This window comes from Trachurus trachurus (assembly GCF_905171665.1).
Source record: "Trachurus trachurus genome assembly, chromosome: 17".
NCBI classification, from domain to species: Eukaryota; Metazoa; Chordata; class Actinopteri; order Carangiformes; family Carangidae; genus Trachurus; species Trachurus trachurus.
Genome location: NC_139900.1, coordinates 28,364,352 through 28,508,530, shown reverse-complemented (window position 1 = coordinate 28,508,530; position 144,179 = coordinate 28,364,352). Strand labels below are relative to the sequence as shown.

General features: G+C 42.2%; 2 protein-coding genes across 2 annotated transcripts; both read left to right on the top strand.

The window, feature by feature from the left end:
* The first annotated feature begins 867 nt into the window (after window positions 1–867).
* LOC311000489 (transferrin receptor protein 1-like) lies at window positions 868–12,526 on the top strand. The gene is made up of 17 exons (XM_083991215.1): window positions 868–1,016; window positions 4,540–4,784; window positions 5,017–5,200; window positions 5,323–5,548; window positions 5,640–5,762; window positions 6,612–6,707; window positions 8,263–8,402; window positions 8,553–8,704; window positions 8,807–8,926; window positions 9,066–9,151; window positions 9,251–9,314; window positions 9,788–9,855; window positions 9,978–10,042; window positions 10,199–10,292; window positions 10,388–10,609; window positions 11,144–11,302; window positions 12,026–12,526. The coding sequence occupies exons 2-17, from the start codon at window positions 4,544–4,546 to the stop codon at window positions 12,263–12,265; spliced, it is 2,280 nt and encodes a 759-aa protein (XP_083847341.1). The 5' UTR covers window positions 868–1,016; window positions 4,540–4,543; the 3' UTR covers window positions 12,266–12,526.
* Window positions 12,527–27,780: 15,254 nt separating this feature from the next.
* LOC311000487 (activated CDC42 kinase 1-like) lies at window positions 27,781–92,074 on the top strand. Its single transcript, XM_083991213.1, has 18 exons — window positions 27,781–27,899; window positions 49,917–50,139; window positions 66,938–67,115; window positions 68,896–68,966; window positions 75,130–75,399; window positions 76,229–76,381; window positions 77,503–77,666; window positions 78,667–78,786; window positions 79,167–79,293; window positions 79,421–79,567; window positions 79,863–79,957; window positions 80,140–80,334; window positions 80,617–80,708; window positions 82,027–82,466; window positions 84,004–85,209; window positions 87,100–87,195; window positions 89,543–89,673; window positions 90,345–92,074. Exons 2-18 carry the CDS (start codon window positions 50,056–50,058, stop codon window positions 90,349–90,351), a joined length of 3,576 nt encoding a protein of 1,191 aa, XP_083847339.1. The 5' UTR covers window positions 27,781–27,899; window positions 49,917–50,055; the 3' UTR covers window positions 90,352–92,074.
* The last annotated feature ends 52,105 nt before the right edge of the window (window positions 92,075–144,179 follow it).

The window sequence follows — 144,179 nt, the reverse complement described above, 5'->3', positions numbered from 1 at the left end:
CACAAATTGGAACATATCCAAACAGAAGCCAATAGACAATAAAACTACAAAAAGAGACAATTAACATGACACTACTATAAAAAACAAACAAACCCCCCCCCCCCCCCCCAAAAAAAAAAAAAAAAAAAACAGTAAACAAAACAAAAAACAGGAAGTATAGTGCAATTTAATAAATTTAGGTGAGATGGACTGTTTACGATGGATAAAATGGATGGAGATGCAACAATGCAAAGACCAGAACAGGGTTTCTTGATGGAGTTGTGCTAGGATGGGTTGAGAAAACAACGAAGCCAAACAACAAAAACAAATATAATATAGTGTAATAAAGTGCTACAGTGCTCAAAAAAACTGTCAGGGATGGATAGATGAAATGGGGGTGCAGCAATGCAAGAACCAACCAGTCACTGCTAATGTAATGGTACATGGTAAATGTTCCAAGCAAAAGTAAAAAGCAAAAGAGAAACTTTACTGTTGCTTTACCAGAAAAACCACACACACACACACACACACACACACACACACACACACACACACACACACACACACACACACACACACACACACACACACACACACACACACACACACACACACACACACACAGAAGGAGAAATTGCAGCAGACAACCTCACTGGAAATGCAAATCACTGTGTCAGCACACTGATGACCAGTCTAAAAAGGAGGTCATTTGAGGTAAGAACACCAGGCTTCCTCCCAATTTAAAGGACTGGTTGATGTTGATATATTAATGTATTGATTTTATTTTGTTCAAAATATTATATTCATATAGACACATTTAGAGTGTTTGCATTACACAGCCAAATCACAGTGCAGAGAGTGGAGGATTCACATTTTTGTCTTTGCTAGAGAAATCCTACATGGGTAGGCTACTTCCCCTTATCGACAGGAAAGGAATTTCACAGGAAGAGAGCAGACAGCAGCAAAAGCAGCAAAGAGCAGACACTTGTGTCAGCAGCTGAACATTACAGAAGACCACGCTAAGTGTCGAACAGAGGGTGAGTTTTATAAATCACACACATATATGTTTCAAGATCATGTTACTGTAAAAAATAAATACAAGTGGATAATATAAACTTTTTAATTTTCGATTAACCTTATGAATGTAATGCAAAAAACTGTAGTCTGCTTGCATGTGAGACAAACTTTAAGAATCTGACAGAGATCTGAAGCACCAAATTTATACGTATTCTTTTTTTTATTCATTTGAATTTGGAATTCCTGAAATAATTAAATGAACTGGATTGCTGGTTCCAGGAAAAAAAACTACTGCTAAACTGTGTATTACAGTAAATACATTTTTAAAAAGCTGAAATTAAACTTGATTGTTCAAAACTAATCAACATGTAAATCTCAATGAGGTTAACCAATTGTGACGCCTATAAAGGGTTGCACAAGTAGTCATTGGACCAGAGTTACATAACTACTCCTTTTCAACAAGGAACTGCCTCAAGTGTAATAAGGTGTGATCAAACTTCTTTTCTATGGTCTGTGTCTTGAAGTTCAAGTGGTACTTGTGAGAACTATGAGAGCTAAGAGGAAATCCTATCAATTTGACAACCAGACCATAAAAATATCTGTAAAGCCATTAGCTACAACTTAAAGGGGACATATTATGCTAATTTCTGCTTCTTGACATGGTACCTTGATGTCTAAAAGTAAGATTGAGCACAGCTGGCTTCTCTACACACCAGTTTCACAGCCCTGCTCTAAACAGTCGGTTTAGAATCTTCGCTCTGGTAGCTGAGGTAACCATGGGAGCGAGGGCTGGAATATGAAAATCACACGGCTTGTAGTCTCGCTGGCCAGACCCTCCTCCAGAGAAGAAGGGTCTGGCTGGTCCGCCTATGATTCCGCGATCAGAGAAAAAAACGCTCCCGCTGTTTGGAATTTGCGCCATAGCAACGGTGCGCTCGCAAAAATATTGCCGGTTGGAAACAGGATTTGGGTCCGCGGTATAACGACGGTCGGCAACCGTTGACGGATATTTATTCTTTTGTTCGGTTTAACGGCGGTTGGCAACCGCTGACGGGTATGTCTTCTTCTGTTCAGTTCAAGACACGGATGTATAATAGATCCATGGTTCGGTTCCTGTTGTTTTTTGTTGATGTTTCCCTTTACCGGGCGGACTGTGAAAGCTGCAACACGGAGGCGGGACTTCCGCCGGGTGACTCGTTCTGACCAATCAGAGGCTAATCGCAGCAAAGCACTTCCGTCAGGCCAGACTACACTGCTTGTGATGTAATAAGCCGGGTGAAATTAAAACAGCTAGTTAAAGCTATGGTCTACGATTTGGAGAATTGGTAATTATTATTAACATCGTTTATACAGCGATTATGGTCCTGTGGTCCGATATACACAATATAAATAGCAAAAAGAACCAACAAAAATCCATTCAGTCTATCAGCCGTGGGCCTGCATAGAAATTGACCAATGGGCACGGCGCGCCCCGTCCGGCTTCCACTGGCTCGTATCCTCCATCCAATCCCCTCGTCTCGCCTGCTCCTCCTCGACCCGCCTCGTCCCCACCCCCTCCGCTTAGAAACTACAAGTAGTTGTAACCGCTCTGAGCTGCTCAGCCACAGACACATAACCCACCAATTCAGCGCCTGCTGCCCAGTGCCCCCACCCCCGGTCGGTCTGCCGAAAAAAAGCCCCACTAGGATTCAGAGAAGAACAGTACAGAAGCACAGAATGTGTCGCCGCCGTTATTACCGGTACCGGTGCCGCGCCGAGTCTCCCTCCTCTCCCCGACACACAGCTGCTTCCAGCTGCAGCCTGATCGGGGGGCTCTGCCCCCTGCACACCGCGGCCCTGCTGAGCTCCTGGTCTTCCTCCTGTCCCTGACACAGCTGCTTCCAGCCGCAGTCTGACCGGTCTCTCTACACCGCGGCGCCGCGGAGCTCCAGGCCCCAGTCTTCCTGCTCCTCTTCCCCAGACACAGCACCCTGTGGCCGGCCACCCAGCGCGAGGAGTCTCCCTGTAGCATGAGGCTGTGCTAATGGTTGCTAACGGCGGCGCTGCTCGTACCAGCGGTCGCCCGCCGCGGTCCCGTTGCCGGGGACGGCGACGACGGCAACTGGCACCGCCTCGTTACCGGCAGCTGGTGCACAGCGGCGGCATCGGGACTGGCGCCGCTGTGCACCAGCTGCCGGTAATGAGGCTAGTAGGCTAGCGCCGAGCACAGCCTCATGCTACAGGGAGACTCCTCGCGCTGGGTGACCGGCCACAGGGTGCTGTGTCTGGGGGAGAGGAGCAGGAAGAGTCGGGGCCTGGAGCTCCGCGGCGCCGCGGTGCAGAGAGACCCAGGCTGCAGCGGCGGTGCTGAGTTTATGTTGAACAGGTAATCTTTGGTTTTATTGTGGAAGTTGTGACTGTGAATATGACATTTTACTCCGCATTCAAAGCCTTGTTTGGTTTCTGCAGGCAGCAGTTGTTGCTTGCTCCGCTCTGCTCTAGGTGGGGGGGGGGGGGGGGGGGGGCGTGTCGCGAGCGAGGAGGTCCCGAGGGGCGGGCCATACGAGCTCAGAGGGGAGGGGCGGGGGTGTGTGAGAGGTGCTTTTTTCAAAATTTTCTCATCCTCTTTCAAAACTTAGACCATAGCTTTAAAGCAGAAGTAAGTGATATTTGTGTTAATAAAGTCTTAGTTATATCTTCCGACAGCAATCACTTACATAGAGTGTTTGGTCTGAATCACGGGTCTGTCGGTCACTCTGCTCTGCTCTGAGTCGAGGAGAAAACATTTATCGTATCCTACAGTTTTTATCCAATGAGGAGAGAGAACGGCATGCAGGGCTGTGTGTGCAGCCAAGGGACGCCGTGAATGTGGTGACGTAGGGACGAGGACTGTTATGGTGCGTTCAAGCAAACTCGTTTTTTCCGACCTATGAAGTCGTACCAGTTCGATCTGGTACGACTGTACAAAAAGACGTACTGGTACGATTTCACGGGTCGGAAGTTACGAGTGGCCGTTATAGTGACTTTCACCGGTAAAACAGGTCGGGAGTGGGAACGCTACAAAGTCGTAAGTAGTGACTTGAAGCTGTAATTTATGATTTCAAAAGCCTGCCTGGAACGCAGCATTAGCGAAAACGACCGGATCACTCACTTCTGCTTTAAGAGACACGTTTTCTGACTATGGCAGTTTACAAAATGTTGACATAGTTGTCAAAACTTACGTTTAAGGGGTGAGGAGGCACTCCGGATACGCAAATACTAAAGCAATGAAAAAGTGAGTTTTGCATAATATGTCTCCTTTAAAATCCCTCTTATATTAGGCAAAATTTTTCATAAAGTTGCATGGAACACTGTTTTGTTAATCTTGTAATATTTTCAGGATGAACTTGCTAATTGCTCATTGAGCCCAGCTTATGTCCTGCAATTGTAGGTTAACAATGACATACGGTAACAATACTGCATATTGTATTGGAGCTGCTGTGAACTTTCCCGCAAAGGATTTCGTAAACTATTCTATTCTATTCTATAAAACCATATGATCCCTGGAATTTTCTGCTTCAACAGTATAATGGAGAACATACAAAACCATTCATATTCGAATTTGCTACATAACATGGAAAGTAATCTTGACAGTAGTGTGGTGGACAAGAAACTGTCATCTGACATGGATAAGGAAGATGAAGGAGGAGTGAGGGACCATTTCAGTTTCAACTTGTCCCGCAAACCAAATGTGACTCAAAAGTGTGGACATAATACACCCATGAAGCTCTTTTTCATCATGGTTTCTGCAACCATTCTCATCTTTATTGGTAAGTAGACCCAATGAATGAAAAGTTGCATTTATACAAAGACTGCATCAATAAATTGTGTGGAGTTCCACATGGAGTAATCATAAGACCACTACTCTTCTGAATTGTTATGAATCTGTATTTGTGTAAATCATAACTCTTGGTGTTTTCCCCCATCCATGCTGACAACACATAGCTTTATGTACATCCTGACTGTAGTTGTTACTCATTTTTGAAACACTGCTTCTTTCAGGATACTTGATTGGCTACCTGGTCCATCAAAAGAAGGACTTGGCTCCCAGTTCTTTAATGTCGGTGATCCCTTTTGAACAAGCTATTAAACACGAGACAGGTGCTGCCCCCCTAATGGACTGGGATGATGTCAAAGCACTTTTGGCTGAAAAACTCAGTGAATCCAAATTTGAAACTGTCTTTAGGTAAGCCTAATTTTTTCTGCGAGGCAGCGATGACTTCTTTTTTTTCTAAAATGACTACAGTATCATGGGAAAATTTGTGTTCTAATCATTGTTTTTGGTTGTTTGGTTTCCTCTGTCATCAGTGAGTTTACCAGTCTCAACCACCGAGCTGGTTCTCCTGGTGATGAAGAGCTGGTGAACAAGGTGAACAATAGGTTTAAAGAGTACGGCATAGACACCTGGACTGATGAGCACTTTGTTAGGGTTCAGGACCCTCCAGCTTCTGGCTCCAACAGAGTTGTTTTCAAGAACAGGATTGAGGAGCGTCCAACTGGATTCCTGTCCTACAGTGCCAGTGGATCAGTAACGGTAATCTACAAGGTTATTAAGCAGAAGTTTATTTCATAAACAAAGATGATGCCCTAATTTTGGGCTTTTTTTTCTTCTTTTTTTGGCCCAGGGTGCTGTTGTGTATGCGCACTATGGGCAGAAAATGGACTTCACATTGCTGCAGGGCAAGAATGTCAACCTGAATGGCAAGATCCTGCTGGTCAGAGCTGGTAGGCTCAGTTATGCTGAGAAGGTGGGTGGTTTTAGATATATAGATTATATAGAACCTTGCTTGTACCTTTTTGCAGTAACACTTTACTTGACGGGTGGATACATACAGTAGCACATTCAGAAGGTGTTCGTCATGCATTCATGACGGCTTCATGAGGCATGACTCAGCATTCATACAGTACACCGGATTACATTGCTATAGAATAATGACCTGGAGATTTTTTTTTTTTTTAAATAAGAGTCCCCTAACTGCACCTGGAACTACAAGAACAAAATACCCCTATTCAGCTTTCTATTGCAATGGTTAATAGCTTATGCATGTTATTTTGTATGTCACTTTACAATACAGTCAGTAGTGAAGGCTTCATAGGGGCTAGGAGTTATTTGTAAATCTTTCATGTATGGCTTATGAATATTACTTTGCATGTCACTTTAGTACAGCTACAGGACAGGTGGAGACAGATTCATAACTGAATGGCAAATAATGCTACCACTGGGATGTTTTGGTGTCTGGGCAACTTTGAACAAAGCAAACAATGCATCGATTCTGCACACATGACTTTAACTCAGCCTTTGTACAAGTTATTTTATCCGAGTTGCGATAAAGGGACTTTGATGAAACATCTGGGTACGCTATGCATTTGTTTTATGAGGCCTTCATGAACTATTGCAATAGAATGCTGAATAGGGGGTATTTTGTTCTTTTATTTCCAGGTGCAATTAGAGGAGTTTGTTATTCCATAGCAATGTAAACCAATGTATGAATGCCATATGAAGCCGTCTTGAATGCATTACGAACACCTTATGAAAGGTCTTATGAATGTGCTATGCACCCACCCATCAAGTAAAGTGTTACCCTTTTTGCTTACAGGTAGCCAATGCTGCCAAGATGAACGCCTCTGCTGTGTTGATCTATGCAGACCCCATAGATTACTCCATCGGAGAGACAACTCAGCTCTATGGACATGTGAGTGGACAATTTAGAAACAATGAGATTAGAGATGAAAGAAATATATTTAGTTATGTTTGTGTGTGTTTAGAATATTCAGTGCATCAAATCAATACTGGTATCTTTTGGAGTCACCACTGATGCCATGGGGAAACTTATTAATGAAAGCTTTCTTAAATCATGTATTTTGTGCTCTAATTGCCTGTATACAACCAAAACACATATTGAAATATAAAATGTGGCACAGCCTCAAATTCTTAAGTTAAAAACCTTCTTTGTGACCTGGAATGTGATCATGTAGGAACTGGCCAATGGAGGAAAGTACTCATGGCCTAGGTACTTTGCTAACAACCACTAGGCTGCCAGGAAGATTCATCTGGGAAACAAATGAATCAAAATCAAAATCCTCTGACGACTGGTTATCTTTTAGAAGAATCAGAAATAAATGTACTCAAGCCATCTGTAAAGCCAAATCTGACTACTTTCATGATCAGTTTAAACTCTGTGGCACTAATCCACGAAAGTTCTGGAAGACAGTTAATGATATGGAGGGTAAAGCTGCACCATCTCAATTACCATCCTCCCTCCTCTGGGATGGAAACATTGTCTCGGATAACAAACGTATGGTTGAGCTCTTTAACCAGCATTTTGTTCAAATTGCCAATCCACCGGCCTCCCTAACACCTCATGACCCCCCCTCCTGACCGAGTCCCCGACCACAGCTTCTAACCCTGCAGGACGTCACTGTGAGTGAGGTCCTAGAAGTCCTGAGTAAGCTTAACCCCAAAAAACCTCCTGGGCCGGACGGGTTAGACCCCTTCTTCCTTAAAGCTGCAGCCCCTATTATTGCAGAACCCATCACCCTCCTTTGCAACTTGTCCATACACTCAGCTGAACTCCCATCTGCCTGGAAGACGGCCTCAGTACGCCACTTATTTAAAGGGGGAAATCAAGCTGACCCCAACTGCTATCGCCCTATCTCCATCTTGCCTTGCATCGCTAAAGTACTGGAAAGGCTGATCTGCAAACAGCTGGTGCGCTTCCTGAACACCAGCAACATACTGTCTGATTTGCAATCTGGGTTCCGCTCAGGTCACAGCTGCGAGACTGCGACTCTCAAAGTAATCAATGACATTGTCAGTGCTCTGGACTCCAAGCAATACTTGGCAATGTCATCTACACCTTGGTAAACTGGCCACCCCTGGAAGTCAGGCGCAACATCCACTGGCTGATGCTGGTTTTTAAAACTCTTCTAGGTCTCGCTCCTCCCTACCTACAGTAACTCAGCTTCTGCACCTGCCTCTGTGTGCTTTTACTGGTTATATTTTAGTTTAGTCTTTTCTCTTGTTCTCCCCCTCTCCCCTTTTCCCCTAGGAGGTCCTTCACCTCCTACCAGGCCATTGCTTAAGAAATTCTTCTTAGCAATGTTTTGCCTGGGTAAATAAAGGTTGATGATGATGATGATGATGATGATGATGATGATGATGATGATGATGATGATGATGATGATGATGATTTGTTGTCAACTGTTGTGCTGGTCAAACTTCATAAGTCTTCCTTGTGTCTGTCACAGGTCCACTTGGGGTCAGGGGATCCCTACACCCCAGGCTTCCCCTCCTTCAACCACACTCAGTTTCCTCCCGTCCAGTCTTCAGGTCTACCAACAATCTTGGCTCAGACCATCACAACAGCCACGGCAACTAAGATTATGCAGTAAGACCCAGACACACTGTGGACCATCTGAAGAGATGATGAAAACTTGAAATATTCACTCTACAAACTGTACTATCTGATGACGTAAAGTGGGATATAGACATATGTGTCTCAGTAGTGGCTGACATGTTTATTATGTGTGTCCAACAGGCAGCTGGGGGGTCAGAGTGCACCTGCAGAATGGGGAAGCTACTACAAACTGGGAGATGATACAGATGTGATCACTGTGGAGGTCAACAACGTCCTCACTGAAAAGAGCATACACAATGTCTTTGGTGCCATCAAAGGCTTTGTGGATGCAGGTAAGATGCTACTTTAACAAGACAGACATGAGATCAGGTCAGTTGAATGTCAGTGAGTGTGTTGTGGTTGTCTTTTCTGATTGTCTCATGGTTAAATCTTAGACCGGTATGTGGTCATCGGTGCTCAGAGGGATGCCTGGGGTCCAGGTTTTGCAACATCAACTGTTGGCACCAGCGTGCTTGTTGAGCTGGCTCGTTCCATCTCAGACATGGTGAAGAATGGTGAGTCTCAGTCTTGATGACAGCTGCTGTTTCTGATGAGAAATTATTTTGACAGAAGTGACATGACATTAATATCAGACCCTGTTTAGTGAGGGCACTGCTCTTTTTGTTCATACTCATGTGTTATCCACTTGAACAGATGGATTCAAGCCAAGGAGGACGATTGTGTTTGCTAGCTGGAGCGCTGGAGAATATGGGAGTGTTGGCGCCACCGAGTGGCTGGAGGTGAGAACTGCATGATTAGATTTGTAGTACAGACTTTTTTGATCAACAACTTCAACAAGTCATGACGCTGACTGTTTTTTGTACTTGTTACATTTCTAGGGTTATCTGTCTTTTCTGAACATGAAAGCCTTCTCCTACATCAACCTGGATGGTGTTGTCACAGGTATGACACTGATAAATACCTGTTGGACATCTTGTCCACCTATCATATAAATCTTCTAAGTGACTACAACTAATATTGTCATCAAGAACACCACTGTACTAAATGACAATAATCAACATAATGTGCAGCTCCTCTCACTTTTTTAAAGGTTTCAATTTTGGGTAAGATGTTAGGGTTGGGTTACATTTTATTTGTCCAGCCCCAACTTCACTCTTTGGGTTCAGTCTTACTGCTCCTATAGTGGTTTTGGGCTGCAGCAGGCAGCTGTTCAAATGAGTAGGCTGTAAAACGTATTGTATACTACCTGCTCGACTGACACAGCTGGGGACACACTGGTGAATATAGTGGGGACGTGTTGTGCTTATAGCCTAATGTGGCCAAGACAACTATTTTTTGTAAATATTTTTCTTTTATTTACAACTTTAAAATGTGTTATTTCCAGAATGATTGAAAATGTAATGTTTTTTCTCCAGGTCGCAGTGGATTTAAAGTAGCAGCCAGTCCCTTGATGCACAGATTGATTGAGAGCACTCTGAAGGAGGTGAACTCAGCAATTCATTACAATCCATTCATTTGTCAGTTAGTCAAGTTTTTCAGAAAAATTCAATACCTATATATATATATATATATATATATAGGTAAAACTAATTGTTTTGTCCTCAGGTGAAATTTGACAACACTCAGTCTCTCTTCTCTTATTTTGGAAGATACAACTGGGAAACAGACATGTGAGTCTTTTGCATCTCCCCTAGTCTCAGTGTTCCTGTGTATATCCATGAGAACTTAAGTTTTCTCAACATCACACCCACCTTCCAGGTGTGTACAAGCTGTCATATCCGTGTTCAGCAAATGGTCACTGCTTCTTTTTCATGTTTATCTTCCAGTTTGGAGCCTCTGAAACCAGACAACGCTGCATATCCTTTCCTGGCCTTCTCCGGCATTCCCTCACTCTCATTTAGATTTGCTGCTGGTAACTCAGTAAGTCGTCCTGATGTTCCAAAATTAAATAAGAGTTTTGACAACCCTGTTCATTGACCTAACTAACTCATCCTAATGTTCTTCTCCTCCTTTAGCACTACCAATACTTTGGCACACTGCAGGACACCCAGCTGAAGCTGAACAGCGCCACAGCCAACAATGTTCCTAAGCTGGCTGTAGCATCAGCCCAGTTTGCAGGTCACATAGCTCTGAGGCTGGTCTATGATCGTTTGCTGCTGATGGACCTGGGGAAATACGAGACGCTCATAGGTACTCGTGTGGCGCAAATCAATGTGAAAGTCAAGAGTGTTCGGAGGGTGAGTGGCAAATGAAAATAACGTTTACCTTCAATTTAAAAAATGAAGTGAAGCCTGTGAGGTATTCAGGCAGCCACCTCGAGCTGCGGTGCGTTACTCACATGACATATTCATCGACATCCTCCCAATTTGGTGGTCTATTTAAAATGGGTGACTTACCCATCATCCTCTTTGACTATGGCACAGCAGCATTACACAGCTCTGCCCTATTTCTGCCCCACCACCACCCCAGCATCCACCTGTAGGCTCCGGGTTAAGATATTTGCTCATCACTCCTGTACTTCGATGAAATCCTATTCTCAGGGAGTGATGACGTCAGAGCCTTGATGCCAAACTCAAATGCATACTGTAATGAAGCTGCAATTTTGATCATGAGTTGTCTGACTGAACTGTATTTACTGTTTTGAGAGAGAATTCTTGAAGGAATCGAAGTTTACTTAAGTTGGTCCCTACAAAGAATCATTTATTGTTCATATTTAATTGAGTTAATCCAGTTCACTAACTAAGCGGTGTTGATGCTGTGCCTGCTTCCAGGCTCAGCCTCAGCTGTTGCCTAAGGCCCTGACACTGCAGTGGTTGATCTCAGCCTATGGCTCCTTCAGGCGTGCCTCTCGTAACCTGGCAACAGAAGTCCAGGACAGTGACCTGGAGGACATCAAAATGTGCCGCATCATCAATGACCGCATCATGACGGTAAGATCTCTACAGTTCAGGATCATTGATGAGATACTCTGTAGACTCTTAGAAGTGTGGAATGATCTTTAAAAATGAACAGTCATGCACAGGTCTATGTTTTTGTTTGTTGTTTTGCTGAATTTAAATTGAAAAAAAACAAACAAACAAACAGCCTCTGACACTTGTCAGAACTGTAAAAATTGAAAATGGCTGTTGAGCTCATAGGGAAAATGGACACGTTAATATTAATAACATATATCCAATAACATATATCCTGTTCACAAGTAACATGTAAAACAAACTAATTGTAAAGCATGTATTTTTAGATGACCATATGAAGGCAGTCATATGATGTGATGAATCTACAATGAAATGTCTTACATCAAGTTCCGGCTCATTTGGTGTAACTGGCAGGCTGCAGCTAAACGTCTGCTAAAACAAACCAGCAAGAGCTTATTTGCCATCATTGTTCTGATGGAATTCGTGCAATTAGGGTTAGGTGATGAATAACTATAGGCGATGCACTGCAGAAAATCTTTTACTAATAGTATTTTAGTGAACATGATAACTTAAGAAACAATTTTTTTTGACGATATTGCATTTTCCCTATGTGTTACAATTTTTTTTCCATGTCATTATAGTTTGTGCAGCAGTGATATGGGTGTAAAATAACCAACCTAAAAAGGCATGACATTATACGATGCATTTATGTGAACATCCTTCTCTCCCGTGTTTCTGCAGGTGGAAAGGAACTTCCTGTCGCCCTACGTGTCTCCCAGAGATAGTCCTTTCCGCCACATCCTGCTGGGCTCCGGCCCCCACACTCTCACAGCTCTGTCCGACCATCTTGATGCATTCAGGACCGACGCCCCTGAGGCTGACGCCGACCTGCTCCACAACCAGTTTGCCCTGGCTACCTGGACCATTCAGAGCTGTGCCAACTCACTAGTAGATGACATCTGGCTCTTGGGTGAAATTTAAAACAATTTTGTTGCAGTTTTAAATTGCCAAGGCTGAGGAAGAAACAACACTCAAGCTGTTTCTAATTGATACTAGTGTCACACTCATCACCTAAGTAAGTGTCTTGTCTCCCTTTCTGTAATTCTCTATGAAGCCAAACATTCATGATAATTACACTTAAAGCAGAAGTAAGCGGAATGTGTGTGTTAATATAAGTCTTAAATAGTTATATCTTCTGACGGCAATCACTTATATAGAGTGTTTGGTCTGAAACACGGGTCTGTCAGTGTCAGTCACTCTGCTCTGCTGTAAGCCGACGAGAAAACTTTCCTTGTATCCTACAACCTCTTTCCAATGAGGAGAGAGAACGGCATAAAGGGGCGGTCCTCTCTGTGTGTGCAGCCAAGGGATGCGCGTGAATGTGGTGACGTAGGGACGAGGACCAATAGATCCATGACGAGGGCGGGGACTGCTAACTCCATCTGCTGACAAGAAGTTAGCCAAAACGACCGGATCGCTTACTTCTGCTTTAAGCCTTCTGTCTTAACAAAGCGGGTCAATAAGTCAGGATGCTCTTTTCCATACTTTAGGAACGTTTTTTTTTCATTTTAACATGTGACACTGGTGGACAATTAAACATGTGTAGATTTGGGACAATCAGCTGTTGTGGCCCTGTCACATTTCGTGTCGTCTGAAAACACTTGTTGTCATCTGTGCTACTGAGAGAATGATTTTTCTTTTCTTTTTTGTATTGTATGCATTTGTAGCTAATACATTTCAAACTGATGAGATTCAGAATTTGCTCGAATTTTGTCTGTTTGCATGTGTTTTCCTAAGTTAAAGTGTGTTGAGCCCTCAGGGCCTTCATACGTATAATTCCCATAGTGAATAGTTCATTCTCCTTATGATTATGCAGAACATATTGAGAGACACAAGATAAAGAGGAAAAAAATGTTGTTGTTGTGACTGACTTTGACCAGATGGTGGAGACAAAGTAATATGTATGTTTTTCTGAAATCTGTAATATGTATTTGGTGATTATTCATGATGTGAGCGTTTGAATTCAAATAGGAGATGGGCATTAGCGGATTTTAAACATTGTCATGTCAAAACAATGAAAGAAAAGAAAAGATTATGTATGGAGGATTATTTTTGTATCAAATCATAGAAGAAGTACAGTTATTCATTTTATTATTATTTTTTCCTGTTTTGGACTGTTTTGAAAGCGCAATCAATGTTTTGAATTACATCTCTTAAAATTCATTACCCATATTAACAAATCATTTGTTGAGGCTGCAGCCACCAAGTGTAGCAATATTTCAAAAAATGTGTAATGTTCCTTTAAGAGTGGGCTGACAGCCTGACTGTGTAGCAGAGATGGGAGAAAAATAAAGATGACTCACTTCGCTTAATCAAGAGCAAAATGGAAATTCCATAAAGAAATCTGGATACTGCTCCCTCATACTGTGGTAAAGACAAACCGCCTTAACAACATCCAAATCTGGTTTAGTTTTTGGCCAAATTAATTATGGTTACTCTTGGAGGTAAACAGATAGGCTATATGGCTACATACCAAGTTAGAGCAGTAGTTATCTGTTAACTTGTTAATATTTTTGGTAATGCTCCTATATTTGTGTTTTCTGTATTCTGAACTTGCCACTTTTTGTATTATATTATGAAGGAAATACAAAACTGCGGTATTTTTTGTTAATTTCAGTCAGACAACATATTTCACAATTTTACAGTAAATATAAAAAAATAAATATAATACTAACTAACTAACTAGCCTAACTAACTGGACACAGACAAGAGCATAGACTGTAAAAAGAATGGACGTAGCACCCGGGCCGTGACGTCACCCATTGGTTTGGAGGAGTCTGTTTTGTGCTCCTACTACGGGGGTTTGAACTGTGCCATCTTGGATTTTAGTGGGAATGTACTTTCCATATTTGGAGAGGTGCGGCGGTTTGCCGGCCGAGAACCCGCCCACTGAACTTGAAGCAACCAGGCCGGTAACTGTAGCCCCCCCCCCCCCCCCCCCATTTACAAAGCCTAAACAACACTAAAACGGTTGTGGTACAAAAAAATCCATCCCCCCACAGTGCTCACAGAGGTGGAAACTATTGGTAAAGACTAAAAAAATAAAAGGCACCTGTAAAGTTTTAGAAAGAAGACTCCGATGCACTTCGTGACTCTTACACACTTTTAGTTAGCTTTTCAAAACACAAGAATACAGCGTAACTCTTATGCAAAACCCGTGTTACACTCTCATGCTATCCGTCCTTCTCTGAACCTTATTTCTTCCTCTTCCGGCTTAACCAACACAATAATAACTGAAGAGCGTCTCCTTCTGGACGAACTACAACATTGCATGCACAACAACATTACAGCACCAGGCTGTAAATATGTTTTTTTAAGCTGTAAAGTCGGCTATTTTAACATGGGGGTCAATCATGGATGTATTATATTAACAGGGTCAATGGAGAGTTGCTCACTTCCGGTACCAGCCCTCAGAGGCCGCCAGAGAACTGCAGCTTTTTGAACGCGGAAGTGGTCTTCTCCCCCCTTGGACAAGAGCCGTTTTTCCGCCCCTGCAGTGATCCACCTTTAGACACAGAGACGATCTTTGTGTTGTACAAAGACGGCAAAGCCCTGACGCCAGCAGCAGCAGCAGCAGCAGCCTCAGCACTGAGCAGTGAGCCCTGAGCAGCCAGACCCTACGGTGTCTGCAGACAGGGGAACAACCATTCAACACGGACCGGGACCGCCCGGTGCTGCAAACTTCATCTGGGTCCAGCTTCGTCCCCGCCACGACCGAGCCAGAGATGCGAGGACTAGTGAGCTTGTAGCCGGTTTGCTGGAGTGCAAAGTAAAAAAGAAAGAAAAGAAAAAAGAAAAAGGCTACCACACAGGACCAGGAGGTGTCAACAAGTGACAGGAGCTGAGATTGACAGGTAGGCTTAATACTCACTGTCGACCGTAACTCATCAGACACTATTGATAACCTTTAATTCACCATTTCTCTTTAAAAAATATTGGCTTTGTTAAAAATGCTCATTCGTGGCGTCACAGTCGTTAATGTTGTGTTTGCCACTTGATGAGGCTGCATGGCGGGAAGGAGCCAACAGGTGAGAGCTGCTGTCACTGCCTCTATTGTGAAACACGGCAGGACTCTGTTACACAACCTGAGCTAGTGATGGTGCTACATTAACACACCGGAGATGGACTAACATGTTGTTGTGAGGTGGGTGGCTAAACTGCACAGGTTATACAGGTAGTTCAGCTCTTTCTGTCTTTCTTTCAAAGACCCCCGAGAATTAAAGCACTGAGCTGAAACTAATGAAATGGGTCCTGAAATGGACAGTTGGACATGTCACAGGTGTATCACATTAGTGATTGATAGCTGACTCCAGTTAGCTCCTTTGTCCTGCTGTTTGCATTGTGACTGCAGCATCTTTAAAGTTATAGCCGAAGCAACATTAATTCAGTTCAACACCAGGGTATGAATTAAGAAAAAAGCTTAATGTTTATAAATAGTGTTAACTACCAAATGCAACTGAATAATAGGAATATTCCTGTCTGCTTTTCTGTACTTTACTGCTTGTTAAACTAAATAGGACACGTTACCAGTGAGAGCATAATGCATCACTGACAGCCACCAAGAAGACAGACAGGAAATAAATATGAATGCAGACTTTATTAGGTCTGTCTCCTAATGAGTGCAGAATGGTCCTCATCACGAGGAACCTGGTTAGTCTGGGGAGTTTTTTCAGTAAATTGAATTAGTCTAATATGATCAGTAAGAAAGCTTCTGACTTTTAGGTTTGAACCTCAGTCTTTCTGTGTATTTTACGTGAAAGAAAAACTTCCTCTTCCTCACATGGTTTTGCTGTACATCCAAAATAATCCAAGCGGTCACATCACTCACGGTAGGCTAAATGAAATATCTCCAAGTACAGAAATATGGTGGTAGAATTTGCATCTTTCGCAGTTTTTTTTGCTCCCACTGGCTGTTTGTCGTCTCTCTCTCTCTCTCTCTCTCTCTCTCTCTCTCTCTCTCTCTCTCTCTCTCACTCACTCACACACGTTCTCATAGATTTTACAACAACAACAACTGTATATATTACACCCCCACCCCCACACCTGTTATCACATCATACACACGACCAACCTGCTGAATTGGCCGCCATAATCTGTAGATCTATGAGTAATGCTCGCAGTTTTATACGTAGCATTAGGTAAGTCATTTGCACATAACTGATGTTTTTATTGGTGCAATTACCCATAATGGTTGTGAGTGTTTGAGTGTAAAATCAGACTGACCCACTGTCTTCAGTGTACAGTGTAAAGTCCAGGTCACTATCGTACAGCAGACTGTTGATAAATGAGGTAGTTGCTGCCGAACGCCTCATAGGTCCATGTGTTTAGTGAGATTGAAAATTTTGATCTTTAAAAATAATTTGAAAAGTGTGAAAGCAAGCACTGGCTTTGTATTTGACACAGATGGTACGAAGTATAAGGCTCTGAAAATAAAAGATTTTGTCATATGCACATACCACTCAGAGAAATGTTCAAACTTAAACTTCCTTCCTTTACTCTCTCTATGTACAGTATGAAGACGCTACAGGATAAGTCAGTCTACACTGACACCAACTTAACCACCCTTTACAACAACAGCCTTTCTCTGATGCTATTTGAGGTCAGACAGTCTTGTACTTGCTCCCCACCCTTGTCAGCACGAATCTGTTGCAGACAGAGAGAGACAAGTTGCGCTCACTGTAGACTCTGCTAGGATATGCAGGATGTTATGTTCCTTCTGACATGCTGAAGCTTTGTGGTTTGTGGTTGAAGTGTTAAAGCAGTACAGAAATGAAAATTGAATTTGATTTCACTCTGGGTCATAAAATTAGTGTAATAACTCATCTATCAGACGATGGAGGCCAAACTCTGTGCAAAATTCTATTTTTGATTAAATCCAGGATGAAAGTGTGGCATTTTTTTCCCGCATGGATTATACGTCAGCCTTCTCATGATTCATCAGCCACTGATATTGGATCCGTCATCCGTCATTCAAACGTCTGAGACACACACACACACACACACACACGGAGCTCGGTCTCGCCCCAAGCATTGAATATCCTGCCCGCTCGATAACGACCAATCAAATTCGTTTTCCTTACTCGGGTAAACTCGTGCGGCAACTCATGACAACTCAGCGCGACAAACAGGACAAACGGCCATTCCTGTACACCTTTAAGTTTGATTTTGAATTCTGCTCACTGTCCCATTTCACAGCACACGTTGAGGTCTGGTTTTGTAGGTTCCTGATTTGTAAAAGTCAAGGTCCTTTTGAGTGAAATAGGTAGCCTAACTCATTTGACACTAAAGATGTTGGCAATGTAACATCCAAACATCGATTTTGCAGAAAAACCACACTGATCACCAGGATCATTTAAAGATGAATGAATTTGATAGAAATACGGTTTTATTTGTAGAGGATATTTTAGTGCCTCCAAAAGTGTGAAAACATTAATGGAGTACTTCCTCTCTGCTCTGAAATCTGTCTGTCAAGCATTGTCTGAGTACCAAATGCAATGCAACACATACCATGCTAAATCTGCCGGTGGACCACGACGTCTGGCCTTGGTTTCTAATATTAGGGGTTGCATGGTGTAACTCAATCATTAGCGAAGAGTATGATTTCCTTTATCTCTTGCCAGTGCCCTGACCCTTCACATCCCCACAGACATAGGTTTGACTTGGACTGCTTCCACTGTTCACAGACCGTAGCTGGTAAACGTCTCAGTAGGATGACTGTGTGTTTGAGGTGGCTACAGTCCAGCTCCCAAACTCTTGCTTCCACTAATTATCCCCGGCTTGTCTGTCTGTGGTGATATTAGGAGCGTTCACATCAATATGCAGCTTGGCGGTGAAGCTGCTTAATCAGATGTCACCAATCTGTGAAGTAATATTATTTAATGTTAACAAGTAGTGTGAGTTTTTAAGACTGTGCAACCTATCCTTCCCTAACACATTGACCTTGTGATTGGAAATGACTCCTTTTACATGACATTGGATAGAAACATCACCTTAAAGAATTCTGACAGCCTAGCTCTTTAAAAAAAAAATTTGGTTTGTTGTTGTTGTGTCTAATTTTATTACTTCCGGGATGTCCTGTTAGTTACTGAACAAGCAGGATGGGAGTGACAGTCATATGATGTGAATGCAGTTAAGGACATTTACTGACACAAAGGCAGTCATGCTCTCCTCACTAAGGACTAATTTAGTGTGAGTCAGACCAAATTTTTATGACCGTTATTGATTTTTATGATTCACATAATAAAATGACAGATTCCATCATACATCATAGGTTATTACAGGTTTGTAGGAAGTTTGTTAAGACACAACATGTATATTTTAAGAAATGCTGAATGTTCAATTATTATTTTAGATTAATAAAACTGTGTTTTACTGTTGTGTTTCATGTAGCCATAACCAGTGCAAGAGTGGTAGCCACGCAGCTTAGACATGCAACTTTTTTAAAACCATTTTTGTACTCAAGTCTTTATAGAAGTGAAATGATTGAACCTCTAATTGAGTTATCAGAATTAATTAAAGTTTGACTCAAAAAGATTATGAAAAAAGTCAACATTTTACTTGGTTATTATTACTGGTGTCAAACATTAAAGCAGAAGTGAGTGATATATTTGTGTTAATATAAGTCTTAAATAGTTATATCTTCCGACAGCAATCACTTCTATAGAGTGTTTGGTCTGAATCACGGGTCTGTCAGTCCCTCTGCTCTGCTCTGAGTCGAGGAGAAAACATTTATCGTATCCTACAGTTTTTATCCAATGAGGAGAGAGAACGGCATGCAGGGCTGTGTGTGCAGCCAAGGGACGCCGTGAATGTGGCGACGTAGTGACGAGGACTGTTATGGTGCGTTCAAGGAAACTCGTTTTTTTCCGACCTGTGAAGTCGTACCAGTTCGATCTGGTACATAGACTGTACAAAAAGACGTACTGGTACGATTTCACGGGTCGGAAGTTACGAGTGGCCGTTATAGTGACTTTCACCGGTAAAACAGGTCGGAAAAACACGAGTGGGTTGCCTGGAACGCTACAAAGTCGTAAGTTGTGACTTGAAGCTGTAATTTATGATTTCAAAAGCCTGCCTGGAACGCAGCATTAGCGAAAACGACCGGACCACTCACTTCTGCTTTAATGTACCCAGGTTTCCACAGATCTTTGGAAACACTTACACCTTACTGTATGCAACTATGCAACAATGGGAAGTTGATGGTGGGATTTGTCATTAGCTGCAGTTGGCTGGCCAGCTGTTCAACAGTTAATAATGGGCTTGTTAGCAGCAAGTGAAACTTTTAAAATTAAATATCTAAATGACAGGCTTTAAAGGTCCAGTGTGTAATAATTGGCAAGGTTTATTGGTAAAATCTGAACATACCCATGAATATAATCGCTATAAAATAAAATTTGTATGGTTTTCGTTGCCCTATAATTATTCTTTTATATATACATATAGCAAGGGTCTTGCTTTAGAGAGCGCCGCCATGTTTGTACGGCAGCCTGAACGGAAAATCCAGCCAGCCAGAGAGTGCGTTTAGTGAGATTCACATTCATAAATAAACCAGCGAAGAAGAAGGCGGAAGGAAAGAAGAAGGAGTAGGAAACAACGGACATGTCGTAACAAGGTTTAGATCTTCACCTCATACTGTAGCTCCATGCTCCTGAAATACTCCCAGTCGTCCCAGTTGGGTAAACAAGTGTCTTTGTCCTCAGAGGCCACCGTCACTTTGCCGATGGGAGGGGTGAGTGCGAGCGAGTGAGCACTGCAATAAACTAAACGCTAGATATCACGGTTTCCCCCACATTTTACTCACTGGACCTTTAATGATGTAGTCTGAACAATCCATCTGTTAAGATGATCATCTCCTACTGATCCTAAAATGTTTTTCAAGAATGCCAATAAGAGATGTGATCCATATTGTTTTACCTAGAATTAAGTGATAGTATTTCAGTAAACACTGAAACAAACTAAACATATTCAGCATCATTTTGTGTCCTAAAATTACATTATAGAGCTTTCAGTTTATTTAATAACCCCTGTGATCTGTCAGTGTCATGTTGTATCAAAGTGGTGTGTTTCCTACTGACACCACATGGTGTGGTAATTGTAGCTTTTAAACCTGAAACTCTGTCGTTCCATGTGTTCAGGGTCCTAAAGATGTTCACATTAAAACTATGATGAGTCAGTATGATCACAGATGACTGAACATTTATTGAGAGGATTGAGAGGAAACTGTTTGTCAATACTAGGCTTTATGCTCAGTAAGCAGTTAGCAGTTCAGGAAGTGTGCCAAATGACAGCAGTGCCAACTCCTGAACAGGATGTCACAGTGTTACACCATCTTCCCGAATGAGTAAAAAATCCCTGAAAGCAGTAGATGATGACAATTCAACTGTCAGGTACCAGTTTTTCAGTGCTGCTTTTAGTGGACTCCTCAGTGTGTTTATGAGCTGCAACCTTCATTATCTTAATAAGTGAGAGGGGATAAGGTCATTGTTTTATGGCATTTTTATCATTATGACCAAAAGGCCATGACTAACAATGAACTTCAATCCAAACAAATCTTAAATATATTGTCCCGGAGATAAAAATTGGAACACAGCTACTGTAATAAATAGTCCTGAGGTCTTTTTTTCTTGCAGCCCTGGTTTGGGAGTTCTCTCAGCTTGTTCCCGGCACATCATCTGGGCAAAACCTTTTTCTCACGTGGTGTCCGTCCGACAACTATTTTGTGATTATTCAGAAATTTAAAGTAGATGGTAGATGGTTACTGTAATGTGGAAAAGCATGTGGCGTGTGCTGCAGTGGGAGGTTCCCTATGAAGACTTCCCAGAATTCTGCACTTTAGTTTCTTGTGAAGTATGAAATGTCCTTGCCAGAACTAACTGTGTTCTTGTTCTTGCCACCTCAAGAAAACACACAAATTTCTACGCTCATGCGAGGTATGTACTACAGGCCTTAAGAGTCTAATTTTATCATAGTCATAACAAATGAAGGGTGAGAGAAGGTGACTGGTGGAGAGGGAGAACCAATGACAAGTCCTGACTCAAACACAGCTGATGATGAGAGTGAAGCTGCAGGGGAAGGGGATCGAGGAAGAGGAAGTGGCCATCACAGCAGCTGTGGTTGCTATAGGAGAGCTGCTGTCCTGTGTGTTGTTATTTGGGACAACACAGTTTAAGCTTGAGACTTAAAACCTGCACCTATTGCTGTTTGGGTGATGTAAACCATATATTAGTTCATACATTAAAGGCCTCATGCTGTGCACTTTTCTCTGGGTTTATTTACCTGCTGATATCCCTAACAAGATGTATCACTGGTTTTGAGTACCTGTGATCTGCTTAATATCGTTTATACTGCCCCTTTCTGTCGCCTCTTTCTGGAGCTCTAGCAGGCACAGATCATTTGGCCAATCAGAAGAGAGAATGAGAACCTCTCCTCGTTGGGCCAATCACAGGCAAGTAACTGAAACCTAAGCTGCATTCATAAAAAACAAACAAAAAAAAACAACAACTGGTCGCGGTGGGCGGAGTTACCTTGTGTGTGACATCACACAAAGGAGGAAGTGCTAGTCGCTTGTCTTAAAGAGACAGTTCCTACAAATGGGCAGTGTGCGTTTCTCCGTTTATGACCAGTTTGATGCATGGGACAGTATATACGTGTACCTCCCCAAGCACAAAAAAATAACCAAAATCACATTTTTCATGCCGTGGGGCCTTTAATGGGAAAACAAGCCTATATATTGTCTTGACATGCAAGACTGAAATAGTTGGTATGGAACCACCAAGAACCACTATTGAATTTAGTCTCTGGCCCTCTAATTAATATGGTCCTATACTAATGTCTACCTTTCCCTTGACTGATATGAATGTTGTACACATGGGATCAATTAATCCACGCAATATATAGAAATTAAATTCTGCTAAATTCTATTTTCTGTTCACTTACTCCTACTGATACACCTCTACATGAATGTGTGTGACGCAGCAGTCGTGTCCTCTGTTAGAGAGACAAGATTATGTTTCACTGTCCTCAACTCTCCTGGCTGTCTCATCTTCCTTACTGACTGGCAGAGAAAGTGTAGCTGTCCTCCACTGTATCGCATGACCCATCGACAGCTTTCCTTTGTCTTTTGGAGACAATATTGTTGTCATGGCCAGTCAGGGCTTCCTGCATTACCACAGTAGCCCCAACATGGAAGTACTATTATCACCATTATCAAAATAAATAATTATAACAAGGTTAGTTGTGGTACTATATGAGCTAAACTATTAATTTTCACTCTATGGTTGAGCCTGTTCCATGAGTACCTGCTAGAAATCATCGTACCTTATAGAAGTGGTTACTAGTCCGAGACAAAGACCATTGTCAGTATTCAAGAGGTTGTGGTAAACTAAAGATGATGCAATTCAAAACACTTTTTTTCAGTGAGTGGTGCCATGTTGACTTCATCAGTGGGGGGAGGCAGCATGAATGAAAGGCTTTTTCTGTGGACAGTGGAGTGCATGAATCAGCAATGACTCTGCACTGGGAAAGACAGAGGCAGGCTGTCTGTTTAGCCTGATGAATCCTGGTCAATCATACGATTTATTTAAAAAGACAAAGATGTTGGAGATGGGAGAGAAATCTGTATGTTCTGATGCAGTCCAATATAATTGTTGTGTAATAAATCACACCTTCATGACATATAGTATTCAGTTTTTGTTGAAACTGTTTTTGAGTTTTTAATTCACTTGTTTGAGCATTTTGACTGACACTGCACTACACTCATGCAAGAGTATCCTCCAATTGCAGAGATGTTATGAGGGTGGTAGGAGCACTGAGTTAGCTGGTCAGCACTCTCAGCTAAGGTTCTTCTAGGTTTGATTCCTGGCTCAGGAGCCTCTCTGCTTGCATGTTCTCCTTGTGTCTGAGTAGAGTGGTCCTCTCCAGAGATGCATATTTGTGACTCTTTGAAATTGCCTGTAGGTGTGAATGTGAGTGTGTGTGTGTGTGTTGTTCGCATCTGTTGATCTAACTTGTAGACTCTGGCTTGATTTCAGACTCAGGGAATGTAGTAGTCAAGATTTGAGGAAACAAAGCAGACAGTTTCATCAGAGCAGTGGCTGAAACAAACCTTGGCTATATTTCTCTAATGATAGGGTTGCTTTCTTTTTTAAAGGGCACTAAGTATGATGAGCTCAGATTGTAAGTGAATTAACTGGAGGAAACTGTCTATTTTATTTCAGTACGGCACTTGTTGAGTGTTTCAATTACCTCAATGTCAGTGGCTCATTGTCAGCCTCATGGTGGCTGTATCTCCAATCACGCCTCTTACTGATGTCCACAACCACTTTAATTATCTCCTTAAAGTTACGGAACACTGTGAAAACTGTAGCAAAATAAACACATGCATTATTTTCACAGATCACAATATTCAGAATAAGTACCGTCACAGCTGCTTAGCCAGTAGTAGACTGTCCTCTCTCGTCTCTTTTCACACACAACTTCTGGCTCACGTCTTACGTTTCACAGACAGGAAGTGACCTTTCACAAAAATTTTAACTTAAAGGGACAACGAGGAGTTTTGGAAAAGCGAAGCGTTTTCACACTACATTTATGAGCCTCCGCGCGCACCGTAAAATTCTTTTGACCGGCGCAAGACGGACTCATGTTTTCATTCATCAAGAATTAAAGTCAGAGGTTCAAAGAGGTTCATATACCACCGTAGTTCCGACCATAAACGGCGATTCAGCTGCGTTATTCTCATGACTCGTTGCGAAACTGAAAGTAAAAAACGCTGGTCGGCTCGACCAGCATCTCCGCCACCGCTAATAATAACAAAATAACGATAGAGACAGAACGATATATTTATCGAAAATGGGCCCATTAACAAGTGTGGGTAACGGAGATTCATCCACATTAACGTGAGACATTTTTATAACCGAATAGAAACTCCTCGTTGTCCCTTTAAACATTTCGATAATGTCTGACAGCAGAACCATGAAATCAACTGCAGGACGATTCATCATAAATTCATGTAAACAATTTAAAAAACCAAATCAATCAGAAATCAAATGTGTCGATATCACCCTTACTTACGGTGTTGCCACGGTAACCCATAGCTGTATTGCGGGCGTCAGCTACAGTGGCGCTGGAAGTCAGAAGAGTGTCAAATACAATAAACAAATACGTCAAATTTTTCACCCTTTAACTCAGAGCCATTCTGCTAAAATGACCAAAAAATAATTGTTGTAAAATGTTCAAATTCATTTGTTTAATGCTTCCAAAATGGGTGATTCTGTGAAACAGCATATTCATAAAGTCAGCTCTTTTACTGATGCTCGGCAACCCTTAGCATTAAAAGAGCCGTTTGGGCCCTTCCCCACTATATCCAACCCCCCCCCCCTCCGCACCAAATGCCCGTCGCTACATCTGAACGGCCCCCATGCACATACACACATGTTTTAACCAAAGAGGTGACCAAAATCACAGAGGCGGCCGTGTTCGGCTCAGATAGGCAGAGAAATTGTAGGGTCAGCTGCAGCATTCTCTTTCATTAATAAGGGCAGCCTCAAAAAATGCCAGTTTATATAATGTCTATTTCAGTATGCCGTCATTCCTTGCCGTCAACCTGAATATGAGACTCGGTTCAAGGTCCGATATATATATTTTCAAAATAATAGCTCATCAAATAATTTCTCTCACCTGATTACTGCCTCTGAACTTCACTGCACGGGTTCTAAGACGTCACTTTGATTTTCACGATTGCAAGCTCTCATCTGTGAGACGCCAGCGATGTTTACTTTATGGTGGAAAAAAACCTACGTGATGCATATTTTGATCGACAAAATATTGAAACAAGTTTTATTTTAATGTCACATGAGCACCTCAATCTCCAAAGAAATAACTATTACAATGAACAAGTGAATGGCCATTATTTATCCTATCTTTTTTTTTTTTTTTTGTCCCAAAATGAGCTGGCCCTCTCTAAACCACGGGAGCTGAGGGACGAAAGAGCTGCAGGTAGCCGATCCTCTGATCTCACAGGCATGAGAGCTGATCTTCTTGTACACTAGTGTTTTCAGTGGCCCTGTGTGCTTAGTTGTGTGCACAGTTTATTTTTGGCCTTTCTTACGCTCTCTAGGGACTGGGTGCTGTTTGTGTGTCTCGATGTGCCATGGTAGGGGCCCGTCCTGCCCACTGACAGTGTTGCGTAACAAAAATGTCAAACGGGTTGGGGTCGCGTGATGTCCCCCTCAGGCACGTTGCAGATTGTTGTCAATAAAAAAAAATACGTTACTCACTTTTAGCCTCTGCATGTCGATAAACTAATGACATGCCCAGGGATATTTGTCGCTTAAAAGCTGCCACACCATTGAGTGTGTGTATTTGTTTACAGTTCAGTCCAATGTGATTTCGTTGGAAGTGTCGCTCATGGTTGTGTCGCACTGTTGAGTCAGTAGTCTGTTTTCTCCCAGACAAAGGAGTCACTTGTGGAGCGTATGCAGGGAGGAAGAATAGCTCGGCCTTTCTCCTTGTTTTGAACTTCTCCTCTGACACTGTAGGCTCCAGTCAGCTTCTTCACTAGGTGGTGGGTGGGCTGTGTCCTCGTGTGTCCGTGTGAATCGCATTGATTCATTCATACTGCCTCTCTCCTGCACAGGGCCCCTCAGGCATTCCTACCCAGCCCCCAGACCTGGCCTGGAACAATGTCAAGTCAATTCACATCCAGCACTGGGAGCTGCTTCCGGTAGTAGTCGACTCTGCTGTATGTTATTGATTCAGTGAATCAGATGTTCATGTTCTTTTGAAGTGTGTTTTGTGTCAGACCTTGAACTTGCTCCTGCGTGATTATGGTGCAGATTCATCAAAAATATCATATTCGTCCGACCACAATGGTTTCACTTTTCAGTTTTGCAATGAGAGTGTTACTCATCTCCTTTGGTTGACTCAGTGCAGGTGTTGCCAGCGCTCTGTTTGGTCATGTGTGTGAAGTGTGAGTGGGTGGATGTTTGTTGCTGCAAGCCTGGCACTGAAGCAGAGCTTTACCGCATTAGCTGTAAAGTTTCATTTGCCATGAAAGAGGAAGTAGGATGAACAAAAGAGTAAGGGAGGTTAAAATAAACAATGCGGTTCTCATGAAAATACACTTCAGTTTTGTGATATCTCAAAACGTTACAATATGTAGCATGGTGGAAAATCTGCTCATTGTTATGTGTGTGTGCATTACTGAAGTGTCAGGAGGACTAATAAGAATGAACATACTATCATTGACAAAGAACCATTGTTTCCTGTTGCTTAGCAGGATATCAAATTATAGAAATGGCAGCTAACCAAACGTGTTTACTTTGCCCTTTTTAACAGGAACTGCTGACATCTTCCAAAGCAAATGCTGTACTTATTGCCATCATGTGTGTTCATCACACACACAAAGGGAATGTGCCTGCAAGGCACCCTGATGCTTTTCTCTGGAGCCCCTGTAAACCTCTCCTGGCTCCTGGCTCATACTCACGGTCTCGTCACAATGTTAAAGGAATAGTTCAACATTTTTGCTATTTGGCCCATCGCCATAATCCCTATAGTCATAGCAGTAGGTTTGTTACCTTTAATTGTCGGTGCAAGTTATTTTTAGAACGGCCGAGCCGAGCCGTGAGCTGCTCAGAGCTACGCTACGGAGGCTAATGGGATTTCTTGGCTTCCCTCATCAAACTCATCCAATACACACTCTTGTGGACAAGTTGTGACCTGCACATTCACCACGCTATGAGATAATAACGCAACGTTATGGGACGGAGTTGTTTTCGAGGTAAATTCATGCAAAACACCTGATGTGTGATCCCTTCAGGGACAGTTTTTCAGCAAGCAGTCTCTGTATTTCCCTCTAAAACAACTCTGTCTGGTAAAGTTCTGTTATTATCTCATTGCGTGGTGAATATGCAGGTCACAACTTGTCCACCAGAGCGTTGTGGAGTTGTTGGATTGTGTATTTGATGAGTTTGATGAGGGAAACCAAGAAATCCCATGAGCCTCCGTAGCGTAGCTCTGAGCAGCTCACGGCTCTGCTCCGCCGTTCTAAAAATAGCTTGCACCGACAATTAAAGGTAACAAACCTAGTACCTACTGCTATGACTATAGGGATTATGGCAATGGGCCAATTTGCCAAAATGTTGAACTATCCCTTTAAGTCTCTGTGCTGGGGCACAATGCGCTAACAGATGCTGATAACAAGGCAGCTGCTTTTTCAGGGATGTTTTTCAAAGAGGATGCTACTTAATTGAAAACGGTGTGATTACTGAATTTTCTTTCATGCCTATTTTTCATCTCCTCTAATGCAACTGTTTTTTGTTGTTTTATTGTTTTTTCAGGCAGTTCCTGCAACATACTTCTGGGTTTGTGTTGACTGATGGATGGATGGAGATGAAATCATGTAAGAGTGTGCTAATCCCGCAGTGCCATGGACATGGAGCCTCCTCTGCATGTTGCTGGCCTTCTGTCATCAACCTGTGAGGAGCATCTACAGTGTCAGAGCTGACGCCGGACTCAGACCAGGAAAGAGAACCAGGTTTCCATGGATCATATATTGCAGGTAAAAAGACTTTTAGTTTCTTAGGAAATATCTTTGTATGGATGCCTTCTGTTTCACTGCAGTTGGGCATGTTTTGGCTGCAGTGAGTGCTGTTTAAACACTGATACTGGGATGGTTGTGTATCTGAAGGTTTATCTGCCACACTCTCTTGTTTGCTATTTTGTCTGGGTGTGTATGAATGTGTGAGCTATGCAGACATGAGATCATGCCAAATAGTGACTGTGCTCTCCAGTGTGTCTGAATGGGATCTATTCACCTTTGAAACGCAGAGAAGCAAACACAGCGGATGATGTCATGTTTGAATGTGTGTGAGTTTGCAATAGAACTTGAACACTGTACAAGTATTAATGGTTTCCTTTCTTTTTTTTATTAAGTATATTTTTTGGGCTTTTTATTACCTTTAATTGATAGCACAGTAGAGAGAGAGACAGGAAATGGGGAGGCAGAGAGGGGGAATGACATGCAGGAAAGGGCCGCCTGATGTGGGATTCGAACCGGGGCCGCCTGCAGTGAGGACTATAGCCTCAACACCGCCCCATGGTTTCCTTTCTTACGCACTTAAAAACGTGTTATTCACCATTTCCTGTCTGATCAGGCTTGTGGTTTCATATTCAACAAGGACCTGCTTTGTCCACAAATGTAATTTATTTTCTATTTACAGGACACAGCCGTTGAATAACAATTCTTAGCTGTTGAGGTAGAGTGGGAGGAAGTAAGAGTCACACTTGTGGCTTTAATAGAAAACACTGTGTTCTGTCCACAGGCACAAACAGACCCACGCGCAGGAAGCTGGCCAGCCAGACACTCCCAACAGGTGTCTGTTAGCGTCAGTGCAAAGAGAGAGAATACATGAGTGTGTGTTTGAGAACTGAGATGGAGGGAAAGTGAGAGGAACAGTGTGTGCGAGTGTGAACAGTATGTGTTGCCCGTGAATGAAGGAATTATGCCAGCATGCCTTTGTGTGAGTGGGTGCACTCACTGACACTTAACGTATGCTCTTGTTTTGTGTAGTGCCACACAAATGAGTGAATGTTGCTGCCAGGCTAGTTGTTTACGTATCAGAGGCAGAGCGTCAGCGTTTAGCTCTGTGAATGACACTAGAATTGGAGCAGGGATGAGGGCGGGGTGGGGGGCGGCAGCCTTGGTACAGATGCTTATCTCACAGCACTGTTAAAGGGACATTGTGTAACTTCTCTTGTTATCTAGTCACGAAAATCGATTATTTGGTTCAAAAGTCTGTTTTTCATTAATCAGTAATGCCCCCCATCAACAAACTGAAGATGTCGTGTCGCCATGTTTTTACGTTCAGTGGCAGCGTGACGGTAGGAAACCACCGGAGCCGTCGGCTCAAGTCGAGGTGGCGTCTGTGAAAAGTCACCGCGGTAACGCAGTGAGGAGGAATGGAGCGTTACACTGATGCTGCATTCACCTGCAGTCGGGCAGACGGCCGCGGTAACAAACCAGATGTCATTTTAGTCACAGAAGTCCAGAGAAAGTCGGTAAAACGTGGGTCAGGTAAACAATACCACATCGCCATGACAACATATTGTCACGTGTATTGTTTTGCCTCGTGCTGACGGACCACTTGTTTACATAGAGGCTTGTTTATGCCGTTACGTGCAGCGGCTGTCGTCCATCTGCCGTCTGTCCAATTTCACGTGAATGCAGCATGAAAAATACAATTGAGTTGCTTGTGATATACAACCACAACGCTAGATGGGAGTAATTCCTACACAATGTACCTTTAAGGTCAGGTCGGGCCTCCTGCTGCTGCCAGAGGGATCGTCCACTGACATTTCATTTGCAGCCTCAGGTGTGAAGTTGTTCTGCTTTTCCTGAGTATATCCATTTCACTTGCATGATACTTCATATTTTTACTTCACTATACTTCAGAGGGAAGTATTTGAATTCTGCCATTGTTACCAGTCCAACAGCTCAGCAGTATACGAGGTGGTTAGCTTCAGCAACTCGTCACTCTTGAAATTTTTACTTTAACTCAAGTGCTAATATTTTTTTTTTCACTTTTACTTAAGTGAAATCAAAGTAGATTTACATTTACATTATCTAGATGAAGTTGTGGGGCTCTCAATGTACAGTCTGATCTATGCTGTACTGCACACACAGGCATGTTCATGTAGAGCTGCACAGGAAGTGATGGCCTCTGCTGGTCAGATTAACAGAGATGATAACGTACTGATGACGTACCATGTGGCAAAGTCTACCATCAGTTTAAAGGGATAGTTCAACATTTTGGCAAATTGGCCCATTGCCATAATTGCTATAGTCATAGCAGTAGGTTCGTTACCTTTAATTGTAGGTGTAAGCTATTTTTAGTACAGCGGAGCGCAGCAGCAGGCTGCTCAGAGCTACGCTATGGAGGCTAAGGGAATTTCTTGGTTTCCCTCATCAAACTCATCAAATACAAAATCCCAAAACTCCACAGCGCTTTTGTAGACAAGTTGTGAGCTGCACAACCACCACGCTATGAGATAATGACGGAACGATACGAAACGGAGCCGTTTTCGAGGTAAATTCATACAAAACCGCTGATGCGCGTTGCGTTCAGGGACAGTTTTTCAGCAAGCAGTCTCCGTATTTACCCTGTATTTACCTCGAAAATGGCTCCGTTTCGTATCGTTCCGTCATTATCTCATAGCGTGGTGGTTGTGCAGGTCACAACTTGTCTACAAAAGCGCTGTGGAGTTTTGGGATGTTGAATTTGATGAGTTTAATGAGGGAAACCAAGAAATTCCATTAGCCTCCATAGCGTAGCTCTGAGCAGCCAGCTGCTGCGCTCCGCCGTACTGAAAATAGCTTACACCTACAATTAAAGGTAATGAACCTACTGCTATGACTATAGCGATTATGGCAATGGGCCAATTTGCCAAAATGTTGAACTATCCCTTTAAGTGAATTCAGTTGCAAACAGTTGTCTGGTAATTAAGACCAAACATGGACTCTTGAAGCAAAACAATACTGTAGTTTTGTAAGTATTGTGTAAATATGATGTTTTCAAATTGAATACAGGTTATCTGAATTGAAAATTGTCAATAAATCAATGGTATTTTTGTAGAGTAGCAAATTGAAACGAGGTAGGTTGAAAATTCAAGTTACAGTTAGTTTACAAATGTACCATTCATACAGGAAATTATCTGTACAAAATTCACAATTCACTTTCTAGTTCAATCGCAGTTGTCATGACATGTTCCAGAGAGGAGCAGCCGCCTAGAAGGCTATGTGCTCTGCAGGAGTTAAATAACAAGTGTCAGTGGAAAGAAAGTTAGACAGAGAAAGCATGAGGATGGAGGAAACAGGACTAAATGGGAGTTGGGAAGCAGAGAGGAAGCTCTCAGAATAGCAGCAGCGACCAGTGACTGTGCTTTTTGTGGAGAGTGTCTCTGAATGCTTGGAGGGCCTGGGGGGCCCAGACTGACAGAGGAGAACCAGGAGGAAAGGGAGCCTCTGGAAGTCAAAGTGTGTGTGTGTGTGTGTGAGAGAGAGAGAGAGGGAGAGAGGGAGAGAGAGAGGACAGTGTTATTTTAACCCTGAACTTACATCCGGCTGTCAGTCTGCTCGCTCCTGTCCACAGCAGACCAGTTGTCACGCACCTCACTGTCATCTTAACTTCTTCCTTAGCTTTCCTCTCCTTCACTGTTGTTGTTTTTAAAAAAAAATCCTGTCTTGGTCTCTGTTCCTTCACACAGATACACAGGTATTGTACCCAGGCGTGCTGTCTGTCACTTCCGGGTGTATTGTATTTTAGCTGCGCTGTTAATGCATCTGGTTGCCTCATTATGTGTAATAGATTACCTTGTTAGAGCCACATAGACTAAAGCTTCCCTTAGAGTACCGACCAATGTGTATTTGATTAGTGTTGTCAGCTCTGCTGTTATTTACTAGGAAAGTCTGATGGCCCACTACCAGGGTCCAAAACTAACTTTTTCACTTACCAGCCAGGCTGGCTGGTAAGTGAATTTTTTTACCAGCCAGGCAGATATTTTACCAGCCAACCAAATAAAAATTGCTTTTAAGTGTTGTGAATTGCTATCAGTATTATTTAACATGTCATTTGGGTCTAATATGCGATTCTCAATCAATATTTTAATAGTATATGCACTAATACTAGTAGCAATGTATGTTAAAATATGAATCACTGTTTCTGATTTTAGCTCAACCAGACTGCAACAGCCCTATATAAACATGAATATCTGACCAGTGGTGGACAAAGTATTCAAAGACATGACTTAAGTGAAAGTTCTTTTTTTTTAATTCATGTAAAAGTGGCTGCCGGGCAATACAGATAAATCAATTAAGAATAGTTTTGACCAAATACAGATATTTTTGATAATATTGCAGGAATGACTGTCTGTGCTTTAACAAAAATATTTACACAAATAACATACAAAAAGAATAATCAATAATGCAATTATGACTAAGTGGATAAAATGCAAATAACAAACAGCTAGGAAATCAGGAAGGAACACCTATGCTGTATCACCATATAAACATATACACAATCTAAAATGATATCTATACAGAGTATAATATTGTTATACTGTCCAGCTATATTGCATACATGACAACATGTATCACTGACTTCAGTCTTCATCGGACAGTCCAGTCAAAACACAGCCATCTTGGTCCTCCTGGTCCTCTGGAACATAATCTGGTCTTCTGGAACGGACAGTGTCACTGTGCCACAGGTGAATGGCAGTAGAGGGATCAAAATCATTGACATCTGGTGAGCAAAGCTGGATTGTCATGAGATCTGACAGTGATGAGGATGTGAGATTGGACCTCCAGTCAGTCTTGACCTATATTGAGGAAAAAAAGCATAACACATTGAGTCAGTGAAAATTTACCTTGTTGGCACACAAAGGAAAGTCAATCCTGTGTTACATCAAATGAAAATAAAAAACATCAGTAGATAATAGAAAATACTGCTTGATTGTTTATCTTGATTGAGATAAACATGTCACATGAATACTCTTCGACACACTCGAAGGAGGGATTTTGATTGAGTCTTTACCTGCTTCATTGTACTGAATCCCCGTTCGCAGTCAGCAGTGGAGGCAGGGACCGCTAGCACCAAATCAATCAAGTCAAGCACATCAGGACACTGTTCTCTGTCACGTTGGTTGACTTTTGACCAGGACGTCGTCTGCACCGTCTGTGTTTGTGCATAGATCCTGCTCTTCAATATAGTCCACTGATCTGGTATTTTCTCAACACAGACACCAGCGGAGGTCAGCACTGGTCCAAAATGTTGGCATAGAGCCTCAATCTCTCTATCCCCAAAATCTGGAAATGGCAGAATACATACAGTATAAGAGCCAGATTTGAAAATGGCATTCTACCTATTTTGAAACTGAAACAAAATTCGGTATTTCGGTATTATTATTGGAACCTGTTCTGACACAAAGAACCAACCTGTTTCTACAGATTCTCTATCAGTCCAGTTCTTGAAACTCGCCAACATGGTTGCACGCAGGACTCCCTCACTAACATCCTGAAACCTGTCATTCAAGCTGTCCCTGAGTCTTGAGAGTAGAGTCTGCCCTGCGGTCTTGACTGCTCTGTCGTCATTCTTTCCCACACTTAACTTGACTCCTTCAAATGTCAGACCACTGGTGGCCTTCATCATTGGCCCTGCCCTTAAGTTGAAAATTATACACATAACACATTACTACAATATTTTTTCTTTTCTTATATCCTTTATCAATTAATTAATTGAATAGTTTATAGTTGCTCACTGCATATTAATGATCATTTAAATAATCACACTGACAAACCTGGTTTCATATTTATCCAGCACAGCCTGGGTGGCAAGCAGGGAGGCGTGTGCCTCTGCCAGGGTGATAGTAGGCTTCTGCAGAGTGGCAGAGAGGCTGCTGAGGTGGCTCAGCACATCAAAAAGGAACCCACAGAACTGTAACAGAGCACTCTCCTTTGCCAAACTGTGGAACTTCTTTGCTTTAGCTTGAGGCACACTACGGACCCCCTGTGCGTCAGGGGATTGAATCTGGAATATACACAGACACAAAAAAAGACAATGAAGCTGCTGTACTTTATATTACATATTACATTAAGTGTTTGTGTAGGCCAACTATTAATTAATGTGTCAATAACCTGTTCAAGATGCAGCACAATGGCTGGGTATCCCCTCAGGTAGTGGTCCAGCGCTCGAAGAAGGTGGCCCACCCAACGAGTTCCGCCGATTCTTGTTGGCATGAGGGGCTTTGCTTTGAGAGTCGCGTAGCTCTTGATTAGATTAGCCCTGTTTAGGGGACTTTTGTGGTAGAAAGAGTACAGTCCACCCAGTAGTTCATCCATTCTGCGGAACATGGCAGATTCCTTGATGGCATCAGAGAAGGAGAGCTCCAGACGGTGAGCCATGCAATGAAGACCAATAACGTAAGTCTTGTCCCCTTTCAGTCTGGTCACAACCCCACTCTTCCCCCCTGACATGACAGCAGCCCCATCTGTGACACAGGCTACAAGTTTCCCCTCCCACCCTTTACAAGCTGCATCCATTTGATTTTTGATGGCTTGAGAAATGTTAGCAGAATCAGCTTTCTCCACAGCTTCAATGCCAATAAATTTCACATTCACTTTCCCCTTTGTACAAAAACGTACATAGACCAACTCCTCCTCCTTCACGGCAGTATCTGTGGATCCATCCGATAAAACAGAGCAGAATTTGGTCTCCTCCAACTCCTCTCTGAGTTTGATTTTTTCCGCCTTTGCTATATATTTTGTGAATAACCTACACTCCACTTCATTTCTATAGGTTTTCCCAACCTTCAGGCCTTTTTTCTCATCCAAGCTGTAAAGAAGGAAAGAGAAAAACATATTCAATTGCTATGAAATAATAAATGAAATTACATATAATAGTGCATCATACTTCATTCATGCTTATGCTGTGAAATATTAACATTCCCAAATCAATAAATTGCTGGAGGCAACAGCCAATAGTAACATTAGGCCACACACTTTACTTTTGATATAAATATCAACAACCATCATGTTCTATCTTGACCACGTTTGTTACAGTGTGTGTGTGTGTGTGTGTGTGTGTGTGTGTGTGTGTGTGTGTGTGTGCGTGCGCGTGGCGCTTATTTAGCTTAGTTATTGATTAAGCAGTAAGCCGTTACATGTAGTTAACATATAATATAATATTTGGTGGGTAACAAAAACACAAAACATTAACACGAGGTTAGATCAACTTACTTGCACATCCATTTAAAATCTGAAAACGGCCGAGCATTCTTGGCAATCGCATGGGAGGTGCGGAACAGTATTGCCATCTTCTCCTTAGTTGCCTCCGGTAATTTAACCAGAGAGATAACACAGGGTGCCTGTTGAAGAGGCTCTGACACTTTTTCCTCAGCAATCAGGCAGTCTTTGTGGGACTGAGAATTTTCGTGGAATACGATTGTTTCTAGCTTCATGGTGGTGCAGCCAACCACAAACGCATTTCCCCTCCGCTTTCCCTTTGCGTGAGCACTGCAGACATGACAAAACATTTTTTTTTCTTGGGCTGAATGCACTAGCCATGGCCTTGCGACCCGCCATCTCTCGAGGAAATGCCGGCTAACGTTAGCAGGTTTAGGCGGCTGAGACTGAGCGGGAGCGGGAGCAGGAACAACAGCAGCGGCAGCATTATCCTCCGTCTCTTGGTCGTGGCCGCGGGTCTTCGGAGTGTCTGCCTCGGAATCGGCATGCTCTTTTACTTTTCTTTTTGCTTTTTTTGCGGGAGGCTCCACTATATCCGGCCAGCATTGTCGCTACCCGATCCGCGACGCTACCGGATCCGTGACAGCCACGTACGGCAACTCCACTTGGACAAACTTAGTTGAATTGACTTAGGATCACTGCCCTATGTGCGTCGCCAGAGACGGTTTATCTTTTTATTTATTTTTTTAAATACTTTATTAGTAATGTAAATTGAGGGTTGGTTGTGGTGGTCTGGATCTTGATGCTCAGAAAACAGGAACACAGGCGGACTTTTAATGTTTACTGTCCTCTTTTCTCGCCGGCCTCATTACCATGACAACCACAAACAATCACAACTACCACAACACTCACTGAATAAACGAGTCTGCCGCGGCTGTCTTATGACGGACCTACGCGGTTTTTATTTTATTTTATTTTATTTTTTAATCATTTTCACAGTACCGTATTTTAAATTCACAGAACTTAAAGCATGTACGCAAATCGGGCAGTGCCCAAATGAAGTTTGTCCAATTGGAGTTGCCGTAGGCAGCTGTCCAAGATGGCGGCCGGTCTGCGCATGCGCAGACCAGTTTTGTCACGGATCCGGTAGCGTCGCAGATCGGGTAGCGACAAGCATCTCCACATCCTTGCTTTCTGCTTTCGTCTTCTTCTACTACTGAAATGCGTACGACCGTAATGACGGCGTGACGCACTTACGTGACCAAGATCGTCTCTGCCGATAACTCTGCTGGAAAGACACGTTACTCTGTCAGGAAACTAGCAGTTGTGCTGGGCGCGCCAAACAACACAAATGGGTACGCTGAATGGTGGCATCACGCGCTTACGTGACAAAAGATCGTCTCTGCTGAAAAGACACATTACTCTGTCAGGAAACTAGCAGATACCAGCGTCGTTCTCCTCCAGTAACGAAAAATGAAATTTTCGCCGGTAAAAAAAATAATAACTCGCCAGAGTGGCGAGTGGTCTTAAAAATTTACCAGCCAGAGACAAAATCTACTCGTAATTGGCGAGTGGCGAGTGTTAGTTTTGGACCCTGCCCACTACTGTAATTAGAGCCTCAATGTCATTCCCACTGTCCTACCAACAACGTTAAACTGCAGGATAATAATCTTTTAAAGTGGACAATAAGATATTTCACAGTCTCGATGTCTGTCTTATATTTTTGTCTCCTGGAACACCATCCCCCAAAGAAACTGAAACAATCTATTCTAAAACAAGCAAGTTAACAAAGAAAAGGTACCTGCATTGCACAGTTTCTCCACATCCATCAAGAAAAATATTTGTCAGTTTTAACTTATATGTTTCACGCAAGCCTAATGGATAACTCTTCACTCAGGGAATATGTCATTTTCACCAGATTGTCTGTTTTTTGCTATAATCCAGTGAATTGAATATCTTAAACAACAAGATTTCCATAATTTACATATTTACATAGAAGAGTACCGCTTATTGATTTACAACTTCATCCTCAATACTCCCATACAATAAATCAAGGACAGCTGCTCCAGTCTAAACCGAATGGCAAACATCTCTAATCATTATGATCAAGAAATAAACGATATAAATGTTGATCTTACCCAATAACACACTAATTTATACAAACCACAACTGGCTGGTTGATGTGTAAGTGGATCTGTGATTAACTTTACTTTTTGTTTGTTAGTCGTTTGACATTTCGTGTTGTATTTAAGTTTTTTTGTAAAGCTGTGGACTTATGAACCTCACTGACCCTCTTTGTGTGTGTGATCGTCTGAGTACTGAGTTCCTGTGTGTGTGTGTGTGGGGGGGGGACTGAAGTCAGAGTGTAGTTTTCCTTCATGTTGATCATATTTAGATTGTATCATTTTTGTATTGACGGTTTGCTCCTGCTCCAGTTTCTTGACTAAGATGATCTTTATATTAGCTTGTCTTAGCTTATCTTCTGACCACAGGGAACACTGTATTGTTTTCTCTCTTATCAGTGTAGTGTGTTCACTCACACTCACTCTGGGTAGAGGGGACCGGAAGAGCAGCTTATATATTGACCAGACGACACACACACACACACACACACACACACACACACACACACACACACACACACACACACACACACACACACACACACACACACACACACACACACACACACACACACACAGTGATGATGCAATTCCCCAGTTTACAGTACAGGTCTGTGACAGAGCCCACATTGCACATACACACATACTTGCACGCCCACACTTATTGTGTCCTTGCTTTACTCACAGTGACAAAACCACATTCAACTTTCTCATTCCCACAGACTAAGACAGAGGCTCCATTTAACCTGAAAACTCTTACATTTAAGGGATTCAAAATAATACTTTTTTAAGCTTTAGTAGAAAAACTTGCTGGATGTCAGAATATATCACAGTTTTCCATGTATATTAATGTTCAAGCCCTTCCAAACAGGCTGTTTTCCAAGGACAAGGCTGGTGAGTGGATAGAAATCATTAAGCTGGCATTTCACTGGCATTTTTTCACCGCCTCGCTAAAGAATAAACAACACACTTCTGCAGGCCATTATCAGTCCTAGAGAGGTGTCTGCTTTTTCCAAAAATAGAAGAGATTACATCCCAGGAAGCTGCAGGCAGACATTACAAAGAATTATTAACGTGTAACCTGGCTCGGTTGGAGCAGTAGTCTGCAGCTTCTTCTCTTATTGGCTGAAGCGCTTCACTTTCTGATCCTGTCCACAAATATTTTATCTGAAATATTCTGAAGTCCAGTATGTTTGTAGTATGATTAGAACTCACACTGGTTATGTTTTTTAAATCATATTGTATGTGTCTCTCACTTGAGACTCATATTATTCCTTTACACTGTTATTAGCTCTTATTTCACCAAATACTGAAACCAGGCTAACTCTCTATTTTTTTTGTCACTCCCCATCCTGCAAAGAATCAGAACTGAGTTGGGAAAATATCTTCTTTTTGTACTCACACCTGACTCAAAAACAATATATGAAAACTGCTTTTTATACTCCAGTCTCACTGCCTCAGGCTGCCCCCATGTGGCCAGATGGAGTATTAATGATAGTAGCAGATAACTGCAAATCTGTCAACAACACAACTTTATTCACTGGCTACAATTTCCACAGTGGCTGTGAACTTTGCTTATTTATCCTTATATAAAGTGCTCTTTTTTCCTCCTGTGCTGTATGCTGCAGGTGGGAATTAAGAGTTACATCATGTCTAACACTATGCAGTAACACTGTTTAGTCTAGGTTTGATGCTATATTTGGATAAATGTGAGAAAGGGCTGGGTGACATGGTTGAAACAGTTATCTGGGGTAAAATGACATTTATACACTGATATATGTTATGATATAGTAAATGTACACTAATGTATGATGAACTACATAATTACATGGAGTATGGAATCAATGGATCTATGGCTGTAGATAAACGTGCAGTTTAAATGGAAGTATGTATCTGATGTGATTTCAGGGTGGCATGTGAGCTGAGGGTGAGAATGAGTTAGTATGCTCGGTGTCACCTCAATGTCACCACACACACACACACACACACATGCCAGACACACACCCAAAGCCCTTGGCGTGACGTATGAGCAGGCATCCAGATGGCAGTGACACAGCCAGAGCTTTAGCATACCTCATCACCTGTGACCTTGGCACCAACACACGACCCTCATCCCGTCCTCCTGTCCCCCTAATCCTGTCCTCCGCTCCACGCGTCCTGGTGTTGCCCCGCAGGCTTTAGATCACTCTCTTAAATCCCACCTGTTTATCCTGCAGGGAGCAGGGAAAGCCAACACCACACTCACACTCACGTGCCCCTTCAACACTTCCTAGAAAGACGACATGAGAGCCCAGGATTATATTGCATGCGGATCTGTCCATCTTTCACTCTGTCACATTCACATAAAAGCACGCATGTATTCTCTTTTTGTCTTGTCATCTCTCTCACACACACCTTTGTCCTCAGTGGACACATGCAGCATGCCTGTCCCGCTGCAGTTCAGCCGAAGCGGAAATCTTTCTGGGAAAGGGGTGATGAGAGGGGATTTGTTGAGGATAATATTGCTCCTGACAGCTCTGTATGAATTATTGTGCGTTCAACAGTAAATGGAAGTCATTAGGATGTTTGAGTTGGTGCCCAACCCTGATTGAGTCCAGCCAAGCCTGCTGGGTGAGGGACGGGCTTTCACTCATCACGCTTTTCATTTACAGTGTTGAACTTTGTGCTCTGAAGCTATACATGCTCTTCTTTGCTCTTGATTAAAAAGTCTTACACATGATTAAACAAGTAGTTCAAAGGCAAAGTAATTTAAACCTAATCTTAATATATGCCCAGTTGAGCTCTGGTATGATAGTTATGATAGAAGTAAAAAAAAAAAAAAAAAAAAATTAGATCTTGGTTTCTATTTTCTGATTACTATTGCTCCATGCTGCACATTTTTATTATTACTGTTTTCAGCACTTTATGGCCTCACAACATAGAAATGACAGAAAATAAGTTAGGAGAGATGGAGGAAAACATTATTGGTTCATGATTGATGCCTTCACTCTTAAAGCATGGACACACTGTCTTAATTCAATTGTTGATCGTAGATACATACCAGGAAATGACGGAGTAAAGAGAGATGAGAACGACATGAATGAAAAGTCTTTCAGATTTGAACCTGATTTGAACCTTGATAAGGCCGTCAGGACACAACACAAAAACAAGAGGAACATGGGCACCAACTAAAGATTAAAGTTTCTCACATGGGTACAAAATTACACAGTTTTATTCATCTATCTTTGTCTGTCATTTTATTTACATTTTTTAAAAATGTTGTATTTTTTCTATTGTATTATACAATATATCTGTGGACTGTAACTAACTCACTTGGTTATACTTGAGAGTGGGGGCTTGTTATTGATCAGTGAGTAAATTTACACCAGAAAAATACATAATTTACTTTTCTCAATCTTTAAGATTTACAGTTTTCTCTCATTTTTCTTTAGAGCAGAAGTAAGTGATATATTTGTGTTAATATAAGTCTTTAGGGGTGTAACGGTACACAAAAGTCACGGTTCGGTACGTACCTCGGTTCAGGGGTCACGGTTCGGTACGGTTTCGGTACAACAGACACTAATTGAATGTAAAACTAAAATCTGTCTTGTGTTATAAAAGTTAAAAGAAAAAAGAATACAAAATAAAACAAGTGCATTAGGAGTGTTATAATGCCATTCATTAAAGCAGAAGTGAGTGATCCGGTCGTTTTCGCTAATGCTGCGTTCCAGGCAGGCTTTTGAAATCATAAATTACAGCTTCAAGTCACAACTTACGACTTTGTAGCGTTCCAGGCAACCCACTCGTGTTTTTCCGACCTGTTTTACCGGTGAAAGTCACTATAACGGCCACTCGTAACTTTCGACCCGTGAAATCGTACCAGTACGTCTTTTTGTACAGTCTATGTACCAGATCGAACTGGTACGACTTCACAGGTCGGAAAAAAACGAGTTTCCTTGAACGCACCATAACAGTCCTCGTCCCTACGTCGCCACATTCACGGCGTCCCTTGGCTGCACACACAGCCCTGCATGCCGTTCTCTCTCCTCATTGGATAAAAACTGTAGGATACGATAAATGTTTTCTCCTCGACTCAGAGCAGAGCAGAGGGAATGACAGACCCGTGATTCAGACCAAACACTCTATGTAAGTGATTGCTGTCGGAAGATATAGGCTAACTATTTAAGACTTATATTAACACAAATATATCACTTACTTCTGCTTTAATTCTAGAGGAAAAAAAACGTGCACTTGACAACTGGCAACTATTATTCGAATTATTAAATTATTATTATTAAAAAAATATTATTAAAAAAACAAAACAATAAACTGACATCAATGTTGGTTTACACAGTTAAATTAGACTAGCAGTTACTTTGGTGATGTTTCTGGTCCTGCCTGTGTTCATAAAACATATTAGGCAGCTACACGCACATCCCCCAAAAAACTGAAGACTAGGTGCTGGACCACCAAGAAAGACACAGGTAAGGAAAAAAGGAGACCGCACACTAGTTAAAAGCTCCCGTGACAGTTTAATGTCACTCACACGTTTCGGGCGTCAGCCCTTCATCAGACAAAATGTGTCTGATTATATATAGTGTGCGGTCTCCTTTTCTCCTCACCTGTCTGTGTTCATGTCAAGAGGCTTAAAAGCTGCGGGATAAGTTGTTGCACACAACTAGTCTTTTTACTTGCACCAGTGATTGACATATCGGGTTGAACATGCGCTACGTGTTTGATGCGTTTCTAGCGACGCAGCGCGCATCCGTGAAACATCGCCGACGGACTTTGTCCGGTGGACCAGTCGCGAGCATGGATGTATTATGGTCGCGAGCCGCCGCCGCCGCCGCCGTTTGTTTCATTGAGAAGCCACAGTGACATGAATGAAGCAGACAGCTCTCCTCCTCTAACTTCACTCTCTCATCACTTCTCTTCTTCGTCTGCTATGACGGCTGCAGGCAGCTTCGAGGCTCATTACCGCCACCTGGATTCGAGTGAGGACTCGACTTTTTTTTTTCTTTTTTTTTTAAATATTCATTCAGACGTATTCGTCGTGTGACTGTGTGCACCGAACCGTGACCCCCGTACCGTGACGGCACGGGACGAATACATATACCGTTACACCCCTACAAGTCTTAAATAGTTATATCTTCCGACAGCAATCACTTACATAGAGTGTTTGGACCGAAACACGGGTCTGTCAGTCACTCTGCTCTGCTCTGAGCCGAGGAGAAAACTTTTCTCGTATCCTACAGTTTTTATCCAATGAGGAGAGAGAACGGCATGCAGGGCTGTGTGTGCAGCCAAGGGACACCGTGAATGTGGTGACGTAGGGACGAGGACTGTTATGGTGCGTTCAAGGCAGCCCGTAACTCGTGTTTTTCCGACCTGTGAAGTCGTACCAGTTCGATCTGGTACGAGTTCACGGGTCAGAAGTTACGAGTGGCCGTTGTAGTGACTTTCACAGGTAAAACAGGTCGGAAAAACACGAGTGGGTTGCCTGGAACGCTACAAAGTCGTAAGTTGTGACTTGAAGCTGTAATTTACGGTTTCAAAAGCCTGCCTGGAACGCAGCATTAGCCAAAACGACCGGATCGCTTACTTCTGCTTTAATATCATTATAAATTAATAATAAATAAAAATATTTTGCTTTGCTATTGATGGAATGTGATTTGTTGTCAGCATGGGCCCTTCAGTGTTGTATATTTTCTGACTATTTCTGCCATTTAAAGCAGAAGTAAGCGATCCGGTCGTTTTGGCTAACTTCGTTAGTTAGTCATGGATCTATTGGTCCTCGTCCCTACGTCACCACATTCACGCGCATCCCTTGGCTGCACACACAGCCCTTCATGCCGTTCTCTCTCCTCATTGGATAAAGCTTGTAGGATACGAGGAAGTATACAAGACGTTTTCTCCTCGGCTTACAGCAGAGCAGAGTGACTGACAGACCCGTGTTTCAGACCAAACACTCTATGTAAGTGATTGCTGTCGGAAGATAGAACTATTTAAGACTTATAATACACAAATGACGATGGGGCGGCAGTGGCTCAGGTGGTAGAGCGGGTCGTCCAATGATCAGAGGGTTGGTGGTTCGAATCCCGCTCTGTCCGCGGTTGCTGCCGTAGTGTCCTTGGGCAAGACACCTTACCCACCTTGCTCCTGATGGGTCGTGGTCAGCGCCTTGCATGGCAGCTTCCGCCATCAGTGTGTGAATGTGTGTGTGAATGGGTGAATGTGATGTACTGTAAAGCGCTTTGGGTATCGTTCAGGTATAGTAAAAGCGCTATATAAATACAGACCATTTACCATTTACAAATATTCCGCTTACTTCTGCTTTAATGACTCAGAATTATGAACATTATTGATGGTGAAAAATACATTAGGGCAGCAATGATGAGGAGTTGTAATAATAAATTACACATTGAATCATTGTGACTTTATCAAGAAATATGAAAAATGCTTATGATTTTATATTGGTCAGGGTGATGTCCTGGATTATTTTTGGATTATCTGGCCAACCTTATTTTAGAATGATGAGTGTAGAAACAGCAAATTTTGCTGGAATGATGTTGAATGAAAATATCTAAACAACTGCAACATCATATTGAACTTGAAAATCTTATCAATATTTTTCAGTCTGGGTTAAAGCTTTAGAGAGAAAAGAGTTTTAATTTTGTCTGTGGATCAACACTGACTGTTAAAACTGTTACAGATAAAAATACAAGCAGGAGAAAGAAGCCACTGTATGGTTTCTCCACCGTCCACACCCTGACCACAGCTACGTCAGCCTCCTCACTGGCCGATGACGTTTTCACTATGTCAACATTTTGTCTGGAGCACTGACCTCAGCACAGTAGCAGAGTCACTGGTCAGTCTTAACGTCTCCTTTCACACGGTCGAGCACTGAATCATCTGGCAGCATGTCTGATCTGGAGTGGTTCACCTTCAGGTGAAGTCATCGCCTAAATAAGCAAGATCTGATCTCTGACCAGAAGTTGTGTGTGGGTGTTGGTGACCATGACCTATAAGAAGAAATATGCCTTTCATATAGCTGCTTTCTCACTGTAGTGGGCCCCGATTGGTTGTTAATAAGATTAACATCAGGTCTGTAAGGTCATTTTAAGTTTAACTACAGTATATCTCAAGAAAGAGCCCTTTAATGCATACAACTTTATATTTAAATATTGATGCTAAGTTGTTATTAGAACAGTTAGTCTTTCCTGTGCTACATTTGGCAAAGCAGATTCTGTGAACAAAGTGGTAGTGTGGCAGGACTTGGCTTGTGTTGACATGGGTTATGAGTTGTAGACTAGAGGGTTAGGACTATAGGAGTTTATCTAAACAGTTGTGTAGTTTCCTCTTCTGACAGTTGTAGCTGTTTGTTTGCTCTATTCTACCACTATCTATTATTTAGAGCAGCAGCTGCTGATATTCATCTCAGTCAATCAGACGATTGTTTATTATTCAGGTTTCAAACATGAAACATACTTCAGACTTTTATACAAATCTGTTTGTGTGTCTCTATGTTCATCATCATTCATCACCAATCACTTTTCATACAAGCTGTTTAGCACACATTGTTTTACAGAATAAAAGCAATAATTCTGGACTATACTAAAGTGCTATTCTAAAGAGCTGTATACTGTATACAGACTATTTTTTCATGTAAAGTGGAACTAATAAACACATTTGCATTAAAAAGATGACAAAAAATGACATGAAACAATTTATGTTCTGTGTGACGATGATATTCTTCATTCTTGTAATTAAATATTTAGCTCTTCCATTGATTGCTTTAGCAGGGTGTATTCTTTTCAGCTGTTGTAGCTGCGGTTGTCATGGCAAATTATATCCCAATATTACAATATTTTGACAGTTTCAACAAATCACAGTCTATGAAATTCTGCTGATCTCAGCATTTGTTCTTTTGGAAATTGAAAACTTGTGGATCAGTAGATGAAGAAATCACTTAGTACCTCAATTAAAAAAAACAAAAAACACTTGCTCTTTTGTTGCCCATTGATCAATATCAATATTAACAATGTTTAACATATAAAATATATGTTAACAATATTTTCAGTGTGATTAAGGATTTATTAAGAAAGTGTAATAATTTCCACGGAGCCATGACACACAGAAAGATACAGTACACCGAAGCACTTGTGCTGTGCTGTCTGGTTACTACCGTGATTATATTTCCACCCTGTGAGCCTCACATCAGTAGTAGACATCAGGGATTTCATCCAGCTCCTGTTCAATAGCTTAAGCACTACCTCCAGAGTCTACCCACCAATAGTCGTAAAGAGACGGGAGAGACCCGGGAGTCAGTCCTTCTAGTCTTTAAGGCCTCTAAGCGGCCTCTTAAAGGGACGCTTCCAACCGCCTGTGGCGTTCCGGCTGGGAACGCTGTGCTGTTCCACCCACAGCCTGTCTGCTCTGTCTCTCCAGGCGCTCCATCACGGGGATCGAGAAGGCGTTTACATGTTTTAACAGGCTCAACTTTACCTCCCCCCTGACACAAGGTGGTTGACGACACTGCTGGGGTCAAAGGTCACAGCCCCAGCATTTGGTTATTAAAGGGTTTTTCCAGGTTTCTGGGGGAGAATTTGTGAAATGTGGCCTGTAATGGAGGCAGAGAGGTCAGAGGTGAAGGTGTGGTGCTTTTAAAGTAACCAATATCTGTGGGAGAGTTTCAGCAAAGGTTTGTTGTAATGTAAGGAAATAATTATTATTATTACAATAAACATAATAATTTCAAGAAATATAAACCACAAGATAAGTAATGCAATGAGAAATAATTTATCTGATGAAATTAATATGAAATAAAATGTGGGTATGATTAGAGAAATTCAAAATTTTAAAATAGTGCTGAAAGCACAAGATGGAGCCGCTGAAACCAGTTTCCTCTGGAGGCTCAGGTTTAGGGTGACGTGCTCTCATCCAGGAGAATGAAGCAGCCAGTTTTCTGTCCAGCTAGTAGGATTCCCTGGACCAGAACATGGAGGAATGTCAACAGACTTCATCTGATAACAAGAAGCACTTTTCTTCACAACTACATGTGTATATTCACACCATGCTGCCTGTACACCATAGCTCAGCCCCGCTCCATTTATCTGAGGCCATGATAGGCCAACAAGTCCCTTCTGTGTCCTCCCGTGTCTCCCCTGCTGCTCCCCTTGTGTACATTGCTGAGCTTTGCTCTTTCCTACAGCAGTGTTGGATTGTGTACATTGTAGTTGATTGTTTATCTGTAACAGTTTTGAAATCATTTGTAATTTTGCTCGGTGTATTAATTTTTACTTTAATATCTCATTAGAAAACGAGGACCCTCAGATAATTTGTATATTGTTTTACATCAGATGCTCTTTTCGTGGTGACAGCCCCTTCACACGTTCAGCATGCGTTGAGTGAATATGAAAAGGATGCTCAGCTGCAGTGTTACTGGATGTGTATCAAACAAAGTCATTCACACTATGTGTGTGGAGTGAGTGACAGCTCTCATTGGCAGAGTGGCTGAGAGTCCAATCTGATGAGTCCATGTGTCATTAATTATATCGTTTACATAGGGACAGAAATAATGGACACGTAAAACAAAGTCATATCTATAAACAGACAGAGAAAAAGTCAGGTCAGCCTTGCTTATTTATGGGAGAGGGAATTAGACTATAATTGCTCCAAACTTATGCAGTACACGTATAAACAGCGTTTGGTGCTGTGGTCTCTCTGTTGCTGTGCGTTGTGTCCGGATGCATGCACAATGTTTCATTTCTGTAAGGCTGTTTGTTCTTCTATGTGTGTGCAGACATGCGTGCATGTTTTTGTTTTTCCTTTTTTGCAATGCAAGATTGCGTGCGGCTCGCATGTGTGACAGCCGGCCTCCAGAAGAGCAGATTCAACAACAGAGCAGAGGAGAGGCGGAGGAACGAGAGCCAAAAGCGAATGTTGCTCAGCGGGCTGCGAATAACTGGCCTGAGGACATCAACAGGACTGGAATGGACTCAGAGAGAGAGAGGGAGAGAGGGAGAGGTGGGGGTGGAGTGAGGTAGTGGAGGACAGGGAGAATGACAAGAGAGAGAAGAAAAGAAAGCAAGTGTTTCGGGTGGGAAAGATAAAGAGCGCTGGAATAGAAGGTGCATCAGTCAGTGAGCGGTGTCTGCTGCTGTCACTCATTTTATTTAACCAGGTAAAGCTTATTGAGATGTAGAATCTCTTTTTCAAAAGTGACCTGGCCAAAATCACAACTAGAAAATTTCCTCTGGGGAAATTTTGAATGGGCCACGGGGCTACTGCCGGTTGTGCCATCTCTGTCAACATGGGAATCAAACCCACGATCTTAAGGTCAAGACAGAGCTGATCAGACAGACACGTGATCATCTTTCTATAAGCACTGATATGGAGGAGCTGTAATCACATTAGGTTACCTGTGTGTGTGTGTGTGTGTGTGTGTGTGTGTGTGTGTGTGTGTGTGTGTGTGTGTGTGTGTGTAATCACATGAAGTTACCTGTGTGTGTTAGAGTGTGGGAGAGGAGTGCGCGCTTCCGCGCGCATTTGTATGTTACCTGTGTGTTTTGATGTGTGTCTGTAACTGTAATCACATGAAGCTGGCTCTAGAGTCTGTGTGTGTGTGTGTGTGTGTGACTGACTTGACACATAGTTAGTTAGTAGCTGCATCCTGTGTCAGTCTGATTTAGCTGTGTCTGTGTTTATAAACATTTAAACGAGCGCCAGGTGGATTGTTTATGAAGTTAACGAGCTCTGGCCTGAGGATCACAGAGGTTACCACGGCGATAGGGGCCCCCGCAGGCTAACAGGTACTGTTAGACATTCATCAACATGGAAATCCAGGTTCTTATAGGATGAGACCAGCTCAATGGCTGTACCTGGACAGGTTAAAACGGGAAGACTTTTTGACTGCATGGTAGCCTGAAAACACCATGACCTTCGTCTTCTCAGTGTTGAAAACCAGCTAGCTCTGCTCAGTGGTGGAGCTGCTGCTGCTGCTGCTTAGACTGCAATGGTGTTAGTCACAGTACAACATGGAAACGACCAGGAGGTAGTGACACACACACACACACACACACACACACAGTCACACACAATTCTTTTATTCTATTTTCCCCTCCATCCAGATGTCCACCCAGCATGGATCCAGATGGCCTCCATACCCTCCCTATGTGGAGAGGTGCTTTTGACGCACACACACACACACACACACACACACACTGACACAAAAACACTCAAAGCAGCATGGCGGTGTTTTTCTCCCTCTCAGAGGGAAGATTAACTCTTCTCATTAGGGCTCCGCCGCCTCCCCCCTCCCTCCCCTGTCGGCCTGCATCTCTGTCATTGGCTGCTTCTGTCAGGACCACTGCTGACTGGAACGCCATGACTACAGGACACAGGAGAGCGGGGAGGAGGAGGTGGGATGGGTTGATGTTGCCACGGTAATAGAGGAGGCGATCACTCACCAAATCATTGAGCCGGGGCTGAAATGGAAAAAAAAAAAAAAAAAAATGTAGTAGGGGGTAGGTGGAAAGCGGGTTAGAGGGTGAGGGACTGAAAAGAAAGGAGGAGGGGAAAAACAATAACAACAACAGCAGCGAGGGATTAGGCATCGACTGAGCAATCAGGAAGTCCATTTAGGACAATGCAGCGTTAAAAATCCTCCTAGAATTCAGTTGGCGATCGTCAGAGCTGAGCTGCCCGTCCAATTGGACAGCTGCTCAAGATCTGTGCGGGGAAAAAATAGAAGCACACACAAAGGAAGGATGAAATAAAAGAGGGTGAAAGATGAAAAGCAGCTGCTGGAAGATCTCTCCCCTTCTCCGCTGTGATATTTCACTCCTAGCGATAAGGTGAGAGGAGGTAAGCCGGTCCAAGTGATGCCTGGGGCACAGAAATAGAAACAGAGGGGGAGAGGGAGAGAGAGAGAGAGAGGGGGGCATCGCTAGATATGAAGAGCATGCGTCAGCACTAAGGCAGGGCGATCAAGAGCAGCCAGAGAGCGAGGCAGCAAGACAGTTAGAGCAGAGATGAGCGAGGGAGCGCGACTCGCGAGGGAGAGATTGAGGGTAGAGGTCATGATCGCGGCATGAGATGGGGAGACAGAAATAGAGCCGGCTGGATTTGTCACCTCCAGTGCCACACCTTGGCTGCACCATCCCAGCTCTCCATCCTGACTGCAGCAGCTCCACTGAGGGGATTTCCTCGCCTTTAGGGACAATAACCATCAATACATTCATTTGGAATAATCCTTTTTGCACCTATGGTGGACGATTTGATTCAGCAATGTGCGAAGAACAAACTGCCCTCTTAAAAAAAGTGGATTGTCGGCTGTTTTTTTCTATTGAGGAGGAAGACTCCCCACCTGCACACAACAATGCAATAATAGAGATCTTCATTCTGCCTCAAGAATTATCGTCAGCAGCAGTTTGCCAGAGGAGTTGATTTCTAAAATCAGATGATCGATTAGCACCTGTGTTTTTTATGGACAGGCCGGTCAGTGAACGCAGCCCCGTTGCTGTGTGAAAATGAGGAATTCATTGTTGTCCAGCCATTTTCATTGACTGCTGACTCAACCTAAATGAGGAGGACAATGGACGTGGGAGTGCTGGAGGACTACAGCACCAGAACTGTTGCTGTTGAATGATTAGAAATGTTGTGCCCAAACTGTCTGAAATAATGCAACAGTGTGCTGTGACTGACATGCAGAATACTGTACTTGTCTTCCTGATGACAGCGTGGAGCTCCGGGCAGGCTGACTGACCGACTGACTGACTAAGTGCGTGGGTTGCTCACTGACTGTGGAGCTGTGGCTATCTGAGGACTTTGAGGACACGTAGCCCCGGGGCGGACACCGGCCGGGTGGCGGAGCCCCCATGATGGGGGAGACGGCAGAATACCAGAGGCTGCAAGAGACGTCAGAACCTGACTACCAGTGCCTGCCCAGCGATGACGAAGAGGTAGACCTCTACACTCCCCTTGATTATTCAGACGTAGGGATCCTGCCACACTGCTTTAAACAAACACCGGTGACACATAAACAATGAGCAGCAGCTATTATGAATACTGTCAAAGGAAAATGAAAGGGTGTGAGATGACATGAGGATACAGTATGTTTGTTTTTTCTCTTTCATATAATGTGTAGGTGTGTATCTTGTCACAGCAGCTTGATTGATGACATTGCACCTTTGTGACAGTTTGCATGCAGGTGTGATTTGGATGCATGTTTATGTCATTACTCGAAAGAAGAAAGGAACAGGCAGCTGTTTTCTCATGACATCACTTTAGGCTACCTCTCAGTCGACCTCGTATTTTAATGATGTTTTTAAAGCTGTACAGAAAAGAAAAAGAATTTGAGCCCACTATGTGGGTCTTAACATTAGTGTAATAACTCATCTATCAGACGATGTAGCCTAGCCCAAACTTTGTGCAAAATTCTATTTTTGATTAAATCCGGGATGAAAGTGTGGTATTTTTTTTATCGCATTGGATAATGCAGGCGCACGGATTATACGTCAGCCTGCTCACAATTCGTCAGCCACTGATATTGGATCCGTTATCCGTCAATCAAACTGAGACACACACACACACAGCGAGCTCGGTCTCGCCCCAAGCTTTGAATATCCCGCCCGCTCGATAAAGACCAATCAAATTCGTTTTCCTTACTCAGGTAAACTTGTGCGGCAAACGGCCATTTCTGTTCACCTTTAAAGTCAGTGTGCATGATAATAGTGGAGAAATGGTTATAGGCCTATGTGACTGACTGAGCTGTATTTTCAGAGTCTTTCTCACTGCAGACATTTTAAGGGGCTACGCCAACATTTTTTTTTTTCGTGTCTTGCCTCACTCCCGACCGATGACCAGCAGATAGACACCATCCTTTCGACTCTGCGTGCAGTAACAAGGGAGATACGGGCAGAGCTGGCGCACCGCTAATTAGCTTAGCTCAAACGCTGGAAGTGTATAGGTAGTGTTAGCCTGCCTCGTACCCGAGCTGAAATCAGCAGTCAGAAGCTGATTTCATTTTAGGTCTAAACTCTGTAAATATATATAAATAAATAAATAATATATTTCAAACATTTTTAGGCGAGAAAGTAGCCGTTTAGATCAGCAGTGTGTCGTTAATTTGTCTAAATACCAGCTGTTTACAATTTTGTTAGGACGAATTTGGCGCTACTCAAGCTAGCTGTTGTGACTAACGCACTTCTGGTTACTTTCACAAAATAAAACACGTTGCCCTTTACATACAGAAAACCATGACGATAGAATTTGTGCTTTTACTTTGAAATAGGAAGCTAACCTACCCTCGATGTAGCTAGCTTGAACCAAAATAAACCGTCTTTGCTTGAACCCTCCGTTTTGACCATTTGACCGCTAAAGATGCCTTACCGGAGAGTTTTGTCAGCTCTGAGACGTTTAGAGTTGCTGAAGAGTTTCTCTGATGACTTTAGGTGGAGGCAGGCTAACACTACCTATACACTTCCAGTGTTTGAGCTAAGCTAATTAGCGGTGCGCCAGCTCTGCCCGTATCTCCCTTGTTACTGCACGCACAGTCGAAAGGATGGTGTCTATTTGCTTGTCATGGACTCGGGAGTGAGGCAAGACACGAAAAAAAAGAGTTGGCGTATCCCTTTAAGATGAATCACAGGTGCAAAAAATCCAAAGTAGTGACTGCTGAATTTAGCGGTTTCAGTTTCAGCCTCGCTGCCACCCTGTCATGACCTGTACAACCACAGGGGTACAGCACGTCAAACGTCAGTGGATTATGTGAATCTAGCTCCATATCATAGATCTGAGTGCTCCTTCACTGCTCACACACAAGCAGCTCTTTTACACTGACATGTCACCAACACCGTCCTCACCCACCACCACAAACCCATCCACGCCCGACACACACACAAGGCCAGGCCCTGTGTGTGCCGAGTTACTGAGTACAGAACCATGAGGTCATTGATGAAGTGCTGCAGAATGAGCACGGTGACAGGCAGAATATGACATTTTATACCCTCCCACCTCTTCCGCAAACCCCCACATCCTTTTTTGCGAGTCCTGTGATGTACTGACAAGGCCTGCTCTTTCTTTGGGGTTGGATGAGGCCAGCAGTGCCATGGCCTCTGTGATGTTTTAGCCTCTTTAAAAGATAAAAGACTGAAACTGTAAAACTCGGATCACGCCGTATACAGTCGGACAGTGGAGCCTGTCTTTTGCCTTTTCTGCTTTTGCTTTTTTGATATCAACATCGTTGAAAGAATGTGTGCAAACTCATGGGAAACAGAGTTAGAGTGATGTAAGTGTTTTGTCTGATATGAACGACGTGTTGCACTTACATCAGTTATCAGGAAGTAATGTTGCGTGCAGAGTTCCTGTACTTGCAGAAACGTCAAACTAGGTTTGAGGCCATTTAGTTTAAGATGATGGACACATTTGATAAATCTACAACAGAAGTATCTCATGTGATTCATGCAGTAATGATGATTTGTTTAGACTTTCTGTTTCAGTTTTAGACTTCTTTTTGGTGCCAACCAAAATGTGGGTTAGGGTTAGCTGGCTCTGAATACTTACCTGAACTCTGGTTTCATTCAGTATCTCCTCAGTTTTATACTTTGAAGTCTTATACTGTTCTCTTTGTTGTTGTTTTTTGCTAAACCTAAATCACCAGTACCAAAACTCTGTATGAGCACTACTTTCAAACAGCTCTCAGTCAGTGTGCGCTGTGATAGACTCCAGTCCTTTGTCGACCGCATGGGGTAAGCGGGTATAGAAAATGCGATGGCTGGATGAATGTGTTGATCTGTGCAACAGTTTTAATGTCATGAATGTGGAGTCTGTGTGTTTAGGGTCTGTGTGCTAGATCAGCAGAGTTAAGCCGGTGCACGCTGCAGCTGTCCTGGTTGTTGGCGGCTGATTCAGATCAGTCTCTTTCTACAGCAGCAGCTTTGTGCTGAATACAGCGGTTTTCTAGTCTTGACACACACACAACCCCTAACACACTGCATTCAGCCACCCCATCTCCATCAGGAATCCAGAGAGAAAGAGATGTAAGAAGCTGGACCGAGAGACAGCAAAGTCAGCTGTTCCTGCTAACTGTTTTATTCTTAAAGCTGATCTCTCCTGCTGTGCTGTTCCCCTATATGGTGCATGAGGAGATTAGTGAGCTGGCTCGCTACTATAAGTTCAACCACTACAGCTCTCTGAGACTGCTGCATTGGTTTAGTCCTGACCTGGAGGGCTGTTGAGCATCTGCAATTTTTTTTGCAATAGTACAGTAGATGTGGAAATAACAACGATTATTATTGATTTATGAATTTTTGCACTGCAGGAGATGCACTTTTAATTTCGTTGTTGTGGAAATGACAATGACAATAAACGTATCTATCTAATCTGTTGATTATTTAAACAATTAATCGAGTTGTTTGGTCAATAAAGTGTTAAAAAATGTTGAAAAATGTCAATCAGTGTTTCCCAAACCACAACGTCCTCAAATGTCTTGTTTTGTCCACAAACCAAATAGGTATTCACTCAGTTTATTGACATAAAGGAACAAAGAAACCAGAATATTCACATTTAAGAAGCTGAAATCAGAGAATTTTGACTTTTTTTCGTAAAAAAAACTACTCAAACCGATTATTCGATTATCAATAATCGATTATTGTTCGATTAATTGTTGCAGCTCTATTCTCCATTTATCTTGATGTAGCACATGTTGTAGCGCATGTTGTCTGTGATTTTTGGTTCACACACTCAACTGTCTGTAGGTCAATCCTGACGTTTGACCGACATTTTTTGCTAACACCCTCCTTTCCCCTCTTTAACCAGCTTTAGGGGATCAGAGCAGCGATGGCTTAGGATGGGTGGAGGCTGTTGGCAGGTGTCGGTGGGGGTTGTTTTGGTTGTTTTTGGGTCTCTGGCGCTCTGCATATTAAGCAAAGCTACCAAAACAACCTTTGTTGACAAAAGCCAACACATATGTTGTGTGTTGGATGGGAAGCTCCTTTCATTCCCACACTCAGCTCTCCTCGGCGGTGACGCCCACCACCACACACAGCCTCTCCTTTGTGAATGATGAGGTGCTGTGGATGGTGGAGGGATTTAAGGAGAGCATAAAAGCCACGCAGGCTCTGGCAGAGGGTTCCTATCTGTGAGATCACAAATGACGCATCTCTGTCTGTCTGTGCATGCAGGCCTCCGTCACGGTCACTGTGTGTGCGTGTGTGTGTGTATAGATGTTCTGCTTGCAGAGTTTTAACAGGGATTAATCATGTTTGTTCTACTACTCCTTCACTCTACTCTGCTGCTTTCTGGCATCCAAGACCAAACCACAGACTGATGTTTTGCCACCAAAAGGTTGCAACTCATTTTAGAAATGCACTGGCAGTGTGTCCACCCGTATCCACTAAGCTATCTTTAATTCCCAACACTGTACGTCAATGTGGATCCAGCCAATGTGAGTGCATGCCTCTGCATGCCTGTGTCAGTGTACAGTGAGCATCATATTACAGAATCAAGCGTAATGCGTGCATGCAAGTCTGTGTGTGTGTGTGTTGCAGAACTCAGACATAATTCAGACCTCACACAGCTTTGTTCCTCATAATCTCATTAGCCAGCAAGCGACTAATTTGATGTCAATTCACGATAATACAATCTACACGGTGGAACCATTATTGTACAGCGGTTGAGTCATACTACTGTGTGTGTGTGTGTGTGTGTGTAGAGGGAGATGGAGGCCAGATAGGAGCAGTTAGACAGGATGGCAGTAGCTGCCTCATCGTGAGTGTGATCGTGTGAACACAGAGAAGACGCACAATGCAACAGGAGGGTTTGATTTAACCAAATGTGACTGTCAATGAGGATCAACTTTAAACTTTGATATGAATGAACATATTCAGTGACTGAAAATGCAAAAATAATGCAGCTCTCTCAGTTAACTGAGGTCCACATCAGAAACACAGCTACAGGCATCAGCAGCATTAGTTTCCCAGTTTGAGTCATGGCGTTTTTGCATGGAACACCAGAAACATGTCATTTCTGTGTATGTGATGATACTGAGATACTGTATAATGGTGTCGAGGTTTCATGCATTTTGTACTGTGTTGGTTTATCTGTCTGATGACAGTGGGTGCAAGGAAGAGAGTTATAATACAGTTTATGATCTGCATTACCAAAGTCAGACTTCCCTTTATTTCAGAATACTTATTATCATCAACGCAAAGTGTTGCTGACCACTGTAACTACCACAGAAGAAGGGGGATCTACCCAGATCAGTTGTTGACATGTCACTGTACTGGTTTCTATCAGTGGAGGGAGCATGTAGTGCACTGTGCAGATGGCCTGGCCTATAAATCACCAGATGTAAAGAAAAATGCTTGTTCGGTACAAGCTCCAACAAATATCATTTCATCAAAAACAACCACGCCAACTGAAACCCCAAATCATATCACAATATCTGCCATAATAATCTCAATATATATATATTTTTTTGCATATTGTTCAGTCCTTACCATATATCCAGTTTGGGGATTTATTGAGACCAACTGCAACTCACACTAAAATACTAAAAAATCCCAGTCATAACCATGTTACCTGTGCGGATGTAAAAACAACTCACAAAAAAGCAGAAACAATTCTTCTGTTCCCCCCTGTCTAAAAACAGAGCTTATGTTTATATCTTGATTCTGTGCTACTGAGATGTAACACTATACTGTGTGTGACTCGGTGCCACATTAGGACACAGGCAACAGAGGCAAACCAAAACCAATGCAGCCATATCAACACAGAACTAATGTCAAGTGTTACATATGAGACAATGTGTCCCTGTTCAACTTAATTGGCTGTGAACATTACTTAGTGACAGAAAGGAGATAAAATACAAAACTAAGAGACATGTGACTTGGCCTTCACACTGAGTTTCATTGATGGCTTTTTAATCACTTATAACTTACCCTTTCCTTAATAAAATATTACCAGCATCAATAGGAAGTACAACATAAATAGATGGTGGCTTATAGCATTCGCCAGCCTCCATTGTAAGATTTGGTGCCACCTAATGGTATCTCACTGGAACTGCAGGTTGACTTACTGACCATTAATCGCATTGGTCTAATCTCCTTAGGCAGGAGGCAGCTGACACCACTGTGACACATTTGTTCCACTGTTTTTTTTAAAGCATGAGTGTGACTGGCATACCTGCTGCTCCTCTGTACTGTAACCATTAACTGATACACTGGCCCTGCCCCGTCATTAAACATTCACTGTCTTCTGTCATCACCAGGACTTCCCCCCTCCCTCTGTCCCGGCCATGCTCTGTGTGTCTGCACTGATTTATCAAGTGTGGCCATGTCCAGCTTCATCATCACTGTCTACTGCAGATGATGCCAGAGTTAGCGCACAGATATATATACACATAGAATCAGTTCTTCCTATGGATGTTCTTTCTGGAAAACATGTATTTTTATTCAAGTGATAGATTTTGAATTCAGCCATGAATTAGTTAAAGGATCTGTTATAGACTCCTTGTCCAACTGCTGATTTGAAGGAATGTGCGCTATTTTTATGTCATCTGTTTCGTAGTCATGTGTGTTACATAACTGTTCCTTGTGCAAACATCTTCTCCTATTTTTTCGTAGCCATATAGTTTAATTTACTTGACCCGTTCCCTTGCAAAGCACATTAGCCAACTTATAGTTACAAAAGAATTTGCAGCAGGGATCTTGTGGTCTGGAGGGACTTTTTTTTGTGCCATTAATGGCATAACTCACTCCAGGGAGTTGTGTGTGTGTGTGTGTGTGTGTGTGTGTGTGTGTGTGTGTGTGTGTGTGTGTGTGTGTGTGTGTGTGTGTGTGTGTGTGTGTGTGTGTGTGTGTGTGTGTGTGTGTGTGTGTGTGTGTGTGTGTGTGTGTGTGTGTGTGTGTGTGTGTGTGTGTGTGTGTGTGTGTGTGTGTGTGTGTGTCAGTGTGTGTGTGTGTGTGTGTGTGTGTGTGTGTGTGTGCATATCTGGTTTCAGAGGGGAAAAGAAAGGAGGATAGGGTCTCTGCCCTGTCACATCCCATGTACTTGATGATTTTGAGCCAGATTCATGACATCACCTTTGTGTGAGTGAGTAACTGTGAGAATGAGACAGCTGATGAAGTCCAAACCACAAGGAATTCACACATAATCTCTTTAAATAATAGAAAGTGGACCTCAGATCCCCTTGAGCCATAAAACAAGTGAAGTGTGGAAGATATATTTAAAAAAAAAACTCCCAAGATCTTTCACTAGAACATGTATTGTAACTGTATATGACTATGTGTTGGTGATGGAAACTCACCATTCTTTCTTCAGGTGTGGATAACTTACAAGTTAGATTTAGCAACTTGATCTCAGTGTTGATCACTTGTCCTCACTGAGACTTTGATCAAAACTGAATTATAATTGAATGAAAATGTATTTTAGTGAATGTGATGAATTTTTACAGACAAAGGTTTAAGGATGGGAAATTCTGTCAGTGAGAACAAGTGATCAACAGTCTTGAGGATTGTTGGTACTAAGATAGTTTTATGTTAGAACAGTATAGTGATAAAACACAGATGGAGGCTCTGCTCTGATTCCTCTGGGTGTTCTATACTGAGGCAAGTAGGTCAGCACAAATAGTAGAGGTAAAAGACTCAAACTGCTCATACATTTTACACTTACTGTACATACATTACAGTACAACCTCTGTGCCCAGTGTTAGCTGTTGAGGTCAGACCTACTTGTACAAAGGCAGGACCACAGATCTTCTACATTGAGATTTTCCTCGTACAGTTTCATAAATCTGATGCAGCTCCTTCATCATAAAAGCCCCCTGGAATTTATATACGGTAATCTGGTTTATCTGGCATTAGGGCATTTATTTGATTGAGTAGTATAGCATTCACATGTGCCGATACCAATAACCGATAATATTTTTAATAGTTTATATACACACCTGAGGTTAAGAAATGCTAGTGAGTAAAGATGACTTTAACATTATAGCAATACAACCAACATCACTGCTGTTGTTTCAAATCAACTTAGGGGGCAAACAGACTGAAAATGAGTGAAATGAAGGCATTGTTGGCTAATTATAACTGTCTCTTGTGATCTGCAAAACATTTCTTATGTGACTTACCTGTGTTTTGGCCAATAATTATTGGTCAGTATTGGGCTGATAATTATCTGTACCGATAGTTATCGTGCTGGTCAAAGTAAAGCTGGACTACTTTGAAATAGGACAAAGGATTAATTCATTAATCTGGGTTTCTGTCATGTTTAAAATGACATTTTAAACCCTTGTTAACATTTACACACTAATACAATGTATTCAGTATTGTCCGAAAAAAGTATAGATTCATTCAGATACAATCTTTTGTGAATGATGTCTCAGGCTTAGCTCATGTCATAGTAAACTGGTTAACTAAAAAAACACTTATTTTTGTGAATGGAGGCACGTCGTGGACACAAACTAACAACAACAAATCATAAACAAAGCCACGGCACCACATGCTCTTCACAAATGTCTATAATCAAAGTCAGATGCCTCATGACAACAACCCCCATTTTGTTGTTGTTTTCTCTTCCTTTCCCTCCATGACTTCACTGCTCACCTCCCTTCCTTCCGCTGGAAAACTTCCTAATTGAAAGCAGTGGAGGATGGCAGTGAATTAAAGAGAGAGAGTGAGAGAGCAGAGAAATGCCCAAAGTGAAAAGGAAAAGGCCAAGCCAAATGCTGAATAGGCTGATTAACTATCAAAGAACAAAGCAAACCAATGAGCAGAGAGAGAAGAAATCTGTGAAAATAGAAAATCAAAAGCTGAATAGAGTCTGGACAGAGAGAGAGAGAGAATGAGGGGGCTCGTTACTTCTAAGGGTCTCAAAAGCAGCTGCTTAGGGTTTGTTTAGTCAGCAGAGTGGGAGAGAGATAACATTTTTGGAGGATTAGAGGCAGGAAATAAAAGGCAGCACCAAATAAAGAAGAAAATGCAACGGGTCGGCCAGACCCAGGGGAGGGAGGGGAGACCGGATTAATGAAGGAGTAAAGGACAGAAGGAGAAGGTTTATGCTGCCGCTGTTAAAGACAGAATTAATGTCAAAAAGACAGAAAATGAATTGAGAGAGATAATTACAGTTGGACGTCCTGGACAGGTCCTGATAAAAAAGTATGTTTCATATGTTAGCTATAATCTAAACTAACCAGTCAGAAGGCCTCTCTTTTTAAACTCTAAACATTGTGGATGTGTGATTGCTGAAATATTAGATAAGTGGATTTAGTCGACAGTTTCTGTGCCATGATGATTGATAATTACACATAGGTAGGCCTACTATAACACTTTAGGTGATTATTTCCAATATCGGTGAATTTACCAAACATTTGCTACAACTAACAGTTACGTTTTTATATAAAATGTCAGAAAAGAGTGAAAAATGTCCCTTTTAGGTTGCCAGCCCCTCTCCAGGGAACACCGTCTGGTGCGGCCATCCCAGCTCACAAGAAATCACAGTGCAGACTGCTGTTGTGTGTGAGGAAGCTGCTGGATGCAGTCAGAGTGTTTGTCTGTGTCATCAAGAGTCTCTTGAAGATTCATCTCCTCTCCTTACACCCTAACATGACTACTACCTAGAACTCTTACACCGAGGATAATAATAAGACCCAGCATATGGCAACAGTTATGTGTTTGACCACAAATGTACTGATTAAAGCTGAAGGATGTTGTGATTAACAGCAACAACATTTGAGGAGGGGTTGGATCATCAAAATTCTCTAATACTCTTGATAAAATGCAGGTAGTTCTCATATCAAGCTGCTTAGAGCGGTTCATTCCTAAAGAAATGTAAGTGAAACAAACTCGTATCTATATATAATCCCTTACAAAATGCAGTGTGTCATTTGGTTACTATAAAAAACATTATCCTCATATTGCTTTATCAGTCAAAGTCAATGGTTTCAGTAACAGTGACAGTCAAAAGACAGATTTCTTCACCATGGTGAATTTTAAGAAAAGCAGGCTGATAGATGAGGAAAGGGGGAGCAGTGGAGAAGAAGAAGGAGTGTGTGTGTGTGTGTGTGTGTGTGTGTTGTGGGGGTTGCATCACAGGAAACAAGCTCTCCATCCTGCAGTTGAATGTAACCCTTTGGCCCTGGATCAAATGCTGCTCCGGGGTGAATACCATGAAGCCTCTGTCCTCTGCACCACGCACAGCTCTGCCCTGCATGGAGCGTCTGACTGCCAGCAGGGGGGGGGGGGAGGAGGGGGGGGGGTAGACAGACAGGGTGAGGAGCAGAGCAGGAAAAGTACAGCAGGAGGAGGTGGGAAAGGGGGAGAAAGGGGGGGAGGAAACACCACAACTTTGCGAGGATCAAGACAGGAAATATAAAATATAAACACTCCACATGCATCAAAAGCACACAGAGTGGCTGTAAACAAACACACGGTATTGTTAACTGGAACCACGCAGACACACATGGTGTTGCAGCCTTAAAATGTGAAACCAGAGACACTCACTCACTCACTCTGACTCTCAGGTCTCTGCTGCCTGGCCGACTGGCCGGCCATTGAATCTGGGAGAAGTCGCTCCTATTTTTAGCCCCACGCTCGATGGAAGGATGGAAAAGCAAACAGACAGTAGCTGCACGCGCAAAGACACAGACAGAGAGAGAGAGAGAGGTAGTCTGTGTAAGGGAGAGAGGGACAGAGAGCGAGTGAAAAGAAGGGAGGAAGGAGGAGTGACTTATTTGTCTGCAAGTTCTGCAAGTTTGGATCACTGACTCATTGCTGTGTGAGGAGGACACATGGCTGGACTGGGCAGAAGTGGGAATCTTTCTCTCCTACAGACAGCAGCTTGTGGTCCCTCTACAGCCTGTTCTCATATTTTATAATACTGCTTCATTCTCTCTTGCACCCTAAAGTGCCACATGAATGCCTCTTTGCCTTCTTGAGGGATCTGAAGGTAAAGAAGGGGCTTACAGGAGGATTACCCCCGCCATGGAATGTTGTAGATTTACGAACCGGATCGTTGGAAGTTTTTCTTCCCCCTCTTGGGTTCGGAGCTGTGGGTCTGGATCAGAGGAGCGTGCGCGCTTCTTAGAATTCCCTCAGAGACCGGGGCCGCCGATCTGGGAGGACTGTTGCTCTGGTAATGGTCTAGAGGACGAGCAGCCAGCTCTGGACATTTAAAACTTGCACGTAAAACAATTTTTGCACCTTCACTCATCCAGACGATTAATTCAGGATGCGACGCTTTGACAAGCTGAAAAAGTCATTCCCCTTCCTGGCCCACTTTCATGTCTACCGAGTAAGTCTGGTGTCTGTCTGACGTGTCTGTCTGACTCAGAGGTTTTATTATCTGGTGATATGACATGGATAGTTGTAACTATAGTCAGAGATAGATCATGTGCTTTACTCAGATGATAGAATACAGCATTTGGATCATGAATATGGTATGGTGGAGGCCAGTTGTGTGTGTGTGTGTGTGTGTGTGTGTGTGTGTGTGTGTGTGTGTGTGTGTGTGTGTGTGTGTGTGTGTGTCTGTGTGTGTGTGTGTGGACTCGGCAGCTGGACTGGGGCTGTCCTCTGGGACGGTTGTTGTTATTGTAGCAGAATGTTAGAGCAGAACAGATCTGATACAGGACATGGCTTTGGCCAAGAGATTGGTGTGTGTGTGTGTGTGTGTGTGTGTGTGTGTGTGACTGTGTGTGTGCATGTGTGAGTTTGTGCGTGCATGTCTCCACCACCATGAGGAATGAGTTCAGGCCAGAGGCATTTCTCAGTAGGGACATCATGTTGTTTCTCTGCATATAAATTCCTACATCCCGTCTTCCCCTCTCTGTGCCATACTCGTTGTTTCTGTGTGTGTGGGTTGTTTTTTTCAAATTTTTGTTAATATATTTTTAGTAGTTAATGTAAACTTTGAGTGTTTATTTAAAAAAAAAAAGGGTGAAACCCAATTCAAACATTGCATGTTCCTCTTAAAACCCCCTACCACAGTTTCTAGAAATAACAGTGCAGGACTACTAGAGGATATCTGGCCCTGGATGGATTCCTCACAGTCCTTCCACAAGTCACACCTCATGGTTTGAACATGGCATTCCTCCTGCTGACCTCAAACCTCCTCCATGTGCATCTTCCTCTAAATCCCAGTATAGGAGATGTCAAGATTAGAGCCTGACTGATTTAGCAGTGAGCAGAATCCATAGGCCAACATTGGCACATATTGTCATAGGTGGAACCGGACATAAAGCTTCAAAAGGTTTGGTCAGGTGATTCCCTACACATGGCAGCTGACGAGTGATGTCTCTGCAGTAAGTTGCTAACTATTTTCTCTTTTCCGTATAACTGTCCCTGTCACACCGCCATGTCACTCATGCTTATCACATCTGTTTGCCATGTCAGCGAGGTAGCTAGCCAGTTATAGTTTGTCGATCGAGTAAGTAGTGTAGCATCTGCTGAGTGTTGTCCTCATGCACAGTGGTGGGATGCAAAGTAAAGTAAATAAACAACGTCCCCATGTTGTTCTCACAACAGTTATGTCGCTCACATTTTCATGCATGTATGATAAATCGGTTTGCTAGCTAATCACATGTGCCTTTCATAGCGAGTGAAAGCTAATGTGTTTCTACCTATACCTTATGATGACCACGATTAAGTCACATCCCCTGAATGTTGGTGACAGTATTTGATCTTTGTCAGATTAGCCTCGGCCCGTCTTTATCCCTGACTTTATTTCCATGCAGCACAAGTTTCATAGTAAAGTGTAAAATCTAAGATGTATAGGCCTGTTAAATGGGTTTTGTAAATTAGTTCGCAAGTTGATATATGATATAAGGGCTTTAGCACCTCGGTTTTGACCCTTCATGCCTCAGATGTGACACTGCCATGGAAGATGGCCCAAGAGGAAGCTGACTTGCGTCTTTGGCACTGTCCAGTGAAATAACACTTGAATGTTGACTGCCAGGGAGGATCAGACTCTGAGCCGTTTTGCGGAGGAGAAGGGAAATGATAGCTCATGGTTTACGCTCTGAGGAGGAGTTTGTTGTACTTGAGACAGAAATATATACATATTGGTTTGTTTGGGTTTCATGGGGTAAAATGTGAGGTTTGAACTGTCCTGGCACCAATGTGAACTGCAGATCATATAAACATGTCAAACGGTAAGAGAGCCTTTGGCACAACTTAGCACACAGTGGAGCAGCCAAACAGACTGTTGTATCATCTTTCTCAGGGTAAGGGTCAGGCATGATACAGCAAAATGCAAAATATGGAGATGGATTCAAATGACTGCAGCTGTAGTTAATCCTAAAGCCACAGGCATTACCAGCCCCTGTTTTAACCTGCATCTCTCTACAGTGACTCTAGGCTCTTACAGGTTATTAGATTGAATTCCCTTAAGCTATATGTTGGCTATGTTGTAGTACCAGTTACTTCTGCTTATTTCTCAGTGTTTCTTTACAGGCCAGGTCTGACATCAAAGAGTGGATGAACTCCCTTGCCTACTTGGATAGCAATACATGCGCGGAGTCGTGGACATTGCAAAAGTGATATCAGCTGACCCACTTTTATGTGCATAGCGATGACTTTGCATCAGGTTAGGGACATCTGAATCTGCAGATTGACCTGCAGTCAGACCTCGCATCTCAAATTGATGGAAAATGCAGCAGCACTGATACCGTGAGCCAATTGTAGATATGCATATGTTCAGTCTATAGGGATTGGTCACATGCAAACTGTTATTTTTTTATGGCTCAGCATTGGGTATGTATTTGCATGTGTGAGAAAAAAAAAATCTGCAGCTCCTCAGGTCACAGTCATTAGGCAAAAGGAAGTGACCTTTAACCAAGCCCATTGAGAAGTTTAGACGACAGAGAGGAAGCTGTGACCTCTCTGACTCTTTCCCCTGGACCATGTCTCACAACACAGGAAGTTCCTCATTCAGAGTCTAATTACTGCTCAGTAGAGTGACCCTTATGCCCTGAGAGCATCCACCCTTAAGGTCTCCCTGTCAAGCTGTGCAGATTAGGGATGTTTGTCATATTTGTGTTGGTTTACGCAGCCACTTCACCTTTGAGACCGGTAATAATCCTCAGGAAGAATATGAGCAGGTGTAATGGAAGAGTAGATGAGCTCGACTTTTATCTAGCCTTATGCTAAGCTACTCTCCACCATTTTAACTCAAAGCCCTGTGAAGATGCTCATCTAGATTTAAGATGAAATTCAGATCCATTTTGTGCTGGTTTTGGCTGGTCACATTAAGCAGACGGTGATGGATGATGTTTTAAATGGGGTGTTGTCTTTTGACATTGAAGATTGATGGTCTGACTCAGTGTTGTACATGAGGGATGAAGTATACACCGTATGTTGTGGTCAGATTGTTGAGGAGACTCCCTTATTCTCATTCACGAACCGTTCTTAAGAACAAATTTGTTCTTAAGTCCTACTTACGAAGTTTTTACGAAGATTGTGGCATTCATGAATGTTTTCTTATCCAGAATTTGTTCTTAACTAAGAACAAAATCTACGAACAGTCAGGAGTATACTTACGCACTTTTAGGTGCTGAGACTTCTGCAAAAATAACCGATTATAGCGTTTTCTTTTGTTCTGCAGTTGTATGATATTATATGATTTGAATAAGAATTATTTTCTTATCTTTTATGATGTTTTTAATAATCATATATATTAATAATAATAATAGACAAATCATTGCAGTCTCTTAAAAAACATTATAGACACTTAATTCATATCAGTTGTTTTTTTCTCTTTTTTGGGGGGGCGGGGGGGGCATACAGCTGCCGATATGATTTTTTTTTTTTCCTAATTGCGGGCTGCAACAGTGCACTTACTGTTGAAGTGTTCACACTATACACAACCGTTTTTTTTTCCATATGTGATAATATGATGATATTTATGATGGCACACGTGAGAGTGTGGTCTCTCTGATAACAACCGAAGAGCTGCATCCACTGCTGACACTAAATATAGCCTAAATATAAATATAAAAATATAAACTATAAGCCTTTTGTTTGTTTCTTTGTTTCATTCCTGCCGCAGTAGCGCCACTTCACTATTTAAGTTCTTTTTACGTTTGGAGTCTGGTGCTCCCTCCCAGATTTTCATTTGAGCGTTTCAACTTTCTTTCTCCCTTCACCTTCTCTGCTCAGTGCCTGTGGGTCCTGTGTGCACACGGCCCTGCAGTCTCATGCCCTTTTACGGGCATTGATGGGGCTGTTACCTATGCTAATCATATGTTAATTAGACTCACCTGGCACACGCCCTCAACTTACGAGGAGATGGCATTCATCAAGTAGGAACACAGCTGCGAACAATTCTGAGGCTTACGAACGCGTTGATGAATCTGATGTAGGGTTTTCTTAAAGCAGAAGTGAGTGATATATTTGTGTTAATATAAGTCTTAAATAGTTATATCTTCCGACAGCAATCACTTACATAGAGTGTTTGGACTGAAACACGGGTCTCTCAGTCCCTCTGCTCTGCTCTGAGCCGAAGAGAAAACATTTATCGTATCCTACAGTTTTTATCCAATGAGGAGAGAGAACGGCATGCAGGGCTGTGTGTGCAGCCAAGGAACGCCGTGAATGTGGTGACGTAGCGACGAGGACTGTTATGGTGCGTTCAAGGAAACTCGTATTTTTCCGACCGTGAAGTGGTACCAGTTCGATCTGGTACGAGTTCACCGGTCGGAAGTTACGAGTGGCCGTTATAGTGACTTTCACCGGTAAAACAGGTCGGAAAAACACGAGTGGGTTGCCTGGAACGCTACAAAGTCGTAAGTTGTGACTTGAAGCTGTAATTTACGATTTCAAAAGCCTGCCTGGAACGCAGCATTAGCGAAAACGACTGGATCACTCACTTCTGCTTTAAGGAACCTCTTAAGAACAACTTAAGAAAGAATCTAAGAAGGTTCTTAAGAAGATATTGGTGAATAAGGCCCATTGTCTTCACTGACACTTATGGACACCAGATGTGAATCCATCATCAGACAGTGATGTCCACAAAGCACCTGCAACAAGGCTGCAATAAGACATCTCTCTGTTTTATATTCAATGTATTTCATGTCATTTGAATATATGATAAATCACAGTTGATGTAAGTGGTTTATGAACACCACAGTGATGTAGAATCGATGTAATCACAACGTGTACTGTAAGAAAATCAGTATACAGTAGTGTCTTGGCCTAATGACATGCAATGCTGCATTTGGCTCCGTGCTCTGTGTCCTTGTTTATGTGAGCTCAGTTTGAGAAAACTGATCCTGTGTGTGTGTGTGTGTGTGTGTGTGTGTGTGTGTGTGTGTGTGTGTGTGTGTGTGTGTGTGTGTGTGTGTGTGTGTGTGTGTGTGTGTGTGTGTGTGTGTGTGTGTGTGTGTGTGTGTGTGTGTGTGTGTGTGTGTGTGTGCGTGTGCCTGTGTGTGTGTGCCTGTGTGTGTCTGTGTGTGCCTGTGTGCTTGAGTATATATTTATGTCACCAGTTTTGGTCAGTATGGTCAGGTATGTGGCCTGTAAATGTCAATGTCTCAGCATCTAAGCAGGAATCTTAGTGTGCTGTAAACAATTACCGGGAAGCACACAATGACTCTGAGCTCAGTTTCCTCTTCTTTTTTTTAACATAAAAGAATGGTTTGTTTGTTGCTCAGTGACTTTCTCTCTGGCTGTATTTCCTTGATTTTGTACCAAGATTTGAGAAAATTGTCAAATGAATATTGAACAGTTTAAACTCAGTTTCCTGTATTCTGTGTGTATGTGTTTGCAGAAACTGGGCAGTAGCATGCAGTGCGAGGAAGGCACAGAATGGCTGCTGGAGCTGCTGATGGAGGTGCAGTTGCAGCAGTACTTCCTGCGGATCCGAGACGACCTCAACGTAACACGGCTGTCACATTTCGACTACGTAAAGAACGAGGACCTGGAAAAGATTGGCATGGGTCGACCTGGTGAGGCTTTGTGGGTGTGGGTGTGTGTGTGTGTGTGTGTGTGTGTGTGTGTGTGTGCTGTGGTATGAAGTATGTTGCAAAAACCTTATGAGTCCAGGTGGGCTTTATGCACAGTTCCCCTACTTCCTGAACTTAATGCTGCTCATTTGTTTCCTGTTTTACATTATTGGACACACTGATGAATCCAGGTGTGTCTGAGTAGTCACAATGGTCAGACACACCTGGATTAATCAGGTTGTCCAATAATGTAAGACAGGAAATGAAGGAGCAGCATTAAGTCCAGGAAGTAGTGGAGCTGTGCATCCAGCCCATAGCCTGTGTCATACCTGATGGCTAAAGCAATGTGAAGATTGTAAACATGACTACCAACTCTGGCATGTTAGCATTGCCACTGTGTGTATCCACCTTTTTCCAAACGTCAAAAAACGTAAGCCGGTTTTGCTCTTCCGGTGGAATTTTATGTTTACGTCTCCATGGTTTCGGTAGTCGCGGTAAATGCATGGATTTTATTTTTTTCTTCAATGAAAATCTGTAAAACGCGTGGATCATCACAGCAGCTTTTAACAATGGATATCACACAAATTGACATCTGTGTTAAAAGCCAGCGTTAATATATCCATGCGTTTGCCGCAACTATGACAACGAAACTGAAAACCATGGAAACGTAAACGTACAATTCTACCGGAAATGCAAAACCGGCTTCCGGTTTTGACCATACAGTAGATGACGCTCAGAATATTGTGGATAACAGAACGTTAATTAGAGGCTTCAGATTAAACAGAGCATTTCTGACCACTGTTGTACAGCATCATAAGGTCAACTGCATATCTGACCAGCAGCCAGGTAGGACCAATCTTCAACAGTGGCTTAGTTGCTTTATTTTGGCTTGTAAGGAAGTGTCATTTGGATAAGCATGATAAGCAAGTGTTACTCACGTCTAACTGCTTGGCTTGCTTTGAATGTTTGCTCCTCACTTTATTATATTATATATAATCAGCAATAATAAATCAGCTTCTGTCTTCACCGTTTAGCTATCATGACATCAACTATACGACGACAGTGACAATTTTTAGCTGTAGTACTGTGTGAATTGTGTCCTTCCAGTTTTCCATTTGCTTCTGCATGCCTATATAAGGGAAATTCCTACAGCTATATATAGCCTAAAGCATTACTTTTTAGTCTGCAGTAATGTCAGTGTGTCATTTGGCTCACCCTCTGCAGAGCTGGAGCAAATCCTCCATCACTAATACCCCTAATATCATTTAAAGTCACAACTGGTAATTAGGTACAATAGGAGGGGACAAGTCTTTTGTCTGTGGTTTGTGTGTGTGAAAGGGATGGCAGCAGCAATGTTCTAAATCCAGTTACTGAAGCCCTCGGGGCCTCATCTTCAGAGCCGCTTATGACTAATTACACCCACATCTCCTGTTCATGTATTCACTCACATCTCTCTCCTGTGCTCCAGGTTCTCCATCTTTTCTCCTCTCCTTGTATTTGTATTTTATCGCTGGTCTCCTCTCACATATAGTATAATATTCTTCCCCATCTTTTCTTCCCCCTATCCCATCTACTCTGGCTGCTCTGAGATTTCTTCCAATTACTTGAAATTCTACATAGTACACCTTCTGTAACTTGACTCTTAACTGGTCCAATGAGACCATCCAGTTCGCGAAGGCACGTAGCAGAAGAAGCAGCTGCAGTCTTCCATCTCCTTGTATATGTTTGACTAGCGACCATCACTATATTCATGTTATTTTTGTCTTTTATTCTCTTGATAAAGGGCAGAGACGACTGTGGGAAGCTGTGAAAAGGAGGAAAGCCATGTGCAAACGCAAGTCCTGGATGAGCAAGGTGACGGATATAGACAAGCACAACATACACACACACACAGGACTCATTTATTATGGTACATGGTATGCTTGACAATATGTCGCCATGGCGGCGTCTGTCTGTCTGTCAGTCTGTCAGTGTGGAATACATTCATGTGAACACAAAGATTCCTTAACAATACATGGTGGAAACGTCACAACCTGACCACAGTTCACCCCTCTACACATGACTCCATCACATTCTGCAACACCTGAACAAAACAGTGAGCACAGATATATTAGGACATATCACCTCACTTCTGACTCAGAAGTGCTTAATACTGCTGGTGTGTTAAAGGGATAGTTTAACATTTTGGCAAATTGGCCCATTACCATAATCCCCATAGTTTTAGGAGTAGGTCCGTTACCTGTAGTTGTTGGTGTAAGCTGTTCTTAGAACGGCCCAGCAGAGCCGCAATGGAGGCTCATGAGATTTATCAAACTCATCAAATCCACAATCCAACAACTCCAAAACGCTCTGGTGGACAAGTTGTGACCCGCACATTCACCACGTGATATGACTATGAGATAATAACAGAACGTTACGAGACAGAGTTGTTTTAGAGGGAAATACAGAGACTGCTTGATGAAAAACTGTCCCTGAAGGCAACGTGCATCAGCAGTTTTGCATGAATTTACCTCTAAAACAACTCTAATAACGTTCTGTTATTATCTCATAGCGTGGTGAATGTGCAGGTCACAACTTGTCCACCAGAGCGTTGTGGAGTTGTTGCATTGTGTATTTGATGAGGGAAACCAAGAAATCCCATGAGCCTCCGTAGCGTAGCTCTGAGCAGCTCGCGGCTCTGCTCCGCTGTTCTAAAAACATTTTACACCGACGTACTGTAACAAACGTACTCCTAAAACTATAGGGATTATGGCAATGGGCCAATTTGCCAAATTGTTGAACTATCCCTTTAAGTTAATATAAGCAGTTAGTCATATTTCTGGCAACAAAAGAGTTTACTGGGAGTGGTGGTGTGAATAGTAACATAGTATCAATCAGCTCCAGTGACCACTGTGGCACAACAGCCTGGCTTCAGTGAAGCATTCTGGGAGGGAGGCAACAGTCTGGGGAAACATATGAAGAAGTGATTCTCTTATTGGTTCTGTGAATGTTTTTGAGAGAGAAAACACATCTGTTCCTCACAGATGTGCATGTGCATCTGTGAAGAACGTTCCTCTTGAGAACGAGACAGCTTGACCCCTCACATGAGGATGAGCACGTCCGCATTCAGATCCGGACAAACACAAACACACGAGTCAAGTCACAAGAGCTGGTGACACACTGATTCAGAGCACGCTGCATGCACAGAAATGTTGTCTCAGGAAGCAGAGAGTTTTCCCCTTAAAGAGACATAACCACGATTGACTCTTTGTGAGGACCAGTTTGAGTCACAGGCTGTACAGAACGAGGACATTTTATAGCAGAAGGGCTATTTAGGGTTTTATGGTTAGAATTAGGGTAAGGTCTGACAAAGATGTGTGTTCCTGCATGTGTGTGTGTGTGTGTGTTTGTTGGGATCTGAGTGGATGTCCTGGTGCCCAGTGGACGGTGCTCGTCGTCTATAATTACACCTGTCAGTTTGCACGCCTGGCACCATCTTCAGCTTGAGTAATCTGCTTCCTCAGCCCACTTTGAATGTGTGTGTGCACATGAGTGTCTGTGTGTGTGTGTGTGTGTGTGTGTGTGGGCGCTGCTCTGCCATAGTCAGAATCTTTTGAATTTCGAGCGTCCTATTTGAAACCCACTTGCCACACAGCGACCACAGAGAGGTGGTGTTTTTAAAAAGGTCTGCAGCATTATGTCATGTCTGGTCCAGTGTGAATGTGAAACCACACACCCCGTGCTACTGTTTATATCTGGACAGTCAAATATGTTTGGCACTGCGCATTCATTGACACCTCTTTTTCACTGATGATACCATTTCTGAATACTGACCTTTGTTTATGAGCCAGTAATGAGTTCACATGTTTCATTCATTCATTCATTCATTCATTCATTCATTCATTCATTCATTCACTCACTCACTTCACCGGACAAGCTACTGCTATAAATCCATTAAAGCCCCAGTATGTAACTTATTTGGCTTTTTATTAGCAAAAATCAAATATGTCTTTCATAAATCCGTATTTCACTGAAGTGGAATCACACCTGCATACAAATGAAAGCTTTCTCGTACCTTAGAATGAGTTGTTACAAGTCGTTACAAATACATAAGTGGGCGACGCACCGAACCGAGGCGGCCATGTTGCATCGCCATTTTTTTTACGTTGAGTGGCAGCCTGACCGTAGGTAACCATAGAAACTCAGCGGAGCTGTCGGCTCGGCCTGTTAAAACTGTCACCACTGTGTAGTGTGAGGAAGGACGGAGGCACTGATGTTGCATTCAGGTGCAGTCAGGCAGACGGCCGTCGGCAAACCAACCGGATGTCATTTTACTCCACCAGAGAAAGACGGTAAAACGTGGGTCAGGTAAACAATACGACATCACCATATTGTCAGGCCTGTATTGTTTTGCCTCGTGCTGGTGGACCACTTGTTTACATAGACGCTTGTTTATCCTGTTACATGCAGCGTCTGTTGTCTGTCTGACATCTGCCCGATTTCACCTGAATGCAACATCAAGAATAAGTTCAGATATGCAACCACACCGCTAGATGGGGGGAATTCCTACATACTATACCTTTAAGCTAACATCTGTGATGCTACATGCTAACTGAAATAATTTGTCTTTTTTATATTATATTTTTATTTCAGTTAGCATGTAGCATTACAGATGTTAGCTTAAAGCAGAAGTAAGCGGAATGTTTGTGTTAATATAAGTCTTAAATAGTTATATCCTCCGACAGCAATCACTTCTATAGAGTGTTTGGTCTGAAACACGGGTCTGTCAGTCACTCTGCTCTGCTGTAAGCCGAGGAGAAAACTTTCCTTGTATCCTACAACCTTTATCCAATGAGGAGAGAGAACGGCATAAAGGGGCGGTCCTCTCTGTGTGTGCAGCCAAGGGAATGCGCGTGAATGTGGTGACGTAGGGACGAGGGCGGGGACTGCTAACTCGGCTGACGAGAAGTTAGCCAAAACGACCGGATCGCTTACTTCTGCTTTAACGGATTTATAGCAGTAGCTTGTCAGGTGAAGTGAATGAATGAATGAAACATGTGAACTCATGAGACAATTCAGTTTTATATCTGCACTTACTGATATCAGCTTCAGTTTTGGTGCATTCCTATTTTGGTAAACAGTTTTATTTAGTGTGTCTAAACAAAGCTTTCTCTTAATGCCTCTGCACACAGAGAGCACACACATTGTTTGGGTTCAAATTAAGGGGAAACACACACACACACACACACACACATATATATATATATATATATACACACACACACACACACACACACACACACACACACACACTAAAACATTCACTAATACTGATAGTGCTCCCTAATGAGTACTTCCTAACAGCTAAGTTGTTCCTGCTGTGTTGACAGTGGTTAAGCCAAGAGGTAGGAAATTTCTCTCTCTACCCCTAATGATAGTGTGTTTGTGTGCTTGTGTGTGTGAGTGCGCTTTGATACCCATGCATACTGTAGTCTTTGACCATCAGCTACTAGTTATTGTTGAAAACATACCACCATACAACACATAGACAGATGTTTTGTCATGCTGTATTTATGGCTTTGAGTGTGTGAACATGTTGGAGGTAGAGGAGGCCCAGATAAGAGCTGGGGGATCTCTGGTGGTTCCTCTGGGAGAGTGGTTTGACTGTTGGACGCTGGCCATAACCTACGCTCCTTTCCAACCACACACTCTTTAACACTGCACACACTGCACATAGATACACTTTTACAACAGCAAAGCAAGTTAGGGCTCAGTGTTTATGCTGGAGAATGAATTATGGTTCAGTTTGAAGAGTTTCAGCACCTACAGTGGATGTGGTGGCTCTGTAGGTATGTAGAGCCCCCCTCCCCAACTGAAGCTGACACCTCCGTCAAAGTTTAACTACACATAGGGGCTGTGTGCGCTATACTGCCTATAGGCAAAGTGCAGTATCTGTAAAAATACCAAACTGAGAAAAACTGCTTTTTGTGTTTTTCATTGTCAGGTTTAAGCATCAAATTATGAACCAAGTCTATATTGATTAGATAAAGGTGGACTGAATTGAATGTATTTTGTAGTTTGTCTTTCTGACCAATTTTGACCATTTTATGGCAGATACTGCACTTTGGCTTGGTATTAGCTACAGATACAGTACTTTGCCTTGGTTTCACAGTGCTTTTGGATGGACAGCAAATAAAAACCCCAATAACTCTGGAAATTTTAGCAGTACCAATATCAAATTCTACCAGATTGAAGAGAATATGCCACACTTTTGATTGGTCAAAAAAAATTGAAACAATGCAGATACTTTGCCTTTGTAGGGCAGTATAGTGAAACTCAAGAAACTGCTACCGGCCTCAGAGTGCTTCAACAATGCTAGTTGGTAGTGTAGATATCCATCTAGCCATGTCCAGGGTAAACTTCCTCTATGCTTCCATTGTTGCTGATATCACCAAAAAATTCAAGAGAATCTGCCAAATACCTCCTATTGCCTTTTAGCCTAAGACACTTCCAGTCAGTGTTGCCTGTGACAGTGAGTTAGTGGGTCCATCCTGCGTGTGGGAGAGGCGTGCAGGGGGAGAGCACAGGAGAGAGATAAGGAAATACATTTTTGTGAGGCTTATAGAAATAGAAGAGGACGGCTGTTAAAGTTTAGAATAGTAAATGAGTGTCTGGTGTCCTCTCTGCCTCTCCACCCACACTCTGCAGCTCAGTGTCCAGGCACATAGCTCCGATAAAGCTGTAAGATAAAACACAAATGAGTCTTTTCAGCCTCCCAGATGAGTTGCAAACATGCTGTTAATGCAATAATAGACTCTGTACTGTTTATTAGCAGTGCAATCCATGTTTTTTTTGTCTTGATTGACTTTGTTTCTCTCTTCTTTTGCCACATTATTTCATCTTAAAGTGATAGTTCACTCAAAATTCAAATTTCACTCATTATCTACTCACCCTCATGTCGACTAAGAGCTGTGAGAATTTTCAGAGTCCTCCGTTCCTTCTCTGAGTTACGGGGGGGTCCGCGCAGCAGTATTTGTCCATATAATGGTTGTCAATGGATACCAACTTTCTTCATCCAAAAAGACACACCAAAAAACATCCAAATACCTCCATACTGCTCGTCTGTAATGTCCCTCTTGTATTGAAGCCCCGACATGAGAAATTGTTCCGAAAAAAATTAAATAAGTCTATGTTTTAAGCTTGTTTGTAGCGGAAGCTCCCAGTGTCTCAGTTCACTGCTCTTCCTGTGTCAGTGCAAATCTCACGTGATTTGCACTGACCGGCGGAACAATGTGCTCAGCCAGCCAGTCGGGGCTTCAATACCAGAGGCCAGAGGGACATTACAGACGAGCAGTATGGAGGTATTTGGATGTTTTTTGGTGTGTCTTTTTGGACGAAGAAAGTTGGTATCCATTGACAACCATTATATGGACAAATACTGCTGCGCGGACCCCCCCGTAACTCAGAGAAGGCACGGAGGACTCTAAAATTCTCACAGCTCTTAGTCGACATTAGCCACGTAAACCAGCCTCTCGCGGAAATGCATTTCATTTCATTTCTCGGGAGAGTCTGGCCTCATCCCCCCTCTAAGCGTTTGAGGTGGGCGGGAGCTGGGCGGGAGTAGTAGCAAAGACGGTTTAATATCTTTGGTAGTAGCGTTGTACAGACAACCCCATTCAGCCAATCAGCAAGTTGGTGTAGTGACGGGGCTTTGCACCAGTCGGTCCCTGATTGGCCAACGTGCTGTGTCAATCACAGCGGGCGACGCTGATTGGCTCGCCCTTCTGAGGGTTTCAGTCCAAACGCTTAGAATGGGGATGAGGCCAGACTCTCCCTCGGAATGAAATGAAATGCACTTCCGCGAGAGGCTGGTTTACGAGGCTAAGTCGACATGAGGATGAGTAGATAATGAGTGAAATTTGAATTTTGGGTGAACTATCCCTTTAACACTACTGTCATGAACCTGTTGGAGTACGATATGCGCTGTATTGTTTCTTCACTCTTCTCATTCCTCATCTCTTCGTCTGGTCCTCTGCAGGTATTTAGTGGTAAGCGCCCAGATGGAGTAGACTTCCCCCAGCAGGGCCAGCCGGCCTCCTCCTTTCGAAAGCTGTCTCCCACCCCTCCCCTGGGCCTGGGGGACAGAGTCCTGGCTGCACAGCCCGGTGGTGGTGCTCCCCTGGATGGGCAGCAGCAGGCTCTGACTTGCCTTATCCCTGAGAAGGACCTGACGTTGTTTGAGAAGCTCGGGGACGGCTCCTTTGGCGTTGTGAAGAGAGGAGAGTGGCTGACACCTGCGGGGAAGGTGGTGAGGCCATTTCTACTCCTCAAAATGATTCAGTTCTCCAAATAAAAATGTTAAAGCGATACATGTAGTTCACCCAACATTGAAATTTCACTCATTATCTATTCACCCTCATGTCGACTAAGGGCTGGGAGAAGTTTCAGAGTTATCTGTGGCTTCTCTGAGTTACAGGGGGTCTCGGCGTAGCAGTGCATGTCCATATGACAGTTGCAAATGGATACCAACTGTCTTCGTAACAAAAAGACACACCAAAAAACATCCAAATACCTCCATGCTGCTCGTATGTAATGTCCGTCTTGTATTGAAGCCCCGAAATGCAAAATTGTCCTGAAAAAAATTAAATAAGTCTATATTTCAAGCTTGTTTTGTAGCAGAAGCTTCTCGAAGCTCCTCTTCCCGGTTCGTCAAATTTGGACGAACCAGGGTCTGTCCTCTTCCCGGTTTGTCCAAATTGGACGAACCTGGAAGAGGAGCTTCCGCTACAAATAAGCTTGAAAAATAGACTTAATTAATTTTTTCGGGATAATTTCGCATTTCGGGGCTTCAATACAAGACGGACATTACATACGAGCAGCATGGAGGTATTTGGATGTTTTTTGGTGTGTCTTTTTGTTACGAAGACAGTTGGTATCCATTTGCAACTGTCATATGGACATGCACTGCTACGCCGAGACCCCCTGTAACTCAGAGAAGCCACGGATAACTCTGAAACTTCTCCCAGCCCTTAGTCCACATGAGGCTGAGTAGATAATGAGTGAAATTTTAATTTTGGGTGAACTATCCCTTTAATGAATGTAAAACTATCATATGAAATCCTTGTACTGATATCCAGGTGAATGTAGCTGTGAAGTGTCTGAAGACAGATGTGCTCAGCCAGCCTGAAGCTCTGGAGGATTTCATCTGTGAGGTCAACGCCATGCACTCCCTGGACCACCAGAACCTCATCCGCCTCTACGGTGTGGTGCTCACACACCCAATGAAGATGGTAGTGGACACACAGAAATACACACACACAGGGAGGAATACACAGAGACAGATAAACACTTGCACATAGCATACAGGAGGCAGAGGTGTTAGTACACTCGCTTTTTCTTGGCCTGCCCATGCTCCCACCTACACCCACACAAATGTCTCTGTCTCTGCCTCTCTCTCTCTCAGCTTCCTCTATGACCTTTAAGTCTGTTGGAATCAGATCAGGCATCTCAAGGCTTTTGTCAGGACAGAAGAGTGATGGGATGATGGAGGAAAGAGGAGAGACAGGAAGGGAGGGGAGCGAGTGGGTGGAGGGCTGAATAATGGCTGACATTTCAACCTTGTTGTTTTCAGCCCTTTTAGTCACTCCGTCATTTTACTAAATAGTTCTTGGACTGTGTTCCCACCTATTCCAACGCTCCGTGTTTATTGCTTTCTCCTTTGTCATGACCACATTTCTTTTCCTATTCTCACATTTTCCCTCATTTTATCTTAAAGGGATAGTTCACCCAAAATTGAAATTCACTCAATATCTACTCACCCTCATGTGGACCAAGGGCTGGAAGAAGTTTCAGAGTCCTCCGTGGCTTCTCTGAGTTACAGGGGGTCTCGGCGTAGCAGTGCATGTCCATATAACGGTTGCAAATGGACTTTGTAACAAAAAGACACACCAAAAAACATCCAAATACCTCCATGCTGCTCGTATGTAATGTCCGTCTTGTATTGAAGCCCCGAAATGCGAAATTGTCCCGAAAATTTTTTAATAAGTCTATATTTCAAGCTTATTTGTAGCGGAAGCTTCTCGAGGCTCCTCTTCCCGGTTCGTCCAATTTGGACGAACCAGGGTCCGTCCTCTTCCCAGTTCGTCCAAATTTGACGAACCGGGAAGAGGAGCTTCGAGAAGCTTCTGCTACAAAACAAGCTTGAAATATAGACTTATTTAATTTTTTTCGGGACAAGCCACGGAGGACTCTGAAACTTCTCCCAGCCCTTAGTCGACATGAGGGTGAGTAGATAAAAAAAAATCAATTTTGGGTGAACTATCCCTTTAAAAATCACACCTCTATCTTTTCTCCGCTGTATCCTTACTCCCTCTTTTCACCCACCCTCTGTCTGTCTCTCTGTGTCTTGTAGGTGACGGAGCTGGCTCCTCTTGGTTCTCTGCTGGAGCGTTTGCGATGTGTTCGTCCACAGGGTCCGGTGCTGATCCACACTCTGTGTCAGTATGCAGTGCAGGTGGCCTGTGGCATGGCTTACCTGGAGCAGAGGAGGTTCATCCACAGGGACCTGGCAGCCAGGTAGGAGACAAAGAGCTACAACAACAGAAACGTGCATATACTAGTGTATAATAAGTGCATATTCATAATAATGATTTATAATTCTCTATGAATCATATTCTTCTTTGAGGATTTTTTTTACTGGTACATTGGATTATTTATATTTCCTTTCCCTCTCCTCCACCCAGAAATTTACAAGCCATTACAGAGAGACTTGGCACACAGCTTAAATGAGTCAGTTGTTGGCTGGCTGGACTGGGTGGTCTAAATTCCTGGTCTTTCCCAAATTAGTCACTTTCACTAAAGTGTTGGAATTACTTAACTGCTGGAGAAAAACTTAATGGCTGGTAGAAATGAGTCAGTCTCCCCATTAAAGGTGTGTTAAAATGGTACACAGGACTATTGTGGTATATGAAACACTCAGAAGGTTTCTCAAGCCGTGGTTTTAAATTCTGGACTATCCACGTCTTGGTGGTTTTATAACCTGTGAGACTGTTAATTACATACCTCATATGCTCCATATTTATTTCATCCCCACAAAATCTACAGCAGTTGAGTGCACAGTGAATACCACTTGCAGTACATTATGCATAGCATTCAAGTGTAGTGTAATTGAATGGCACAGGGAATATGTTGATACTGGGATCACGTTTCGATTGTGATTTAGCACCGATCATCACAACAGGCTCCTTTTATGGTGGATTCAGGTTGACAGGCAACGTTAAAATTCACCACTACATTGTGTCACTTGTGTGTTTTCTATGTGTGTATAATGATTGACCTAAATGATGTGATATGATTGTTTTTACAATGGTCAAGTTCATTTGGATAAAGAATACTTTTTGATTATCTTCTGAACAAATGGTTTAATGTTTATCAGTCCAGACTGTCGTTGCTGTGTGTGGAGAGGACTTGTGTGATGAGCTTTAATCAATCTTGAGTTGGTTGTAATGACTGTTTCTGACATTACAAAGTTCAACAAAATGTAACAAATGTTAAATGTTTGAACCTGTCTCTTCAGGAACATCCTGCTGGCCTCAGCTCACAGAGTGAAGATCGGTGACTTTGGGCTTATGAGGGCGCTGCCCAACAACCATGAGCACTATGTCATGCAGGAGCATCGCAAGGTCCCCTTTGCATGGTGGGTGGACGGCACAATAACTTTAAGTTGTTTGGATGTGATGCAGACTTGGAGATAGAGTTAGACAATAGGGTTTGATTGGTCAAAGCTTCACCCCAGTCCTCTTATAAAACACGATTTCTCTGCTTTCTTTGCCAAATCCTGTGTCAGTCAAGCAACAAGTTAGAAATCTGTCTTTTCTTTTCCTATCTAGTGATTTTATTCACATGTTTGATTTTAGCCAAGTTTCAAATTAATACACGTTTAACTCCAGTTTTCTGTCACAATAGCTGCATTAAAGGAATCAGTTCACCCCATACGAATGAAAGTGGGCTTTACCTCTGGACATGTGTGCACTTTAGATAAGTGGTTAATGTAGTGTGGTGTCTGACCTCCTTCAGGTGCGCCCCAGAGAGTCTGAAGACCAGAACCTTCTCACATGCTACAGATACATGGATGTTTGGAGTCACTCTCTGGGAAATGTTCACACATGGTCAGGAGCCTTGGCTGGGTCTCAACGGGAGCCAGGTAAACACACAAAAGAAAAATGTGTATAGTTTATACATAAACACAGACATCTTGAAGCCTGAAGCATCTACAATGATATGTTTTTCAGTTTCCTCTTGAATCATACATTTTTTCTATTTTATTTCAGATTCTGCACAAGATTGATAAGGAATGTGAACGCCTCCCTAAGCCAGAGGATTGTCCACAGGACATCTATAATGTCATGCAGCAGTGTTGGGCACAGAAACCAGATGACAGACCCACGTTTGTTGCATTAAGAGAGTTTCTGCTCGAGGTAGGGGAGAAATAGTTTGGGTAAATAATGTTGTCTAAAAATGAGAATGTTTTAAAAAACTTTTATTTTACTGAAGATCCAGTTTCATTGCAAACCAAAAAAAGCAAAAGACACCTGATTGACAGTCATAACAAAACTTTTACACAGTGTTCCCTCGGCAATCTATGTATAAATGGGCTTCTAGCGCCACCTAGTGGACAGATTGGACTGAGAACTGACCTCAACTGGTGTCATTGAAAACCTTAGAGTATGGCTCACTTTATGTCCTGTGTGTGTGTTTGTGTGTATTTTTCAGACTATGCCCACAGACATGTGTGCTCTGCAGGACTTTGACGAGCCTGACAAACTACAGATCCAGATCAATGATGTAATCACTATCATAGAGGGAAGGTGAGTAAAAACAGGGTTTCCAGGTTCAATTGAAAAATGAAACCAAATGTATTAAATTAGAAAAGTTAAGTTGATAAATGTTCAGTAGGATGATGTAATGTGGTAATCCACTAGAGATGTGGACACTTGCCCTGTAATGCTCTGTGGCTCATCCATTCACCCTCACTGTCTCCGTGTCTCAGGGCAGAGAACTACTGGTGGCGAGGTCAAAACAAGCGCACTCTAAAGGTCGGACAGTTCCCCAGAAACGTGGTGACGTCAGTGGCAGGTTTGTCAGCTCATGACATCAGTCGGCCGCTGAAGAACAGCTTCATCCACACAGGACACGGAGACAGCAACCCTCACCGCTGCTGGGGCTTCCCCGACAGGATTGATGAGTAAGGACTGGTTTATTCACTTGTTGTTTGTGTGACCACAAAGTCCCCAGAGAGGTTCTCACATCACACAATACATCTGTACAGTAATTATGTTGTTGACATTTGGTGGTCTATCATCTCATTAGTTGATGCTGGGTAGTTGTGGTAATGAAGTCTCACCAATAGATGGCAGTAGCACATTATTTAAAATCTACAACTAAATACAATATTATGACATCCAGGTGTGTTACATTCATCATGTTGACATTTACAGGAGTAAGTCTGTCCCTCTCGTCCCTGCAGCTTGTACCTGGGGAATCCCCTGGATCCCCCTGATGTTCTGAGTTCAGACCCCAGCGCCACCCGGCCCACACAGCTCCCAGGACGAGCTAGAAGTGAGTGAAAAAGCTGTTGAGAGCATGCTGACCTGTGCCGCAGTCATGGTGATTTTATGGATGCTTTAAGACCACTGAGTATCCAATGGTGGTCAAATTGTTTAGTTTGCAACAGAAGGCTTCAGCTATTTTTGCTCATGCTGTGACCTTTAAAGGGATAGTTCACCCAAAATTGAAATTTCACTCATTATCTACTCACCCTCATGTGGACTAAGGGCTGGGAGAAGTTTCAGAGTTATCCGTGGCTTCTCTGAGTTACAGGGGGTCTCGGCGTAGCAGTGCATGTCCATATAACGGTTGCAAATGGATACCAACCGTCTTCAGTGACATCCAAATACCTCCATGCTGCTCGTATGTAATGTCCGTCTTGTATTGAAGCCCCGAAATGCGAAATTGAGGCATGAGGGTGTGTAGATAATAGTGAAATTTCAATTTTGGGTGAACTATCCCTTTAAGTCAAGAACATCAGATTATTGTCTGTGGCCCTGGAATGCACCTGCAGGCCTTCATTTCAGTGTTCTCATCGTGTATTACACGTTAAAGATACGTGCTCGCATTTCCTCCCAAAGATTGTGTTTTTAATTCTCAAATAATCCTCATTGCAAATGTGGATCTTTTTATTACAAAGTCCACTGATTCAACTAATTACAGCACAATAGCAGATTCTACTTGTACATTTATTCCACTCACTGTTAAAACCGCAGACTGGGATCAGTGCTGATCTTGGGCCATCAAAACAACTTCTGCTTTTTTTTTTTTTTTTTCTTCTGCTAACATTTACTTGAAAACCTGTCATATGCAACCTGATAATTCCTGCTTTTTTTTTTCTCTAATCTTTTTTTTTTTAACCTTTGCTACTGTCATTTCCCCCCCTCTGTTTCTCCTTTGCGTGGCGGTGTGTGTTTTTATTCCTCCAGAGGAGCCTCCTCCCCGCCCTCCTCAGCCAGCAGTGTTAATCAACAGTAAGTCTGGTTTCTCTCAGCAGCTCCTCACCCATTGCTCCTGCCCTCTCTGTTCCCTCCTTGCTCCACTCTTCAAAGGTACATCCCATAGTTTTTGTCTCTCCTTTGCCTGTATTTGCAGTGATTCTGTCATCAGCGTTTATTTCTTTCTCGACATATTTGTGTCTTCACCTTTTCCACCCTTGTGTCCCTCTAACAGGTGTGCAGTGTCCTTTGCTGTGCACTTTAGGACTAACTTCCAACCCAAGACTGTTTTGGAGCAGAGTGTATTTTGTGACGTGAAGTGATCTCAGTCTCATTACTTTCTAAAGTTTTCCAATATGTTAATAAGTGTATTGTGTGCTTGTTTCCTGCAGAGCCTTGCTATGATCCGGTGAACGAGGACGAGGATCTGACCTCTGCAGGACTGAAGAGATTATCACTTCGGAAAACGGGTTCCATCAAAGGCCTCAAGCTGAAACCCGCTGCCTGGGTCTCTGCTTGCAAACAGGGGAGCAGCCGGACCCCTGGCTCCGGCTACAACCACAACAGTGAAGTGTCCCTCATTGACTTTGGGGAGGAGTTCCCCCCACCCGCACCCTCCCCCTCCCCCTCCCCCGTGGTTGAAATTCAGATCCCCTCATTGGCCAAGCTGGTTTTGGAGGCAGAGAACATCCTGGACCGGACTCCTCCTCAGAGTCCATCCAGATCACTGCCTCGACCCCTACACCCCACACCCGTAGTGGACTGGGACTCACGGCCGTTGCCCCCACCCCCAGCCTATGATGACGTAGCCCAGGATGAAGATGATATGGAGGTACGGTAGGAGCTGATACAGCATATTTAAAATGGGATTGTGTGTTGTCTCTTCTATTATCACCTGGTTCCATTATCATTTACTGAAGCTGGACAGAAAAGAGAAAAGAGAAAAGAGGAGACCGCACACTTCAGCTCCCTCACGTGCAGATTTATTAGCACATCAAAAATAAAAAGACAGTAACGTTTCAAGCGTACTGCTCTTCTTCAGACTAACTCAATTGTATAAGACGCCCCGTTTTTAAACCTTCCCCTGAGGGTCACATGATGAGTCACATGGTTAAGGGAAGTACATAAATCAGAACACACCTTGTGCTAAAGTAGAAAAGACATAGAATATATATAGTATATAATCTATCAACATACATAGAACTCCATCATAATTTAAATTAGATCAAAGCCCATCAGGCCAAATGGCCGTCATAAAGATCTAGTAAATTAGAGGCGCCTCTTAGTATTAGGATGGCTAATTTTCAAATTGAATACAAGGTTATTGTTTTATATTTATAAATTTCACATTTTTTACCTTTTAATCATGTTTAGAGATTTTAGATTTTAATCATGTTTTAAAGTTCAATTTAAACATAAGTTTCCTATAACCTTGAAAAGGACCAAGGACATTTACTGAAGCTGCAAATTGTTCATCATATAGAGGGATTCTTTGTTTACCAACAAGTCAGGATGTGTGCACAACCTGACTGCAGAAAGAACCGGTTGTCATGGTTACCTCCATGGATCTAGTGTAGTCAAAGCGGTGTTAGCTAGCGATGTTGTCAGCGTACTACGACAGTTTATCACCTACTGATGTAGTGTGTGTTTTATACATAGACTGTAGGTTTTATAACGGCAGGAAAAAAAACAAAACGTCAGGATGGAGGATCGAGTTTGTACCGCGGCAACGGCAACTCAAGCCACAGACACTCACAGCATGGCGTCGGTCATCGGTAAAAACCACACTGTGCATCCCCGTTACCTACTGCTATTTACTGTAACAGACAGTCATGTTCAGGAAAATACTCACGATTACAAAACTCAGTGGCTGTGAGGACTGAGCTGCTGCCTGGTAAGAGACAAGGGAAGAGGACGGACATGTCTAAAGTCTGGAACAACTGCATCCTGACCCGAACTGTACCAGCATGGCTGAGTATGTACCGGCCATTTAAAACAATATAGCTTTACGTTAATTAATCTCAGCTTGCTGTCCATTATATGTGACCTCGTCTTCAGTCACTGTCGTAGTAAACATTTCACAACTCATTGGCTGCAGTTCTACAGCTGTGCCTGTGGGCATATCTGGCTTCATCACCATTCAAACCAACGTGTCTGACACATTATATTGCTCAAAATTAATCGCCAATGTACTATTTTCTCTCTCGTTTGCCTTGAAAGGGGTGAGAGTTGACAGTATTCTGTAAAATGTGCGCGTTTTGTTATTTTTATCAAGAAGACACAAGAAGACATGACCGCGGCTCTTGCTGCTCTCTTTCTGCAGGCGACATGCGCAGTAGAAGTGTGTTACCTTGTCTTTCCTCACACAGGTGAGCTCCATCAACAGCTCAGAGCAGCAGCATGAAGACGAGAAGACCGAAGCGTGTCACCCAGACGCGGCCGACGAGGCTCCGTCCTCTGGACACAAGGTGCAGGTTGAGGGTCTTGTCTCCAGGGGCACAGACCGACCGGGCCTGGAGGACAACCTCTTTCTTCCCAGCAGGCAGAACCAGTGCCTGTCCACCTCTTTCTCTCAGTCTGTAGAAATCTTCCAAGAACTTCAGCAGGAGTGCATGAGGAGGCTCAACGTACCGACAGGAAGCGGCGCTCCTTCTAGCTCGCCGTCTCAGACCCCGGAGGGAAACCAGCTGTCCTCCAATGAAGACAGACCCCAGATCCCCCCACGCGTCCCCATCCCCCCTCGCCCTATAAAAAGGGGCGATTACACATCTGCTCGCTGGTCAAGAGATCTGTCTCTGTCCCCAACACCAGCAGACACAGCCACAGAGGACGTTTCAGTCCCAGATCAGAACCGACCACCTCAGATTCCTCCAAGGGATCCTTTGTCCCAGCCAGGATCCAGGACTCCTAGCCCCATGGGCCTGGTGGTGGGCTCCCCCCAGCAGAGAGTCTACTCTGTCAGCCCCACCACCATGCAAGCCCCCCTTCCACCCTGTCCCCCCACCACACACGCCTACGGCTCCTACCTCTCCACCTCTCCAGGTAAACTCATGCCTACCACACACAGCTTTGCCTCAGATCCTAAATATGCTGCACCCAAAGTGATCCAGGCCCAGGCCCAGGGGAAGGACCCCCCCAGTAAAGGCCCCTGCATCCTGCCCATTGTACGCGACGGACGTAAAGTCAGTAACACCCACTACTACCTTCTGCCGGAGAGGCCGCCGTACCTCGATCGATACGACCGCTTCTTCAGGGAGGCGGAGAATCTTCCTGCCGGCGGCGCGGAGGAGAGACACGTACGCCACGCGAACACCGCCACCGTCAGACCGATGGTGGTGAGCGGACAGACCATCCAGGGACACACCCAAGGACAGGGTCTCGTCCAGGCGGGCGAGCTGAAGGCAAATTTCTCCTCCAACAATAACAGTAGTCTCGGTGGACCACGGTCAGGGATGAAGACGTCGGTCAGTCTCCCTCGGGTCTGTTCAGAAGGACTGACGCCACCGCCGCCGCCGCTCACCGCGCTGTGCACCAGGACAGACGGAGGAGGGAACTCAGCTGACAGGGTCAAAATGGTAAGATCAGACATATTCAAAACAAAGAAAAACACGCACTCTCCAAAAAAACTTTCAGGAACGAAGCGAAGAGGTGCACGGCCAAAGGTTGCACTTACAGAAAAAGAAGAAAGGCCAGCAGCACTCGTGTCCTTCTCAGTGTTTTTTTTATTGCAAATGTGTTTTAGCGCCGACGCAGTTTGCAATAAAAAAAACACCGAGAAGGACACGAGTGCTGCTGGCCTTTCTTCTTTTTCTGTAAGATCAGACACATTGGCATAGCCTTTTGCAACTTCTCTGTTGAAACATATGTATAATATTACAGTTCAGAAAGTTCCTGTGTATTAGAGTTCCGCTTTCACACTCTCTGTGATGGATGTTGAATCCCTGCAGTGTGATACTTTATCTGTGTAAGTTGACCTCATGTCCTCCTTAATGCTACTTTGAATACTATTAGATAAAAAGTCCTTAAACATAGAGCCATTGGTTCTCAGTTCTCTATCATTAGTGTGAGAGCGTGCGGTTCCTTTATTGTGAGATTAAGACCTTATCACACAATTGTGAATTACAATAAGTAATAAGACTTTAAATGTGATGTAATAGAGTGCAGACAAAGCATTTTGATGCCTCATTTGAAACTCTCTCTAGAGATCTACCAATTACATTTGATTAGCAAGAAATGAGTTTATATTATATGTATGTTATCTTACATTTGCTTATACACTGAACACAAGGGGGCAACAGTAGGTCATTTTTATTGGCTGTCCACTCAGGCTGTGTGTGTGTGTGTGTGTGTGTTTGATACTTGGAGAAGAAGAGAGGGGTTTGAAACTGCTGGCACATGTTTAATTGCTCATATCTGTTATAATTGAACAGATTACCTCCCTATTCAAACTGGAGCTGAACTTATAAAAGTCAGTGAATTAGACTAATTAAACACGAAGCTCCATTTGAATATCTTTTTGAGTTCAAAGCTTGGTAGCATACAAATACGTTCATTTATTTCCCTCACAATGAAACAGCAAAAAAAATGTTATAACTTCTCATAGCATATTTAAAAAAATAAGACGCTGTTCTTTGGAGATAGAAGCCATATTAGTTTTTGCTGAGAGTTGAATTTTAAAGACCAGTAACCAGAGTTTGATTGGTTCTTTTTGCTCGCCAATTGATTCTGACACCGATTGAACCTGATTGAACTGGAGTCAGAATCACTGCGAAATTCAGGGGCTCCACATTGATCAGGCACTTGGCATTTTGTAGTGGATACTGAGATGTGTGGCTGCACTCCATCTGCAGTGGGAATGTGGGATTATATATAACCTGTACTGCAGAGGGCTTCACTGACTGACTGACTGTGGTTCACACATTACCAGAGGAAGTAGGTGGAGGTGATGTGGTAATATCGTTTGCATAGATGTCAATGAAGTATGACATTTATACAAGTAGGAAAGAAATAATGATGCAATAAAATATTGATATAAAATCCATGACTATTGCTATAAAGTCCTGTCACACTAAGTAACACTGTCAGTTTTTTACATTTGTGAAATTAGCATTAGCTGAAAATTGAGTTTGAATTCAAACAAACTTAATTCAGTTTGTGAAGAGACGGGACTGCACAGAAAGCCTCATCAAATGCAGTGAAGCTTAAATCTCATCACTTTAACAATCATTATCAAAGGCTTCTTCATGCAAAGCTAAAAGTAAACAGAGGAGCTCAGATAAGTGCTAAAAAGTATTATCTACTTGTCAGTTTGTAAATCAGCAGTACGTGATGCATTAATGTCAAGTAGGTACAGATGATTTCACTAAGAGGAAAAGACACATGACCAGGGAATCAGAGGCAGGGGGAGTGGTGTTAGATGTAGCAGAGACATTTACTGTTTTTGTTGTTGTTTTGGGATGACTCAGGTGCAGGAGGCAGTTCACGGTGTGACGATAGAGGAGTGTCAAGCTGCTCTCCAGAACCACAACTGGAATGTCCAGAAAGCTGTGCATTACCTGAAGGTGAGATCATTCTGCACAGGAAACTGTCTATGCACTGCATCCAGGAAATGAACTCCCTGTGTTTCAATCAGGCACTAACAGAAAAGTGAGATTTCATTTCATTTTGATTTATTCCATTCATGGTATACATACTTCACATGGTTGCACATATTTACATAATGTACACATATTCACCATGAATGAAAAGGAGCAGGATGAAGAAAAACTTATAGTACCTGCCCCTCTCTATTGTTATAATTGCATTGGCTTACTATCAACACCATTTGTCCATATAATGGTTGTGAATGGATACCAACTTTCTTCGTCCAAAAAACATCCAAATACCTCCATACTGCTCGTCTGTAATGTCTCTCTTGTATTGAAGCCCCGACATGAGAAATTGTTCCGAAAAAAATTAAATAAGTCTATATTTTAAGCTTGTTTGTAGCGGAAGCTCCCAGTGTCTCAGTTCACTACTCTTCCTGTGTCAGTGCAAATCTCTCGTGATTTGCACTGACCGGCGGAACAATTTCTCATGTCGGGGCTTCAATACAAGAGGGACATTACAGACGAGCAGTATGGGGGTATTTGGATGTTTTTTTGTGTGTCTTTTTGGACGAAGAAAGTTGGTATCCATTCACAACCATATGGACAAATACTGCTGCGCGGACCCCCCCGTAACTCAGAGAAGGCACGAGGACTCTGAAAATTCTCCCAGCTCTTAGTTGACATGAGGGTGAGTAGATAATGAGTGAAATTTGAATTTTGGGTAAACTGTCCCTTTAAAGAAAAATAAAGATGATGAAACATATAATAATAACAAGAAAACAAACAAGCAAAATAGCAGTGGACACAAGTTCAGTAAATGTTCTGGTAATGATCTGTTCTTTGCTTTATACATTATTTTTAAGGTCTGAAGTTCTATTAGATCGCCCACTTTCAATAAACCTGCAGAAATAAAAAATCTACCTGAGGGTTCTCTGTTGCCTCCCTTGTGAATAACTCTTACTGCTCTTTTCTGTAGCAGAAACAGTGGAGTGATATTACTTGCATAGGTATTGTCCCACACTTCCACGCAATAATTAAGATATGGCAAGATAAGTGTACAGTAAAGCATTCTTAGTGTGTTCGTGTCCAAGACAAACTTAACCTTATTCAAAATAAAAAATATTCTTTGCCACCTTGGCTTTTACATAGTATGCTATATGGTTTTTCCATGCCAGCTTTTCCTCCAGGATAACACCCAAAAACCTAAATACAGACACTCTCTCAATATTCTCTCCTGCAAATGAAAATTTCATCCTTTCTTCGATTTGTAAAAACCATGAACCATGAAAGCTTATTTTCATCAAACCATCTTTGAAGTTTAACCATTTCATTAGTGATATCTTCAGCAATAAGCTCTAAATCATCCCCAGAACAGAAAAAAATAGTATCGGCAGCAAACAAAACAAACTGTAGAATCTTGGAAACTTCACAAATATCATTAATATATAAAATAAAAGGTTTAGGTCCCAAAACGGATCCTTGTGGGACTCCACATACAGTCCTCATGCATTCAGATTTAAAACCCTCCAACTGTACATATTGTTTTCTGTTTTGTAAATAACTACTACTACTTTTGCCCTCAAAAATACTTCCATGAATGTTTTTTTTTACTGTATTTTAAAAAAATAACTTAAAGCAAAGTGCATTAAACAGGAATAAGTTAAATCATTGTTTTGTGTGACAAACTTTTGCCTCTAAGACACCAGTTCTCTGAGGTATTTTCCAACTCTCACTAATATTCCCTAGTTCTAATCCACCAAAATAAAGATGACAGGAAGTGGATTGGTAGTGCTACAATTATTAAATGGGAACTAGTCTTCAGTAAACACTGCTGTGCTGCAGAATCATCCTTAGGGATTCAGTTCACAGCGTCTGAGGTCAGGCCTGGGGCCTTTTCTGTAATAACTTTGTTTATGAACAGCACATAACTACAAACAGGTAGTCCTTCACAGTCGGGTAATGTCGTCTTTGCTTCATGTCAGGATGCAATAGCAGCAACTTTGCCGGGCCTTAAGGGAAAAGCAGGTCATTACTGCTGCAATGAGCTGACTATAAATAAAAAGCATATGTAGTCACTGATGTGTCTCGGCCGTCCACAGCTCCTCAGTGGGAGGATGGAGGATGTGTTGGGATGGCAGCGAGCACAGGGGAACACTTAGGTCCTCTTTAATAGTGGTGGAAAAGTTTAGAAGAGAAAGAAAAATGCAATCCATTGTGTTCGTACAAAGACTGAACTCATTTTACAATATGCCGACTGCACCCTGTGACCCTTTCATATTGTCCCCTTGTACTATTGTATGGTCTTTGCTGGTCTCTGCAGGTGGAGCAGTTGTTCTGTTTGGGTCTGAGGAGCAGGTCAGAGTGTCTAAAGCTGCTGGAGATGTGTGACTGGAATCTGGAGGTGGCCAGCACTCAGATGTTAGATAACTATGGATCCACAACCAGGCAGAGGTACAGCACCGTGGTCATGACATCCACACATGACTCTTATAAATAGACTGTACTGTCCTCTCAGTGTCCAGCAGTGACTGTCCATCTGTCCATTTTATTTGATATTATAGCTTAGTCACTTTGTACAACATTCAGAGCCTCTAATCCACATTTAAAACTTGCTCCAGATGTTAAATCTTGCATCTGTAGCCATTTGTCTGTCATTGTGACGGTTATGCTCTTTCAGCACACTGAACTTCGCCCCACATGAGGTCAGATTTATGTCTGTTTAGAAAAGTTAGAAAAGAAAAGCAAGCAGACATAAACAGCAGGTAGACAGGCAGCAGTGTGATGCAATGAGGAGACTGTTAATGAGGCATATTTAGCTGATAGACGGAGAAAGTTTTCTGCTTTGTTTAACTGTTTTATAGGGAAAAAAGTATGGAATTGATTCAAATGAATGCTGTGCTGCTTTTATAACTGTACTATGTTATAAAAGCAGGAGGTCTTTGCCTCCTACCAGGCCATTGCTTAAATAAGAATGTTTTCTTAGCTACGGGTTAAATAAAGGCTAAAAGAAAAGGCCTAAAAAGTGAAAGCTGCTGTTGTAAGTCTGTGTAGATATAACTGTAGTTCATATAGGGAGATGTAGCATATTCTCAATCTAATCTCAGTCTCATTTCTATGTGCAGGCGGTGACAGAAATCTGAGGCTGCTGAGCTCTGATTGGACCTTCATCCTCGGTAAAACATCATCATCAGAGGAGAGGAAGAGGAATAGGCCCCTGATCCATTCTGTTGAACACTTCACTCACACTTCCAATCACAAGACTGTCATTTGAGTACGGAGGAATCAAACCCAGTTTCACTGAACTAGCACAAAATACATTGTTGCTCCATTGATTCATACTGTGGAAACAGGAATATGGCCTGAGTGCAGAAAAAGAGACACAGTTTGACTTTGGTCTGCAAGATGTCATTGTCATAGTTATTAAGAAATAGAAGTCATCCACCTGTGTGTCCAGGACCATTGGGTCAGCCCATGACTGTCTCTCAAACAGATCTGTCACAGATTCTGGGTGCTAACATACCGTCAGATCCTCTTACTGGTATCATCACTGCCACAGTTACACTGGTGACCAACAGCAGAGAGATACTCTAATCATCTCTTATGTCAGTGTCATTAAACAGTCAGGTTGGATGTGAATCTAAAGAGGCCAAAATGATTAGCACAATATACACAGCAGCACTTTCTAAGAAGAACACGCCAAGGACTTTAAAGTTTGACTGAAAACTTGTGTCTCATTTACTGATCACTGCACAAAAACTGTCCAGTGTTTGTACATGTAGGTCATTAGAGGTTAACACCCTGGACTGCAGCTGTAGGATCAGGAGAACAGTTAAAAGTAAATAATATTGTACCTCTGTGACATCCATGCACAACTCAATGGTAATATTTAACTGGCTTTCCAGGCTGTATTTCACAGGAAATCACTCTGCCTGTTGACTGTTATTAAGAAGTGTGGGGATGTGATGATGAAGATTGTCTGCTGCTGAAAGTCTGTGGAGTCCAGGGAAAATGTGCACTTTTATAGCTTAATGAGGGAAGTTAGTATCGCTGCAGTGCTCTGCTCACCCTCTGTGCTAAGAGTCAAAGGTCAAACGAGTTCATTGTGGACCCGAATCAAGACAACTGATGGAGACAGAAGATCAGAGAAGCAGTTTGTCCAAGGGCCTACAAAACTGTCTAATTTATTTTATTTTTCAAAGGGTACAAACAAAATACTCTTTATGAAGAAAGTCTTGTGTGTTTGTGAACAAAATAATGGTGTATTATTTTAATATATTTTAACACAATGCTTAGGGACAAAGAAGACTGTCATGTCCATTACAGGGCAGGTCAAACATGAATTTCACCGCATGTGTCCCCTGAATAACAAATTACAAATCAAAGTAATAGTCACACTTTAGATCAAATGCATCTAAATCCATCTATTGCACAAAGCTGTATAGTTCTTGACTGTCTAAAATGGGATTTGCTTGACATGAATTCTGTGTAAATTTGGGTTTATTTTAAAATGCTCACCATCTCTGTCGAACCACTGAGCTCCCTTCACTCCGACTTAAAGTTTTTGCTTTCTGGAGGAATTCAATATTTCACATGGAAAATTTAGGCAAAGACTAACAACACAAAAACCTCCACAGGAATAAAAAAGTTAACATTTTTCTTAATATATTGATGGCAGGATTCCTAGTAACTCGTCAGTCAGACTCAGGGTCGTTTCCTCTGGGCACATTTAACCAACTGACAGTGTTATAACTACACAACGTGTTAACTGTAGTCTGCAATAACTCTTTCTTCTCATAAGTCGCTCAGCAGCATTGTCAACAACACTGCAAGTTGTGAGCCATGTTTCATGTTCAGCAGTTGTTAATTAAAGGGATAGTTCACCCAAAATTCAAATTTCACTCATTATCTACTCACCCTCATGTCGACTAAGGCCTGGGAGAATTTTCAGAGTCCTCCGTGCCTTCTCTTAGTTACGGGGGGGTCCGTGCAGCAGTATTTGTCCATATAATGGTTGTGAATGGATACCAACTTTCTTCGTCCAAAAAGACACACCAAAAAACATCCAAATACCTCCATACTGCTCATCTGTAATGTCCCTCTTGTATTGAAGCCCCGACATCAGAAATTGTTCCGCCGGTCAGTGCAAATCACGCGACCGACACAGGAAGAGCAGTGAACCGAGACACTGGGAGCTTCCGCTACAAACCAGCTTAAAATATAGACTTATTTAATTTTTTTCGGAACAATTTCTCATGTCGGGGCTTCAATACAAGAGGGACATTACAGACGAGCAGTAAGGAGGTATTTTGATGTTTTTTGGTGTGTCTTTTTGGACGAAGAATGTTGGTATCCATTCACAACCATTATATGGACAAATACTGCTGCACGGACCCCCCCCCGTAACTCAGAGAAGGCACGGAGGACTCTGAAAATTCTCACAGCTCTTAGTCGACATGAGGGTAGATAATGAGTGAAATTTGAATTTTGGGTGAACTATCCCTTTAACATGGCTCTTGTTCTGAGTTAGCCTGGGGTTGGGTGGCTAACTGTTTAGGCATAGGCCACACAAGCTAAATGATGGCTTGTTTAACACATTTGACTACTCAGATAATATTTGTGCAACCAGGTCTGAGTCTAGACATTTTCCATATGTGAATGAAGAAATAACACCAAGGCCACCCAATCAGTGGCATCTCCCCTCACCCTGAATACAGTATAGTCTTTCCTCATTCTGTCCCTCTAAGCACTTTGCCCACACAGAACTCTAGTGCATCAGCTGAAAACCCCAGCCAGCATTGGTATTTTCTGCATGCACCCAGACTACATTGGCAGCTAATAACAGCCACGTAGTGAAATGTACCCCAAGGCACAGATCCTGCCCCATAATCATCACTTAAAACCACAACTGTGATGTTTCGGTCAGCAGCTTTAGGGGCAATAATTTATAAACTTCTAGTACGTGTCAGCTCTGGCTGAACTCACAGCTGGACATGACAATGCAATTTTGTGACTGTATTGTCACAGTATAGCCCTGAGCAAAGACCAAAAATGGTTTCCAACTCAGTCAACATGGAAAACTTTTGGGCCTGTCCTGCTTTTTAAAAATCATATTTACTCAACGTTTGAGCACTCCAGTGACAAGCAATATAAGGCTTCCTACAAAAATTCACTTTATTGTTGTCAAAAAGGCCACACATGATGATACAGTGCTTCTGTTTATACCAGAAGCACTGGTAGAAAAAGATGGAGAAAAAAAAACTCTTCACCAACTGGTCCCCATCCATCTATTTAATCACAAAATAAATGTCTATGTTCACACGTGCCCCCTGGCTTTGCTCCAAACCAACCAACTCCTCCATATGTCCACAAAGCCCTCCAGTATGAGCACAATCTGTTTGGGCAGAAACTTCAAATTGCCTCTGAAAAAGCTCATTTGGAGCCACAACAAACCTGCTATCTGCCTAAGTAAATTAAAAGGCTTAAAAAAATATATTTATAAAGGATGTACAGGACTGATTTTAGAAAACAACCTCCAGTCAAAGCTTTCTCCTGTGTGCAATAAGGCTGCTGTAGAACCTGTGACCTCCCAGTCTGTCCATCCATCAGTGCTATCCAGTTGTGAGAATATCATTGAGCATTCATCCCTGTCATGTTGTATCCCGGTGATAAAATGCACATGCAACACTGTTTTCAGTATAAAGTGTTTGGTGACTCCAGTTTTCCTCCCCACGTTGGATGAAGCTGTCCTTCAACACTGATCCAGAGTCGGTTTTATCATTGTCATTCTGGTATGTGAGGTGGTAAACTGACAGGAAACCAGTGCGTTAGGACACGTTGATGTGAGGGCTGCCTCCGCAGTCTGTCCATGTGTTGTTTGTCTTTATACCAAGCTGCTGTAGTTGTATTAAAAGGACTGAACCTTGTGGTGTTGACATTGATGTTAGAAAAACTCTTTTCAGTTCTGTTTGGTCTTTGTTTGCCACAGAAGTTTCTTCAGAAACTCACTCTGCTATTTCGGAGTCATTTATATTGTTTTCGCTGTTTCTCCTTCAAACCAATTTGTTTTGTTTTTTTCCTCATTTGTATGTGTTTGCTTCCCAGGATGTGGTTTATTTTAAATGCCTACTGTACAGCTGGTTGTCATTGTTTCTCTCCTCCTGGGTTGATGGAACTGTTCAAGAGAAGTTCATGCTGCCGAATTTATAAATGTATTTTTTATTAAAGAGTTAATTATTTTTTACCTCTTTTCTTCTTTTGAGGAATCTTTTATTGCAGCCACCTTAGTTAGTCGCATGAGAGCTGAATGAATCATGCTGAATTCTTTTAAATAAATTAAGATGTGTTCCACACGACGCTCAGATGCACAACAGCTTATTACTACCATGAGACAACTACTGCATTAATGAACCTTAAAGTATTTTAATGTGTTTTTCTGTCCCATTTAATATTAATGAACAAAAAACCCAGCAAGACTCTTTACAAAGATACGACATTAACTTGTTCAAGGTCTCTTGTTTTGAGCTAAATGCCAGCATACTATTAGTGTTAACCTGTTGAGCCATAGCAATAACTGCAGTGTTAGTGCAACATGCTACAATTTTCCAATTAGCATAACACAAATTACAGCTCAGGCGATGTGTCATTTGATACCTGTGAGAATACAAACCTTGTCCATCCAATAGTTATTTCCAAAGCATTTCACCCTGAACCAAACTGTTTCTGACACTAGAGGTAGAAGTCATCTTCACTAGTGGGATCTGTTGTCTGGAACCACAAACACCTGTACCAGATTTTGAGCTAATCCGTCCATAAAATGTCGACATATTTCACTGCAAGGGAAACATTGTATCGGCTCGATGAGCTAAACAACAGGATGCTCAGGGGACCATCAATATCTTTGACCCAATATTTGTGTCTGGAACAAATTGGTGGACTTACTGATCAACACTGCCATCTCTAGAGCTGCAGCACGGCTAAATATTGGTTGATTTAAGGCGCTCTGACAAAGATTTGCCGTTTTTTTGTGTTGTTAAAGCAGATATCAGCTTCACGGCCGTTTCGGCTAATGCTGCGTTCAAGGCAGGCTTTTGAAACCGTAAGTTACAGCTTCAAGTCACAACTACGACTTGGTAGCGTTCCAGGTAACCCGTAGCTCGTGTTTTTACCATCCTGTTGTCTGTGAAAGTTCCCTATAACGGCCACTCGTAACTTCCGACCCGTGAACTCGTACCAGATCGAACTGGTATGACTTCACAGGAAGGAAAAACACAAAGTACGAGTTGTCAGGCATCAATTGGTCCTCGTGCTACGTCACCACATTCACGCGCATCCCTTGGCTGCACACACAGCCCTTCATGCCGTTCTCTCTCCTCATTGGATAACACTTGTATCCCACAAGGAAAATTTTCTCCTCGGGTTACAGCAGAGCAGAGTGACGGAGAGACTCGTGTTTAGGCTGAAATACTTCATGTAAGTGATTGCTGACGGAAAATAGGACTATTTAGGACTTATATTAACAAAAACATTCCACTGATATCTGCTTTAATCATTTTAAATTGAATATTTTGGGGGATATGAACTGCCAATATAATCTAATTTGAATTTGAATGTCTTTATTGTCATTGTACAAGTACAACGAAATCGGGTGACATGGAGTGTGAGGATGCCTCTCTCATCTCTGGAAACTAAACAATAAATAATTGAAAAATACTCATAAGATTAAGCAGTAATGAAAACGGTAGCCCTGAATGTGTGATACTAACAAAGCTGTGTGACCGTTTCATGGTGAGTAACTTTATGAGTGTCCGTCCATCTCAGCTCCACCAGCCCTCACAGCCTCAGTGTGATGTGACATAATCTGAATCAATGAGGCTGTGTTTGTGGTTGTGATCATTGACGTTCCGACGATGCGAGGCCTTGATCCCTGTGAGAAAATAAAGACATTGCATGTGTTGACCGTATTGATCCTCTCCCCACACATATCAACTGACCTTCATATTGTATATTCATACTGTCCGCTGCAGCACCAAGGACCTTTATGGTCCATAGTTCATAAATTGTTTCTGATGTGTTGGGATAAATAAGCATATCGCAGTCTCATTTGTTTATTGATGAAACTTCTGGAATCCTAATGATGATAAATGCCCATTTAATTGGTGGATGAAACATAAAACTTTACTTAGAGAGTAAGACTTGAACAGTGAGGCTGTTTGGGAAAAGCCCAAGGAACTGTCAAACCTTCAGTTGCACCAACACACATTATTCTTTGATGTTTTTCCCTCCCTTTCCATTCACAATCTTTCTTGTCTTTACTCACACATCCAGCTTCATGGTTGAACTTCTTGCTTCTTGCTGAGGAACCCAGCAGGCCCTCGATTCATCTTAATGTTGTGTGTGTGTGTTTGGGTACAGTATCATTACCCAGTCCCTGGACAAATTATTAATGTCTGTTGTTTTGGGCACTAGAGTAGTGGGCTCACAGGAATCCCCTGAGAAATTATTATGGTTTTCACCAAAGAGAGGAGGATAAATAAAGAGGCGACAGAGACAAAGAAAAAGCAGGAGGAAGGCTGCCAAGAAAGTGCAGAGGAACAGATAAGAGTGTACCTTGGAAAAGAAATCCTCTGGCATGTATACTTATATATGTGTGTGTGCGTGTGTGTGTGCGTGTGTGTGTGTGTGTGTGTGTGTGTGTGTGTGTCTACAGTTTGCTTTATAGAAAGACCATTTCAATATCTCTCCATGTGCTTTTTTTTTTTAGTTTTTTCCATTCTTTTTTTATTTATTTTGTCTGAGGAAGGTATATTTTTCTCCAAGACTGTCTATTTCCTTCCTCGCCATCATCTCCTTTGTTGTTCTGAGTTGAAACTTTAGCTCAGACCTGTAGCACATGCACAAACCTTCAGTGTGCAATGAATTGGCCAACTGAGGAGCGGAGAGAGAGACAGGTTGATGACAGGGTGACAGTGGGAAGGTAGATACAAAGGAGAGACTTTTGAGAAGTCGGAGAGAGAGGGGAAGAGACTCTGAAAAGGAATGGAGGGATCGGTGGATGGACTGAGAGAGAGTGGTGGTGTGCAACAACACATGGGTCTCATTTTATTTCCTTCTCACTTTTCCTTTTCCTGCACATCTTAAAAAACAACCATGTCTTCTCTCTGCTGAACCACGTTCATTTGGTATAAATCATTTGAATTAAAGGGATAGTTCAACATTTTGGCAAATTTACCTATTGCCATAATCCCTATAGTCATACTGTATAGGGGGAGGTGAATTTTGCCAAAATGTTTAACTATCCCTTCCCTTTTCCCTTTTCATGTAATGTCTCTCAGCACATAAGTATACAGCACCACATCTCACATAATCTCTTTTAGATTTGACAGATTACTTGAAGTAATTTGAAAGAGAAAGTTAGTAAAACCATATCACGTTAGGATCACATTCACATCTTTGTGTTTTTAATGTTTAAAGCAGAATTATGTGATGTTTGAAAGCACCATTGTCAGAGGTTACTTCCCAATTAAAGGCTTATTGAGATGCCCTGAAAGCCACAAAAACAACCACAATGTGATAGCTCTATTAACCTCACAAATGGGTCTCTTAATCAGCTTAGTTCTTTTACTGAATGTTACAGAGCGGCATTGTGAGCAGAGATACAATCAAAATGTGATAAATCAGCCAAAGGATTCGTAATATCCACTCCTTGTATGGCAGTTAGAGCGTCTTTGTCTCGGGAAATGTGGCCTATTACAGAGTGAAACTGAATTTATGAGGTGTAATTATGGGAGACGTCTCAATCAAAATGAATGGACTTGAGTGCATCGTGTCAAACCCTTTCACATTACATGGCCATTGGAACCACTGCAGATGTAAAATAATATCTGTGTGTGGCTTTAAGAGCACAAAGCACTGTGTTGCAGAAACTGCTAAAGTCGAATCCCATTGTTCCCCTTCATTTCTCCCTTTGACTTTGGTCAATTGTTCTCTTGTGTGGTTCTTCAGCAGTACAGTATGTGCAGCCTTTAGATCGACTGATCAATGATGTATAGGGAAAGGATATACCATTGTCTTCTTACAAGAGAGCACTGGGGTAGCTGAGTGCGACAGAGAGTGGTGAAGTGTGTTTTGTCATTGAGAGCGCAGACACAATAATGAACCTCCACCCGGAAATCATCAATTAATCATTGTGCTCATGGCAGCCCTTTGTCTCAATGTCTCCCTTCTGGTAAGTTATTATAGGATTATCAAACCTTTACCACTCTTATGTAACTATTCATCACCTTGTTTCAATACATGGTGTCCAATCCTCCCCCTGCTAACCCATGATGTTAATTCATACTGAAATTAATCGCTGCCCAAAAGCCTTAAAACATTACAATTATATGATCCTATATGCCAAGCCGCAGTGGAGCATGTCCTATCATTCCACATAATGACACGTGAACATGTGAACATCAGCTTTGAAATGTTTAGAGAGCTGCACTGCTCCTGGGTTTGTGAATGACTGTCTGATTGTTATATTGGTACATTATGTGCATGTTCCCTCCACCGACCTCCACTCATGGATGTAATTGGATTTCTGGGAAGTGCAGATACACGTGCAGGCCTAGACATATTGTAGAGAACAGGTGCACGTGTAAAATGTGCAAGGCTCCATTATATATGATTACAGTTTCATTTCTGACAGACAAATAGCCAGAGAAGCGCACTCACCTCAGAGAAAATCTTTCAGCGACGGCTTTGGTGTGGTGTCAGTCTCTTCTGGTATGTCGATAAACCCATTTTTGGATTCTCAAGGCTTGATTTATAAAAAATGACGAAAAACCATTTCCGTAATTGCAAATTCTAGGTTGTCATTTGCAGAGACATGCATCAGTGGTAAGTGAAAGGGACAACCACCCACCACTTAAAAGTATGTCTTATTCAAAAAATTGAAGGGAGGGGAGATGGGTGAAAGAGGAGGATAGACAGATAAGAGGAGTGAAGATGGGGTGTTTGGTTGGGAGGGAGGTGAATGGTTGGAGAGAAAGAAGAGAAAGAATTGTTTTTTCTTCAGAAACTGGAGCATTGATGAGGAGGAGTAAGTGATGAGCGACTGGAAGAGCAAGGGGGGGGGGGGGGGGGGGGGGGTAACAGTATTAGAAGGAAAAAAGAAGTTGAGAAACTGGAGAAAACTAGACCTGATTTTAAATTAATACATTCAACAGATGCTTTTTTTTTTTTTTCCAAATCTAAGCCATGTGCAAGATAAAACAGGTGAGAAATAATTTGTCACCAAGCTTTCCTGCAAGAAACACCCCACCACTGGATAGATTGTTAATCATCGTGGAGATGTTTCTGTTACTGACAGATTTCCCAACTCCTAATTGGTCCTATAAGCACCGTTGGGGCAATTATCCACAAGTGGAAGGAACATCACTCAACTGGTTTCACATGGAATTCCCAACAGGATTTCTCACTGGGCAGTCAGAAAGTTAGAGAAGTAGCCGAAGAACCACTCGAACAAAACTCAAGGAAGGCTTTGAAGCAGCCAATACAGTCATCACAAAGAAAACAACTGGGAGTCCTCTCTCCACAACCATGTACTCCATTCAAGCTGGAAGGCTTCATTGCTGGAGAAATGTTTGTTGAGGCATATTTGAAGTTTACTACAGGAAACAAAAATCAAGCTTTTGGACAACAATAAAACATAATGTTTGAAGGAGGAAAGGCTCTGCATTCTGACCTAAAAATACCATAATGTATGTACAGAGATGTTAGGAGGTGGAACAATCTGGTTCAGGGCTCATCACATGGTGCTGGTGGAATCCAAATTATTGAAGGGAAGATGAATGGTGCCATGAATCTTTTGCTAGTCAACGTAATGATGATGAGATGCTGCTGGATCCTGTTTAGGACAATGATCCCCAACATACTATACTGAAGACTCAGGGCTCTGACAATGTGGCCGCTGCCCTCTAATAAATCAATAAAGTAAATATATAAATATAGCGATCATCGCAACGACACAGTGTGTAGTGTCCACACCTGCTCTTTGGACATCCACGGCTGCTTTTTTGTCCAGTCCCTCCCTGGTTTCATCTGTGTTAATTCAGTCAGGCTGAGTTTCCATTACGCGTGTCGACAGCCTTTGATCTGTCATCAGTGTGACGGGACAATCGATATAGATATACAGTACGTGTATGTGCTGATTATTGTGATTATTAATTCCATTTGAATGTGCCTGGAACTGTGGAAACCTGCCTGTGAGGTCTTGGTGACGTGGGCGCACTGCGCGCTGGGCAGTCAAAATACCAGTCCGCTGGCTGCGCTGCGCCTTGCGCTGAGATTAGACCAGGTTGGAGCTGGCGAGCTTTCGGCGCACTCTCTGCACGGTCTATCGGCAACAAATTGTCACTGCGCCAAGGTGAATCTGTCGACACCTCCCCCTGCTGCGCGACCACTCCCATCTCGGCGCACAGCAGTCTGCCAATTTATCAAATCCGCTGCGCACGTTGTTGCACTGGAGGAAAATGCCACTGCGCCAGCTGCGTCAGGGCTCGCCTCGCTGTGCCCCCCTGAGTTGCGCCAGGAAAATAGAGCCCTCAGTCTAAATTGGTTCAAAGGACTGAAAATAAAGCTGTTGGACTGGCCTCGTCACTTACAGTAAATCCAATAGAACATTTGTAGAAGAGACTGAAGATCATGATTCACCAGCAAGACCCCCAAAAATCTTCAACAAAATGAAAGTTTTTTTTCATACAGGAAGCACATTAAAACTGACATTGAAGGACTTCTTCAGCAAGTAAACGTCTGTTAGCATGTTCAATACTTTTTTCCCACAGTGTCACTCCACTTTTTTTTCGCATAACGTTTTTGTGGACTGAAGAGTTGTAATTTCTTAACTTGTGTACTTTTATGAAGTTATTATCAATATCTGGGTCTACATTTTAAGAGACTGACTTTGCTTGCAAAATGTTGTGGTGTTGAATATTTATTTCCCCCACTGTATGTTGATCAGGGAGACATATCTCTATGTCAAGATTTCATAGTGGTAAGCATATACTGCATGATTATTGGAAAGAGATTGCTTCCTCTGCATTAAACTTTGAATCTACTGAGAGAAACCTTTGAGATATAACCACACCATGACAATATTGGGCATGTGACAGAAAAGTAATATATGAAGTTTCTGCTCCTATAGAGAAAAAAAAATCTCTTGACTCTTTCAATAAACACCAGGTAATGACTTTAAAACTTTATAACTTTTTATTGTGAACTGACACAAACAGGTATAGGGAGCTACAGAAAGTCATAACTGCAGCACAAACATAAAATCTGAATAATTTCTGGGAAGACAGTGGGAGAACTTGGAATCTCTCCATCCGGAGGGGGAGCTGCTCTCATCTCTGCCTCTGGCCATCTCCCTCTGGGTTGCTGCACTCACACTGGAGCTGCTCTATGTATGTATGGCATCTGCTCTCAGGTCAGCCCAGTCTAGGCTGTGGTCCACTAGGCCAATCCACATTAGTCTAAACTTTTCACCTTCCAAATGTGCCTCACTGATAGCTCCTGAACGTACAGTACTCACAGTCACACTGACTCAAAAAATGATATTAAATCAATATTCAAAGCTATGATCAATATTTTTATATTTACCGTCACAACTATACTCCTACTGTATAGAAGTTGCCTGTGGTGATGCATTCAAGGAAAGCTATTATGTGACAGTGCACTGCAGTGTATTAACATTGTTTAGCTCATTGTCTTGGTTTTACATCCTGCAGCTTTACTATTTTGGTTCACTCCTGTACTTCTCAGACACCTGAGTCATAAATCAAACCGAATCCCTGATGTTAAAACATTTAAACATTATTTGTATTCCACTGTTTGCTGGCTGCATGCAGCACTGTCTGCCAGCAGAGGCAGGTGAGTAAACTGATATGTTTGGAGACTCTGTGTGTGTGTGTGTGTGTGTGTGAGAGAGAGTAGAAAAACTCCCTCAGCTGTGTTCCCTCTGCCTCTTTCATCTTTAAACTTTCATAGGAACACTTCTTTTTCTCATCACTCCTCTCTCCCGTTATCTTTTAACACTAACACACACATACAAACACAAACACAAACACAAACACACACACACACACACACACACACACACACACACACACACACACACACACACACACACACACACACACACACACACACACACACAGCCCCAGCACAGTCACCCTTCCTTATTACAACATTGTGTAGACGCTAATGCAGTAATATATCCAATGACAAAGTGATTGTTTTTCTCGTTCAGCATTTTGCTTAATTTGCTTACTTGCATTGTGCTAATCATTAGACCAGAAGATTAATAATGTGTGCTAAATATAAATGTAGAGCCTGGAAAATATTAGCTTACCGTATCACCTCTAAACTCACCACATATGACAACATGCACAAAAACAATGATGAAATTGGACCAGATTTTTTTTTTTTTTTTTGCTATTTCTTGGCTGGATACAGTGACTGACTCACTCATGCTATGGCCACACTCTATAGCAAGCAGTCGCCCCCTGTTTCCAGTCATTATGCTAAGCTAACCTCTACAGTATGTGCCCTAGCTGTAGCTACATATTTAGCAGACATGAGTGTGGTATCAGTCTCGTAATTCTTGTTACCAGAGTTCTGGGCTCTGTAGTTAAGAGTGCCTTCAAAGTGCTTCATTAAAAATCATATTCAAATAATACAATGTTTCTGATATTTGTTTGTTTCTCTGGTGGTGGACTGGTAGTCTAAGTTAAAGTAGCCTACAGTATTTCCCATGACTGTTGTCCCACAAACAGCAGTGAAATCTCTAACACCTGGCATCATGCATTCCTTAAAGGGATAGTAGCATTTTTTTTTGAAGTGGGGTTGTTTGATCTACAAATAGCCCCTAACTACATTAATTGCAGTAGAAGACTCTCTGCACTCCTCCCGTTAGCAACGCCAGCCCATAGCCCTGCCCAGAGGTTTACAACATACAGTGTTGTGAACAGACCCAAAGAAACATAAAAGAGGTTTTACCTGAAAAAAAAACACAGTTCCATTGTTCGCTATAATATAATTTTTTCCAGCCCTTCAAAGTGCAGGAAAAACACAGTTTTTATTTGGACCTAACCAACTGCTGATCGGCGGGCGCTAACCCTGGGCGGAGGGATAAGTGAGTTGGTTAGGTCCAAATAAAAACTGCGTTTTTCCTGCACTTTGAAGGGCTGGAAAAAATTATATTATAGCAAGCAATGGATCTGTGTATTTTTTCAGGTAAAACCTATTTTAGGCCGTGAAAATAGGCCGTTTCTTTGGGTCTGTTCACAACACTGTATGTTGTAAATCTCTGGGCAGGGCTATGAGCTGGCGTTGCAAACGGGAGGAGTGCAGAGAGTCTTCTACTGCAATTAAAGTAGCCTACTTAGGGGCTATTTGTAGATCATACAACCCCACTTTAAAAAAATGCTACTATCCCTTTAAAACACAACAGTTGAAACTAAATTACAGTGAAATTATTTCATTGGTAACAGAGCTTTTTTTTTCCTAATCCAGTTCTATTCTTTGTCTGGACTGTGATGCCTCCTTGAATTTACACTAGGCCTATACAGTATATTAGCATTTATTTTATAATTGTTGATGTGCCTCTGCAGTTGTGTGACTGTATGTAGTTATCTGGATGACGTGCCAGGCTGTTATATTGCTGTGTCCGGCAGGTTTGTCTTTTTTCCCTGACAGCTTTGCTGCCTGTGTATCTGTTCATATGGTTTAACTGTAATGCTGCCACGGCTGTGTCAGCCAGCTGCCTGTTGCACACACGTGCACGTTTATCAGGGAGTGCCAGGCTGTGACCATGCCCTCCATCAGGTGCTATGATTTTGTTTATTTGAGCCGGTGCCTGTTCTGTCACTATCAAGTTATGGCGACAGTTGCATATTTCTGGCAACTCTGCTGGGTTATATATTTTTAAGGGAACCACTTGTAGTCATTAGTTTGCAAACTGCTCCACTCTCCTAGACATTTTTACTCCTTAATTTCATTTGGCTTCAACACCAAATCCCCCCAGCAAGAAATGATGAAACAGGATGCTTATCAGAGAGGCACACTGCAGGACTGGACTCCAGACATCTCATCTGTGCATTCTTCATTCTGGCTTCATTATGATTTGTGCTGGGACTGGTTACCTTTCTAATCCACGAGGACAAATTTTCAATCTTCTTTTTCAATATTTTGCAATATTAAGGACATATTGCCTGAAGCACTTGTGAGCAGGCAGTTGTTCAGATCGTGCCATCAGAATTTGAATTGAGCCAAACCAATGTGGACCCCAGAGGAAACTGAAAAGCTTGGGAACTGCAAAGTAGGTATAGGCTTCTCAGCTGCTCAGCCACTCTCTGGACTCTCTGTCCTCCAAGGAAAAAACAATCTTAATGTGCAGCAAGCATGGTCCTCTATCGCCAGGGACCATCACTTCACTCTCATCATCTCTGAGAAAGAATCAGACTTGCATTCGTATCACTTCCTCTAAACATCAAGGCCTCCATCACACACCCACAGAAGTTTAATGGAGAATGATTCATCACAAGAGGACAGAATAACAGCCACACACAGATGTCTTGTTCTGTGTTTCTGTTCTACACAGCAGGGACGTGCACATGACTATAGAGGGGCAGGGGCTCAACATCAGAAAAGGGCAGTATGTACAATTTTTTCAGGCCTTAATATCAAAATAAATAAATAAAAATAAATTACAGTCACTATTTAGTCGGTAGAGAAAGCCTGCACGCCTTCAGGACTGCAGTCAACACGCTGGACCAATTTCCCAACTTCCCGAAACAGAGTCATGACTTCTGAACTGGTAGGCTAAGGCTAATATGGTATTGGGTGCACATTAACATTGCAGGAAAAAAAAAACATGTGAGTGCAAGTGCAAAATAGAAGTAGGCTAAGCCTACAGGTTACACACACAAAACCAAGAAATGACTACTGTGACTGCTACTGTGCATATTTCAGAACAGCAGCAATATTTACAACAGCAAAGTCACAATTACCAGTAACTCAATATCTGGAAACAAATTCAAATAGTCGGTGAAATCAAGCTGAGTGAGTGATTCCTCCTGTTGCTGTTGTTGTTCACTACATTCAGGTGATGTTAGACAGAGGACGGGGTGGGTCTAACTCTTCACAAGCCTTTAGCTAAACAAACACAAATGGGCGCTTTTCTGAAATATGACTCATATTAAGCTCATTGAATAAGTGGACGGCGACTTGTCAGAACCGACAAGGAAGTTATGTTGGTGGATTTATAATAACTCACAAGATTCGACACAAGTCGCTCCACTGTCACGTCTCATCTGGATAACACTATCGATGAGGCAGCAGCTTCTACTTCTCTCTCTCTCTCTCTGGACGTGCATGTGAGGGAGCGCGCACCGCGGGGCAGCAGCGGACAACACACACACACACACACACACTAACGTCTACATACACAATACCGTGTATATTACAAGGAAATGCGTACGGTAGATAACCGTGGCATTTTTACAGCGTGGTTGTTTACATCCTCATGCACAACAGGAATGCATTTATTGGAAAAAAAATTTTTTTTTTAAAAAGGGCTCTTTTTAATACGAGGCAAAAAGGGCAGGGGCTCAAGCACCCTTTGGGCCCTATGTGTGCACGTGCCTGCTACACAGACCCTATGGTGTTTCAAGGTAATGCTGAAAATGTGAACACATGAGGACAATATGGCATCCTCCTGTTAATCATTCAGATGGTTGGTTGGGATATGAATGGCTGTCACATAGGACTAAGGCAGCACTGTGCAGGTTTCTTTTACACAGATTTGACTGTTCAGTGAGCTCCGCTACAACTTAATTACTGTTGCCGCAGCTGTCAAGCTTTCACTCCAACTCAGAACATGATGACAGTGGCAGATACAGCACTTTTACATTGATATGAACTAAAGCAGATTCTTCGAAAAGCTGATGGCGACATTATTTCCAGCTGATAAAATCAAAACCAGTTAAAAAAATAAGTGCTCACTGATTTTTGGCAGCTTTAGTTGGCTAACTTGATGAAAACACACTAAAAGAACAAATTGCAAACTTAATGACTCAGTCACTAAATGTAATTTTTCTTCTACTTAGTGACAATCCAAGCCTTTTGGACAAACCTTAGTTACATTCTCCAGAGAATTGCTAGCTCTCCAACATGAGCACAGCACACACCTGTCTATTTCTGCTGCTTAGATGGGAAAGAGCTACACAAATACAATGTATCTCTTACAAGTACATTTGCAGCACAGTCTTTGACTGTAACTGAGGTATTTGGTTAGGATCTTTGCAACAGCAGATCAACAGCTTGGAAAAGGCTAACATGTATGAAAGGGCCTCAAGTTCCAGACTGTTTTTGCTGTTTTGCGACAGAAACAAGGAAAGATGCAGGCAGGGGTCGCGTTAACCGGATATTTTCCGTCATTGACCGTTTTTTTAAAATGGTGACGGAAAGATTTTGAGGCCATCCGTCATTTTGACAGATTGCAATTCACAGCCATGGCTGTCTGGCCATGTGCATTTGTTTACAATGAAGCCGGCGGATAATCAATAAATGGAGCGGTGGATAACTATATAAAACATATACAATGTCACAAAGTCACTACGGTGAGAATTAGATTAAAAAAAAAAAAAAAAAAAACTCACAGCTGGCTGGTGCGCTCAGTAGAAAACGCTGTAGTACCTCCTCTAGGCCTGTGTGGAGCGTGTGTGGCTGTACCGCTGCCACACATAAACACTAACAACAGAGAAGAAGACAGAAAGCTTCCCGCAGTATTCAAACTCCTTCAAGTGGATTAAATGTTGACTGGGAGTCGTGTCAGTGCAAATATGACGGTCGATAATGATTTAACGGGCGATATTTAGCTGCAGTGTCCGAGGGGCCGACAGCAGTCAGCTGTTGTTAAGTTACGTAGCTGTAGCTACACAGCGGTGTGTCTCGGTACAGGTAGAGCGGTGGGGGTAGGACATCACCGTTTCACACACTCGCCGCGCACAACTCTTCCAAAGGTAACGCTAAGCCTCTTTTAATGTATTTTGCCTGCCGTGGCATTGTTTATAACACTTAAAGCTGAGTGGGGTTTGGTCCTGTCTGAATTTGTGCTGCATCTGGCTGTGTGGTCTATAGCTTCAGTTGTTTCAGTGATGCGCAATGGCTGCGTGCGTGCGTAAAAGAGAAATGAGAGGCACAGAGAGAGAGAGAGAGCTAACGCCAGTGCACTATGTGGTGCCTATGTGAAAACGTGCTCCTTTGGATGTTTTGGTATAACACATGGGTTAGCATGTTGATTGTTGACAGAAAACTGATGTCATCTAACGTTGTATTTAGATGTTGAGTGGCAGAAAGTGACCCCCGCATTCACTGACTGACCCAGGGTTAGATGTGCTCTGACGCCGACTCTGCTCCGGAGCATTCTCTGTTCAATTTGTTTGGACTTGATATGAATTAAACATGAATTAAAATTGAATGCTATTGAATATGGCATTATTATAATTTAAAAAAAATTAAAGTGACCGGTAAAAATAGATTATGACGGAATTTTTATGACCCCGTCAGTCAAAATGACCGGCGACGAAAAAGTCTAGCGCAACCTCTGGATGCAGGCCAAATGAAAGTGGCTTTGTTTTGCATTTGACTGAAATAAAAATTCTGTATGTAAGCACATAGAAGAAGAGAGGTGTAACAGATAAAGGGCTAACACTACGCATAAAACAACTGGAACAGGTTGCAAATATAGTGAATATTAATTGAAAGAAAATTAGTAGCAGTTTCCAGAGTTTTATAAGAAGCTAAGGTTAACTGCCCCAGACAAAATAAAATAACAGCATACTAAGCAGATGAAAAGACATGCACATTATGTGCAGTTATTACTCTGCACATGCCAGAGTTTTGAATGTGGTGATTATTGCCTGTAAAATGTCACTCTACATGGTTCACTCACTATATGGATTTAGTAGCGGGGCTGGGTTAATGTCACCGAGACCATTCTTCAATATAGAAAAGTTACCTTTCTACTAACCTTCAGGAATCAAAGACATCGACTTCCTCAGTCACAGTCTTGCTCTGTTTATCACCAACCTCATCTAAAAATATTTTGTGCCCTCCTTTGATGTCACCAACACCGTCATGAAGAAAAGAACCAGAAAGACTGAGATTACCATTAAAAAAAACATCAATCCACCCACACTGTATTATAACAAAAAAGCAAAAGAATCTACACGGAAAAAAGTGAAATGCAAGGAGTGTTTGTGTCATCACAAACAGAGGTCAGTGATTAAGAACTCACCCTGGACAGACAGCACGAAGTAGAAAAACAGAGAACTGACATATTCAATACATTAAATGTAGTAAATATCATATAATCCATATATTTGTGATATAAAATGGTTCTCTCTGTCAGTATGTGTGTGCGTGCGTGTATTTGTTTATTAGTTCCTGTGAATTATAAGCTGCAAAACAGATAGTGAAATTTTAAAATTGAGTTATGGACAAGTAGGTGATAACTATGTAAATTTTACCTTCATTTCAGGGCTGTTTATGTCAGTCCCTAAAAACATCATTAAGATGCACTGTGCTGCTGATCTCTGCTCTTATCTCAGAGTGAAAACTCAGCTGCTGATGTGTGAAATAGTTACAGATGAGAACAAAGTTTGTGTTAAATTTGAAATATAATGTGGCCCGACAATAAAAAGGATTTTTAGGAGACAGCTGAATGACATGTTACTTCAAAAAAATAAAAATGTAAAATGAAATGTGGACATTGCTCTTGAAATTCCTCTGATCAGAATAACACCTTTTCACATTAACTATGATCAATTTAACCGAACGTCTGTGAGTTTCACAGCTATTAATTATCTCATTACATGTTTAATTAGTTCTGCTCCATGTTTAACAGAGGTGTGACCAAACAATTATTTTTCAGCACGTATCACAACTTCACACCAGGTCAAGTCAAGACAGAGACATCAGTCAGGTCTGACTCCTCAACTTTGTAGTTTTGAGTTCTCAAGCGGTCACGCTGTGTGTGTGCAATATCAACAATAACCATCGTCATATGTGGTGACACTAGAACATTTGTCAGCTGGGGACACAGACATCGCTCCACTGCATGCTTTATTGTGCTGCTGCTTTCAGTTCTTATAGAGCAGTGTTTGACAATTTACTTGCAATGGTGGGTGGTGCAGTGTGACCAATGTGCATGCAGAGACTAATAGTCCAGTCATTTTATGAGAAAAGGTTAAACAAATTGCAACAGAAGCAAACTCAACTGATTTTGTATCCTCAGCATGTCCTGATTGAGGGAAAAAAAGCCCCGAAGAATCCCATTAGGGGAAAGTTTTGAAAAACACCCAAACATATCCCATTTATACGCATATAAAAAAATTTTTTCACATGAGTAGGGTAAAATTTTTAACCTTTAGATATCTCCATGAAAATTACTGAGTTGATTACTTACATTAAGACAAACAAAAAATGTATTACAAGTTTTTTGAAATTCTTTGTTAACATCAGCAAATTTGCATAAATCTGCATACATTTGCATAAATCGCACCGTTTTAACGGCACATGTATATATGAAGTTGCTGTGGTGGTACCGGCATGAAAATTGGAGTGAGTTGACGCCATCGGTCAACCGACAAGTTGACCACTTCAAGATGACTGTAAAATCCCCTGATTCGCACAAACTGAAATACGCTGCTATGGCCGGGTTTTGGTTGATTTTCCAAGACAGTCACATCCTTAGTAGAGCAGGTATGACATGAGCCAACAGTGCATAATCCAATTACGTATGGCTAATTTGCATATACAGCACCTGATCTAAACATTGGATAGAGCAGGTGAAAATCTTGTTCAATCTTGTTAATATTACAGTTAAAAAACTTAAGGAATGGCACCAATTTAGGCCCATGAGCATTAATAGAGACGGAGCGTGTCATACCTGCTCTACTAAGTATGTGGCTGTCTTGAAAAATTGCAGTCATCTTGAAATTTAAAGTGGTTTCGTGTCGGTTGACCGATGGAGTCAACTCATTCCAATTTTCATGCCGGTACCACCACAGCAACTTCATATATACATGTGCCGTCAAAACGGTGCAATTTATGCAAATTTATGCAGATTTATGCAAATTTGCTCATGTTAACAAAGAATTTCAAAAAACTTGTAATACATTTTTTGTTTGTCTTAATGTAAGTAATCAACTCAGTCATTTTCATGGAGATATCTAAAGGTTAAACATTTTACCCTATTCATGTGAATTTTTTTTTTATATGCGTATAAATGGGATATGTTTGGGTGTTTTTCAAAACTTTCCCCTAATGGGATTCTTCGGGGCTTTTTTTCCCTCACTCAGGACATGTTGAGGATACAAAATCAGTTGAGTTTGCTTCTGTTGCAATTTGTTTAACGTTGACCCCTTTTTTGGCCTAAAATTACTGGACTATAAGGGCAGAACATGCAAGTGACAAAAACTCAGCCTTAAAATGATTTCGTAGAAGATGTAAATGCTCTGTGAAGTTTGTAATGATGAACAGAATGTGTTAGCATTTTACACTTTCATCTGTCACAGAGTTTATTTTCAGCAATAATTCAAAAACCAGTGGCATTTTTCCAACGGCTTTTTGGTGGAGGAACCAGGCTGATGTTAATGTTCACTTTGTCCTACAGAGAGTGATTTGCTCATCTTCACAAGGTCAAGGCAATCTCAGCATCCAGCTGAGCAGATATAACTAAATACTGTTTCTGAAGCAGCAAACAGAAATGTTCAAAACAAGAGAGTCTACAAACTCAATAATGTCTGGCTTGAAAAAAAACAAACTAAAATATCAGTAGAATAAATAATAAATGTAACATCAAAAACACTGAGCAAAGTTTAGAAAGAATGATGAACACAGACATCAGTCAGTCTCTGACCTCCCTCCTCTGCTGCTGCTGTGATTCACCTCCTTCAGGTAAAATATAATCAGATACACCACATCACCACAGACAGACAAGTTTTAGTTTTAAAGTCTTTGTAACGATACACAAGCTTAACCAGTGCTGTGGTTGCGTAAAACAGGTCCAAACTTTGTGGACAAAACAAAAGTAACAAGCTTCGATGTTTTCAACTGGAATTATTTTCACCTCTCCTTGTTCACCGGTCCAGACACCTCAAGTTAGAGTTATGTCTTAGTTAGAGAGAGCATTCAGTTCTCCTGCTCAAGGATGGGGCAGGAAGCTATATACTATATTATATATATATATATATATATATTTATACAACAGTTAGTTCCGACCGGTCCCAACCGAGCAATTTGATTGGACAACGAGACGTTCCATAGTGCTGATATACAGTATAACAGCACTGGGACTTTTTACAGACAGTATCACTCCGCTGTTCAGCTGGACAGGAGCTACTGTAAGTCAGAGCCATGCTCCCCATACAGGAGCTGCCCCATCTCTCTGCTGCTGCTGCTGCTGCTGCTGCTGCTGCTGCTACAGTTATAAACGGACCTGAACATTAAAACCTGGACCTGACCTGGTCCGTCTAATTGGCGATACATCTCTACTAAACCCGGCTGGGAAAAAAATCGCCGCGGGGGCAACTACGTTTTGACGGTGATGTGTTTTGATATTAGCGTTAGCTGTTGTTAGCCACGTAGCTCAGCTACTAGCTTCAACTGTGTTTATATTGATTACATAGATGATAAACAAATGTAATACGGTATCGATAACGTCTCTGTATGTCTTCACGCTGGTCCTGTTGCTGCGGTGCTAATCAGACACGGGCTCAGAACCAGAACCAGAACCAGCACTGGAAGCAGCTCGGTGGAGAAGCTCGTAGCTAGTAGCCAGCTAGTATGAAATGTTTATGTGTTGCCTGGCAACAGCCTTGTCTCCCTTCCAGTTGCAGAACTATTTCTGTTGGCGCAGCCAAATAAATGATTAAATAAACAAACAAATCATAATCTCTTGTAGTTTATTACTGTTCTAAAATGCGCTGGTAGCACTGTTGTATAAAAGCAATATCACACTCGAGGTCGTGCTGTTGTACTGTATATCAGCACGGTGTGATTATCTGCGGCACTCGGCCTGCGGCCTCGTGCCTACGACCGAATCACAGCCGTGCTGATATACAGTACAACAGCACTCCCTCTCGTGTGATATTGCTTAATATATATATATATATGGGGAGGAACAGAGAGGCTGCAAGACCATAATAGAAAAAAATAGAACAAAACAACAACAATATGTTGTCGTCCAATGTTGATATTGTCATGGGCCAGAATGGGAAACACTGCTCTTTAATCGTTGGGCCTGAGTTAAGGAATCAACTTTTTTCAGGTCAAAAGGCTCAAGTCCCTGTAGGCTCCATCACTGTCACAGTAGAGTCTATTGTCTTCCATCCATCTATGACTCTGGTCTGAGAAAGTTATGTGAATTGGGTCCACGCTTCAGGTGTTGAAGGTTATTGAACATGACATTTTGATTACAGAACAAAATTCACACTTGATTCGCTTCATATCAAAATTTGCCAAAGTCACTGTGTTGTTTGTCTTGTCTTTGTTTGAAGGTTAATCTGATCAATTCAAGGTGACCCTCATCCACAACAGGCTGGATGTGTTCCAATACATCTTCACTTCTTAATGTGCCGTACGGAGCACGTTTGGCACACATGAGGACATGTACACACTAGACAGGTGCAACTACGTCCCATTGATCCACCACACTGAGAGAGCTTGAGACAGAACACAAGAAGCAGACTTTTGTTTTTATTTCTTCAAACTTTATCTATATGAACATTAAAGTGCCCCATTCTCTTGTTTAATGCAACATGTTAACTCTTAATAATTCATGACTGTTGAATTAAAGGGAATATTAACCATTACACAACACTGCCTCACCACGGTGACCGAGCTTTACTGGCCTGTTTCTGCTGTGCCATCTGTCCATTTATTTCTGAACAGAGGAATAGAGAACAAAGCAGAACTGTGCAGCCTGCAGACCTCAGCTGACCTGGGCCCAGTTTCTGATGTTTAAGCACTGAGCCCATAAAAGTTTCCCAGATGAAGCAGATTTCTCTTTCTTGTGAACAGCAACAGAGCATAAAGTCAACACACGGTCTGCGGTACAGTTGGGTCAACAGGCGCTGGAGCTGAGGAGAGAAAAACGAACAAGATACAAGTTAGATTCACAGCATGTAATCAGGGCAGAGATAACAACACCCTCGGACATCTTTTCTGTGAAAACAAGAGGGTGGCAATGTGAAACACCACACTGGAAACACTGGAGGTCAAATTTGTTAGTGTCTACTGACATATTGGTGAAGTTAATACACCTACAGCAAGTCCCCTATTCTCATATTACCATATTGATAAAGCACTATACCTGGCTGCTGCTAACTCTGTACTAAACTAGAGGGGGTTTTCACCTAGAGGGGACAGTGATCTGCCATCTGTGCACACAGATTGGATTCCAAGATCTCTCTGAAACTAGAATTACTGACCCTGTTTTCAGCCTCTGCCAAGGTTACATGTCTATTTAAAATATAAAATATATTTACCATGTGTTGTCAAAATTTATGGGCAAGTCACTTGGGAGTTCTAAAGCTATTCATTTACAAGGCCAAGATCATATTTTTGAGCTCTAACATTTAGCCACCAAAGAGAAATTGTTGAGGTATTGTGCTCACAAGACCAGTTTTTATTTATTTATTTATTCTTTTATTAACTCTTGACCTCTGACCCCCTAAATCTTTATTTGAATGAATGTTTGCCTACATCATATTTATGTCTTGTTCTCAAGAAACAGTAATCTGACCAGTTTGCTGCTGGGTCACAGTCAACACCTGGATGGATGGATGGATGGATGGATGGACAGATGAGGCCTGAAGTAATAATAACATGTGATAATACCACTGTTAACTTGTGTGCGCTCTGTCTGTGTAAATTTGCTGATCCTTTTTTAATTTTGTGGTGTGAACAACCAGTGCTGTTCAATTATGAAATACTTGTATCACCTTTAATAAGAGAGAATACAAATAACCAATAACAAATGCCACATTTCCTATTTTTTATTTAATATTTGAATGAAAGTAGGCTAAAAAAAACCATTAAACTATGACTAAATTTAATTTAAATTTAACTCAATTTGATGGTGTAACCTCATGACACTGACTTTTTTACTGAACATATTTAATTTGCAGACTGTGGGAGGTTTGTTAACTTGAGGATATGTTCTGCTGAACATTGCAAATACAGAATCAAGCAGATGGTAGTTGTTAAGAATATTGCTTTGTGAGATACAGTAGATTGCACGGTAGATTTTCACTACAATAACAAATAAAATCCCAGGAACCAATCAACCAACTCCCAATCCAACTCAGTTAAACAGAGCAGAACAGATAGGACGTAACACACTGTAAAACCCATATCTGCAATTACTAGTCTCCAAACCCCTCTCTCATCTGAAAAGAAAACATAATTTAACTTTCTCAAACAGCTGCACTCCGGGGAACTTCCACAATGGCTAAGAGTGAAGAACAGACCTCGGGGACTGATGCAGCAGTTTTATGTTTGTGTATCTACACCATTCTTTATCACAGTTTACATCACATTGTTGCAGTAGTATTTCACTTTGGTTGCCTGCAGCTGCATACGAACCGCCGGCCGCAAATATAATATCAGCAGCAAGGACATTGCTTTTAATTTGAAATTGCTCTGTAAAAATCACATTACATTTCTCACTCGTACATAATCTATGTTGGAGTAGAGAGAGTCCAAGTTTGATTGTTTTCTCTATTTATGGCTGTTATTTGGTGCATTTTTTTTATTTTTTATAACTGATAACAACTCTTCCTCTTACACACACACAAAGAGGTGTCCATAGATCACTAAGGCGCCCAAACTACCATCTGAATCCCGTTGGAAGACTGTTAAAAAAACAAAACAAAAAAGTAATTCTACATCACCATTTCCATAGTAAAACTAGGATAAAAACTTGATATCACAGTGTGGACCTTGGACCTTGTGACTGCACTTCCTGGACGATTGGGTCCATCAGGTATTGACACGATCTCCAGGAAAACCCAGACTGTTACAGATATCACCTTCTACTCCAACCTCAATCATCTGCCTCTTACTCTATGTGTCCCTCTCTCTTACTCCCCCTGTCCCTCCCTCCCTCTCTCTCTCTCAATGCCCCATTAGTGCTGTGAACGGCCGTCAGGGATGCCCGGGGCTGCTGGGTAAAACACTGAACAGAGCTGACAGGAGAGAGAGAGGAGAGGGCAAGAGAAGGAATGTAGTGATGAGCGCAGAGAGAGGAGGGATGTGAGCTGGATGGAAGCCGTGAGGATGTGCAATGAAAGTATCAGCACAAGCACAAACACACTGTACAGTACTGTATGTACTGTGTCTGTAGGTAGAGATACACAGCTGCACTTCTCTGGGACAGTTTGAGGATCTGAATGTGCTTTCTCACCTAGAACCTCTAGACTTTCTGTTTCCCCCAATCGTTACTCCGACAACTCACTCAGACTTCTTTAAACTGACAAGGAGAGTTAGGCGTGTCAGAAAGAGTTTTGTCAGTGTGGGTCTGGTTTTGAAAAGACGAGTTTGGCTTCTTTGTCTTTCTTCATCCAATTGATGTTTCTTGCTTTTCTTCTACACGCCTCAAAATTGACGCCCTCTTTCTCCTCCTCATCATTGAAATTGCAAACAACTCAATTATCAAATTGCAGTAGTGAACATATTTTGCAGTAAACATAGTGCCGCCAAGATATTTTTTTCTTAATCAATACAAAAGAAGTTCATGACAGACACTACAAACTGTTCAAAAAACACATCTGCAAAACATTTACTGTCAAACACTTAATCTCTTTTCTCTACAGTGTCAACACTTGGAAACTAACACAGTCAATGTTTTATTGATATGCTTAGGTAACTCGAAACACTTAAATTAACTGAATACCAAATACTGAAAAAATCAATGCTGACTGATGGGATGTAATGAGTTTTTAAACATGTTTTCTCTCTATCAGAAAAGTATGCATATGTTATAATCGCTGTGGGAAAAATACCAAGCAGGAAAGCAGTGTTTTATACTGTGCTCTCTGGTGCAAGGTTTCATGTGGGTGACCTATAACCATGCCCTGCAGGGTGTCACATTGTACAATGTTGTTATTACTGGCTCCCTGTTTTCTTTGAATAGTCACAAATGATTATGTTTGCACAATGCAGGTTTTTCAGAAAATAAACAAATAAATGAAAGAATAATAATAATAATATAATAATAATAATAACAGTCTTTGTGAATGTTCAGTGAGGAGCAAACACTTTCAATGCCTTTGTTAGACCTCAAGGATCCACACATTCTGAAGAGGAACACTGAATGGAAACACAACTTTTGTTTGTTTGCAAAAACAAAACAAAAAAGTTTGATGCCACTTTCCCGAATCTAAAATCCAGACAGCAATCATCTGATATTAAATTTATAATTCACAATACAAACATATTTTGTTGTGAATTAACCCACATCATCAGTGTAAACAGGTTTGTTGTGTGGGGTTGTGACTTCCACTAACTATTCATTTCTTATTTCACACCTTAAAGCCCGTGACCCTAGGTAACCATAGAAACTCAGCGGAGCTGTCGGCTCGGGGAGAAAGTTTTCCAGGTAGCGCCTGTTAAAACTGTCACCACTGTGTAGTGTGAGGAAGGACGGAGGCACTGGTGTTGCCTTCAGGTGCAGTCAGGCAGACGGCCGTCGGCAAACCAACTGGATGTCATTTTACTCCACCAGAGAAAGACAATTGTGTGGAGGGTTGGATTGGGTTTGATTGGACTTGAAGGACATGAATGCACTGCCCTTTCAAAGTTGCATTTATTTATTTATTTATTTATTTATTATTTCATACTTGTGGTTTTGTGTGTGTGTGTAGGTGTGTGTGTGTGTGTGTGTGTGTGTGTGTGTGTGTGTGTGTGCGTGCATGCGTGCGCGTGTTTGTTGTCTATGTGATTTTACTTGAACTGCTCAGCTTACTCTTAAAGCAGAAGTGAGCGATCCGGTGGTTTTGGCTAACTTCTTGTCAGCCGATGCAGTTAGCAGCCCCCGCCCTCGTCATGGATCTATTGGCCCTCGTCCCTACGTCACCACATTCACGCGCATCCCTCGGCTGCACACACAGAGAGGACCGCCCCTTCATTCCGTTCTCTCTCCTCATTGGATAAAGCTTGTAGGATACAAGGAAGTATACAAGAAGTTTTCTCCTCGGCTCAGAGCAGAGCAGAGTGACTGACAGACCCGTGTTTCAGACCAAACACTCTATAGAAGTGATTGCTGTCGGAAGATATAACTATTTAAGACTTATATTAACACAAATATTCCGCTTACTTCTGCTTTAAATTGCCCCTCTGGGATAAATAAAGTATTTTGAATTGAATTGAATTGAATTGAAAGACGGTAAAACGTGGATCAGGTAAACAATACCACATCACCATGACAACATATTGTCACGCCCGTATTGTTTTGCCTCGTGCTGGCGGACCACTTGTTTACATAGACGCTTGTTTATCCTGTTACATGCAGCGTCTGTTGTCTGTCTGACGTCTGCCCCATTTCACCTGAATGCAACATCAAGAATACGTTCAGATATGCAACCGCACCGCTAGATGGGGGGAATTCCTACACATTATACCTTTAATATTCTCATCTTTTGTTGAAACTTTTGTTGGTCTTAAAACAATTCAAACAATTTCAAAAATGATTACGAGGTCTGACTGTAAAAGAAGCCTTATTGAGTACAGTGCTCCACCTACAGCGTGTGCAGCTGCAGTAGAGTAGATTAACAGGGCTGGCTGTGAACTAATGGGGCATGACAGTCTCCTGCTCCAAGCTCTTCAGGGAATTCTTCTCCTCACCTCTTCCCTACATAAAGTCCAAGTTAATTTCATCTCTTCAGATCTGTCCAGATCCTCCAGATCCAATCGTACAGTGATCCATCTGCAGTCAGAAGAACGGTCACTTATACCACATGCTTACACACTCAGCTATCACACACTTCAACCTGCGCTCAGCTAAGGTTTAAAACATTTTGAATCCCATGTCTCATTACAAAACAAAAGATAGATAAAGGAAGAGAACAGACACCAGATTACAATAAATTAGATATCAGCGGTGGCAGAAACTAAGAGGGACTGACATAATAAAGATCACATAATTAAAAAGAAAGATAAAGGCTGGATTAATGTGATCGGGTTTGGCTGTCTCAAGTGTCAGTCACAATCACATAGCCTATTTACATTGCTGACACTGTGCTGTGCTCATTTGTGTGCAATTCCGTTTACTAGAAACACAATAAATGTCATACAGGTAACATTGTCTTTCATTAGACTGATCGCCACTAGTGGCAGTGCCCTCCTTTTACCCCTGGACATTTTTGTCCACCTCTCACAATTTCCCAACTCCCCACAGTCAAATGAAAGGTCACTGGGGGCTGAGTTTTGGCAAGGAGGTGTATCTTTGGGTAAACTCTGGATGTCCCGAATTTCAGAATGAAGGTCCATTTTTTGGACCCGTAATGAATTTTAACAACATCCATGACCCTTTGCTGGACAAAAATGTTTTTTTAATGTAAAAATAAAGTAAAAATTTTAACTAACAGATATCACCATGAAACTTCCCAAGTTTATTACTCACATTAAAGCAGAAGTAAGCGATCCGGTCGTTTTGGCTAACTTCCTGTCAGCCGATGGAGTTAGCAGTCCCCGCCCTCGTCCCTACGTCACCACATTCACGCGCATCCCTTGGCTGCACACACAGAGAGGACCGTCCCTTTATGTCGTTCTCTCTCCTCATTGGATAAAGGTTGTAGGATACAAGGAAAGTTTTCTCCTCGGCTTACAGCAGAGCAGAGTGACTGACAGACCCGTGTTTCAGACCAAACACTCTATATAAGTGATTGCTGTCAGAAGATATAACTATTTAAGACTTATATTAACACAAACATTCCGCTTACTTCTGCTTTAAGACAAATATTTTTTGTATTACAAGTTTTGTCAAATTTGATGTTTACATATGTAAATTAGGCAATATCTAGTGAAATATGCGCTAATTTCCAGAACCGAAATCTGAACAATGGATAAACCCCCTTTCAAAATTCTTGTTTTATTTTGTTGACATATTAGAGTCAGAAGTTTTCACTGGGGGGATTTTGGATATCTCTTTTTATCACTAAAATACTGTCACCAGCCATAAACCCCATAGAGCCCCATATAAATTTTGTGTTTTTGCACCAAAAACAACTGGCCAGGAAGGGGTTAACATTTTTTAAACTCATGTCAAAAAGTGATTTTCATGTTTAGTCCCGACCCAGCCCTTTGTGTATCACAAATATTTTGAGAGTAACTGATGTCTAAATTTTGTCCAGGGGTCATGGAAGTGGTAAAAATTGAAGGATCTTCCGAGGGTTTTTAATCAGTTGTTACAGATTCACTAACACACTCCTTGCAGGCTCATCAGCCACTGTATCTTTCATTGAACTATTTTTCCTCATGCATAGGCTACTTAAACAAAGGGGATTAGACAAAAGATGTTGTGGCTAATAAGCTAAATTAAGTTCCTCTATTTGAACTCTTCCGAGAGCATCTGCAAAAATTGGATTGCTAATGCTCACCTGTGCAAGTTTTGTATGCGTAAGCTCGCCAAAGTTGAACTTGATGGGGAAGAAATTGAGCAGCAGAAAACCCACTGGTTGTGTGGTTCAAGTGGAATAAAATGATCTTGTCGTGAAAAGGCTGATGCTGATTTTTTGGTGCACTGTTTCTGACAAGGTGAAGTAACCTACAAATGAATATGGGATGTGGCTGTAGGACACACACAGCAAGAGAGAAAGTGGCATCAGCAGTGATGCAGGAACATATACTAATAACACCTGGGTGTGTTTCCATGGGCATGTATCTGCATGCTAATGAGCAATACTTATGTGCATATGTGATGTGTAATCACCCAATCAAACTTTCTCAGCTTTGAACATTAATCTTTTAACTGATATTGCTTCAAATGCAAATGTCATTTTTGCCGCTCACTGACTTTCAAGATTGAAAAAAAAAGAAGAAAAAAGATTGGAATAGAAAATAATTAAATAAGCGAAAGTGAAATTTTGTCTGACAGGTTTCTTCTCCCCCTTTGGCCTTTTGCGTCCTCCAACATGAAAGACTTCCATTTCACCCATGAAAGATCAACAATTTGAAAGAGATAGCTTACTCATTTTCCATTACGTAGTTCAACATTCAGCAGAGACAGCTCACCTTTCCCATCAAAGGGGAAGGGGAGGGGTCAAAGCACACAGTCACCTTTGACAAAAATCTGGTCAGTAATAAGTTTGCACATAAGAACAGACTGTCAGAGGCTCGACTCCCGCAGCACTAAGGACAGATGCTGCACTGGCAAACCAACAAGTAAAGACATTGCTGTCTCTCAAACAGAAGGCTAATAATACATTAACATAGAACGTAACAGGTGCAGTCTTTATGATCAAGATATTAAGGCTTATTAAGCTGCTGCCTTAACTCACCTAGCTCTACAAAATCTGTCAAATGGATTGGGGTGGGCTGGGAACAGCTCCAGCCATAAGCAGTAGGCTACTGGAGCCGATCCCAAGTGACACATGAGGGACGGGGTACACCCTGGACTATCACAGGGTTGACATATAGACAACCACTCAGCTGCACGTTCCCATTTAAACATCTTGGAGTCACAAATTGACCTATGGCTAAGCCACGCCCCCCTCCACACCCTCCAACATAAAATCAACATTCTGTGAGAGGTGCTCTGACATTTCACAGTAGGCCACTGATGAGTTTTGGGGACAGAAAGATCAGATGTCATCAAGAAGTCATCAAAAGGATCTGGGCTATCTACTATCTAATCTGGGCTTCTATGACCCTGTCAGTCAAAATGACAGAAAAAGGTCTAGAGCAACCTGTGCTCGGTTAAAATATACTTTCGGAAAGGATAAAAAATTCACACCATCACCCAGCCTCTCAGGGTGTACAAGTTGCATTTACCCCATTGTTTGACCATTTTTAAACTTCAAATCTTTCGAAAAGCTCCTAAAACAGAACAAAACTGACTTTCATCCAGGTAGAGAATGTCTGAGTGTAAGGGTAATGGCTATATGCACTATGATTGGCTCATCGCCTTGAGGGCGGTGCTTAGCCTGGCCAACAGGCCAATTACTGTAATCTAAGGGGCACGTCTCTGGACTGTGGAAGGAAGCTGGTGTACAGTACATGGAGTCACATGGAAAACACCTCTTCAGAAAGGCCTCAGGTTCGAACCCCCTCTGTGAGGACACAGCAGCACCGTGCCGCCTATAACAGTTGAACAGTCTCTATGATTATAATCTAAATATTGAATTTACAACCTCATAGTGAAATTCAATCATGACAACCCTGAGTCGGTTGGATTCATCTTCTGAGGATCATGAACATGTGCAACATTTCATGGCAACTCATGCAGTTATTGATATGTTTCCTTACAGCCTGACCCTTGTCCAGACTGAAATACCTACTGTACCTCTACAACTACTGTATAACTCAGGCTCCTCTATAGGTTCTCATATGCTATAGAGATTGTAAAGTCTGCTGTTCCACAGTCTTGCGTACTTTCCCTTGGGGTGCAAATATCCTTTGCAGGGGAGACTGAAAATATCACTGAAATAGAGTCCACCTGTGCTTTTTCCTGTATAGGCTCACAAGGGAAAATGCAGTTCACTATTGTAGCACTCAAGGTTCAGATATAGGAAGCTCCATACGACTGCACCACTGGGAAACAACACAACCCTTCAGTCTGACTGGCAGAGCAGGCTGAGGTCAAAGGTGAAGCTTCATCATATAACTGTAACTTTCACCTTCTTACTACTCCAACACTTTACCTGAGTTGCCTGATAGTCGTTGCTACATTTCCATCAGTGTTGCTCTGTTCAAATACATTTTACTACTTCTTCTGATAATAATAATTACAATAATGATCATTTTAATTGTCTTTTTAACTGATTAGAAGATGATGTCATCAGTAAGCTTTCTGTCTGTGTCATTCAGTTCCCTCCATCACAGAGGGAGCATACACCGAGAGAGATGCTTTAAAAGGGAATCAGCTTTTCATATCTGAGAACAACTTATATACTTTGATTAGTGAACAGTGTGTGATACAACATGATTTCAAAGTCTAGAGGGGGTGGTTAATAAAATATTGAAACTGGTGCAGTTATACAAACACCTGTTGTGAAAATAGTTCTCTGAAGAAAATTAGTTTTGCATTTTCATTCTGACTTGATGCATTGTGGGTAAATATTTGATTGTGCTTTGACAAGAATTCTCTTTTTGCAGTTTCATTTTTTGCGTTATCACAGGAACGTTCATGTTAATTGTTAATGGGAACACCTTTAAAAAAGCAGCGCTCGGACACCTGGAGCACATTTCCTTGGCAAGTGGTTGGACAGCTGATGTATGATTCAAATCATATGAGACACAATTTAAAAATCAGCAGACATTCTTGAGGGCACAGCCCCCCCTCTGGAGAAAAGCACTTCATTAATGATTCCTCTTGCACTTTGCAATGCAGATACAATTCTGCAAGAAAAAAGAGAAAAAGATAATGAACATTTTTTTGTGTCGAGCCTTCTGCAGTGAATTCACACACCACGTTGTTGAGAATGTATTGTATTCATGTTGCGCCGCCTCCCACTGCATGAAGGGCCTCTTCATCTCTCTCTCTCTCTCACACACACACACACACACACACACACACACACACACACACACACACACACACACACACACACACACACACACACACACACACACACACACACACACACTTAACCTAACAGTGCCAGACCTCACAGACAAGCGAGAGCTGAGTAAACATGTGAAATAGAATTCTAATTCGAGAGGTTTTTACCCAGGAGTCCTCCCCACAGGCTTCCACTGACACTATGATGAATGGCTTTGTGTTTGCGAGATGTGGTCGTCTGTGTGTGTTATTGTATGCATGTGTATGTGTGTGTGTAGCAAGGTTCAAAGGGACAGAGGTTGTTGCCCCTCAGAAAAAACAACAAAACCAAAAAAAAAACCTCACTGCCACCCCCCCCATAAAGCCGCATGTAGATAATTAAACCTAGTTCTGAAGAGCGGCCGTGCTATTATTTATTTGCTTGTTTGTCTCAGATGATACATGAGAAGAGAGAAAATAAAAAATAAGAGGGAGGCTTGGGACGGATTCTGCCAAGCATGGCATATCCAGGGCCGTACTCTCATTTAACAGAATAAGAGAATAAGGAGAAGTCATGCACTTCCATTATGTTACCATGCGTGTGGAGGTACAGTACGTGTGTGTGTGTGTGTGTGTGTGGTCTGTCCGCCATTTCTACTTGTTTACACACACAAATCCTGCTGGTGTGTTTGCAAAGTATTTTCAACACTGATAAACTATACTGAATCCATGACTCACTGTTGTCCTGCAAAACAAAGATGATTCCCTTGACTTAAGGCTGAATCAGAAACAAATTTGGCTAGTGGGCTTGACTGCGGCACAGAAACTGCTAGTGTAGTGTTGGAATCAGACTGGCTCAGGTCTTTCTGAAAAATAGTTTCTCTTCAGTGTCAAAATGAAGGATGGGTCTGAAGAAGACAGGTGCTAAACAACAAATTGTTGCTCAGATAACTTTTTTAATGCAGTGTTAGAATCAGCTGATTCCTCCCTTCTGAGATGACTTTGATATCGCCACTTTTTGAACAGCATTATACCTACTGCATTTTGTTTTTTTTATGTAGCCGTTGTGTACAGAAGTCACTTGAAGCAGCAAAATAACAAGTGCTGTGTGAGCAACAGAACAAGTTGAAATCATTGCAACTTTATAGTAGTAAGCTATGAAGCAGGTCAGGTCAGGTTTTAATAATTGTTGGAGTTGTTTTGTGTGTGAACCCCAGACCAGCAGTCACAATGTGGAGGCTAATTCAAAACTAAGTGAGAATCATTTGGTAACACTAACTGTGCTAATTTCAAACTTTTCATGCAGTTAACTTATAATTGTGTTTGGCAAAAAGTGTCAACTGAAATACCTTACTGAAATATTCTAGTGAAGTTAAGTTTAAAGGACAATTCCAGGCGAATTCAACTCTGGGGTGTATTTTCATATCATTTTAGGTCTAAAAGAATGAATCTGAAGATTTTCAGTTTAATCGCTCCTGTTTTACGGTAGTTGCATCTGTCCCCGCATCCCCACGGCAGCAATGAATGGGAGTGGATGTAAGTTCCGCTGTTTAGGCTGTTTCCAGCCCTCAAAGCCGCAATTTTTTTCCACAGACAGCGTCAGATGGCTACTCAAACATGCACCGAGAAGTTTATTTACTTCAAGCAAGCCGACATGTTAGTAAAACTAGATCTAATTCAAAGTCTCCCGGAGTCTCGCGCAAGACCCAGTTGCCGTGCTGGTGTATTCAGGTGCAGTGGGAAAAGCTACCGTTTGTGTCATAAACACAGGAATATTAAGTCTTGACTTGCTTCAAGTAAAAAAAACTTCTCGGCGCATGTTTGAGTAGCCACCTGACGCTGTCTGTGGAAAAAAATGTACACTTGAAGCAAGTAAAGAGTTGATATTCCTGTGTTTATGACACAAGCGGTAGCTCCCACTGCGCCTGAATACACCAGCACTGCAACTTCGGGCTCGCGCGAGACTCCGGGAGACTTTGAATTAGATCTAGTTTTACAAACATGCCGGCTTGCTTGAAGTAAATAAACTTCTCGGTGCATGTTTGAGTAGCCATCTGACGCTGTCTGTGGAAAAAAATTGCGGCGTTGAGGGCTGGAAACAGCCTAAACAGCGGAACTTACATCCACTCCCATTCATTGCTGCCGTGGGGATGCGGGGACAGACGCAACTACCGTAAAACAGGAGCAATTAAACTGAAAATCTTCAGATTCATTCTTTTAGACCTAAAATGATATGAAAATACACCCCCTAGTTGAATTCGCCTGGAATTGTCCTTTAACAAATCATTACATACAAATTTCCTTGCTGCCTACAGTATTTCAGTAGTGGATATGGATCACTGTCTATAATGTCTATACTATAATGACTGACTCTTGTATTGCTCTCTCCATACTTACTGTTTGTGCGCACAGGTTGAGTCACAAATGCACAGCAGCCAAAGTAGTCACAATTTCTAACCACATATTATATGATACAGTATATAGGAGCATTATGAAAGAAGTTATTATCATATATGGCATTTCTCTGACCATGAGGCGATTTGAAGTCTGGTTTAGTAAATGTAGCTAGAAAAAACATCTGATTGGGAATAATGATTCTATTATCAGATAAATGGACAAGCATGATCCTGTTCTCCAATCACAACCCTTACTAGAGCCGCGCCCCACACCAAAGGTCATGGAGCTGTCAGGGACATTCTCCCTTTCTTATTGACTTTTTTATTGACTTTTCTAAGATTACATAACAGCGAACAAAACATGGTGAAAATAAACCAAGCAGCTCATCATCAAAACCATTAATGTAAGCTCTCGAAACAAGCTAAGGTTGATCCCTGGAGGCCAGCGTAAGATTGTCTCATCAATTCACTGGTTTCAATTCCTTTGAGCATCCCTGACAGAAGGTCAAAGAAATGATAAAAGCCCCTGCAAACTTTAGAATCTTTATTGTGACTCCAGACTGTTAATATGGTCTGATTACTTGGAAGATGCCTGCACAATGGCCCGCCATAAGGGACACAGGCTCAGGTACAGTATGTGCCGAAGTGTTCCTTGGTGGCTCAGCTGACGTGTGTGTTTAATGCACAGCTCCCATGGTAAACCATTACAGTGTCTGCTGTTAGACACAGCTCCCACCCTGGGGAGGGCTGCGACCAATTAAAAGGAACTGTGCAGGGGAGTCGCTCTCAGGGAGAAGTAGCCGGCAGTCTGTGACAGGTGGACATGGGTGCCGTGTTGGATTTCAGCACGTATGTGTGTGTATTTCTTGAGAGAGATTATTTTGTCAGAGTGTTTGCACATGGGATCCTTTGCTACATCTGTGCCAGCTGTTCAGAGAAAAGGAGCACGGGGGGCTGGGGAGGTGGGGGTTCATGAAATGGGACATCAACTTCAAGCTCCTGTCACTGTTATTTATAAATAGCTCGCTGTGTGCATTTTCAGGGGCTGATGTACCTGTCACTGGCTGCATGACAGTGAGTAATGAGCTCCACTCACCTCTGCATTTCATTTACTGGACACACCCCCATTTGATGGTTCATTGTTGGTTTATGTTGGTTTTGTTAAAGCTCGTGTTTCTACGCAGCACTGATGACCACGAGCCTTAACCACATTAGTGCACATTTCTTTCTGACTGGAGGCTCCAGGCACATTTTTAGGTCGACAGCCCATGGGACATTTAGAAAAAAATGCTTAGCCGTGTTGAATACGTCAAAGCTCAGCACAAGTCGGTCTTTGAACTGCATTTACAGTGTTATAGCTTTTCTTTCAAGAACCAAAAAGAAGAGCAATAGGGCAAACCTGTGGCTCACCTAGCAGGCCGTGTACCACATTGGGTTAGTCCTAATTGTAGTATCCATACATCTGAATCTGACCATCAGCCCAAAAAGACAAAAAAAGAAAAATCACGGTCAGTGTCGCAAAGAATGGATTCAGTGGTGTGCCTGCTGTAACTACTGTAGCTAGCAAGCTAATTACCTTAATTACCTCACTGCCTGATAACAGCAATTTCATATAGCAATTTGTGGTGCAAGAGCACAAAGCTTCAATCATGACAACAACACATCCACTGTTCAGCTTTTGTTCTTCCCCACCTAAAATACATTTTCTCCTGTAATGCTTAAGTGCTTCAAATTCTAGAGTTTAAATCAAGCAGGTTAAACAAGTGAAAAGACTTATTAGGGCCGCGGGCAATCGCACCGGGCACTACTGTTATTGTGTGGATTTTTTCTTATTATTTTTCATCTTCCGGACGCTTTTTCGGTCCGCTATTATTATATATCAAAACGTGCGTCCTGATCGGGATCGCTGTGCTATTACTTTTCTCAACAGTGTACGAAAAAACTGCGCAAAATTTTGCATTGAAGTTAAAGCAGATATCAGCTTCACGGCCGTTTCGGCTAATGCTGCGTTCAAGGCAGGCTTTTGAAACCGTAAGTTACAGCTTCAAGTCACAACTACGACTTGGTAGCGTTCCAGGTAACCCGTAGCTCGTGTTTTTACCATCCTGTTGTCTGTGAAAGTTCCCTATAACGGCCACTCGTAACTTCCGACCCGTGAACTCGTACCAGATCGAACTGGTATGACTTCACAGGAAGGAAAAACACAAAGTACGAGTTTCTTTGAACGCACCATGAGTTAGCAGCCCCCGCCCTTGTCAGGCATCAATTGGTCCTCGTGCTACGTCACCACATTCACGCGCATCCCTTGGCTGCACACACAGCCCTTCATGCCGTTCTCTCTCCTCATTGGATAACACTTGTATCCCACAAGGAAAATTTTCTCCTCGGGTTACAGCAGAGCAGAGTGACGGAGAGACTCGTGTTTAGGCTGAAATACTTCATGTAAGTGATTGCTGACGGAAAATAGGACTATTTAGGACTTATATTAACAAAAACATTCCACTGATATCTGCTTTAATGGGACAGGCGGGAAAAAAAGAGCGAAAAAGACCAATCATTGGAGTTTAACAAACGTCTACTGCTCAGGCATACTTTCACCTAGAGACTCCATTTAAACTTTAAACAGTAGACACAAGTCTTGTGTATTGGTGTATTACTCCACGTTTTGATAGGTCGTATAGTTTTTGATCAATCCCTGTTCAATGACCATGATCATTTTTGGAGAAATTATGAGATTATAATGGGTGTGTATTGCACGGAATGTTCGTGTCAGAGTGCGTGACATCATCGGTTAGAGTGGGAGAGATGCCAGAAAAACTCCAGATTTTTTCTCTTTCCAAACTCCAAACGGCCACAATTTACACTCTACACACATAATTTCCGCCACGTTTGTAGACGAGCTCATCCTCGATCTCACCATCTGCTCAAAATATCAGAGTGACTTACAGAATTTAAACTCTGAGCCTCTAAGTGCGGCCACGTCTGTCCCTGCTCCTCATTGACTCAAATAACAACAAATAACAAATATTTTCTGAGAGAAGCAGAACGGACTGATGTTTTAAAAATGCCATCCTCTCCAAAATATTTACTGTAGAAACACCAAATCGTACCAAAATTTTCAGGAAGTCCTTAGAGCAACGTGTTCTGTGTTTTGTTCTGATAGGAGTTACCGTTTTCTCACCCTAAGCCTAAATGTGAGACCGGTGCAGAGGCAGAAAATCGCTCTTTTTCTCCACGTTTCTGTCTGTCTCAGCCTGCGGGGGCCCCTATCGCCGTGGTAACCTCTTTGATCCTCAGGCCAGAGCTCGTTAACTTCATAAACAATCCACCTGGCGCTCGTTTAAATGTTTATAAACACTGACACAGCTAAATCAGACTGACACAGGATGCAGCTACTAACTAACTATGTGTCAAGTCAGTCACACACACACACACAGACTCTAGAGCCAGCTTCATGTGATTACACACACACACACACACACACACACACACACACACACACACACACACACACACACACACACACACACACACACACACACACACACACACACACACACACACTTAACCTAATGTGATTACAGCTCCTCCATATCAGTGCTTATAGAAAGATGATCATGTGTCTGTCTGATCAGCTCTGTCTTGACCTTAAGATCGTGGGTTTGATTCCCATGTTGACAGAGATGGCACAACCCGCAGTAGCTCCCGTGGCCCATTCAAAATTTCCCGAGAGGAAATTTTCTAGTCTTAGATCTGTCCTTCTGCTAAATAGAATAACACTACAATATTTCTTTATCACCAACCGAAGAATGAGCATTTCACTTTAGCCTCAGTCTTTTAGTGGAGTGTCACATGCATAGGACATCAACACCCACTAAAGGGGGTTCACATTTTTAAATGAATAAGCAGGAGTCATCTGAAGACATTTAAACCAGCAGAGCTAAATTAAGGTATAGCGCTTAGCTACAGCTGGAATCGGAAAAATTCACTTTTTTGAGAAACTGTAAACCTGCTTTACCTGCCTGTATTTGTTGCAAATCAAGTCAAGGGCCTATTTTGACTTTAGTCTGCGGCCCCTCAATTTAAACTGTATATGTTCAGTGCAAGCTGAGTGGATGGTCAGCTCTGAAATGTAACCAGGTCTAGGATTTGTAATATATTACAGCTATGTTAATAATGCTATCCAGAAGCTATCAACACCTGGGAAAAATACATAATCTTAGAACATTAGCATCTGTGATGAAAGAGCCCCATATTTTTTTTCTTTTCTTTCTCTTTTTTTTGAATAGGACACTGTGGGATTATTGCAGACTTTGTAACTGTACAATCATGTAAAAAAAAAAAAAAAACAGAAGATAGATCTGTGCAGTACAAAGTGCTGCTGATTCCCAGCTTGCACATGGTCCGCATGTCAGAATAAAGGTAGGATGGAAGGGACAAAATCAGTTGGTCCCCCTGGAGGCAGCTATCAGCACAAACATTAAAATATATCATCAGACTTCTCATTCCCTGCAGCTCACATGCTTCATGTGTCAAATCCCCTCATGACCACAACCAACTGCTCCCTTTAAGTGAAACATTTGATTTTTTCTTTCCACCCAGATGGCTGGTATTGGTGCTATATCACTGGATATCAATTTACTGTTGATGGACGGTCAGCAACGTGATGAAACACATACATGTACGCATGTAGACACTTGATGATTCATTGGCTGGTATTGCCTGGTGATGGCATTCTGCTATAGTGGGGTCTTGCTTCTGTTAATATCGTTTGTCTGAATTTTTCAAACATTTTTATTGACTTGCACTAAAGTCAAATGATCAATTTTGTTCTCAGGGTCTAATGTCCTGCAGATTTTCCAATGTGCCTAGCACAAAACGTATTGATTTAAACCTCATAGGATTGCTTAATGTTTAGCATTAGTCTCATGATAAAGTAACGGCAATGGTACACAACAGTTATCATGCTGGGAGTACTCTACCCACCAATAAGATAAGTGTACTGGTGCCTTGTGCTTGTGAACATCTGGCCTATTTTACTCTGAGGGATAAGTACGTAGGGAGTATGAACAAGAAAGAAAGAGGCTCTTGAAACCGCAAAACTAATATTTCATTTGAAATGGAGAAAATGTTTTATTAACCCAAATTACTAGACACACTACTTAGGGACTGACAGTCTGATGGATGGCTGGTCTGGCTCTGGTTGAAGAGACAAACCAGTCTCTGAATAATAATCCAGCTGCTCCTCCTAATTTCTTTCACAAGCTGAGAAAATAATGAGAGACTCATCACTTTAGCAATGACAATCTACACTTGCAAATAAAGACTGTATACACTGAATCATTCTTAATCAGGCATTCAATCAGCCAATCATGTGGCAGCAGTATCGTGGATAGAACCAGTAGCTTAAGATCAAACATCAAAATGTGATTTCAGTTGGTGACCAGACTGGTTTGAGTATTTCTCATCGCCTGAGATTTTCACAAACAATGCAAAAACCAACCTCAAACTAAAACCACCAGTCAGCAGCAGTTCTGCTGATGGAAACATATTGTTAATGAAAGAGTTCAGAGGGGAGAGGTTGGAGATGACAGAAGAGCTACAGTACCCTATCCAAAACTCAAGGCAGATAGGCTGCAGTAGATGAAGACATTGGGCCCTATTTTAGTGGCGCAACTCAGGGTGGCGCAGCGAAGCGAGCCCTGACGCAGCTGGCGAAGTGGTATTTTCCTCCAGTTCAACAAGGTGCGCAGTGGATTCGGTAAATTGGCAGACTGCTGTGCGCTGAGATGGGAGTGGTCGCGCAGCAGGGGGAGGTGTCGACAGATTCGCCGTGGCGCAGTGACAATTTGTTACAGATAGACCGCGCGGAGAGTGCGCCGAAAGCTCGCCAGCTCCAACCTGGTCTAGTCTCAGCGCAAGGCGAAGCGCAGCCAGCGGACTGGTATTTTGACTGCCCAGCGCGCAGTGCGCCCACGTCACCAAGACCTCACAGGCAGATTTCCACACTTCCAGGCACATTTAAATGCAATTAACAACAATAATAATAATAATAATCATCACAATAACCCCTATTTATTGTATCTGAATCAGCACATACACCTATATCTATATAGATTGTCCCGTCACACTGATGGCAGATCAAAGGCATGCGTAATGGAAACTCAGCCTGACTGAATTAACACAGATGAAACCAGGGAGGGACTGAGACAGCCGTGGATGTCCCAAGAGCAGGTGTTGACACTACACACTGTGCCGTTGCAGATGATCAGCTATTTATTTATTTATTTACTTATTGATTTATTAGGGGCCAGCGCCGCATCGTCACGCGACCATAACAAATAAAACTGAAATGCCTCCGTTACGCACAGCGCTGTTTGTTTATGCTGTGATCTGTGCACACGTGTTTAAATATAGGTTAGATAGATAGATAGATAGACCTGCTCCCTCCTCCTCCCTCCTCCCTCCCAGACTACTTTTGCATCATCAGCCCGTGAGGTCTGTTCGCGCGACCGGACACTGCCAGCTTGGACCGGACCAGAACATCAGTTTCCTCCCGTCTCACTTGCTCTGACAGATTGAGAGCTGTTGCCCAGTAAAAAAAACAAAAAAAAACACACACACACCCCTTTTCCATTAATAAAGACACTCATATTTAGTAACCTATATTTAAACAGGTGTGCACAGATCACAACAAACAGCTGTGCGTAACGGAGATCACGGAGCGTCTCTCTTTTTCTTTTTTCTTTAGAATTTACCTGAGATGGAGTTGTGAATATCTGCTCACTATGATGCCAGGCTGCTTGTGGTTTATTTGTTTTCAGTTTTATTTGTTATGGTCGCGTGACGATGCGGCTCAATAAATCAATAAGTAAATACATAAATATAGCAGATAATCGTGTAGTGTCAACACAGCAGTAATCCATCCTCATCTTTCATCTGTGCAGCCTTTGATGTGTCATAAGTGTGACGGGACAATCGATAATAGATGTACTGTCTATGCTGTAATCTGTAGGTGCTGATTCAAATCTTCTCTTCCACGGTGAAATCAAACGTCCGCCTTGCGCGCGCGGCGGATTTAAAGGCGAGGAGAGGAGCTCATTTGATTGGTGAAGATCTGACTCGGCTGTGTCAAACCCACTCCACGCCTTCTCTCCTCCCTCTATGCCATTTGCGCCGGTGGGAGGGAAGTAGGCGGGATGCGCTCCGCTGCGTCTCGAAGCAAAATCGCAATCTGCTCCTGGCCACTCCCCGTTGGCGAAGCGAAGGCGAGGCGCAGGGCAGATGCGCCTCGCCTGCACCTAGTCTACCAAAGTAGAGCCCAATGTGTTCCACTCCTGTCAGCAAAGACCAGCAATCCATGGCTGCACAAGTTCACCATAACTGAAGAGATGAAGACTGGAGAAATGCAGCTGCGTCTAATCAGTTGTGACTTCTGCTGAGGCAGATGTTTGGGTCAGAATTTGATTTAAACAGCAAGATATCTCTGACCCACCTTGTCAACAGCTCAGGGTTCTTTTTCTTGAGCTCTTAATATGCCACGGTTTTACCTATAGCTATTTCCAGTAAGATAATGCTCCATGTCATGAAACAAAAGTTGTCTCAAACTGGCTTCATTAACATGGTGACTTCAGTGGCCTCCCTGCTCCCCAGATCTGAATCCAGCAGAAACCTTTGGGATACGGTAGAACAGGAGATTGGCAGCTCAAGTGTGCAGCTGAGAAAAGATGTAATGCAATTATGACAACATGGAGCAGAGCCGCAAAGGAAGCTTTGCAACATTTTGTCGAATCTATGCCACGAAGAAATTGAGGCTGTTTTGGGAACAAAGGGAATACCCAGAGTCAGTATGGTGTTCCTGATGGAAATCTGTAAGTAGGATTGTGGGTATAGCTGTAAATAAAAAATTACAAACAGATCATTTCTAAATTAAAGACATACTTATGTCGGACAGTTTGTGGTGCTAGTCATTGATAATTATTGCAGGAGCAGCTGTACTAGTACACTGGGTAGCTGCTACAGTATGTGCAGTGCAAAGTGCTGCATGGTCACCAAGTCAAAATAAAGGGCAGAGGGGACTACATCAGCTGCCCCCCCAGCACAAACATACATCTATAATATATTATCTGACTCATTCTCTTCAGCTCACATCCATCATGTATCTACCCCCCTCATGACCAGCAGCAACTGCTCCCTTCACTGTAAGTGAAACATTGGATTTTCTTCATCCAGATGGCTGGTGTTGGTGGACCGCTAGGAGGCGATCAATATCAGTTGATATCAATATACGTTTGATGGATGCTCGGCAACATGAAACGTATATATGTACGCACTTTGATGATTCATTGTGTTCCGTTGCCTCTACTGACATATGGATGTATATATCCAGTGATACCAAGCAGTGATGTAGAGATGAAGAGAGTCTGCTGTGATGAGAGAAGAGTAGCTCCTCACCTGTGCCAGGCCTCAGCTGCGTCTCTGCACAAGAGGAGACTCAAGAGACCACAATCATGAAGACTGTGGGTGTATTGTTTAGAACAAACTGAGTGTGACCTAAAAACAGGAAAGTACTATAAAGATCATCTGTCTGTCTATTCTCTTCTCTTTGTCTGTGTCCCTGTGTCACACTCACAACTATTTCTGTAACAGGCCACCAATTTCCTGTAGAAACTAGGTCTATCTATCTATCTATCTATCTATCTATCTATCTATCTATCTATCTATCTATCTATCTATCTATCTATCTATCTATCTATCTATCTATCTATCTATCTATCTATCTATCTATCTATCTATCTATCTATCTATCTATCTATCTATCTATCTATCTATCTATCTATCTATCCATAATGTACCAGCCAGTCTGTCTTCCTCTGTTACTTTTCCCACCGTTCTCATAGTTATATACAGGTTACTGCCTGCAGTGCAGCACTGCCCTAATAAAGCATCAGGGTGTGGTATCATTGTCTCTTCACAGACAGACGGTTTGGAAGTAATCTAGACCTGTACGAATTGCTTGTTTGCTTTCATTTTTTTTTACCCCCTACCTTACCCACTACATGGGCAGAAATAAATAATTTGATATTGCATATCACTTCATTTCTCACTCAGAAGTACACACCTGGATTCTTTAGTAAATATAAGCACTCCACTGTGGATGATGTATGCATTCAGCGAGAGGATAATGTGTATAGTTGTTCTCTCTCTTTCATTCTTTTACTGTAATATAAAGACATGCCATGTTATTAACTCATTTATCATTTGTAAAGCCGATAAATTGCTATAAGGTGGTGAATGTGTATTTACTGTAACATTTTACCAACTGTAAAAAAGTTTATGTTTGTGTTATATTTTAATTTTTCTGCCGAAAGACCGCTGCCATGAGTAAAAATCTCACAAATCAGTTCTTATTCCTTTTTTCTCTGTGAAACTATTGGAGCACACAAAAGGCAGACGTCCATCAGTTTAGTGTGTGTGATTTGTGTCTAGTTGGGAACAATTCATTCTCAGGTCTCTTGCAGAGGAAATGATCTCAATGAGACTTCTGCAACAAATAGGAGCCCACTTCATGAACTAATCATACCCTCCATGAGCACTTGCTTCATTTGTGGCCTTCAGCTTCAATCGACTGAACCTAGAGGCTCATTTATTAGAGCTGTGATTTAAATGATTTACATCATCTTTAGAAATGTGGTAGGATGTTGTACACATATCTCACAAAGATCCCATCAACAATCTGTAGAGCTGCAATAAAGTTCATGAACCAAATGATTCATTTTAAACTGTATTAGAATAATGTATTACTGTAGCCTAATAGAGACAGTTGTAACCCTGTGACCAAGTGCTGACTGTGAAGACAATACAACTGAAGGTCTTTCTGCCGGTTACACTGGACATTGAAATTAACTTTTTTATTTTAAAAAATTCACTTTGGTTAATAACAGTGGTTCTGCAAATGGATTTTATTCTTGTGTTCCAAACCACATAAATGAAAAAGTCTGACCATTTTCTTTGACAAAATTGAGGGTTTGAAAAAGAAAAAAGCTCTCACAAATATTGGAGTGATTGCTCAAACATGCATTTGTTGATAGCGCAAGTTTTCAATTTCCAAGAGGAAATATTTAAGTGGTGGGGAATTAAACTCCAATCAGGGCAAGTTACAAAGTAAAACTGTTACATGGAAACAGGTGACTGACAAAAAACCTTGTCTCATGGCTAAAGTAATGAAGAAAAACACAACAACGAATTGGAAAGGACGATAAGTGAGCACTCTTTTTAGACAAGCTTGATTGGCTGAAACTATAGAGACAAAAGAGCAGCACACTCTGATGCCACCTTGTAATTTTAAAAATCTGTGAATCAATCAATCCCATCTATGAATCATCAGGATGTTAATTTGCCGAACAGTCAGTCACTCCCGATCCGTCTCTATCTTAATCACACACATCCAGAGCCACACACAGTCATGCACTTGAAGAACCCCATTTACATTAATGCCTTCCAGAGGTGGTGGAAGGCAGCTTTTAATTTACATGAAAATGTGTGGAAAAGTGTGGAGCAGACAGCAGCCATCCTCTCAGCCTACCTCTCATTCAGAACGACAGCGAGTGTGCGCGGAAAGTGTGTTTTCACGCTGAATGTCATCATCCTCCAATCTCTAGAGTCTGTCACCCGTTCACACACAATGATGCCAACGTGAATCTGCCTGAGGAATGTCAAATATTAATATTTCAGCAATCTATGTGATTTTTCAAGGTATACCGTCTCCGCTCAGCTTCCTGAACGTCTGCAGGTGTTTTTCCTTTCACCTTCCACAGAATAATATACAGGTGGAAAACGGTGATTATCCGTCCCGCTGCCACTTTTCCCATCGACCGTCGCCTTCACTCTCCAAGATGCTGGACGTTGTTGTGATGTATTTGTCGGTGCAAATGGTTTTCGTTGATTGATTGGGTTTTCGATTGGAGCAAGATGATGTCACCTGGCAGAGGCTTTGTTTTTGTGTAAATCATCTCATAATCAATGCATGAGCAAAAAGTAAAATAAAATAAAGCATTCAGTGATTTGACAGTAAAGGTCCTGCCCAGGCCATTCCTGATCCAGGCTTCCTACATCATACTGTATGTTGACCTGCATGTGACATTACCAAATGTTGACTTTGCACTGGATGCATTAGGTGTTGATATTTGTATATTGCTATTAGTTTTTTCAGTGGTTCAATTGTGCTGAAATTAGATTGATGTGAGTAGCCTATATACTGACTGATGGCCATTTAAAGTTCTGTATAATAATCTGTAGCGGTCAACTTTCTGAACATAAAATCACATCGACCATCAAATTTGTTGTCATTATTGTTTGTTGTTATTATTATAACTACATCAAATTACAGTTTAATATCAAATTACATGTAATTGTATTCCTTGTTCCTGTAATAAAGAACTCAGACTCCTTATAGGCCTCTATCTAAATTAGGCTACTCCTAGTGCTGTTTTCCATTTCCCTGTGGTTTGATGTCATTCAGCCCTATTTGACACAGTATTCCGCAAAAGGAAAAAAAATAAATTGCTGCCCCTTCCTGCTGGAGCTATGTACAGAATACTTTTTATAGTCATTTATCGAATCTTGACTGGATATTGTGATTGGATACTGTTATATTGTTTGTATTATTGTTGTAATAATATTTTTATATTGATGAATTGAATAAATGAATGAAATGAAAATGAAATAAATAAAAGTGCCAGGATTGATTTAAAAAAAACATTTTTAAATTATGCAAAAGGAGAAAATAAGGACGGATAGAGGTGAAAGAAAAGAGGGGCACGTTAAAAGATGGAAACGGAGAGGAAGCCTGTGTGTGTGTGTGTGTGGTCTAAGTCCTGCTGAGTTTCTCTTCACTTCTCTTCTCTGACTTTGTCATCTTTTAAAGTTTGAGTGGGATAGGACAAACATTGTTAAGCATACCAATTTTTTGCTGAGCACTTCTCTTTTTTTTTGTTCAGAGGACATCTGAAATCTCCATCCATGCACTTACACCGATGCCAGAGCCAATAAGTTAAGCACCTTTGTTCTGGCAAATTCACATTCTCATTAATATACAGAGATTACTGCGTAGGTGACTATTCATCTTTCTCCCTCTGGGATTCTTTCAACAGAAAACCCCTCTCTATCAGTGTATATCGCCTCTTACTCTGCCAGCAGCCCGTGTTTGTTTTCATTCTGTGACACAATGCACTTGATCCATACTGTTGTTTTGTAAAAACATCCCACTTACAAAAGTCATTTATACAGTATTAACGTCTGTTGCTTTTGCAAACTTTTTACTTGAAAAATAAAAAGTTGTTGTCAAAAGGTAGATGACAGAGGAGTTGCTCTCGCTTCATCGTCCACATCCATGATATTATTGTTAAACTCCACTGACTGTCCACACTCTGCTCTGACTTTGCAATAAAATTATTTCCATTATGCAGTCAAGGTCAAACTGAACATGGATGAATAGATGAATAAAAGTCGAACATACATCATTTCTAACTGATGTGATGTCTGAAATCAAACACACATTTGTAATGCTTCATGACAAATTGCTCGATGCGACTATTTTTAAGACATGACAAAATAAAATTTGCTGTGTTTCTGCTCATTCAGCCCATTCAAAACCAATGGAAAACCCTGTAGTCCATTGCGATCCATATACAATCTACTGTAATCTGCATACACCTAGGTTTTCTGATCTCTGCCATTTCATGATAACATTTGCTTCTGCAACTGCAAACTTTACACAAACCTCCGGGCAGTTTCACTGTTGTGTGGTCTGAGCGATAAAACCCTTTTCTGCTTGTATGTAGATTAATCAGAATGCAACTGTGTAAACTGCCTGTAGGAGCCCCTGTCATACTCCCACAAGACTCATTTTGACCGCAGGAAATTTTCCCAAGAACCGGGAACCTTTTGAAGAAATATGCACATTTTGATCACAGGAACCAGGGTCTTAAATTAGTTAGGGGTCATTTCTACAGTGCTGAACATTTCTGACTGGGCAAATCTGGGTGGAAACAGACAACAATGCTCCCCTACAAAGGCAAAGTGCAGTATCTGTAAAAATACCAAACTGAGAAAAACAGCTTTTTGTGTTTTTTCATTGCCAGGTTTAAGCATCAAATTATGAATAACTACCTAACTAACTAAGTCTAGAATTAATTAGATAAAGGTGGACTGAATTCAATGTATTTTGTAGTTTGTCTTTCTGACCAATTTTGACCATTTTATGGCAGATACTGCACTTTGCCTTGGTTTTGGTACAGATACTGCACTTTGGCTTGGTATTAGCTACAGATACTGCACTTTGGCTTGGTATTAGCTACAGATACTGCACTTTGCCTTGGTTTCACAGTGCTTTTTTGGATGGACAGCAAAATAAAAAGCCCAGTAACTCAGTGTAGCAACCACAAGGTCACCACTGACCCCATTGAACCTATAAAGAGAAGGGTGAAGATAAACCAATAACACTGATTTATTTATTTTATTTTATTTAACCTTTATTTAACCAGGCGAGCAAATTAAGAACAAAATTCTTATTTTCAAGTGCTGATGAACAGTGATGAACAGACTCAGAGTCAGACTTTTAACATTTCAACATACACAGCTCACACATGCAGTTACACACACATACACACACGCATATCCCCCCGTGGAATGATGCGTTAGCTAGCTCCTCAATGGGCACTGAAGGACACGTGTGTCAGCTTCCATAATCACCAATTTCATTTTCTCTGCTGCTTCAGTATGTGAGGAGAGCAGAGTGATGGGCTGAGGGCCCCCCCTCCACCACCACTGTGTGTTTATGACCGGGATGAGTGGTATTCTGGGAGACATTGTGTGTGTGTGTGTGTGTGTGTGTGTGTGTGTGTGTGTGTGTGTGTGTGTGTGTGTGTGTGTGCGTGCGTGCGTGTGCGTGTGTGTGTGTGTGTGTGTGTGTGTGTGTGTGTGTGTGTGTGGTGGTCCCTGTGTGTAGGTGTTCTTGTTAGATATAAGGAAAGATAATCCATAAAGTATATCTCTCTCTGGGTAACACTTTCCTCATCCTTTGTTTTTCCAGGCCTCCCCCCTCCTCCTCTTCTCTGTCTGCGCTTTCTTAGGTTACTGGTCAAATGGTCTACTGTATCTGAGAGTGCGTCATGGCCTAGTGGACCAAACACTCTGGCCAAGAACATGGAGCAGAGCCAGGCAGAGTGCAATGAGGCATGAGCTACGCTTCCACTCAACTGTGTACAGTAGAAGTCCCTATACTGCTTACAATCGACTATCGATCCACACACACCCACACACTCACAGATATACAGTGGAAAGTGTGCTGTGTGCTACTTCATCTTGCACAGAAATGCTGGCCATGTTTTTCTGTCAAAAGTGAAACAACTGAGCTGAAACTCATGCACACCGGCGGCACGGACGGACAGGTGCGTCGGAGAAGACCTGCGTGGTGGAGAAACATGAACAAAGGCTCCCGCACACTGTCTTCACTTGCATAGGTTTATTAAACAACGTTTCAGTCCTTCGTCAGGTTCTGAAGGTGTGTGTGAGGGAGGGAGCGGTTAAAATAACCTCAGAGCATCAGCATCCTCACGTGACAACGCCACAAAGAGAACAAAATATACATTATATCACAGAGGGAACAAAATAAACATTACTGGACAGTCAAATAAATAAAGTCCAGCAATAGGCTAAGATGCCACAGGTATACAAAGCATACAAGAAAGGCATACAAAACTGAATAATAGACTAAACAAGGTAAACCGTATAGTTAAAAACCAAACTTCTGAATGATTAAAAGCTTGAAGACCCTGAGAGGCACTCGGGGAAAAAGCATAAGTAAGGCTAGATAGAAAAACATCCTAAATACATTTCTGACAAAATCCAAAAGGAGATAAGTTTTGCACAAGGGGCTTTGAGCGGGACATGTCAAAATATCATAAGCACACCTGAAGAGGCAACTTGTCAAGCTTTTAATCATTCAGAAGTTTGGTTTTTAACTACAATTTACGTTATTTAGTCTATTATTCAGTTTTGTATGCCTTTCTTGTATGCTTTGTATACTTGTGGCATCTTAGCCTATTGCTGGACTGTATTTATTTCCAGTAATGTATATTTTGTTCCCTCTGTGATATAATGTATATTTTGTTCCCTGACGAAGGTCTCAGGACCGAAATGTTGTTTAATAAACCTATGCAAGTGAAGACAGTGTGCAGGAGCCTTTGTGCAAAAGTGAAAAGTGAAATCTGTTTTGAACCCTTACAAAGAATGTTGTCTGTGGCAGGCAGCACACATTAACTACTCACTCTGTTTTTCATGCCTTGCACCATCCCTCAACTGTCTCTAAAAATCTTCTTTGAAGTCCTAACTCTGCTTGATTATGCTATTCAACCCGTCCGATGAAGGCACCTGACCGATCGGGCACCCTTTTGCCTCCCTACTTTTCGAGTGGGAGCTATTGATCTCTTTTGTCCTGCTTGTGTGTAGCGCTGCCATTAGCAGCGTAATTTTGGTTCTTGTTTTGACAGGCGTGTAAAAAACAAGCCACAGCTAATGTGTGCTGACCAGCTGAATGATCGCTGCAGAATACAGAACGCCAAAGCTCAATCAATGATACCAAACATGTCACGGACAAACACGAGCAGAAGAAAAAATCAACTAATTGGTGAAGCATTTCCACAATAAACCAACGCGAGGAGAGTGAGAAGACAGAAAAACACCACTAAGGGTGAATAAAGGTTTATAGATCAGACTGCACCTCTTTGACCTTTGCTCAGTTTTGCATATGCTGGTATGTAACTATAAATGTGACAGTTTAGTCCTGTCATCTATGCCTCCAATTGATCATGCGCCCACAAGGATATCGCTTTGGTTGAATGGTCAGCGCACATGACTTTTACCCAGGAGACTGGGGTTCAAAGCCTCCTTCGTCCTGCCACATAATACATTACGAATGAAAGTCTGATCTCCTTTAGCATGTTCCTCCAAAGACCCTCACAGCAAAATCCATGTCTCCTATGTACAGTAGTGCTTTTTTAGTATTTTTTGGGGGGCTTTTTTGCCTTTAAAGGGACAATGAGGAGTTTTGGAAAGCAAAGTGTTTCCTACTACATTTACCATGAGCGTCCGCAAGCACGGTGAAATTCTTGGACCGGCGCAAGACGGACGTCTTGCCAAGAATGTTTTCATTCATCAAGAATGAAAGTCAGAGGTTCAAAGAGGCATGGACCGCGGAACGTATCTGGACAAGGGGGGGCCATAATTTCAAGTCAAGCGGGGGGGGGGGGGGGGGGGGGGGGGGGGGGGGGTCCGGTGATTGTATCCACTTTATGAAACATTATGAAAACACATGAGTCTATCACAACAACGGATTTTCCTTGACAGATCAAATCCGTTGGATTTTCACGCTGATTATCCATAGGAGAGGTAGGCTGCCGGTTCTCACGGCCCGGACTTCTGCCAATATTTTTTTTTTTTTTTGGGAGGGTGTGGTGTGTGTGTGCGCCGAGCGGACCCGTCTAGAGAGACACGCGTCTATGGGACAGACTTTTATTTAATTTAGAACAAACCTTATGCTCAGCAAAGATAGAAAATATGTATAGTCTAATATAATAAAATGGTTCTGTTGTTTGGCCACTGTTTAAAAGAATCAGAATATAAGGAAAGAATCGGATCCAGAGCAGTATCATTTACAAGTTTAATCAACACCAATTAAACTTCTTCTAAATAAACGTAAACATTCAATAACTCGGGTCAGGTCGGACCACGGCCTTCTTTTTTTTTTCTTCATCACAGGAGAAATAAGGTGTGCGCTGCGCTCACCTCGCTTCTCTCTGTCACGTCGGTGCTCTGGTTGTGATTTATCTGCTGCCTTGAATCCGCCCTTTATACGTGCGCGTTCACAGATTCACAGCAAGACAAGCCGGGGTTGAGTTACCGAGTTGATAACCAGCGTCGTGGTACCGCTGAGTGACAGTGTTGTGGATAGGTTTAGCTGGATAGGCTGCTAGTAACCCCGGGTAGGCTGAGCTCGCTGCGTGATATGCCTCAGACACTCATGCATGACGTATTGATAAACACTGCACTTGATAGACTCACAAATTCAAATCAAAATGCAGCACTCTGTGACAGTTTTTTTTTTATTATCGGCAGCAGTGAAGGTGTGTGGTGATGGTGGTGACTTGGCTCAACACAGATACAACTTTTTACTACAGCTTTTAGGCTATTCATAAAATAATCAGAGCACAAAAGTTACCTGGGCTATGGCCCCCCTGGCCCCCCCTGTTCCGCGGTGTATGCAAAGAGGTTCAGATACCGTCGTAGTTCCGACCATAAACGGCGATTCGGCGGCGTTATTCTCATGACTCGCCGGGCAGCGTACGCAAAACCAAAAGTTAGGAAACGCTGGTCGGCTCACCCAGCATTTCCACCACCACTAATAATAACAAAATAACGATAGAGACAAAATGATATATTTATCTAAAATGGGCCCATTAACAAGTGTGGGTAACGTAGATTCATCCACATTAATATGAGTCGAGTCGAGAGAGAGAGACAGGAAATGGGAGGCAGAGAGGGGGGAATGACACACAGGATAGGACCACTTGGCACGGGATTCGAACCTGGGCCATCTGAAGTGAGGACCAACACATGGGGCGGGCGCTCCACCAACCGAGCCAAACACCGTAGTGCTGTTTTACCAGACCACATTTTCAAGGTCTCAGATTCAACTACATTTTATCTCAGTCTTGGACTCGGTCTCACCCCACCCTTGGTCTTGACTCGTTCCCAACCCCTTGACAGTCTTGGTCTTGGTGTTGTCTTGGTACAGTATGCTCTCGTCTTGGTCTCTCTGTCTCAGAGTTGGTCTTGACCACAACACTACTACTTCTATGATTTTCAACATGGACCCGGGAAAACAGTCAGATGCACCCAACCTGCCTCCTATAGGGGTACAAGTTTAGTATAAGGAGTCAAACCAAGTGTATGATCATTTTATAAAATAAAATAAAGATGCTAAACAACCAGTGTGATATGAACCAAGTTAGGAGCTGGACTGCGGCTGCCCTGATGGTAAACTCCCTCTTTCTTCTCATTGTTCTTCTCTGTCACTCCCATGTCCCCTCTGTCCAGGTGACTTTCCATGATACAGTATGTTAAAAAGAAGTGAGTTTGATGAATGGCTGTGTGCTGCTATGATGACCTAAGGAAATGTCTACACCACCCACTCTGTGCCTATTATACTCAGAGTGGAGCAGCTGACATGTCTGGCCTTTTCCTCTCCGAGGGAGTGCAGCTAAAGTGTCCTCCCCCACCTGCATCTATCATACATACACAACCATTTCTACTCTTACATACAGGCCATTAGTGAATTAAAGTCACTGTTACTGAATCAAATATACTGATTTGATTCACCTATTCACCTTGTGTTCTATGGTAACCTGCGTCTCTTCCAATTGTGTCTCAACCTGTATTTCGACACACTAATGGTAGAAGGACTTCGTTCGTTGAGGCGGTCGGAACCATGGATCTTTGGTTAGACCTGTTAATTAGTGGAAGTTGTAAGACAATTGTGTTCAAGCTGGAAGCAGGTCAAGTGGGCGAGGCAACATAAGGTAGAGATAGCGCTGGTGTTGCATTCAAATACACTATTGTCATGACACACAATAGATAGAGATTCCCTCTAAATGACAGTGATATTCCACAAAACAACTGCACTGCAATGTGGACACTTC

Excerpts from the sequence above, each read along its gene's own strand:
- LOC311000489 (XM_083991215.1), top strand. The coding sequence starts at position 4,544 with ATGGAGAACATACAAAACCATTCATATTCGAATTTGCTACATAACATG. Across the intron at positions 8,705-8,806 it reads CAAAGGCTTTGTGGATGCAG|ACCGGTATGTGGTCATCGGT; the intron begins GTAAGATGCTAC and ends GTTAAATCTTAG. Across the intron at positions 9,856-9,977 it reads TTGAGAGCACTCTGAAGGAG|GTGAAATTTGACAACACTCA; the intron begins GTGAACTCAGCA and ends TTTTGTCCTCAG.
- LOC311000487 (XM_083991213.1), top strand. The coding sequence starts at position 50,056 with ATGATGGGGGAGACGGCAGAATACCAGAGGCTGCAAGAGACGTCAGAA. Across the intron at positions 79,958-80,139 it reads ATCACTATCATAGAGGGAAG|GGCAGAGAACTACTGGTGGC; the intron begins GTGAGTAAAAAC and ends TCCGTGTCTCAG. Across the intron at positions 80,335-80,616 it reads TTCCCCGACAGGATTGATGA|CTTGTACCTGGGGAATCCCC; the intron begins GTAAGGACTGGT and ends TCGTCCCTGCAG.